Raw genomic sequence first — 125017 nt, forward strand, 5'->3', positions numbered from 1 at the left:
GGCACAGGGACCCCCGTCCCGCTGCCTGCCGAGAGCGGAGCCCATCCCATCGAACCGCAGCCGGAGCGCGGCGCGGGTTTCGCTCCATGGACCGCGATCGCAGCGAGCCGCGAGTGCCGGCACAAACCCGTCCCGCCCGGCAGCGGCTCCGGCAGCAGCGCCACGGCACACACGGCCCTGGGGGTGCCGCCCCGCCCGGGGTTTGGCCCCTGGCACCCCTGTCCCCTCCGGGGGCACCCGAGGGCACCGTCCCCTGCCCGAGCCGGGGAATTGTCCCGATCCCGGCACAGGGACGGGGCGGAGAGAGCGACCCCGCGTTCTGCAGGCGGGCACGGGGCCGGGCACGGAACCGCAGCCCGGCCGCCTTGTCCCGGGACAGCAGCTGTCCTTGGCCATTCCTGCTGCTCCCGGGGGTAAAACCCGCCTGGGGAATTGCTTCTGATCACAGCCAGCAGGTGTCTGACGGGAGTCTCTGAAATAGAGCTGAGCGTCTGTGACAAATGAGGGTGCTAAAGATGGAGTGACAGCAGAGGGAACCTTGTTCCTGCCAGTGACCCATGGGGAGAAAGCAATTCCCAGCGGTTTATGCTTGGGAAACAGGGAAAGGGAATTCTGTGTCCTCTCCTGCTCAGGATACACATCTTCACTGTCCTATAACGGGACCATTTGAGGCTTTAGAGAGATTGCCGTGGGTCAAGGACCTGCTGCCTCGGCAGGGCAGAAGGTGGAGCTGCTCTTGGTGATTGTGACAATGACCCGAATAATCAGAGATCAGTGGGAAGTTGTTCAGTGCACCGGCAGTGACAGAGAATGTGCTGGACTTGTGTCACACGTAGAGCTGGACAATGGCCCTGAACACCCCAAAAAGGCAAAGAAACCCTGAGCCACGCTGTGATCACACCCCACAGGGGCGATTTATTGGAAGCGCCAGTGAGGAACAACGGGAATTCCCTGGCCCTCAGCTTGGTCCCGCCTGCCCACAGCACCGCCCTCGGGAAGCGCTGCTCTTCCCGGCTGCAAAGCCAACAAACATTTTTTCCTCCGTCCCTTACAACTCTTCTCTGAAAGCCTCTGTTCTCCCGCGCTTCTCCTTCTACAGCATCCTCCTCCTCCTCGCGTCCCTCCCCGGGCCCGTGGCTCCGCTGCTCCCCGGCGCTCCGGCAATGAATAGAATGGATGCGATTAATGTAATCGATGTGAGCCTCGCCGGGCGGCCCGGGGCGCCGGGGGCTCAGGCCAGCGCCGGCCGTGCCAGCACCATCAGGCGCTGCAGCTGCTCGTAGGACACGAACATCACCACGTTCCAGGAGCCCAGCCGCAGGAAGGACGGGACGAAGCTGTGCCGGCACAAGCGGGGCTCAGGGGACGTGCGGGGCCATCCCCAGAGCGGGGATCCCCCAAATCCTGCCCGCGGGTCGGGGTGTTGGGGGCTCCGTGCCGCGGCCCGGGCGGTGACCGCAGCCGGTCCGCAGGAGCTGAACTCACCCCTTGTAGAGGCCGGCGGGGCCGTCCTGCATGAGCAGGGCCAGCAGGCAGCTCAGGGCATTGCGGTACTGCCCGGGGCTGGCGTTCATGTACCGCGTCTTCACCACGTCCACCGGCGACGCCACCACCGTGGCACAGAACCCGGCGCCGAAGGCGGCCACGAAGTGGCACGGGACGTTGTCTGGGGGTGGGCAGAGCCGGGGCTCGGACGCTGCAGGGACAGGGGTGGCGCCCGGCCGTGTCCCCTCCCTGTGCCGTGCTCACCTGTCATGAGCTGCGCCCGCAGCAGCGCGTCCTTGAGCAGGTCGTAGGTGACGAGCTCGCCGCAGTTGATGATGGCGTTGCGGGCGATGTTGGGCAGCGTCCCTGGGGGAAGGAGGGTGGTGGCGTTGGGATCGCTGCTCACAGCCCCGACTGGAGCATCCTGGGCAGGTGCCCCAGCCCTGCTGCCCCCGTCCTTCTGCCCTTCCTCATAGTCACTACCACCCCTTTCCCAGGCCCATCCCTTGCCCAGGCGCACCTCTCCAGAGCCCGCGCACGCCCTCCTCCCTGGCGATGGTGCGGTAGGCGTCCACGGTGCCGCTGTAGCGCCGGGGGCTGTCCCACTGGGCCCCGCTGGCCTGGAACCTCACTTTGACTACGTCGGTGGGCTGGGCGCAGGCCACGGCCACGGCGCCCGTGGTGCAGCCGGCCAGGAGCCGCGTAGCCATGCTTGTGTCTGCAGAGGACGGGTATTGGGACACCCAGCCCCACAGGGACACCCAGCCCCACAGGGAACCCGGCGTGAGCGGCCTGTGGTGCCGCACAGGGGCATCTCAGGGCGCTGTGCCCCCGGGGTGAGTTCCTCTCTGGAAAGGGCAGTGCCTCAGGAAGGGGGCGCACAGGGAATTCCGGGACACTCACTCTCAGCGCCCTTGGGGGTGTAGAGCTGCTTCACGGAGTCGTAGAGGCCGATGCGGATGGAGGCGAAGCTCATCTGGCGCTGCAGCCCGGCTGCCAGCCCGCTGTAGAGGCTGCGCGCTCCCTCCGTCCTCACCATGGTGCTCAGCGTGCCCAGAACGCCCCGGTACTCCACCGAGCCGACCGTGCGGGGGATCCTCACCTCGCCCTGGATCTGTGGGTGCCCACTGTGTCACCCCACCCTCTGCTCCCCGCCAGGTGTGCCCAGCTCCGGGTGGGGCAGTCCCAGGTCAGGTCGCTCCCTCTGCCCGGGGTTTGGATCGTACCTGCAGGCGCACCTTGGCGGTGTCCAGGGGGAAGGTGCACAGGTCGGCGATGCAGCCCGCCATCCCCGCGCTCACGAACTTCACGGTGGCCGACGGGGGCACCTCGGGGGGCTTCAGACCCACCATGGTGGCACAGGGGCTGGAAGGAGAGGAGGGTTTGTGGGGGAGCCGGCGGGGTGCGTCAGGACAGGGCTTCACGTGGCTGTCCTATTCGGCGACCGAGGTGACGATGATGTGCCGTGGTGCCTCTTGGTGCCTTTGGTCAGTCCTAAAATCCATATCCTGCCCTGTCTGCTCCCTTCTACCGCAGGGAAACTGAGGCACGGGGCTTGCTCAGCAATGCCCACCCTTCCCTATCCCACCCCAGCCACACAGGCGATGCTGGGTGAGATCATCTCCCCTCGAGTGACCTGCCCGAGCCACGTCCCTCCGTGCCCTCACCGTGGGGACCTCGGTGTTCCAGCTCCTGCCTTGCACAGGCAGTGCCTGAGAGCCGGCCCCTGGCCCCACCCTTATATAGCACCCAGGGCATTCCAGCAGCCAGGATCGGGTGACAGGAAAACAGTGTCCCCCCGGTGGCATTTCACTTGATGGCACTGGGTCACCTGGCACCCAGTGAGGTGGCTGCCTCATGCCGGGGCTCAGGCATGGGGAGGGGGGCCCTGCCCAGACCCCCTGCATTGCACTGGGGAGGAATGTCGGTTTTTACCCTGAAACACTCGGGAAGGACGAGATGCAGAAAACCCTCACCCCAAAGCTTACCAAGTGGTTTGGGGGCAGCGCAGCACTGAGCTCTCTGTGCAGGGCAGGCTGGATCCCTTTGCCCAACACAAACCATGAACCTCAATCCATCCCAGAGAGCTGCTGAGGTCCCAGCAGGATTGCCCCTGTATGGTGGAACGTGTTCCCAAGCTCCCGTGGAGCTGGGGCTGGGTGAGCACCTTGGGGTGAAATACACCACCAAACCCATGGCACCCTCAGAGCGTGGCTGGGCACTGGGGCTGGGCTCAGGACAGGAGGCTGGAGGCCAAGGTGGAGTGAGAAAAGGCCCCTTTCCCTCCTTTTTTAAAAACTCTGTGAGTTTAACCCTTGGTGCTCGTTAGCCCCACATGCAGAAGGGTCCCTCAGGATGTGCTCTGAGCCTCCACACTCACACCTGAGCTCACCGTGCACCTGGAGCCACCTTTGCCCCATCCCTCAGGGCAAAGCTGCCTGGCACCAACACCCCTCTCCAGCTGGCTCCTGCCTTGTTTTCCTGCCTGGCTCCAGGGCTGACCCAAAGCTGAAAGGAAAACGTGTTTACCTCATGCCCGAGAAACAGCTCGGGGTCAGTGCTGTGACCTCCTCTGTGGCAGCCAGCCCAGCCCAGCTGGCAGCCCGCCCGAGGCTTTTTTGGGATGCCACCAGGAGAAAGCAGCCTGCACGTCACTCCTGTCCTTCCAGGGGACGCTGGGTGCCTTTGCTTTCCATCCCCACCAGCAAGGGCAGGGGAAGGGGCCACAAGCACAGGGCAAGCTGTGCCAGCAGTGACTGACGCGTTCAGGGTGTCCCTGAGGAAAACAATGCTGCAGAAGTGGGAGAAAAAAGGGAATGCTGATCCTTTGGCTGCTGAAATCCTGAATTCCAGGCGTGGCTTGAAAAGCAGCTCAGATTGGAAGCGACCTGGCCCCCATGGGGCTGTGCTGCAGGGTGACACTCGACTCCTTGGCAAAGCCCTGCTCTTTCCATGTGCTCCTGGCCACCCCAGCTTCCAGCAGCATTTCTCTGACCTGGAGCTCATGTGGGAGAGACTCCTGTCTACTGTTGAGGAAAGGTTCCTGCCCTGCCATAGGGACACTTTGCACAGGCTGACAAGAAAATGGGAATTTTATTGAAACAAACACTGGAGAGAGCAGTACAAAAATAACTGAGCTCTGCCGGCATCAAAGTCTGTTCTCTGAAAGGTGTACAAAAATAATTTAAATATAAATATAAAAGTCTCATTTTTCTAGTCACCCTCTTTTGTACACCCACCAGATTTTATGTGCCCTTGGTCTGTGTTCACACAAGCACTTTGGGCACCTGAGGAAACAGAGAATTGTGCTGCTCACCAACTATTTTTGAAAGGGCTATTTCACAGGAATAAATCCTAAAACTGGGCTAGTTGGAGAGCAGATAACAGGTCATGGGTTACCCACAGGGGTGTGTCTCACTGGGGACCTGCCCCTACAGGACACAGCTCCCTGTGGGTGCCACAGGCTTTAAGCCCTTCTAAACAGGGGACTCCAATTAACCAACCAATGAGGCAAACTAAAAGGAGAGCCTGAAGGCTGTGGCCTCCACTCCCCTTCCCTGGGGGGCTCTGCCTCTGCCCGTGCCTGGTGAGGAAGCTGTGCTGTGCAGGGTCTCTGGGCAGCACTATTCCTTCGTGGAGAGCTGAGCAGAGAAGATCCTGGCGATCCTCTTGGCCTCCTCCTGCGAGAGCTGCGGGCTGGGCCTGGGCCGAGCCGCTCTCCGGTAGGGGATCCCTGCAGGCACCGCTCCACTGCTGCCCTGGGGAGAGAGGCACCAGGGTCAGAGCTCTGCCTTCAGCCGTGGCAAACCACAGGGCTGGGCAGAGGGTGGCAAGGTGGATACACAGAAAAACCACCCCAAGGAGAAAGAGAATGATCTGAACCCAGAACGGGGCTCTGGTGTGTGACCTTGTGAGTGCCCACCCCTGGCCAAAGCCTCCCCGCACAAAGCCAAAGGAATGGCAGTGCTGTAGTCACTGGGACCTGACTGCATTTTGGCTTTCCATTATTGTTTTACTTTATCATTTCCAGAACTCTGAAGACCAAATCTTACAGAGGAGAGGCAATGCTCTGTCAACAACAAATCCTAAGCCTGCTGACAGGACAAGGTAGGGAAGGGGTTTAAACTAAAAGAGGAGAGATGTAGATATTGGGAAGAAATTCTTCCCTATGAGGGTGATGAAGCCCTGGCACAGGGTGCCCAGAGAAGCTTTGGCTGCCCCTGGATCCCTAGAAGTGCCCAAAGTCAGGTTGGATGGGGCTTGGAGCACCTGGATGCCATGGCAAGGGATGGGGCTGGATCAGCTTTAAGGTCCCTCCCAGCCCAAACCACCACTGTGATTCCATGATAGATGGATGGGCCAGGCTCAGGTGCCTGCAGGGACCCCAAGGCAGCAGCCCAGGAGAGGAAAAGCCCTGGCTTAACCAGTGCCATCTCCTCTGTGCCCTGCCAGCAGCCTGGCTGTGTCCCTGATGCTCCAGCAGCACCAGAAAGTGAGTAATTTCAGCACACAAAAAACCACAATTCCCCCCAGCTAGTTTAGAGCTGGGCTGTGCCTGTGGAGCACTGAGCAAAGCAATCCTGCTCCAGGAGCCTTTAAGGGAGGAAGTTGGGGGGCCAGGAATGTCTTTTGGAAAACTGATCTGCCAAGCTGGCCTTTCACCTACATCCCTGGGCTGCCTCCCTGAGCCTTGGAAAGGTCTCCTGAGGAGCCCAGCTCCCTCCCAAGAAACGGCACCAGGACCCTGTTGTGGTGCACTTTGAGATGCACTGTCTGGAGAGGGAAATGGCTTTTTCAGGAATAGGAGAGTCCTTGTGTTTGGTAACCCGTGCATTACAGCCTGCAGGTAAAATACTTTAAACCACTTCCCCTTCTTATTGCCCTTCATAACAGACATGATTATGAGGAGAACCTTTGCTTTGCTCTTCCTAACAATTTTCCAGGATCAATTTCCTAAACCAAAATACAAGGAGCCAAGAGAGATTAAATGCAGACCTGGCCACAGGAGAAGCTTAAAAACCAGCAGAACGAGCTGCTTGCTGGGCAAAGCACCTCCCCTGGACAGGGCTGTCCAGAGACAGCTCACTCATCCCAGGCTGTTTTCTGCCCAGCTGTCCAAGGAACAGCCCAACAGTCAGGAGTGGCTGGAGAGGGGCAGTGAGCAGGCTCTGTGCTGATCCCTGAGCTCTGCACAGCATCTGAAAGCATCTCTCTAGGAAACTCCCCCAGTCTGCCACCTAACCCCATTTCAAAGGTGCATGAAACTGCATTTCCTGCCTCCCACTGCTCCCCTTTCCCATATCCCATGTGTCCTGCAAAGCCAGGGATGGAGAGCCAGCAGCTCCCATTTCCAATGTAAGGAACAGAACCACAGAATGGTTTGGGTGAACTTCCCGTTCTTATTGGGCTCCAGGCTGGGCCCCTTCCCAGCTCCCTCAGCCCCTCCTGGTGCTCCAGCCCCTTCCCCAGCTCCATTGCTCTTTTTTTGGACATCAAACCTTCCTCTGACCCACCTCACGGGCAGATTCTGGCTGCCAGTCTGATCCTGCTGCATAGTTTCCAGAGCACACATCTGAGATGTCGTGTTTACAGCACTCCTCAGCCCAGGAACAGGCTCAGGCCAGTGCCCATCCCAGGTGTCCTCCTGTCTGTCTGTCAGCTCCAAGTGCCTGGGGCTCAGCCAGGAAGCACACGTGTTCCTTGGGAAGATGCAGGAGCAAAGGGCACACGTGTGCTGCGGGTCACGCTGCGCTCTGCTCCCTGCAGGAATGGCACTGGAGCCAGCCAGGGATTACTGAGTGCCTGAGTGCCTGGGGCTGGGCTAGAGCAGATCTATGAGTTACACATGGATCCACGGGGGGGGGCACGGCCTCTCCCAAGGTCAGGGAATTCCAGGCTTGGGGGCAGAGGACGTTTCAGCCCTGTGGCTCAGCGGGTGCCCAGGGATGGAGGGTGAACAGATCTGTGTTAACAGGCCACAACCCACCCTGGCACTGCCACCTGATCCTGCTTTCCAGCAAGGAAATCACAAAGATCCAGCAGATCAAGAAGAAACAACACAACCAAGAAAGGATTTTTCTGGCTGCTGCTGCCGTTGGCATTTTTGGATAAATGCTGTTTTTGTGAATCTGCCCAAGGCTGTGTTATTTCTAATTCACACTGAAGGTAAGTCTATGTATACACAAATATGAATTATTCTGAGTAAAACTGGTTTCCATGTAAGTTTCTTATCCTGTTGGAATATTCCTAGAGGTGAGGGGGAAAAATATCACTGCATTTGGAGAGGGAGCTTAGCCAAGGGCCTGGAGTGCCAGGACAAGGGGAATGGCTTCCCAGTGCCAGAGGGCAGGGTTAGATGGGATACTGGGAAGAAATTCCTCCCTGTGAGGGTGGGCAGGCCCTGGCACAGGGTGCCCAGAGCAGCTGTGGCTGCCCCTGCATCCCTGGCAGTGCCCAAGGCCAGGCTGGACACTGGGGCTGGGAGCACCCTGGGATGGTGGAAGGAGTCCCTGCCATGGCAGGGGTAGGACAAGAGGATCTTTGAGGTTCTTTCCCACTCAAACCATTCTGGGATTCTGGCATTTTATGGAAGAGTTTATCAACGCTCTGATTTTTCAAACCTATCCTCTAAGCCCCAGTGTGTGGAAGACAAGAGCTGGGAAGGACCCCAAGAATGGGAAGCATTAGTTTGATGTCATGGAGAAAAGAAGGAAAAAACAAAGAGGTTTTGTGAGGCACTACAAAAGTCTGATCCCTGGGAGGTCTGACAGCATCCAGGCTGAGCCTGACCTGCTGCAGCCTGACCTCAGGGCCCCGTGCTCTCTCGACAGGAGCTGGGACAATGTTTCTGTCCCAAATGCTGCCAGCCCCTGTGCTCGGGCTGCCCAGCTGCACAGCTCAGCACTGCTGTGTCATTCCAGGAAGGAGCTGGGAGAGCAGGAGCCAGAGCAGCCAGGGAGAGGTGGCAGGGCCCTGGAAGGCCAGCAGGGATGTCTGCCAGCTGCCAAGTGAGACAGGGCCCTGCCGTGTCCAGAGCACAGCTCGGGTGTCAGCCCTGCTGTCACGCCTGCTGTTTGCTGACCGGTGCACAACCAAACCACGGCCACATTTAGAAGCTGATGTCCCTAACTAAAAACAAAACTATGAGGAAGCATTTTTTTCTGAACTCTATGTATTGGCAGCAGTGAAAAACTGGTTCTTCACAGAGGGAATGTGATGAACAAGGCACAACCAAATCCTGTCTCACACATCCCACAAGTGCTGCAGCAAAGGATTAGTGTCAGCCAATCCTCAAATTAAGCGCTTTAAGATCAAAATATCCAAATAGTGCCTTGCCAAGATTTTACCTTATTAGTAATAATTTGCAGGGCTGTAGTTCCAGCCACTCAGCTCAGAGCTGCAGAGAGGGAGTTCAAGGAAAGCTGGTATTAGTATTAAACCAGAGGTTTCTGTGAGTTCAGAGCTGTCAGAGCCTGTCTGAGTCTGTTTTGATTCATCAGGCAAGCTGTTCCCAGTGACATAAATGTCCCTTGAAGCGTTTGTTTCAGAGGTCACACAGAGAGGAAGAAAAGCATCACCCTACCTGAGAGTGGTAAACAAACAGCCCAGCTGCTGCACACCCAGATCCACACAGAGCTGGGGCTGGAAAAGGATCAGGAATTCCAGAATGGTTTGGGTGGGAAGGGACCTTAAAGCTTAGCTCATTATCTTGTCATGGGCAGGAACACCTTCCACTGTCCCAGGCTGCTCCAAGCCCCATCCAGCTTGGCCTGGAACAAACACTTCCAGGGATCCAGGGGCAGCCACAGCTGCTCTGGGCACCCTCTGCCAGGGCCTCTCCACCCTCACAGGGAAAAACTTCCCAATATCCAATCCAAATCTCCCCTCTTTTAGTTTAAAACTGTTTCCCCTTATGCCATCACTATATGACTGTGTAAAAAGTCTCTCTCTTTTTATACCCCCTCTTTATGAACTGAAATTAACTGAAATTAAGATAAATATGTAGATGTTGGAGCCACAAACCTCTGACAGTAAATAAACCCTTATGAACATAAAAAAAAAAAGCAAAACCTCAGCAATCCACAGCTTTCCTGCAGGAGGAACAACCACTCAAGCCATTCTACTGCTCCCTGGGTCACAGAACCATCACAAGATCCCTCTCCAGGAACCCCCTCCTGCTGCAAACTCCCTCATTTCATCTTGATCTAAAAGAGACAGTCTGAAGCTTGTCAATCACAAGCTGGAACTCTCAGAACCAGGCATGTCACCTCACACTAAAGCACAAGGAAGTGCAGAGTGAGCACCTGCCACTCCCACTGACCTGATGGAGCAGCATTTCCTGAGCCTGCTGGTTGATATAAAGGCATAAAGGATCACAGGGAACACAGCCATGGATGTTAAAACCATCCTCACGGAGACAAGAGCTGTCAGGAACATTCCCCTGACACTGCTGGAAGCCATCACATCTAAGCTGAGTGCTGGCAGGCAAAGGAAGGGAGAACTTTTGTTCCTGCTTCAAGGAATGGACTAAGCTGGACAATAAAGGCAAGGGCATCCCATACTCACTCTTGGAGGTGAGGAAGGATGGGAAGATGTGCAGAGCAGTCTCATGGAGGCTTCCATCTCCTGGGGTGGAAGGAAGAAGTTGGGAACAACCACAGGATCAGATCTGAGCAGAGCTGTTTAGGAACAACCTTTGGCAGTACGCAGTTGCACAGAGGTCCAGGTGTGGAAAAAGCCTCAGCTGTTAACAGGTCCCAGACAGTAAATTTCATTTGTTTTGATCAATATTCCACTGTTCTGAACGCTTGGTTCTCTCACCTGGGCTTGCAAAGCATGGGACACTGACTCACTTTAAAACAACACCTCACAAATTGGCAGAGGACTTCACCCTGCAAAGATTCCAACACTCAATTCAAGATTTGTAATTTGTGCAAGAAACATTAGGAAGTATTTTAAAAGCAAAATAAAGCACGTTTCTTTTTATACAGGAGAGACACAAGAGCTCTAACACATGGGGGAAAATAACGTGGAGAGAAAATGCAACAAGACATGTGGGAACTACCCAAAATAAAGTGACTCTCACAAATCACAAAATTTGTTGGCTGCAAGTTTAAAGAAAGTCATCACTACAGTGTGTGAAACAGTGTAATGGGGTCCTCCAACACCCTCCCAGATCACCAGCCCTGGATTCATTTCCCAGGGAAGAGTTTCACACAGCACATTTCTCTGTCCCAAGGCCATGGAGACTCTAACTAAACAGCAGAGTAACCAAATGCAAGAGTGTTTAAGAAAACATTTCAGTAAAGGATACAAAGTGATTTTTTGTTTGATGGTGTTTTCTGAGCCTTCCACTGCATCCTCACTGCTGTCATCTGGGAAGCTCTCGCTGTTTCTTTCCAAGCCAGCTTGGGCTGATACACTCTGAGCACAGTTCTCATCAGAACCACTGCCTTCCTTGCCTTGATGATCCCCATTTACAGCCTCAGCATCCTCCTCCTCCTCTCTCTCAGTGGCTTTTTGATTGCTCAAACCCATGTCTCCTGGGGATGGCAGCAGCTCCTTGGAGCCTGCATGGAGCTCCACACTTTCCTTTATGGTCTGGAGGTCTCCTGCTGCTGCTCCTGTGTGGCTGTGGAAGGTCTGGAGGTCTCCTGCTGCTGCTCCTGTGTGGCTGTGGAAGGTCTGGAGGTCTCCTGCTGCTGCTCCTGTGTGGCTGTGGAAGGTCTGGAGGTCTCCTGCTGCTGCTCCTGTGTGGCTGTGGAGGGTCTGGAGGTCTCCTGCTGCTGCTCCTGTGTGGCTGTGGAAGGTCTGGAGGTCTCCTGCTGCTGCTCCTGTGTGGCTGTGGAAGGTCTGGAGGTCTCCTGCTGCTGCTCCTGTGTGGCTGTGGAAGGTCTGGAGGTCTCCTGCTGCTGTCCCTGTGCTGCTGTGGAAGCCCTGGAGGTCTCCTGCAGCTCCCCAGGGGCTGTTTCCACCCGTGTGGGGGCTCACGGGTGGGCTCAGGGCGCTGAGCAGGCCATGGCTGTCCCCTTGCAGCATGCTGGACAAGGTGCTGCTGTTCCCTCTCTGGAAACACCCCACATCTATGGAATGCTGCTCTTCAGACCTGGGCTCCAGAGGTTGCAGCTCAGCCCCCTGCCCTGTTTCGGAGATGATGCTGGACCAGGGGCTCGTCCTGTCTGTCATGGTGGTTATTTCATTCAGAGTTCGTGGTTCTATTACATCTTCTTCATACTCCTCCTCACTGTGAGGCTGGGTGGCAAAAGCACCTTCATTTTCCTGGCCAAAAGGATGCTCATCCTCAGGGACAATGGGGCCGAGGAGCTGGTGCAACATGTGCCTCCCAAACACGGCTCTGCCAGCAGGGCACGGCTGCTGCGGGTTCCTGGGAATGCTGGGCACAGCTGGCACCTCCAGCTGGCCCTCAGGAGCTGCAGGGCTGCCTCCTGCCTCCTGCCAGCCGGGCACAGCCGAGGCACCCCACTTCCTGCTGCTCTCCTGGTGCTCCCCAGAAGCTGCCTTGCTGCTCTTAGTTATGGTCTGCAAGTCTGCTTAACAGAAAAGAGCATCAGTGAATGCATGGAGCAACAATTCAGCTTAAGTCTGGGTTATGTGGGGTTTGGACACAAAGTCCCAGGTGTAAGGATGGCTGGGAGCTGAACATGCACAGCTTTGCAAACATGTGAGCATGCTCTGCTCTGCCACCCGCTGACAAGGCCAGGGATGCTAAGGGAAAAACAGAAGCATTCAGGATGAAATTAATGGGAACTTTTACAAATTCTTTAAAAAGCCACATCACTTATTTTTGCTCCCCAGTGAGCAGATCCTATTCACTGCTTGCATCCTCTGAGAATTGAATTCACCAGTATTAGGTAAAGTGACCAACTGTTCTGAGGCAAGTCCTGATCCAAGGGAACGGTGGGGGACATTTGGAAAGGGAGAAGGAAGAGTCTGGAACAGACTGTAGAGGAAGACATGTAAAAAAGCAGTAAAAACAATTGCTAAGGACAAGAAAGGACATAGAAAGAGCAAAACCTTGGAGAATAAAGAGCAGGAAAAAAAGAGAAGATCAAAGTGGCAGAAGAATGGCAAATTCTGGCATAAGAGGTATGTGCCCTTCATCTCTTGGAAATGCTGCTTCCCTGCAGGAAGCCTGGGCAGAAAAGGCATGGAATAACTTTCCAACTGGCAGCAACTGTAGCTCTGGGCTCCAGTTTATTCTCTGCTCTGGTAAGTTATTTAAAAGCACCAGCAGGGATTGGATTTCCTTGTCACTTTGCTATTCACAGCAACAACTCACCATTGATGAGGCTGCTGACCTGGGACACCAACTGACTGGACTTTTCCAAGAGATGGCAGCCTTTGGGATCCCCTTCTCTGCCCATGGAGCCCTGACGGTCACTCTCCCGTTCCTCGTGGCCTGGTCTGGACGTGCTGAAGTCGGGAAAAGACCTGGTCAGCTTCTCACTGAAGTACCTCTGAACCTCATCCAGCTCACTCAAGTTCTTTCTGCAAGCAGTGGTAAGAAATTGGGTCAGAGGGGGAAAATAAGCCTGTGGCAGGTGGGTTTAAGCTGGGTCATTCTAGCCAACAACAGGTAAATATGCAGATAAAAGATTAAAGGTTTTTAAAAAAAGCAGATCGGTAGGCAAGTGTTGAAGTTGTTCTAAGCCAGAGGATAACACTCCAGAACAAATCCTGACTTGGCTGTGAAACCTGGGCTGGAAGCTAAAAAAAGAACTAGTTCTAAACTTACTTAATCAAAGGAGTTGGATTTGAGATGACCTTCCAAGAAAAGTCATAAAGCCAAGGATATTACTTGACTTATGGCTGAGCTTGATAAAAATCTAAGGACTGCTTTGTATAAAAGATCTAGGGATTCTGAGATACACTGCTTGTGGTAGGGATGAAATACCTCAGGAAATCTCTTTCATTCCTGCATTCCTACAGATAATAAATACTAATCTTCTAAATTTATACCTCATTTTAACCTAGAATCTAGTCAGGAGAACAGTGAGGGGCTACAGGGGTTACCTGAGCAGGGTGAGGGGGTTACAGGGGTTACCTGAGCAGGGTGAGGGGTTACAGGGGTTACCTGAGCATGGTGAGGGGTTACAGGAGTTACCTGAGCAGGGTGAGGGGTTACAGGGGTTACCTGAGCATGGTGAGGGGTTACAGGGGTTACCTGAGCAGGGTGAGGGGTTACAGGGGTTACCTGAGCGCGGTGAGGGGTTACAGGGGTTACCTGAGCAGGGTGAGGGGTTACAGGGGTTACCTGAGCGCGGTGAGGGGTTACAGGGGTTACCTGAGCAGGGTGAGGGGTTACAGGGGTTACCTGAGCGCGGTGAGGGGTTACAGGGGTTACCTGAGCATGGTGAGGGGTTACAGGAGTTACCTGAGCAGGGTGAGGGGTTACAGGGGTTACCTGAGCAGGGTGAGGGGTTACAGGGGTTACCTGAGCAGGGTGAGGGGTTACAGGGGTTACCTGAGCGCGGTGAGGGGTTACAGGGGTTACCTGAGCACGGTGAGGGGTTACAGGGGTTACCTGAGCGCGGTGAGGGGTTACAGGAGTTACCTGAGCAGGGTGAGGGGTTACAGGGGTTACCTGAGCATGGTGAGGGGTTACAGGGGTTACCTGAGCATGGTGAGGGGTTACAGGGGTTACCTGAGCGCGGTGAGGGGTTACAGGGGTTACCTGAGCAGGGTGAGGGGTTACAGGGGTTACCTGAGCAGGGTGAGGGGTTACAGGGGTTACCTGAGCACAGTGAGGGGTTACAGGGGTTACCTGAGCGCGGTGAGGGGTTACAGGGGTTACCTGAGCAGGGTGAGGGGTTACAGGGGTTACCTGAGCAGGGTGAGGGGTTACAGGGGTTACCTGAGCAGGGTGAGGGGTTACAGGGGTTACCTGAGCAGGGTGAGGGGTTACAGGGGTTACCTGAGCAGGGTGAGGGGTTACAGGGGTTACCTGAGCAGGGTGAGGGGTTACAGGGGTTACCTGAGCAGGGTGAGGGGTTACAGGGGTTACCTGAGCGCGGTGAGGGGTTACAGGGGTTACCTGAGCATGGTGAGGGGTTACAGGGGTTACCTGAGCGCAGTGAGCAGCGCGGCGCGCGAGGCCAGCGGTGCCGTGTCCCTCCGGGTGGTGTGGCACGCATTCCCATTCCTGTCCCCCTGCTGCAGGGATCCCTGGAATCTCCGTGGGCTCCCCTCCTGCCGCTGCAGGGACTCGTGGAAGCGGCGCACATTCTGCATGTGCTCCTCGTGCCGGGGGGGCTGTGTGCCAGCGGGGCCCATCCTGCTGAAAACAAGCCTCTGTTCAATCCCAAAATCCAGCCTGGAACCCCTCACTGTGCAAAGTCTGCCACCTGAGAACAGCCCGTGTCTGAAATCCACTAAAGAGCCACCCATGGGTGAAACGAGTTCTTCCAAATGTGACAGGAATGGCATTTGCTGCCTCAGGTTTATGCCAAAGTCAAGGTAACAGTGGGGCTGGCAGGCAGCTCCCAAGCCCGTTGTTCAGACCCCAGAGTGGTGGCACCCAGTCCCTCCAAACTTCAAAGACACAAATGGGGAGAGGACCATCTCTGCAGGCTAAACAAACAAATAATAAACTAAGACACTCTGGCTCATCTGAAGGGACAGAAAGCAGGAATTGCTGCAGGATGTCTGACAGTCCTGCTCCTGTAACATGCAATATTGCAGCGTTTCACCAGCTGCCATTCACTGGTCATGGGCAGAAATTAGGGCAAAATAAAGGGGAGGCATCAGGAATACTCTATCTAATTTACACTTACTAAAAATAAAACCAAATACAGACACAACCCTCATTCTTATCAGGGCCTGGAGAAAGTACCTGCCAGCTTTAACAAGGGCACCTTTTTACCAATGGTAAATAAATTATTATTTATTTATTTACCATTTACCAATGGCAAATAAATCCTTATTTACCAAGGTGCAAATGAAACAAATCAGGAAGTATCAATGACAAGAAAAAGAACATCTGGGCTGTGCCAAAAGGGACCTGTCCCAGGACTGCTTCCTCCTGCACCTCTCTCTCACTGGGAAAGGCAATGCCCACTAATTTTTAAGCCCAAACACAGTGGGCACACTTTGACAAGGCGTACCATTTCTCCAGTAGAGCCAATTTGCTTTAGAGAAGCATTTCTGAGACCTGAAAATAACCAAAAAGTTGTCAGCCTGTGGACTTACTGCTCTCGAGCAGGAACGCTGACTTCCTTTGACAAGGAGTTCAACATCTGCTTGGACAAGTGTGCAGAATTACTGGGACATGCTGGAAAGCTGACCTTCACCTGGGATGGAAAGGAAAAAGGAACACTCTACGTGAGTCTTTCACAGTAAGAAAATAAGAGAAATTGAGGTATTATCCTGCTGATCTAACAAAACCTCAGGCTTTCTAAAGAGCTTTAAATTTTCAAATGATTTCCCAGCACTGAGCCAAAGTACTATTTCACAACACTTTCATTTCAGACACTTTTGTTAACTCCCTCCATGCTATCAAAGAGTAAAGGGATGGAAAGTAAGATAAAGGCTGCCTTACAGGTCTATAACACACCAAAGCACATCTGGGGAGTCTAGAGAATAAAGAAAAACCCAGAAAAAAGCAAATATGCCAGAAAAACAGATTCTTGCCAAACTGGATGTTTCCTAACCAATGAAAAGTTGAATCTACTGTATGTTTTTGGGTACCAGCTGTCACCCAAAGCAGCAAACAGATCTAAGCCATGCTCCCAGACATCCAAATGCACAGAGTGGTCTCCTAAAGAAAATGAAGCAACCACAGAGTGAAGCCAAGAGGATGCTCATGACCTGGTTGAGGTGCTGGAACTAGCACTGGCCAGCAGCTACCATGGAAACCTGGAGCAGAATTCCTGAGGAATTAGGTGGTTGTTAAGCAGAGTGGTCCACGAGAGCGCTGTGAATTGTCTCAGGAGCCCAGAGTGCTGTTTCCCAGCAGTGCAGCGAGGTGTGAGGGGGCGGGAGAGGGAGGAACGTACAGCAGAGCTCTCCGGCTGGCTGCGGGCCCTGGCCTGCCGCTCCTCCCTCAGGCTGCTGATGTTCTGCAGAGGGGACACGGCCACCTTGATCTGCCCCCGGCACTGCCCGCTGAAGTCGGTGATGTTGTACCAGCCGCACACCAGCTGGAAGCCCGAGAGCAGCGGAGAGAGATCCACGGCCGCAAACCCGATCACGCGCTCCGACTCTGGGCAGGAAGGACACAAAGCACACTGACATCAGCCATTTCAGGAATGCTAAAACACAGCCCTGGAAACATGGCCTGGAGGCGCACAACATCCTGTCCAACAGGGGGCATTGTCTGGATGACCTGGGTTTTGTTCAGCTAAAAATATCCCTGCAGAGCAGAGAAAGCCCAGGGCGGGGAGAGGGACGGGCAGGAGAAGCACTGTGAGCACACAGTGCTCTGGGTACACAGGAAGGTTATTCTGGAAGCAAAACCAAACAGCATGAGAAGGAAGCAGGTAAGAGTTTCTTTCAGCAGGAAAATCCAACCTCTAAAGCACTGTTACAATAAAACCAGAGAGAATACAGATGAACTAAATCTTGCAAGATGATGAATGGGGGACAGGAGGATGCCAAGGGCCAGGAAATGAACAGGTATTTATCTCTAGCATTCTTCTTGTACAGGGCAAAACATGGCATTACAATTCTGCTCTCCTATTCACTTAATGGAATTTATTTTCCTTGCGTGAAATACAAGGAACCTTAGGAAGGGGATGCAAAAAGCACTCTCCTCTTAGTACTGCACCACAAACTTTACCTGCTTTATGCCACACTTTGAAGACCAAGGTTTGCTGTGGATCCAGGAGAAGCTCTTTGGATAATCTGTTAGGAATAAAAACCATAGCATTTTATGCAAAGCAGGGAAAAGCAGTAAAATGCCTCTGAGGTGTCAGTGCCATTTTATCTACCCAGACAAAACAGTTTCTTTCTGTACTGATAGGGACAGGAACAAAACAAACCCCAAATTACTGAGCCTCAATGTAACACATCTCTACATAGTTTGGGCTTCTGCTTTTTCAAGAAGTATTCCCCTCTCCTCACTCTTGCTGTACATTTAAAAGATAAGACAAAGAAATTGTGAGGGAACAGAAATATAGAAATAGTTTATTTCATGATTCGATAACACAGTGACAGCAAAGCACTGGGGCTAAGGTTCAAAGCTGTAATGTTTGAAGTTCAGTGCTGGAAATAAAAAATAAACACATATAAAAATGAAGTGTTAAGTGTAGAACAGTTTTTAGGTTCTTTGAAGGGGCTCAGATTTAAAACACTGGAGGAGACACTGGATTGGATCACACAGGTTAATTCCTGAATACTGCCATGTATGACTTGATCTGCTGAGGTTCCTTGAAGCAGTCAATTAATCTTTTTTAATTTAGGCTCAGATATCCAGGTCTGAGCTAAAAAGCCCCAAACCTCACGTCCTTTCCACACCTGCCTGGCTGCCAGATGTGGAGTGTGAACCCCATCTCTCACCTTGCCTGCTGCTGGAAGTCCCAGACCGGTGAGTCTGTATTTCCCACCACTGGAGTGGTGACTGGAGCCTCTGCCCCGGCCACAGCAAATGACACACAGCTGCTGGGGGCTGCCACCTCACGCTCTGTCAGGGGACTCCCTGAAATTACAGAATGAAATACAGATTTTTTAATTAATAACAACAGCAACAACAAAACCTAAAGGCAGTTCAGCAATTAAGATTGCACAGTTGGCAAAGAAATCCACCATCTAGAAAATACTCCTTTTCACTAGTGGAGCTGATAGCATGTTATTTTTACAATGGAAGCAAACATTACATGAACCTTTCACAGAGCAGCAGCTGGAATATTCAAGGCAGAAATCGAAAAATCATTTGCCCAAGGTCATCTAAGAAGTCAGAAGCAAAGCTAGGAATACAACCCAGCTTCTGAGGACCCTATTCCAGTGCTTGAGCTACTCTCCATGCTGCAAGACAAAAATACATAAATATTTCTGCTTTATATCATCAAAAACTTTGCAATAACAAACAAAATTGCACCAGTTTTTCAAAGACTATGGATTCCAGAAGATTCTAGAATGATTATAAAAATGCATCTGCAGGGCTCAGATTCTTTTAGAATTACATACCCTTAAATCATGGCTTGCATTTGACTCTTAGCTGTGTTGTCAGGGGAAGAAAAGCTGAGTACAGTGAGCCAGCCTTACAAATTTATTATGTGCTAATTTGCAGGAGTCTGTGAGATAGGGGCATCTTGGGGTTCAATTGTTCAGTCAGTGCTTAACCTGGAGTTCAGCTATTCAGATGGTACCTAATTTCGGAATTCGGCTGCCATCTCTAACAGGCAGCATTAAGTTATTTATATTTTGGAGTTTATTCAGGAGGACAGGCTGTGTAGTTCAGCCTCCTGCTTCCCCTGTACTTACACAGTGACTTGGGCTGCAACACCACGAAGCCAAGTTAAAAATCCCTCCCTGCCATTCACTGTGCTGGAGCAGGAACAGATCTCAGAGGGAAACAAAGAATCAGAAAACAAAGAAAGAGAAAAGAAAGGCAGAAAAGACAGAAAAGGAAGGGAGTGTGTGTGTGAGGTGTTACCTTTTAAACTGAGATGCATTGCTCTCTCCACGAGGATATTGACAGAAACTGTGTTTTCCAGAAACACCATGTCCTCTTCCTGTGGCTGGCCATTGGTGATCCCTGAACCTTCAACATCCACCTGCTGTTTGTCAGAGAGCTGCTGGCCCAGAGCAGGGCTGTCCCCTGCGCCTCCACCTTCGCTGCTGCTGCTGCTGCTGCTGCCCTGCTCAGCACAGGGGGCTCTGGGCAGGGCAGGGGCACTGGGAGCGACGCTGACGTGGACGCGCACGGCGGCTCCTGCCAGGTCTGCAGCATTGCACCTGAACAGGGGGTAAACACCTGCAGGAGAGGGCACACAGAGCCAGGAACTGAGCCACGGGAAAGGCAGGAGCCTGGAGAGCAGCTGCTGCAGCTCATTCCTGCAGAGACCTCACACAAGCCCAGCAGAATGAATTTTGATTCCCAGTGTAATTTCTAGGTGAGTATCGCCCAGAAGTACAAGCCTGGAAACATTAAAAACCATGACCAATCCCCCAAATTTGGTGCACCTTCATTTTCCCCCAGTCACTCAGATTAGGACACATCAACTTCCTGAGAGCCCTGGGAACAGTGACTCTGCATAATTTTAGATACGCATATGGAGAATACGACATATACCCTGCATAAAAATTTGTTTTAACTCTTGTAGTGTACCTAAAAGAAAAGTCTATCAGTCCACAAAGCTGATGACTACCATGTGGATGGCAGAAGCCATAACCTAAAACACAAGTTCCACCTCATGGAGGGGGCAGAGCCCAAGGATGGCCTGCAGTCTTCATCTCTGGGGACATCCCAAACCCACGTGGATGTGCTGCCGTGGCACCTGCTGCAGGTGACCCTGCCTGGGCAGAGGGTGGGACTGGTGATCTCCAGAGATCCATTCCAACCCTGACCACCCTGGGACTCTGTGCAGGACCAAAAGCCACGAACATTTTGTTTAAAGTGACTAGGGAAAGAAGCACATTAAATTGCCAGCAGGGAGGAATGGGATGTCACCCTGAGTTTCAGGGACTCACCACTGACACTCAGCGTTCTCCCGGATCCCTCGGCCAACGCTGCCAGGTCGACGTAGGCAGATCCAATGAGACGATCTGTGTCCAGGGGTCTTTCCACCTCATTGTCCTTGCCATAGGCCCACCACACCTGGATTTCCAACTTCTCCTCCCTGAGGAACCACAGCAGCCCCTGGCTCCTCCTGAGGGTCACCTTGTTGGGTTTCCTGAAGCTCACCGTGACGCTCTCCGTGTCGTCGCTCAGTTCAGGCCGCCGCAGCCACGTGCAGGTGGGCTCCTGGTCGTACAGTTTGTACCTGAGGTAGCAGCGGGTGCTCTCGTGCAGGTGTGCCTGCCCTGCCAGCAGCACGCAGTGCAGGGGCAGCCACAGCCGCGGCGTGGAGATGGTCACGGCCACGGGGCCGGCGCTCTGCTCCCAGTCCTCGCCGCCGTCCTCGCGCGGCTCCTCGCTGCTCCAGCCCAGCAGCCGGGCAGCCTCCAGGACGCGCTCCCTGTCACCCTGCTGGGCAAAGGCCACCGAGAGCTCCAGCCCTCCCACAACGGCCTGCAGGGTGCTGGAGCACTGTGGGGACAGCGGCGCCTCGGAGAGGGTCACTGGGAACCAGCCTGAGACACCTGCGGGAGGACAGGGCCTGTTAGACTTGTCCCAGCTTCCCAAAAATGCCACTGAGGAACAGTCACCCCTCTGGTCACCAACCAAGGACCACAATGCCAAATAAACCTAGGCCTTAGTTCTTGTTTGGAATTTTAATAAATAATTTCTAATCTGAAATGGCAACAAGTTCCTGGCCTTCTAAAAACCTCGGCAGCAGCTCTGACCCCAAAGGATTTTCACTTCATTAACAATACCCATTTCACAATGACACTATATCCCTGGGATACCCAATTATAAAATTATGTGTTCTCATTTCTTCCTGCTCCCTTCACATTAAAAACAACCTCAAAATTTTGGGCTGGAGAAAATGAGAACTTCACTGGAATTAAATCAGAAATAACCAAGGCAAATAATAAAAACACTGTTACTATAGGGTATAATAATCCCAAACTAATACTAGATAAGGAAGATCATTAGGGGACAGATATGTGAATAATTTTTTCACAGAACTTTCACAGAATTGTCTGAAGTGGAAGGGACTCAAAATGAGCATTGAGATATTTCATACACAGTTAAAAAAACCCCAAAACCCAACAAAAATATTAAATCCTGCTACTTTCTAATTATCTAAGATTTTTGTTTGCAGCTTTGACATTTTAAAAACAGTCACTGGTCCTGCACTAAACACTGCAACTCATGGACCTGTCATCCTTTTTGGACTTTCTATCTAGAAAATAAGCAGCACTGAATAAAGTCCTAAAGATTTCAGAGGCTGGTTTCATCTGGCGTGGAGTTAAATTTCTTCATAGTAGCCCCAGAATATTAATTCAGCCACTAAACATCCTACACCCTGAAAACAGATTTTCAAACAATCTTTATGTGACTTTCCTAATACTGGATTTTTACTGAACACATGGGGAACATCTGAAAAAATTTCGGTCTAAAAAAACCCAGAAACTCCCCCTAAAACCAAAACAAGCCCCCTGAAACAGGAATGTAAATCGTTTTAAGGAATTGCAGTAGCATTTACACAGAATGCCAGCAGCACAGCACTGCTGTGTTACCTGATCTCCTTGTCAGCAGGTCTCTGGTTGGGATCGTGACTGTCCCAAGAAGATAATCTCTGGATGTTCTGTCAGCCAGTTTGTCAGTGGCTGGAAAATAAAATGATTTTGTAAATACACTCAACTGGCAGGGAAGGTTTAGAAGTGATTGACTGGAGGACAGCTGTAAGAGGTGAGTTTCATCACTGGGAGATTCAAAAACTCTTTGCACAAGGGGAACAGTCTCTCCCAAAGACAATTCAGATAATTACATCTATTACAACTGCAGAGTTTCCTGCAGAGGGCTCTGAGCAACCTGACCTGCTGCAAGATGGCCTTGCTCATTGCAGGAGGAGGTGTTTTAAGTCCCAACCCAAACTACTCCATTATTCTATGAGTATTTTTTTAAATTCACTAAAGTCAAGGGGATCTCTGCACCAGTATTCAATCCTTGCCCCCACTGTCCTTACCTGACTTGCTGCTCTGATGGTAGATGGAGAACAAAACACTGCCAGACTGCAAGAGCTCCCCCAGAGAAGAGGCTTCCCCGGTGCTTTTCTGGGTGATGAGCTGGCAGGGGAAGCGCAGGTGCTGCCCGAACTCGGGGCAGAAGGAGCAGGGCACGGCCCGCGTGCGGCGCGCCCGCGCCGGCGGCAGGAAGGACGGCAGCGCGCACACGTAGGCGTTCACCCCCGCCCCTGCGTGGCACTGCACAGAGGGGCTCCTCCGGGACACAGCCCTGCAGCCCACGGCGGGGAGAGGAAAAGAAAAGAGGGAAGAGAATGCAGAAAATGAATGAGGAATCTAGCAGCCAACATGCTTAAACACAGGTGAACAGATGGGACTAACAGTGAAGGTTCTAAGGCAAAATTCACGCGGGCTCTGGCCGCATAGCATTTGCACCTTTCCTTTCCATCTGAACATACTAGGGACAGATATCAAATGGTGAGAGAAACTCATGAGTTCATCACAGGTGGCTGTGCTCTTATTTGTGGTTGAGAAGGTACTCAGCATCTTTAAGGATACACTGTACTGTAGGAAAACTTCCCTGAGAACCGGCTCCAGAAAGAAGCCAAAGGTCAGACCAGATTATTTTTACAGACCAAAACTGAGCAGAAAAAGGAGACAAAACTAGCAAATGGAGTAATTTACAATAAACCAGACCCAGGTACTACTCAGGTCATACACCTGAAGGATGAGGGGTCTGAGATCATTCCATTCCCTTGACTTCTCCAAGCACCATACGATAGTGATCCTCACCTTTCAGGGTCTGCTTCAGTTAGGATGGACCAGGGTCTCACAGCAACACTGAGAAAGGGTCAGGCCATGGCTCTGGAATACCAGGAGCCATCCTTCTCTTGTGGAACTGACTCCCTCTACTCTAGCCCTTTCCTGACTCTGGAAAATCACATATTCTGGAACTAAGTCTAGCTGATCCCACCCAGTGGCAGCAGAAGCCTTAAGGTGGGAAGGAACATGCTTCATTTCCTAGTCAGTTTATTGAGGTTTTCACAGTGAAATGCAAGAAAACACCTTCAGCTAGCTTTTAAACAGCATCAGCAACAGCAGAACCAATGCCCAAATACGTACCATCTTATATTAGCCAATTTTTACATCAGCCTTTGGTGTAAAAAAAAAAAGTGGAAATGTAGGAAAACATGCCCTTTCGACCTGCATCCTTCTACAGAACAAATGTTACCACCCTGTACTGCAGCTTCAGGGAGTAGAATAGCTGCTGATAGTCTTTATAAAGTTATTTTCAGTTTAGATCAGGACCTACTTGGAATCTTGGTCCCTGCAGATGGAAAACTGGCCAGTAAGAATTTGATCTAATCCCATGCCTCAGCCTGCTGCCTCCAGATAAGGCTGTTTTAAGTGAAAAGTGGTCCTTTTTGAAGGAGGCCTTACCTGGCTGCTGCCTGCAAACCAGCTGCCCTGTGTATTTGTACAGAAAGAGAAACAGCTTGAGCAGTTATTCCAGCTGCTGTTTTCAGGGATCGCTGATACCTCACACTCACATCCAACAAACCTGGAATAATGAAAGAAAGGAAGAAAAGAAATGCTCAGCCCATAATGCACGTACATGCAACACACTCAATACTCAGCTATATCTATTAACACAAAACCTACTCTATTAAGCAGTATTTTTCTGAAAGGATAACTCCACAAACCCACTGAGATTGCCAGGGCAAGAGGCTGCGCTTCAGCTGGGAGGAAGTGTCGCCCTCCTGTGGCCCAAGCGCAGCACTGCAAGCCGGGGTCCAGCAGTGTCGCCCTCCTGTGGACAAAGCGCAACACTGCAAGACAAGGCCAGAGTGTCGCCCTCCTGTGGCCAAACAACAGCACTGCAAGACAAGGCTGGCAGTGCCACTCTCCTGTGGACAAACTGCAGACGTACAAGATGGGGCACGCAGAGTCGCCCTCCTGTGGCCGCGCCGCAGCATTGCAGGCAGTGAAGCCAGAGTGGCGCCCTCCTGTGGCCGCACCCTGGTACTGCAGGCTACAACGGCATAGTGGCGCCCTCCTGTGGCCGCGCCCTGGTACTGCAGGCTACAATGCCATAGTGTCGCCCTCCTGTGGCTGCGCCCTAGCACTGCAGGCTACAAGGCCATAGTGTCGCCCTCCTGTGGCCGCACCCTGGTACTGCAGGCTGCGAGGCTTTACTACCTGAAGGGAAAGCCCACAAGCCTTGCTCACCTGAAGACCGCAGATGAAATTCCTCTGAGGAATCACTCCGGGGGACCAAGGGAAGGTTAAAAGTTTGAATCCCTATTTCTTCGCGGTGCTGCAGAGTCACCATGGCACAGAGCCGTGACAAAGGCAGGGCCCCTTTGGCAACCAGCTGGTCTCTGACATTTGGGTAATAATACCTGGCAGGACACAAAAAACCAGCATCAACATTTCTCTCAAACTGTACAGAAGTCAACTCTGAGTGTCTTCAAAGCTTAATTAGCCTCCCCAGCTACGGGAGAAAAAGAAATGTATTTCCACTGAAGAAAAGAATCATTAAGTGCTTAAGCAGACAATGCTACAAGTACATATTTGCACTAGTCCTAAAAAGTCAACAAGCAAGAACTCCACTAAAAGTTGGCATCCCAAAGAAAAGCAAGAGAAGGATCTGGCACCAAATATTCTCTGCTTTCACTTCTCAGTAATAAATGAAAATACCTCTCTTGCAGAACAGATTTGAGGTACCAGATTGTGAATATAAAGAAATGACTCTAAACCTTTTTCTTAGTGCATTACTTGGCTTCAGCTTCATCCTAAAACAAATTCTGGCACTGTATCTTACGAACAGCTCAGAGTAATTCTTATGTGACTTTGCAAATTTTAAAAAGCCTGACTTATTTACTGCAGAATGAACAGATTATTATCTTTTCCCAAAGCTATTTGTCTTCATGGCTTCTGCTCTCCATTACTAATAATTATCTTCAGTAGCCAAAGAAGCATTTTGAATTTACAAAACACTTTTTATTATTTCTCTTGTACTCAGTGATTTGTATGAGGGAAAAGAGCAAATCCAGCACAATGAAATTATACTTTCAGGGTGCTATTAAGTAAAATTTAGATGCGTCAAGCATTTAAACTACTTTTAGATTGTTATGCTGACTAAAAGATGGAAGAAAGCAAACTATTAACACACACTTTTTAAGTTATAAAAAGGAGTAATTAGGACTCTTGGTGGGGAGTAAGGCTCACAGGTTTTAAGTGCAGATAGTCATCACTAAATGTTGATGAGCTTACCTTTTTTCTATCTATTATTAAAAATATCCACTCCAGAGCCAGAGATTTTTCAAGATCAGATGTACCTCTATCAGTATTGCTGTGCTATCTACAAATAATAGGACATTGTTCTGTACCTGCACCAGACTTCAAACTGGATTCCTCCTCCTGCTGCTCCTGGTGACATAAATGCACTGACCAGAAGCCTCTGGACCGGGACATCAGCAGGAACCAACAGGGAATGATGATGTTCATCATTAAAGATGGGATCAGGGACACACAAGGTGGTAGCTGTTCTAAACGGCTTTAATGTGATGCCTAGAAGTAAAGCAGAACTGGTTAAAAATGGTTGGAATTGCAGCTTTCCATCTTTTCCTGCTTGTAATAATTCAGGAGGTAGAACCCATGGACAGGGAGTGAAATCCTCCTGGGACAAGGTTTGCTCTTCTGAGCTTCACTTCACAAAGCTTTTACAAGCAATCCACACAGCCCCATGACCCTGTGAGCCACAGCCTGGGAACTACAGCTAAAGAGGCAGTACAGAAATCCCAGAGCACTTACTATGGAACCATTTTACTCAATGTCATTTTTTTTCAGTGGTGATGCAAAGCACACAACACTATGTTCTTTCCTACAATTACAATTATTTAAATATTCTTTTATAATCTGAAAAATGGTGGATTTAGATTGGATATTGGGAAGAAATTCCTCCCAATAGGAAGGTGACGCCCTGGCACAGGTTGCCAGAGCAGCTGTGGTTGCCCCTGGAACCCTAGAAGTGTCCAAGGCCAGTTCAGACAGGGTTTGGAACAGCCTGGGACAGTGGAAGGTGTCCTTGCCATGGCAGGGGGTGTGAATGGATGGGACTTAAGGTCCCTTCCCATCTAAACCATTCTGTCAATCCTAGTGATCCAAACCAAGCAACTCTTCTGTTGGTGTATCCATGAAAATCACAGAATTGTTATGTTTGGAAAAGGCCTCTAAGATCATCAAATCCAGCTATTAACCCAGCCCTGCCATGGCCACCCAGTAAACCACATACCCAAGTGCCACATCCAAACACTTCCCGAACATTTCCAGGGATGGTGACTCCACCACTCACCTGGCCAGCTGTGCCAGGTGATAACCCTGCTGATGAAGACGCTTTCCCTGATATTCAACTCAAGCCTCCCTCAGCATGACCTGGGGCCGTTTCCTCTTGTCCTGTCCCTTGCTGCCTGGGACCAGAGCCCGATCCCCACCTGGCTGCACTCACCTGTCAGGGAGTTGTGGAGAACAAAACAAGCACCCTGAAAGGCTTGTGCATGTAAAGCCCTTGCTGAATTTCACTGTGTACTATCTCCCTATTCCCTGCAGACCCATTCCTGCACCTTTGTTGGACTAGCAGGCACAGCCCTCTAGCACCTTTAACCCTTTAAGAGAAGGTACCACGTGAAGAGATTTGGAATGAGGTCTCTTTTTCCCACTGGGAACTTGCCACCAGCCTCAGACAAACAAGGCTTTGAGTCCAGTGACACAGCCCAACCCCAGTTTTTCCAAGAAAATAAGTGTTCGCCACTTGAAAGCTCAGAAAAACATGTCCCCCTCTTACTTAGGCAGAGGGAACACGACTAAATGATATTTAATTAAAGCAATGCTCTAAATAAGGGAAAATTATAAAACAAACTTACCATCCTCATGCAGTCCAGGTCCTTGCAGTGCACCACAGCCAGCCTCCTGAACAGGGAAATAGTACTGGATGTAGCAGTCAGCCTCTCCCCAGACCGTGGACTGCAGGGGAGTGAGTCCCTTCACACTCTCCACGTGGATCTCAAACACGTGCTCCATCAGGTCTTCCCCTCCTGGGTCCAACTGCTAACAAAAAAAAGGGAAAGCCACATGAAAGGACGACTTTAGCAATCTGGGAACATTTCAACAAGCTGCCCAGGAAAGGGGTTGAGTCATCCCTGGAGGTACTTAAAAGCCATGCGGATGTAACATTTGGGGACATGGTTTAATTGTGGCCTTAGCAGGGCTGGGTAGTGGTTGGATTCAATGAGCACAGAGGCCTTTTCCAATCTAAACAATTATATGTGATAAGGATTTAAGAAGCCTGAGATGCAGGACAGGGAAATTATCTACCATTTTCCTCCTAAAGTTTACAGAAACATTGAAAGTCTGAAAGAAATTTTTTTTCTTTCCTGCAAAGCACATACATAAAAGTTCCTACCTATCCAACTCTAAGGTAGTGGCAAAACCCTCACAATAAGGCAGTGAGAATTAGGATTTTCTATAATTTTGCTGGTTGTTTTTGTTTTTACTGGACTTGTGAAGATAGAAACAGTGGACATGCGAGGCAATAAAAACAGCATAAAGTCAAGACTGGTGAGATCAAGCTGGTAAAAAAAAGAGTATAAACAATATAATTCTGTGTACAATTTGCAGAATATAACAAAATTGGCTACAGCTCCAAGAAGAGAATGGGGATCATTCATCTGTTAATGAACCTACCGGTAAAACCCTTTTGACATATCCTTAACAGCAAGAATGGGGTATACTGAAGAGTAAATACCAGTGTGGGTTGTGTAGCCAGATGGTCCAGGGAGTGAGGAGGACGTTGTGCGACTGGGGGCACCATTCCCTCCTCAGATTTGAGTCTCTGCAGGGCCACGATCTGCTCAGCTGATCCCATGGCCAGGGTGACCCTCAGGCTGCCACGAGTGCTGCCCGTGAAAACGTCCACCACGGGCACGAGGCCATCCACGGCCACCACCGGGTACTGAGCCTGCAGGAGCAGGTGGGAAACCCTGGGATCCCTGCAGGACAAACATACAAAAAAGCCCCAGCATTAGCATGAGCCATCTGAGTAGGAACAGCATCACACAGAACACGCTTTAGATGGGATTTTCAAGGCTGATAAAAACCAGTCTATCTCTGTTCCTCTGAAATTTGTCTCACATCCCACCTTCACTCACCCATGAGCTGCTGGGTGCAAGAAGTTATTTTCAGCAAGGACAAAGGACAATTTCCCAAAACCTACCAGCCAGCCTAGAGACCTGTGAACAAAGGGATGAATGGGAACAAGACTCTCATTAACACCCTGTAGCCATATGATACTTTTATGATTATAGTTATGCGCCTTTGGACGTGGAAGAAAAGAGGGAACAGTGACAGCCTCCTAGAAAGATGTAAAAATCTCCAATCATACACTGAAGTTATTCAAGGCCAGGTTGGATGGGGCTTGGAGCAACGTGGTTGAGTGGAAGGTGCCAGTGCCACTAGATGGGTTTTAAGGTCCCTCCCAAGCCAAACCATTCTGGGATTCTAAGATACACACAAATAGACTACAGTGGTTTACTAAAAAAAAATGATAAAAATGACACAATAGTAACTAACAAAATAGTGGCCAGTCAGCTTCAGCACCAGCTGGTTTCTACATGCCACTAGCTCTGACCAAAATAAAAGGAATAAATCCTTTGCATTAGGAAGAATTTCTTCTGTCCAGTATTTCCAAGAATTTAAACTGTTTTAAGCAGGTATATTACTTAAATGAACAAGAAGCCAATAGATTAAACTCAAAAAGAACAAAGAACTCTGGAGAATCCCTTTGGATAAGAACACAATTAAAACAGGAAGGTTTTGGAGACTTTTTGACACCCAGGCTGTGCAAACTGACAGCATCCCTATGGGACCTCTGCAAAACATAATTAGGGGCAAACCCAGTCACAATATTGGAAAATTACTGATGGGAAGCCACACTTCATTCTCCTGTGTAGTCACTTTGATTTCTTCTAGCTTTATTCCATCATAGGACCACAGGTTAAGCAGCCACCAACCCTGAGGCACCACAGTGACTTTATTTGTCACACTCTATCTGTAGTTCTGGACAAGGACAGTGTAACTCACACCCTGCTCAGTGCAGGAAAGGGCTACATGAAGCTTGGCAGGGCAAAAATGCCTTTTGCTATGGAGTGTAACTAAGAACCCTCCCACAAAACCTCCACACACCATCACCGACTTCTTTCTCTAAGCTTCAGCTAGGATATTTCCCAACCCAATAAAAAATGGGGAAAAAACCAAATTTACTTGAACGAGATGTAAAACTGATGCAGAGGGAGTTTCACTAATCCCAGCAATTTGTCAGAGCCAGGGCTTCCCAGCTTGTTCCATGCTTCAATGATCATGACATTGTTCTTCAGCCGCTCCAAGCGTTTGGAGGTCAATGAAAAAGGCATCACCTGAAAGGTTTAAGGCAGAATTAGTGCACAGAATTCACTGGAAAATATTGGCTAAGTACAGAGCATTCTGGTAAATCTACTTTATTCCAGTCTGCAGAATTGTAATTTTAGAGACAGAAGTTAAAAATCAAATGTGCATTCAACAGAGCCAAGTAGAGATGTTTCCATGTACAAAAAAAGCAATTCAACTAGGAAATGTGTTTGTCAGTGGGGAATACCACACTTCCATCAGTGGGAAATGGAGAACATGTCACTTGCCTGAGAAAAATTGAAGGCAGGCTGTCTCGTGCCCCAGACGACAGCGGATCTCGTTGCTTCCTCAGTGCTGAGCAGTTTGCAGTTCAGATACACATTGCAGGAACTGGGGAGGCCAGAGCCTTCAGCCATGAAGTCCTTTCCATCAGGCACCATCAGGAGCACGTGCAGCAGCAAGCCCTGCTCCTCAGCTGGGGGAATGTGTGCCACCTCATCCCGGGCTGGCACAGGGCGCAGCGGCTGCGCCACGTCCCTGCCGCCCGCTCCCGGCCCCCGGCACTCCTCGGGGCTCCTGGTGGAGCAGGGAGGGATTCCTGCACTTCCACCCCTCCTGCTGGGCTCCTGCCGGCCCAGCTGGGCCCCTCTCAGCTGGGGAGCTGGGGCTGGGTGCCCGGCTGTGGCTGACCCGACAACGGCGCCAGCCACGAGCTGCAGGGACACCTGCAAGGCAAAGCACAGCTGGCCAGGTGTGCCACATCCAGAAACAAGGCATGCAACACAAACTCAGGAAAACACATCACACCTTTGGCTCCAGAACTCACCCCAAGGCATTATGGTGGTCGCAAGCTACAGCTTTTGCTGTAAAATAAACTACACGTAGTTTTAAGAAATAAAATCCAGGCTAGAGTGCAAAATCACACAATTACAGATGAATTATTGAATGGTCTGGGTTGGAAGGGACCTTAAACCTCACCCCACTCTTAACCCTTCACCTGCTAATACAGAGAGCTGAAATGTCAAATCCTTCAAACTGTTAGTGCTTCTCATTCAGAAGCTGAGCAAACTGGTAGAAACTGTGTCTGGAGAAGAAAATTCCTGAAGTGACAAGGGCAAGGAGGACCAGACCTCCATGGCAGGAGAGACCTCAGCTCTTGCCACATGTGAAGGAGCCAAAGCTCCAAGCCCTGAGTATGAGCCACTCAAAATTTGCCTGTGGAGTGGTTTCTGTATTCAAGTCCCAGCTTAATGACAACATTCCTAGACATGCAGGAGTTTCAAAATATTTCCCCAAAACCCTAGGAATAAAAAAGGGTTAATGTTCTTTTATACTGGTCTTGCAAACATTTCTATCTGAGAACTGGTAAATTGAAACAAAGAGAGAAAAGAGGAGTTAGAAATAAGAGTGTGCAGTCAAAATTAGCAACAATTCAAGGTAGAGATGGTAAAACACATACCTTTAGGGGCCCAACTTGTGTGTGCTCTCCCTCTTTTTCCACAGGTATGTCCCAGCTGACACTGAGCAGCTCAGCCTCAATCACCCGGCGGAGCTGAAGCACTGCTGAGCCAATGGCCACGGGCTGGGGGTAAGCAAAGACTTAGTTTTGCATGATTTCTACCAGAGTTAAAGAATTTTGGGGGAAGAAAAAAGCTTTCGGGCTCCCACTCCCAACGTCAGTTGTACCAACAGGGATTTAGGAAATTTCCTCTACTTCCAATTCCAAGTCTCACTAGAACAGTAAGACAAATTTTCCTGGAACGTACTGTAAACAATTCCAGATTAATGCAAAAATTGAATAACCTAAATCCTAGTAAATGAGCACAATTTCCATACTGAGAGATGCAATTTACTGCCCCATGAAAAGAAAAGCAGATATCCTTGGTGCGGATTAAAATAACATAAGCTGAGTTAACCCCTCTCACAATCTCCATCACAGGCAGATGGTTACGCAAATAATCTTATCAGATAGAAATACACCTTTTTCCCCCCAAAATGCACAAGTTACAGCTGGTTTTCACAGCTTAAACAACAGTCGAAAAGATGAGGGAAGTACATTTGTTTTTGCTTGCCAGTCTCAGTCTCAGAAAAGCCTTTAATGAAGTGACAGGAGTGACAAGCCTGGAGCAGTAAATGCTCCTGGCCCCAAGGCTGCCAGAGCTCCAGAAGTGTTTGGACAGCACTCCCAGGGATGCACAGGGTGGGACTGTTGGGGTGTCTCTGCAGGGCCAGGGGCTGGGCTGGTGATGCTGTGGGTCCCCCAGAATGTTCTGTGATTCTGTGAAGCCTGAGCAGCAATCAGTGTAACATCACTTCCCCCCCAATATCTGACTGTCTGCACTGTGCCTGTGGGAAGTGGAAATGCAAAGAATTCCTTTGCTTTTTAATTCACAAAAAAGGAACAATTTGTAGTAAATACCTTTTTCTGTGTGCTTTTTCTCATGTAGATTTTAAAAGCCAGGTCAGAGCCCCACCAGTGCTCCATCATCCTTTCCCCCAGCCACACAGGGAACACAGACTGCTGCTGGAACTTCACCACTGCAAGGAAGACAGGAGCACAAATATCCAAAATTATCGGATATAAATAAACTTTCTCCTGTAGAGTGTTGTTACAAACACAATAATTTAATTCTGCATTGTTTATTAACACAAATAAAGTAAACTGGTTTTCATTTTTGAAGGCCAGCAAACAGCAGAAGGCCAGCACGACAAAATTAAGATCATGAATTCATAGATAACTAATAAAAATAATTAATAAATTATTAAACACATTAATATAAACCAACGTTATAACAATACATAAAGACTTCAGGTGACACCACCTCTCTGTATGCAGTAAGAGCTGTCCTTCCTCAGTGGGAGAACCCTGCCTCATTTTAACTAACAGAGAACAAGATGGCTCTTGAGGGAGTCAAAGCTGAGCTGTAAGAAAAATCACAGCTTCAGGAAAACAGGAGGGTCTGCAAGCAGAGACAGAACCAATTTGCATTCAGTCTGGAAAGGAGCACAAGAAGTACAATGACAGTGTTCACAAAGGATAAGGAAATATTCTTGTGATGACAAAAATGCAAGTTACACCTAAGGAAATGTCCAACTGGATGCCCAGCTCTTCCTCACCTTGTCTGGGATGGCTATGGAATCTTCCCCATTAGGCATATTTAATAAATGACATAAACAGCTCACACGAAGGATAATGCTACAGTGGATTGACTTGAAGTCTTCTTCAAATTATTTTCTATTTTATAACCTATTTTTCTAGTTCCCAAACAGCTGGACTCCACACAAGGCAAAGGCCAGAAGGATGGATGAGTTTTGGATTCCAAAGGTTGCATTACAGAAGTTCAGAAGAAACAGATGTTTTCTCTGGCCACAAATGGAGAATTCTAAGAGAACTTAGAATCTCTCAAGTGCCACTCAGAAAGGTGCAAAGCCAATGAATGACCACATGGGAGAGGCATTTGAAAGTCACCCTGGCACTCCAATTTCTGGGAAGACTGGGCAGGGAGCACCTTGCTCATCCAGCATTCTCTGCTCAGTGGGCACAGAAACAGAAATTGTTCTCAGAGACACAAACACTGGTGACTCTCAGTACAAAGATTAATGTCTGCTCATTTGAGCACAGGACTGGAGATTCCCTAGACCCAGCAGATTTTGTGAGCTATTGGAGATACTACAGGGGAATTATTTCTTTGGGCTGTAAGTATCTCTGATATTTCTAAAAGTACTTGATCATCCTCCCACTACTGCAGAAAGAACACTGGCTTTATGTTCAAAAGAAGGAATGGCCTTACTAACTTGTTCTTTCCTTAGCAAAAGAAATTTGAAAATCCCAGTATGAATATCTCTTGGAAGAAAAAAAAAAATATTTAAAACTCACTTGGCTTCTTCTCCCTGAGAGGATCATTCCCCCATGTGCAGCACAGCAACTAATCATACTCTGATTTTCAGGAGCAAAGGAAGTATGTGGAAAACACCACTAAATAATTTCTAAAGAGATGGAGTCAACAAAACTAAATCTAAGGGGGAAAATTGATGCTCTTACCATCATCTGTGATTTTACTTGAGGCTACTCGAATTGCTTCTGTAGCTATGGAGACCTGTCCCTTTCCATCCTTGGAGACCCTCACAGGAAAGTGGTACTCCACAAAGAAGGTGCTGTGAATAAAAAAGGGGAGGGTGACCACAATCCACCAAGAATCTGACGTGAGTCATGAAACTGAACACAGCAGGCAAGTTCCAGATTCACAGCTGACTGCAACACTCTTTTTTTTAGGATAATTGAAACATCCATTCCATTAATTCCTTCCATAGATTATCTATGTGCCAGATCCTCCTCCAATAAACTCCCTTTTGTTTCCAGTGTGCTGCCAGGCACAAAGGACACGTGCAGCTCCCCAAAACCCTGGGAAAGGCACAGCCTGAGGTGAGCCCACATCAGGATAAATCAGTCACACTCTAACTTTCCCAACTTGGAAATTTGTTGGGATACAATCTCCTCAGAGGAGCAGAAGCCTCAGCAGCCTGGAGAGCATGGGGAAGCTGCACTGCACAGGAGAGCCCAGGGAGATCTGCCCTGAAGGTACAGCAAACAAGCAGGAATAAACAATCCCCCCTTACCACTTATGGACAGACATGGGCCGTGGAGGCTTCCCCAGCAAACCTTTCCTCCTGGGGGAGGTCTGGATGCCCTCAGGAGGGATTCTCAGGCTTTCTATGGTGACTCTGGCCAGGTGGACTCGCTGCAGCAATGCCAACCTGTCTGCACCCAAGCATGTGAGAAGAGACATTTCTCTGTGGCCTTCTGGAGGAGCAGTGGGAGAGCAGCTGGAGACACAGAAATGAGGCTCAGGACTGCAGAAACATTCTTGACATGACCAGAATGAAGGGGGAATTGTAGCTTGGTGGGATGTTACTTAAAAACTGCCCAAGGTTCACTAAAGTATACATTTAAAATATATTTTTACTACAAATTTAGTGGTCTCTGTAATTCTCTGTAACAAAAATCTTACAATATCTGGGATCCAAAACTGAAAAAAACCAATCCAGAAACTGCATGTTCCACATTGCTGATCTGAATCCTAACTCTTCAAAAAGAAAAGCTTCATTTCATGCCATGTACAAAAGCAGGGAGATGATACAGTTATAGACAAGTCTCTGCTGCAGAGAACAGCAACAGGATTTTTGTCATAGTTTTAAATCTCGTTTGTGTCATTTGCAAGACTTGAGTTGCAAATGATTTTGTGTTGGTTTCTCTGGGGATATGAATTTTAGCTGATGTAAAAACAGCAGTGTTAGTCAGAAAAATAATCAGAAATAATTTTTTGGACCTAAAAGGGAAATAAAAATAGTCACAAAACCTTTACATTAACTGAACTGTACAAGATAAACTTGATAACTGAACACTTTTACTGGTTCCATACGAAAAAAAAAAGAGAATTCAGTTTAGATGAGGCAAACCAAAAGTCACTGTTGCAACTACCTGGGTTTAATTTCTGTCACATTCTGATCCAAGGCATGAAAATCCTTCTGTGGATTCACTGGAGCTGCTTTTTTGAGAGTGTCTGCCTTGGATGCTTTTTTTGAGGCTTTAACATCATCATCACTGAGGAAATCGCTCAAACTGGAATCAGATTTCTAAAGCAGAAATAATGCACACAAATAAGAAGTTAATTATCATTGTACAGAGTTCCATAATGGTCACAATACATAAATGGAAAACAACTTGTGCATTGTATCAATTGAAACAATTACAATGGTACCAAAATTTCAGGGATTTAAAAAACAAAAAGTGTCCCTGGACAGCTCAATTGCAGCAATTTCCAAAATCAACGCTTGATTTTGTAGTCTTAACAATATTCTTTTAATAAAAATAATTTCAAGCAATGTACACAGGTACTCACAAGCATTTGTATGATACTTAAAGCTTATCCAGCTCTAAAACCCTGAAATCTGTAGTGTTTCTGATCATGCAAACTTCCTGCACAGCACATTAGGGAAGGCACGTTTTCCTTTGGATCCCCACTTACAGGAGCTGTGTAGAAGAGCCTCTCCAGCAGACTCTGGTCGTAGTGGGGATCCCCCAGCTCGCTGTCGTACACCTCGCTGCCGAGGGACAGGGAATCCCACAGGGAGCCCGTCCGCTCCCAAAGCTGCCCCGGGGAGAAATCAGCACTGTGGGTACAGGAGAGAGAGACCTCAGTGTGCCAAGCTCTGCAGGCAGTCCCCAAGGCATGTGGAGAGAATTTGACCCTGGATTTGGGCCATGCTGGCTCCAGCCAGGGGCAGACTGTGCTCCCACAGCACGTCTGTGAGCCAGCCTGAGGGGTGAAATGGGGACAAATCCCTGTCCCCAGAGGAAAGCAGTGTGTGGGAAGGGAGGGACAGCCTGGGTGAGAGCAGATCCCTGCACATCACCCAGTCCAAACCCTGCTCAAAGGGAATGAAATGCAAATAAAAAGTTGTCCAGATGGATTCTGGGTGTCTTGGAAGCTGCAGATTCCACAACCTCTTGGGGCAACCGACTCCAGACCTTGATGATTTTTATCATTAAATATACCTATGAATATCAACCTCTGATTTTTACCCTTCACTACTTTATAACTTCTAGAATGTTTTAAGATATCAGTAATACATAAGGACAATTTACTTTGATTAAAAAAATACTCCCAGCTATACCTGAGTAGGTGCAAATGCAAATATCTTTAGATACAAGTTGGGGTTAGTTTGGCTTAAGGGTTTCCTCTGTGCTGTGAGCTTAAAATAATTTTATAATCACCAACACTACTGAGTGCTATCCACTCATAAACCACAGCGAAAAAATAAGTGTAGGGCACAAGAAACATCAACCATAAATTCTGAACCATATCTGACCAAGAAGCTGTGTGTTCAGGGTGCAGATGTGGACACAACAGAAACATCATTTATGCTATGCAGAATGAGAGGCAAAGGTCCATTTATTATCTGGAGAAAGATTAAAAATAGCTACGGTTTCTCATCAGTTTTAATTTACAGTGTTTCCTCTCCCAAGAAACACGGTATTTGTTTTATGTGCTTACTTTATGTAACACTTTAGGCCACAACACTTACAACTATTCAGTAACTTGGTTTTATGAAAGATTGTGGTTAATCTTTCTGACATCACTTCCACACCAAGAGGCTTGGAGCTATCCAGGTTGTCATGCACTAAAGCTGAGCTATAAAACACCTCCAACACTTGCACACATGTCACTGGTTACATTCCCAAAAATGTGGGCAACTTGAAGGGTCAAGAGACATGTTTCAAAATGGTCAGACAAGGACAATTTTGCAGAAGCCTCCAGTGCATCAGACTCACCTGCCCAAGAGTAACTGGACTGCTCTTTCTTCAGAGTTTAGGTCAAACTGCTGATCTGAAACTTCAGATCCAAGGTGATGGGGATCTCCAGGAGTGGGCACAAAACTGGACTTCAAGCCTTTTGGGCTCCTGGGTAACAGCAATGGAAGCACAGACAGCAGAAAAAGGAAAAATAAAGACATTAAGGCATGCTCAAGATGAATCCATTAATCGGTCTGTCAGTTTTTTTCTGTAATGTCCAAAATGAGCTACTTTTAACACAAATACAAATAGTTTGTGCAGAAAGAAATGAAATTGAGTTGGCAATAGCATCATTGACTGTCCAAGACAATGACAGTGCTTTCTGATTATCACAGAACAACAGGCAATACTCATATTTTTCCAGAGGAAAACAAAGAAATCCAAGTTTCTTTTCTCCTAAGAAAAAACAATGCATTTAGGTCATCAATTACTTACACTCTTCTGAAAAACTGTTTTCTGTGATGTAGTGCCATTTCACTGGCACTGTCTTGCACTACTCTTATTCCCTACAAAAATGTAGTATTTCCTTGACAAATAACTTAGAACTAATTACAAATATAGTAAGAAATGAAATTAAAATCAATTACTTAAGTCTTACTACATGAAGATTAAAATGAATTCACAAAATTTAGGCATTTATTCAGAGGTAGAAATTACTTTCCTATTTGAATGATGTGCTGCTTTGACCCTAAATGAATCCTAAAACACATCCCATGAATCTCAGTATCTACAGTTTTTGGATAAAGCCTCACAATTTATGGCTTGGAGCTTGAATGTCACTTCCCCCAGTCCAAACTCACTTTGTTGGTGCTTGAAAATCGTCTCTCTCTATAAAATGAGACATTTTATTCAGTTCAATCTCCATGTCTGGGCTGGACTTCATTGCAGAAACAACCATGGCATCACGAAGTTTGCTGCCCTGATCCAGGAGAGCTGGGAAACAAGCAGAGGGATTACATTTCAGCACTCAAATGCATTCTAAAAGCCATGTGGAGACACAATCAATGTGTCAGCTACAGTCAAGAAACTTGTTTTCTGCTGTTAAAAAGAGATCTTGGTGCAATGGGGATTAAATATGTTTTATACACCAGAAAACAGCTGAGCTGGGAGTGAGGAGAGGGATCCTCCATCAGTCTCCCACTCCACTGCACAAGGAATTTTTCTGCACACCCAGGCTCAGGTGCTGAAGGGCATTATTGGGATAATTTAGGGAAGAGCAGGATGTCTAATTTTTGTTCTTTCCTGTAAATATGGAACTCCAAAGACAGCACATATGGAGACGTGCCCTACTCCAGTGCTGGGAAAGCCTTTTTGGATTAGTGTAGCAAGAGGGAGCGAAGTCTCCCTTTCCCTTCAGAAAACCTGACAGATACTCAGAAAACCAGACAGGCAGAGGAAACACCATCTGCAGTGAAAGGTGGGAGACGAGGCAGGCTGCACACAAACCTGAGAGCAGGTCCTTTGTGGCTGGGTTGTGCACGGAGAGCACCCGTGTGCTGCCCCTGGGAAGCGCTTTGGGATCGGCGCTGGTGGGGAACGACTGGGGCTGACCCTCAGGGCTCATTTTCACATCTTCATCTGGCAAAATCCCATGGGGATGAGGAGCAGGAAAGGTGTCCTTCATGTTTTCAGAGTTCTCTTGGTACAGCAAATGGTCCTTTCCTCTAGGGAAAAATGAAACTGTGTTTCAGTGACATGTCCAGAGGGTGGGTAAAGGGATTCAGAACTCTGGAAATTCTCTAAAAGGAAACAGGACATGTTATTTTGATGATTCCTCACCTGCCACTGAGACCACCCAAGAAACCCACCCAAGCTGCAAGTAAAAGATTTTTTTAAAAAAAGCTTTTTAAAAAATCTTTTTTACAAGAGCACGTGGTGACAGGATGAGGGGGAACAGATCCCCCCTCACTGCCAGGGTAGGTTTAGATCAGATATCAGGAGAAAGTTTTGGTGGACCACAGTGAGACTCTGGCACAGGTTCCCCAGAGAAGCTGTGGCTGCCTCATCCATGTCCTAGGCCAGGCTGGATGGGGCTTGGAGCAATCTGGGATAGTGGAAGGTGTTCTGGCAGCAGGGCTGAAATGAGATGAGCCTTAAGATCCCTTCCAGCCCAAATTATTCAGTGATTCGATTATTTGAGACACATCTTGTGTGGTCTTGCATGACTTGAACTAAGTCAACCTAAGAAGCAAATTTTTATCAGGAAAGAAATTGTCCCTGTCACCTTGGAAACCCTCAACATCCTGGAATTCATATAAAATGTATGTTTAAAAAGATCAAGCATCCCATAACTCACAAGTGTACTGCCACGACTTTAAAATTCTGTGTGCACTGCAAAACAAACCAGAGCTTTGTCATGAGGAAAACAGAAAAAAGGGTACCTAGGAGATGTGGCTTTGCTGTTGTCAACAGACTCCTCCTGTTCAACAGTCCCCTGGGCGTGCCTGGGCTGCTGGGATGGAGCAGGAGGCTGGCACTTGCTGCTGCCCAGGGAAGCAGCAACACCTGAACCTCCTTGTGCGGCTGGCACACAGGTGCTGGCGTCATACAGCTCCGGCAGAGGCTCTAGAACCAGTGACACCTGGGAGACAAGATGGGGAAATATTACTTTGTTCTTTTCCTATCTAAGTGCAGTAAATACTGCATTTAACTTCACCTGTTGTGCCATGGAAAACTGCTGCTTTTCTACATAAAGCCATATTTACATTACACAGCTATGTCACATATTCACAACTAATTGTTTCTTGTTCCACGTTTTCAAATCCAGTCAACTGCCTTTCATAATCAATTTTCCAGATCCAGTTCTGTCTGCAAGACAGAACTTTCTTAATTCCACATGTCAAAATCTTCTATTATTCCAGCCCAGTGAAGTGTAAGAACCAAATATCCATTTTAAATCCACTGCCAATACTCACTCTCAGTGTAGAGATGACCACATGTTCCTTGTTAAGCTCAACTACCCCACATGCCTCTAAACAAAATGAACCCAACACCACCATTATTTGGTTTTTTTTTTCCATTTGTTACCTTAGCTCAGAAATGCCCTGGACAGAGAGTGTGCCATGTACAGCTTGATCCTGCACCTGATTATGCCAGTGTCACAGCACATAATTTATAATAATATTGTGGTATCATGTAATAATGAGCAAGGACATCAAGGCTACCTGCAGCTCTCCGAGTTTCTCCGATGTTGGTGACACCACAGCAAAGGAGCCTTTGATGGGGTGGCTGGGGGACAGCTGGGACAGCTTCGTGATCTGTGCCCGGCCAAGGGGCAGGTGCTCACGCTTGGTTAGAACCTCCAGGACAAGAACTCCCATATCTGCAAAAATCAGGAACACCTTCAGGTCACTGTCACAAGTCACACTTTTTTGGCTAAAATTACAGAAATGCCAGAGGTTAACGTTAGGTCCTATTACGACAACAGGGCAGCAGGTAAAGAAGGGTCAATACAGACATTATTACTGGCAGTAAACGATGATGAATAAGTATTTGGGATTTGGAACAAGGATTCCCAGGATGAATAAGTATTTGGAATAAGGATGCGCAGGAAAGGAGCGCTTAGGGCAGGACAAAGAGGAATGAACGGCTTACCGCTGCTGGAGGGGAATGAATGGCTTACCACTGCCGAGGCCAGCCCGTTCCACCCTGCCCGGGAACAAACCGCTCCGGACGCCCCGCCTGCCCCGGCACACCCGGAGCCCCCGTCCCGCCGTCCCCCCGCGGTCCCAGCGCGGTGTCCGGCGGTGTCCGTACCTGCCAGGTACGCGGCGAGCTGCCGGGGCCCGCAGCGCACGGCGAAGCGGGCGCAGGTGCGGCCCGCGGGCTGCCCGGCCCGGCCGGCGGGCTGCAGCACGGTGCCGCCGGAGCTCTCGCCCCACCAGCGCAGCCGCACCACGGCGGCGGGCTGCGGGCCGGCCCACAGCACGCGGGGCACGGAGCAGCGCAGCCAGCAGCGCGCCGGGCCCCGCACCAGCGGCGGCAGGCTGGCGGCAGCGGCGGCGGGGTCACCGGGACCTGCGGGGACAGGCGGCGTCAGCGGCCCGTACATCGCCCCGGGCACCGCGCCGCTACCCGCCCCACCGCTGCACGCCTCTGTCCCCGCCGTGCCCCCGAGCCCCGCTCCGCCGCCCGTCCCGCCGCGCACCTCCCCTCCGCGGCATCCCGCCCGCGCCTCCCGCCCGGCAACCGCCGCGGCGGCGGGGACTGCAGCTCCCGTGCTGCCCCGCGGGCACTGCGGCGGGGACTACAGCTCCCGTGCTGCCCCGCGTCCCGCCTGGCACGGCGGCGGGGGCCGGACTACGTTTCCCTGGGTGCCCTGCGGGCGGGCGGGCGCGCTCGGTGCCGCGCGGCGGCGCTGTTGGCGGAGCCGCTTCCGGCGCGGCGGGGCGGGGGCGGCGCTCTCGGGGGTCCCGGTGTTCCCGGTGCGTTCCCGGCTGTCATGTCGGCCCTGGAGAAGCAGCTGCATCTGGGCCGCCTCCCGCCTCGGCCCCCGTTGCCCGGCGGCGGCGGCCAGTCCGGGTCCAAGATGCGCATGGGGTAGGCGGAGGAAGGGCAGGGGCGGATGCGGAGAGCGGGGGGAGCTCGGGGGAGAGGTGACAGCGGAGCGGAGGCTCTGCAGGGAGGGGGGTCGGGCCGGGGGTCTGGAGGGACCGGGGGTCTTTATTGGAGGGATCTGCCAGGAAGGGAGGGATGGTATTCCGGGTCTGCACAGGGAATGGTTATTACTGGGTGATCTGGACAGGGAATGGTCATTATTGGGGAATCTGGACAGGGAATGGTCACTACTGGGGGATCGAGACAGGGAATGGTCATTATTGAGGGATCGGGACAGAGGGGATCTTGTCCTGGGGGATTTGGACAGGGAACGGTCACTACTGGGGATCTGGAGGGAGGCACGGTCATTCTTAGGGGGTCTGGAGGGAGGGTTGGTCCTGCCTCCCCGTGTTCCAGGCGAGTGACACCTGGATCAGGCTTCTCCAGCCGCAGAGGCACCAGTGCCCAGCGTACCCTCCGGCTGGGAAGGTGCTGGGATCAGCTCTCCAGCCCTTTCCTCCCGGTGCTTTTGCCATCAGTGCTTGCAGGAAGGGTCCAGCATCTTGGCTGGGTGTACCTCAGGGTGTGGCTGGGGGAGAGGTGTGTGGAAATTCTCGGGAGCTGAATTCCTCACCTGCAGCTGGACTTTGGTGGTCCTTGTGGGGGTCCCTTTCCAAGTCAGAACATTCCATGATTCTGTGAAATGGGATTTCTCAGCCGCAGGCACCCATGTGAAGTGACTGCCAAGTGACTTTAATCCCTGCTTAAATCTGCATTTCGAGATGATGGAAAAGTCTGGGATACTCTTTAATCTCTTAAGCAGGGGTTGAGAGCACATTTTGGGAGCTGTGGGAGAAGTCTGACCAGTGTCCAAGGGTGTAACTTGTATTAATTTTTATAATTCTTCCTCTCTTACCATGCACTGGAGGGGTTTTAAACACTGTCAGGGAAATGATTGTGAATGAAACAAAATCCAGTGCTGTGGTTAAGGATCAGGAATTCCCCTGCAGTCTTCCCTTGGAAGCAGTGGGGAGTAGTTCATAATCATGTTGTGGTTTGATTTACCCCTCTGCCACCCAGTAAATCCCTTTACAGGTGATGCTCCTGTTTGGGAGGTGCTGCACATCCAGCATGGAATGGCCTCATCCAGAGGGGCCTGGGCTTCTGTGAAAAGGAGACAAGAGGGAGTGGGATAGAAATTTCAGCTTAAGCTGAGCTTATCCTTTCCTAAGTTCAGTTCTGTTCAAACAAGTGCAAGATTCCCCCTGAAGAGAATTCCACCAAAAGAGAAAGGGATTTCTCTTTACAGGGAAAACACAGTGTGATTTACAGTGCTGGCAGATGTGCAGGGCTGCCCTGAAATAGTCCTTCACAATTCTAACTTCTCCAGGGAACAAATGAAAATGTTTATTTGCTGCATTAAGCATCTCGCGTTTATAAACGTGATTTATTTCTGCGCTTTCGGTTTCTTGAGTTGCAAGCCAGGCTTTTAAAAAAATGGGTTTAACCTTAATATCCAAGAATGCCAGCAACTTGAGTTTTCCATGGCTAAATCCTCTGACTGGTGTGTGGGGCACTTTCTTTTTATTCCCTTTTTTCCCACCATGCAGGTCATCTTAATGTGACTGTGGTGTAGCTGAAAGCAGATCTTGAGAAGCAGAGGGTCAAGCATGTGAGATTGCTACAGAAAAATAGAATTTATTGAGAACTTCCTAACTTAAATAAAGTCTTACATTTTTTGGCAATATGCTGTTAAAAGGTTAATGTGTGTTTCAGTAGTTCCTAAAAACATGGCACCTGTTGCTGCATTTAAATCTGTGAAAATAAACTTGTTCCTAGCTTTCTCTTTAAAATTTATTCTTTTCTTGCTATTTTTTCAGTACAATCACTTCCTTATGTCTCTCTGTGGGAGAGTCTCATTTGGGAAGTCAAAGTGGCCGAAGCAAACTGAATCATGGAATGGTTCAGGCTGGAAAAGCCCTCCAAGATCTTGGAGTCCAACCTTTCCCCAGCGCTGCCCCACGTCCCCAATGCCACATGCACACAGCTGTCAGTCCCTGCAGGGATGGGGACTCACTGGGCAGCCCTTTAGGGAGGGAATTCTCCCTGACACCCAGCCTGGCTCCTCTGACATGCTTTGGAGTGGGTTTTGCGGGAGCATGGGATGTGTGCTGGGATTTCAGTGCATTTCGTGGCACGTGGCATCAATTCCTGCTTTGCCAGCACAGTCCTCTGCTCCCTGGATTTAAGTGCTCTGCAGCAGAAATGATGGTTCCAAAAGGCCCTTTCCAAAGGAGGCTGGAGCTTCTCTCTGGCTCAGGCAATATGTGAAACTCAGCCTCTGGGAAGAATCCCGTGCCCATTCCTTTAAGGAGCGTTCATGGCCAAGGCTGTGTTGGGAATTGCAACTGATTCCTTCAAATTGCTCCACAGATGAAAACCAAAAACAAAATCAAAGTCACAAAACAAAACAAAATCAGGCTTATGGCCTGACTCTGTGTTCTGTGGGGAAATAAAATAATAGAATTTGTGAAGTCACCTCCCACGGCAGCAGATCCCAACAGCTGTAGCAGCTTCTGCATTTCCTGTCTTGTTTTTCGCCTTTTGCTTTTTGCTCGTGGCTCATTCAGAGTTAAGCACCTGGATGGGATTTAAAAGTGAAAGTCAGTTTGCTGTTCCTTTCCAATGTGTGAGTAAAAATCACGTACAATCTCAGAAGATCTTTGAATTATCCAGAAGGACATGATTGGATCAGATCTGTGTAATTCAATCATGGCAATTCCTACTCATTTTTTCCTTTTTAATCCACTTTTCCCCCTTGGAATCCTTTTAATAAAAAAAACATTTAATGTATTCAGCATCTCTAAGGCAGAACTTAAGATACTGTCCTTGTCAATTTTTAGAATTTCTAAATACAACTTGTCAGCCGTGGCAGTTTGTACTTGTAGATGATGTTTGATTTGCTTGGGTTCAAATATGATGTGAGAATGAAATCTCCTGATTCATGCACTTGTTCTATATTTGCTTTAGTAGTTTTAAATAGGGGCTCTCAGCAGAAAAAGGACTTTCTGAAAATGGTTCCTTCTGCTTGGGGCAACGTTTTTTTTTTTTTTAATTTTAGGAAAATACCTGAAAGAAAACCCCTTCAAAAATTGGGGAGAGATTTGGTGAGCCATGTGGGCATCCTAAGGATCAATGACATTATAAAGAGGACAAACTGCACAATAGCATAAAACAGAGGGTGCCCAGAATTTGTTTCGTAATTCCAGTTTAATATGCTGGCTTGGAGTTTAAGGATCAGTCTAGAAAAGTTATTATGTCAGATCCATTTCTGTTTTGGTTTGCTGGATACTTTAAAAAGCTATCAGATAGTTCTGTCAGCTTAAATATTGGTCAGCAAAATATGACTTCAACATAGGAAGGTGCAAAACCACAGCTGCTGTTTATTTGGCACCCTCCTAATTCTGAATGTGTGTTGATGCTTCACTAAAAAAGGAAGCTCTAGAAAAACTCAAAATCAAGGATTCTTTTCTTTGGAGAAATGTTTTTGCTCAGCCCTCTGTGGTCACCTGGGATTTTGTGGAAAGCAGCACATTTATTCTGCTCCTACAGATTCCTGGTGCCACAGCAGTGCCAGGGCTGGGCCACCAGGGCGTTCCTGCTGCCCACCACATTATGGATCAGGTGGGAAGGGCTGTGGCCAGGCAGGTGACAGCATGTGCTGATCTCCTGGAGCTGCTCAGGGCAGTGGAACCCCAAACCAGCTGTAACATGCTGTGCAAAAGCCTGGCTGCAGCTGAAATGCTGCATTTTGAGAGGGTGAAGGAATTTATTTTCACTAGCTGCACATCCTACCTATTCAAAACCCAGAGAGGGGAAATCATCCAAGCTGTGGGCAGTTCTCTCCCTCTCCAGAAAGAACCAGAACTGGTATGGAGAGAGCATGTGATCAGGGCTGGGATGGCTTCCAGGGAAAAATTAAGCTTTGACTGTGATATTTTTTTCCTTGATCAGAGGATGAGATTAGGCTGAGGTGGTAAAGGAGATTAATATTGTCTGGATTTATGTAGGTATGTGACTTCTCATTTTATTTAATTGAGATTTAACAAGAAGTCTGGAAACCCACAGGAGGGAATTTGGTCCATTCAGGGGGTGGCTGGTTTATGTTTCATATCCTAGAAACATCAGGGGAAACAGAAATTTTGTTTCTGCAAAATTGAAAAGCTGCTTTGTGTGTTATTTTCTGTTTCTTTAGGAAGCCAAGAATTCAGGAGAAACTTCTTCAGCAGGGATTTTTCTGCTCTGAAGGTCTTTCACCCCTCACGCCCATGCTTGATTTTAATATTCTGTGCTGCCTGCCTGCCTCCCCCAGAAGAGCTGAAGTGCAAAAACATGGTTAAAATGGTGCACTGTTACTCATCCTGTATCCTGGGCTCGAATTGAGCCTAATTATGCCACTTCCAAAATTAAGCTCTACTCTTTTAGCCTTACTGAGTAAATACCAGCCCGAGAAACAAATTCTGCATCAACTGAGTCATCAGGAAAATTCTGATTGCAGAGCCTTTTGTCAGTAATGGTGGTACAAGGAGAGGGCACAGCTGCACCTTTTGAAGGAAGCAAAAAATAAATGGGTTTGTCAGCTGGGCACCTTTTGCCTGTGGGTCACTGCAGACTCGGAGGTGGCACTGGGACAGTATCACTGTTCTGTTTATTTTCCCTTGGCTTGGGTCTGGGTAGTCCAAACCACCATTGCTCAGTCTTCCTTGGAATTACTCGATGAGGAAAATACTCTTTTCTCTGTTTCCACTGCATTTCCTCAACAGGAGCAACAATTAGGGGAGGATTCCTTCAGTGACAGTAAAACTCTGGATATTGTGGTTGTGTGGGCATTTCACTGATGCGCCGTTTGCTTCCAGTCTGAGCTGTTGTGTAACACCAGCGTGTTCTCTTCACTGAGAGGAGGCCTGGATGCCAATTCAGTGGAAGACTTTAAAAATAACTCTTTCTTATGGAATTTTTCTGTCTTGCAGCCCTGGAAGAAAGCGTGATTTTTCACCAGTGCTTTGGAGCCAGTACTTTGAGTCTATGGAGGACGTTGTGGTAGAAAATGAAACCGGCAAGGATATATCCTTTTTTCTTTCCCCATATTGAATTTGTCATAATCTCAGAGATTATGGGGGAGGTATCACGTTTTGTTTAGTCTATTTGGGCTCCTCAGCTTTTTCATGTGTTCCTTCTCATCTTCCATTATGTCTCCTGCAGGGTTCAGTGTCAGTAACCAGAACTATCCCTTCCAGGCTGACAGTTAAACTGTGCCTAGCAAGGCTGATTCCCGATATTACTTCTTCAGTAATCATTTTAAATTTAATTTAATTTAATTTTTTATAATTTTTAAAAAGTGTTTCCAACAGCCATGGCAGGGACACCTCCCACTGTCCCAGGTGCTCCAAGCCCCAAAGTCCAACCTGGCCTTGGGCACTGCCAGGGATCCAGAGGCAGCCCCCTGGGCACCTGTGCCACGGCCTGCCCACCCTCACAGGGAAGAATTTCTTATGAACATTTAATCTCAATCTCCTTTCTTCTGGTTTAAAACCATTCTCTTGCCCTCTCAGTACTTTGCCTGTGTAGAAATAACTCTCCATGTTTTTTCCTAATGGATTTCTAGTTTTCTCTTAGTTCACTTCCCTGTTGTGCCCAGGGAGAAGAGGACAGGGGATAAGAGAATTAAAGAGGGGGAGAAAACCTGGGCAGCAGGAATACAACTCTTGAAGCTTAAATTGAGTTCCATTTTTGTCCAGGTAATGCTTGAACATCCCTGTTGGTCAGATAAATGAAGGGTAGAAATAAACTACTGTTTGATATTGCAAGCTCCAAAATCCATTCTGCTGCCTTGAAGAAGCTCAGAGAAATGTCCTTAACTGTTCATACACTTTTCGAATTTACAAAAGTGGCTTGGAGGGGCCTGTCTTGCTGCTGCTGCACGGTGGAGGCCACTCTGCCCTGTCCTGGGCTGTGTTTACTGTAAGTAAAGCTGCTGCTCTGTTTGTTGCTGCAACTGCTTGTTGCTGCTAGTCCCACTTTGCAAACAGTGTTCTCTCTGTCTCTCCTTGCAGTCTGCAATCATCAGCAGGATCCAGTGTAGGATTGTGGCCTTAGACCTCCGAGGCCATGGTAAGGCAAAGAAATAAATCTGGGCTCAAACCAGCGTGTTGCACGCTCCCATTTTTTAAGGGAGATGCAATGAATCCCTCTCAGGATGACTAGGAATTCATCCTTAAGGCATCCCAATTTGATTCAAAAGCAGGGATGGAAGAGTGGCTTCTGTCAGAAGCTGAGACCCCCTGAACTTCTGCTTGAGACAGTGGTGGACTGCTTCCTTCCACCAAGGATCTTTCATATTTCCATAACCTCTAAGTGGTCCTTGCCATGAGAAATGAGGACTGTTCTGTCATTTTAAGATCCATAAAGAACACAGTTTCGGGCAGTGTTTTCTACCCAAAGTACCGAGTGTTCCTGTTAATTCTGTGTTTCTTAATTATTCATGTTCATTGCAGTAGGCTTGCTCTTCATATCTGTGCCTAAAAGCTTTGTACCATCACTGCTCTAAGTCCTGAGGGGGCCTGAAGTTATGCAGCTTAAGTGAACTTACCTTGGGTTGGGTTTTTTTCAGGAGAAACAAAAGTAAGGAATCCTGAAGATCTGTCTGCAGAGACTATGGCAAAGTAAGGAAACTTATGCTCATTTCCCTTTTCACAAACCTCCCCTTCTCTCCTTGGCTGAACAATAAACTACTTGAGGGCACAGAGCCTTCATTCAGAGGAGCTGGAAGATTAATTTCACGTGATTCTGATAGTTATCCCTCCTTTCCTTCCATTCCGGGACAGTTTGAAATGCTGTCCCTCCCAGCTGAGCCAGATTCCAAGAGCTGGAGTTGTTCTCCCAGTACCCCGAGTTTTTAAACAGTGAGCACTTTAAACCTGCCACATGCTGAGGAGCTCCTAAGGGAGGTGGAATGCTTCCCTTAGACATCCATGGGGTGTTTTAGTCTGAATCACCAGTCTGACTCTTCCTCACCCTTGGGGTGAGTGCTCAGGGCGGGCCCACACTGGCCTGGTAACACCCCTGAAGTCTGGGTCACAGACACAGGATTTTCAAACATAAAACTGCTTTTTCAAACTGTCATGACCCGCTTTGCCATGCAAATCCATCCCCCTCTTGACAAAACTGTAAGAAAAGCAAATACCCACTGCTAAGCACATTATGTTCTGCCCATATTTAGTACAAAGAGACTCTTTGCTGTGACTACAACTAAATGATGAAGGATTTTGTAACCTTCCCATGGACAAATCCACTTGGTTTGTTGAGGGGAGGCCATGTGTGAAATGTATTCTGACTTGCATTGTATACCTTATTCCTGCTGCTTATGCCTTGTCAGATCCTGATGTGTAACTGTCCTGAGGAGATGCTGGATTAAATAATTAGAATATTTCAGATCTGGAGCAGCACTGCTGTGGGGGGAAAGCAAGTTCCTTTTGTTTTGAAACCTTCCCCTCTTCTTAGCAATGAGCTTGAAACTTAGTTCTGAGTATCTTTTAAATAGAAGCCTTAAATTATAGCTTGTGTTCCTGTTTTTCTTTTAAGTCAAATCCTCAAGCAATTTTCTCTAGCAGAGCAAACAAGCTGGTCAGCCTGTTCATTTTTTCACTTGTTTTCCATTTTCAATAAAAATGGAATCATTTTTTCCAATAAAAATTGCTCAGTTCTCAGGCTCCTCTGAATGGTTGTAGTCAGGAAAGCCAGCTAGGGGGTTGTCTTTAAACTGCTCTTCAGGAGATTTCTGCTGTGAGCTCTGCTGCTGTTCTGGGGTTTGGGCATCATACCAGCCAGCTTTCCCATCCTGGGAAAAGTGTCAGGAAGTGACAGCTTTGGTTTAACAGGAGGTACCTTTTGGGAAGGGTGGGGAAATTGCCCCTTGCCTGTCTGTGCTCACAGAGAGTCTCAATCTTTTTGCTTGTGCTCAGTGTTGTTCATCTTTGCCATGGTCAGCAGGGCCTAGTTATTTTTCTCTCTCTAATTCCAGTCTCTTCTTTTAAGAACAATGATTTTCTTGGTTTGTGCTTCCATGCAAGATGATTTGACAGCCTTTTCTCACCTTTTATTTAACGTTCCCACCAGCAAGTGTCAGCCTAAAATATCTTCTACAAGGAATCACAGAATTTGGGCTGGAAGAGACTGCAAATTTCATCCACATGGGCAGGGACACCTTCCACTAGACCAGGCTGCTTGAACATCTTTGAAATTAGCATCTTTTAAGTGAGGATTCTGTTAACAGAAGGAGAAATGGCATGGATGTCCAGGGTTTCCTGCTTTGCAGCAGTGACAGGAGAACAGGCTGTGTGCAGCCCGGGGGTCAGACGGGGTGTGAGGGCGCTCCCCGTGTCTCTGCTGGGGTGCCAGGCGGGTTTGCTGTGCCGCAGGGACGTGGGCAGCGTGGTGGAGGCGCTCTACGGGGACCTGCCGCCGCCCATCATGCTGATCGGGCACAGCATGGGCGGCGCCATCGCCGTGCACACCGCCGTGGCCAACCTGCTGCCCAGCCTGCTGGGGCTCTGCATGATCGACGTCGTGGAGGGTGAGTGTGCTGCCCCTCCCAGCCTCCTCCCTGCCCACATCCCCCAGACACCAGGGTTTGCCCCATCTTTGAACCCACTCCATCCTCCTTGCAGATCCTGCGTGCACAAAAATCTTCCCAGTGTGACCCCTCCTTCCCCTTCTCCTTCTCCTTCCCCTTCTCCTTCTCCTTCTCCTTCTCCTTCTCCTTCCCCTTCCCCTTCCCCTTTCTTTGAAACACTTTCTTGGTAGGGAGGAGGGTGGCTTTTGCCGTAATGATTGATGCTGATAAATGATTGCTGCTTTCTCTTACTGTCTGAACATCCTACCTGTTCAAAAAGCAATTTCCCAATATGACTGTTGGCTTAGAAATACTAATCTGTACTTTCCTGAGCAGCATTAGATCACTGGGGAGCTCCAGCTCCCTGCGAGGCTGTTGCAGCCAGTTTTGTGTAGAGGGATGTGGCAGTAATTTCATCAGATGCCATGAAGATGATGAAGATGGTGCCATTTGCTTTTAGGTACTGCCATGGATGCCTTGAACAGCATGCAGAACTTCCTAAGGAGTCGTCCCAAAACATTCAAGTCGCTTGAGAATGCCATTGAGTGGAGGTAAAGCTTGGTTTCAGCCTCTGGAATCACTTGTCTGTGTAGCCTGACTCCCAAAGGAAACAAAGTTTATATAATCTGGCTGTTTAGAGGCCCTGTCCCAGCCCCCTGACATGGGTTTGACCCTGTTTCACTGTTAAAACTTCTCCCTCTTCTCAGTTACAGTGACAGTGGGAGGTCCACAAGAGTTTAGCTTGAGCCACTCTGTTCAGTGTGAGAGCAGGGGCTTTGGGGATGCTTTGGGGAAGTCCTGAGATGTAGAGGAGTTTAACTTCTCTTTCTGGGCCTGCTGATTCTTGAATCTCTTCAGTAAATATTTCTGTCTTCTGATTTTTTTTCCATAGTGTAAAAAGTGGACAGATAAGAAATCTTGAATCTGCCAGAGTTTCTATGGTCGGTCAAGTCAAACAGTAGGTGGCCTTTGGTTTATTTCATTTATTATTTTAAAATCTTTTTTTTTCTGTTTTACAACACCATTGCTACATAAGTGCACTTGAATATTTCTTAAAGTAAAATTGCTGAACACTTATGGTTTAATCCTGGCTGGTGTTTTGGTTTGGATTTTTTTTCTTTTGTCAGGGAATCAGTTTCTGATTTTATTTTCTCAGGTGTGAAGAGGCAGCCAGTCCTGAATGCCCTAAAGCCATAGTAGAGGGAATTATTGAGGAAGAGGAGGAGGACGAAGATGAGGAAGGAGGAGGCTCTGTCAACAAAAGGAAGAAAGAGGATGACACAGAGGTTGGGAACTTGTTACTGTGTTTTCAGCTTCCCCTGCAAGAGCTGTCACCTGTGGTTATCCAAATCATTCTGATATGAAAGGGAGCCACTCCAGGGAGAGAAAACTGGATGGGAGCCAAGCCCAAATGTTCAGGCAATTTGTGAGCTATTTGTGTCAGTAAAAAATAGCAAATTGATTGCCCTGAATCAGGCTCTTCTCCTCTTGGTGTAGCTCTGGCTGACTTTCTTGTTCCCTGCTCATGTACTTTGATTTGGAGAGAGATGTAGAAGCAAGGAGGGTCATCCCTGGAAGTGTGTAATCCACCAGAGGGAGCCAGTATTGTTTTATGTTTTATATCTGTGTATTTATGCATTTCCAGGTGGCTCCCTGGGTTGGTTTTCTTTCTGCTGTTTTACTGATCAGTAACACAGAGCTCTGTGTCCTCCCTGCAGACAAAGAAGGAGCATTTATACACGTGGCGAATCGAGCTGGCCAAAACAGAGAAGTACTGGGATGGCTGGTTCAGGGGTTTATCCAACCTCTTCCTCAGCTGTCCCACTCCAAAGCTTTTGCTTCTAGCTGGTACGTGTCCCTCCCAGTCCTGGTGAGCACTTCAGTGAGGTCACACTTGCATTTCAGAGCACAGGGTCAGCATTGGGCTGCAGTGGTTCCTGGGAATACCTGGGCTTCTCTGTGTCTCCTAAAATGGTGTGGTGTGATCTGAACTTCTCCAGTGAAAGTCAAATACAGCTGTAGGCCCTTTTTGTACCTTAATAGCAAATACCTTTTGTAAATATCCTTTTAAGTAGTAGGGAGGGGTGTGCTCTTGCATTTTTTGGCTGTGTGTCTTTCCTGTAACTTTACTCTCTCAAGGTGCAGCAGTGAAATGCCCTTGTCTGGGTGTCAGAGGTGTTTATTTTCTGTTTTTCAAGCTAATGTATCTTTTAAAATACAGAGTAAAGCCTGGCTCAGAGAATTCTGTTCTCTCTGGCTGTTCTCCAAAACATTTGTTTATTGTTATTATTTGTTTATTTGCTTGTAGGTGTTGACAGGCTGGATAAAGATCTGACCATTGGACAGATGCAAGGTAAGTATTTAATATTGCTACTTCAGCCTTACCATAATGCTCTTTTAGCATGACAGCTTGTTGCTATGGGTACAGTCAATATCCAAACAAATGGGCATTAAAGAATTCGTCCAGCCCAAAGTGTTCTCCTGCTGTGGTCAAGGAAAGGTGGGGAAGGTGAGGAGGGAAAGGTTCAGTTCAAAGGGCTGTTGCTGTGGGTTCTGTTCAATCCAGTGTTCAGTGCTCCCAGCAGTGGAGCTGCTACACTTCTCTTGGATCAGAATGATTGCCTGTAATGGCTTCCTTCTAATCCATTTTTTCCCTTTGTAGCTACATCCTTGATGTTCCTAGCTAGAACACCTGGGACCATTCCAAATTGTGCCCCCTCAGTGTTTCTGACAGACAGCAGACCAAGATTAAACACCTTCATTCATGTTTTGGGGTTTGGTTTGGGTTTTCCCCCCATCCCTGCTTTCCAGAGCAACCAGTACTGGAAAGTGGTATTGGATAGCAGGATAAACATTACCTTAAGGTAAATCTGGTGAGAGTTCCAACTTGGACACTTGCCTGCATTGAGAAGCTCTGAGAAGTTCAGCTCCATTTTAGCTCCTGGGAACCTGCTCTAGTTACACCCGGAGAAGGTGAATGAAGCAGCTGGTCCGTGTTTCCTTTGGAGGCCATGGGCTGTGCATGGTGTGGAACCTGCTGAGGCTTCCTGCCGTCCCTGGGGCCTCTTTTCCAGCTACACTTAGTGAGGTCAGTAGGTGCAGAGCATGAGATCCGTGTGCTGACACTCTCAATCCACAGGGAAGTTCCAGATGCAGGTCCTCCCACAGTGTGGCCACGCAGTCCATGAGGATGCTCCGGACAAGGTGAGCCCCACCGTGGGGTTGAAGCTACAAAAATCCACAATCTGAAATGCAGAAAAGGATCTGTTCCTTACCACGCAGCAGAGATCATACCTCAGGGGCATCTTTTGGCACAACAACTGGATTTCATAAGCAGCTTGGATTTTTCAGCTGTCTGGAAAGCCCTGGCTAAGATGTTACATGCCACAGGGCTGGGCTATGGATTTAACTCCCAGGCTCGTGGTGATGTACCTAATTCCACCCATGTGGAGTGTGGATTTCTCCTCCCTTCCTTAAGCAGTTCCCCACTATCCATTGCACTAAGCTGTAGCTTTAGGGATTGGTCTGTGTTCTGTTGAGTTGGGTGGCTCACATTTTCCAAATAGAAACCAAATGTTCCTGCAGCAGCTCTGAGAGAGCAGTGCTGCTTCTGGGCACTGCTGGGGTTTCTGTCCAGATGGAAGCAGGAATGTGGTGCAGACAGTGGAGCCTGTGGTTGGGAGCACATCTGGTTTTAAAGCTCATTCTGCACTGACAGCTGTGTTAAAACTCAGCCTCTCTGTGCTTCCCTTTACCAGTCTGAAATAGGTATTTCTATCTAAACATACTGAGTTCTTAATCTGTTACTGGTTTTTATACATTCTGAGCAATGTTGACCAGGCTGGACAGGGCTTGGAGCAGCCTGGTGTAGTGGAAGGTGTCCCTGCCCATGGCAGGTGTTGGAACTGGATGAGCTTTACTGTTCCTCCCAACCCGAACCATTCCAGGTTACTGTCTTGCATCCTAATTTACCTTTTCTCCCTGCTAAACTTAGACATTGTTTCAAGAATTAGTGAAATGGGTGGAGAAAGGTTTGGTCACTTCTTGATGGCAGGCTCAGTGTCAGAGTAAAGCTGGAGGTGTGTTACACAGAGCTCTTGTTTTAAAGGAGCAAATGGTTCAGCAACAGACTGCTGAGGACGTGAACTGTTGTTGGAAATACTGCAGGCTCTGAAAACTGACTGGGTTTTGTCTTCTCTTTGTGTCCCTTTAAATCCTGAGCTGTTTTTCCCCTTCTCTCAGGTTGCTGAAGCTGTTGCAACGTTCCTGATCCGTCACAGGTTTACAGAGCCCATTGGTGGATTCCAGTGGTAAGGCTCCATGGAGCTGTGTCCCTGAGCAGGGCTCCTGCTCTCACTGCCTGTCTGGCTCTCGAGGTGGGAGGCTGGCATTTTAGCCTGCTGCTGAAAACCACAGATAAACAAACAGCTCTGAATCACAGCCACTAATACATTCAGTGTTTGTGTTCCTTTTACATTTCTCACATATTTACATGTGCTGATGAAACCTCCTTCCTTGGAAGGGAGGAGCAAAGCAGATTTCTTTCTTTATAGCCTGCCAGAAAGCAAAATGATAAATTTTATCAGTTTTTAAGCAGTTAGCTTAAATAATATTTCATTAAGTACCCAAGGCCCTGTATTGTGGAAACAACTTGCATCACACTCCCTTGGCCAAGAAATACTGGTGAGATGAGGCAGGTAAAGCTGTGTGCTTCACTTTGCAAACTTTCCTTACTTATCTCATGTGTTTTCTTATCAAAATGGCCTGTGGAGGCCAGGCCCCTGTGATCAGCCAGGCAGTGAGAGAAGGGTGTGATTGATAAGCTTGATAGTCTAGGTTGATGTGTGAACAGGGAGAGAGTGAGAAGACCTAAGGACTTTACAGCTAAATTTAGGTTGTCACAGAGTTTGCAGAGAATACCTTGATGCTAACATGGAGTCTTTCTTCCGTTCTCTTTTTTGCCTCCTAGTGTGTTTCCTGCTTGTTAATATCCCGGTGTTGTCCAGCACTGATTCCCATTGTAAATAAACTGCACCAGAGGCCACTGTGATGTATCCATATCCTCTCATCTCCCAGCCCAGCAGCAGTGAGAAGTTGGTGTGAGATTCATCCCCTAGAACTAGCTCTCCAGAATATCTAAATTCCTAGGGACTTCCTTGCTGGGAAGCAGCTTCTACTGAAGACCGTGAAAAGCTCTTCAGGCCCTTGGAACTGGGATCCTCCTCTCTGCTGCCACAAGGAAAGACCTCCTGGAATCCCATGCAGTCAGTCATACCAATCTCCACCGATGCTCAGGCTTCCTTGGACCCAGCTGCAGAAGGGCTGTTGGCAGTCCAGATCCACCGAGGGCATTGCAGCACAGCCAAAGGCTTCAGGATTTCTCCGTGGAGCCACTGGATCATCTTGGAAGTGCCCCTTAGATTTGGGTTTTATACATACACTTCTTTTTCCCTAAAGCAGATGAGGAATTGGCTTCATTGGGAGCTCAGGTTTCATCTCACCAGCGCCAGCCTTAGGGGTTGAGCTGTGGGAAAAGCCTGGAGGCCACTTTCCTGGGCAAAGCTGGATGGGATTGTGAACCAAAAAGGCAAGAGGGGGGCTGTGAGCTCCATTTCAGAGCCTTGCAGTTTGTGAAGTGCTCGTTTCAAGTCCTCTCTGGGAAGAAGAGCCTGAATAACTCCATCTACTACAGACACACCCACAGGACTCTGAACCTGCCTTTATGGGGAAGACCCAAGAGCAGCAGGGACAGTGTGGTCAACAGGCAGTTTGTCTGTTTTCTGCCCCTGGAATGTGTTTGTTCTTCCCTTCTTGTAGCTGCCGTACACAGCTGGGCAGAGATCAGCGCCTTTGGGATGGGAAAACATGGAATGGGCTGTAGGAAGAACCCTGGGAGAGCTTGGAGTCAGTCCTGCTGATGTTGATGCAGAGGTGTAGGCAGCTGTTCTCCCCAGTATTAGAGGAAGGACCCTGTTTCCACTGTTGCTTCCTGGTTCATTTCGCTGCCTGCCTTCCAGAATTCCATGTGCACAGAGAGCTTTTCTTCAGGGTTCAGTTATCCACAGACAGCTCCTGGCTTGCTTTCACCTAAGAGTCACTTTTGAGTGTAAGAGCAGACATGTTTTGGAGCAGTTTTCCTCAATATTTTGCTGGTGGATGTGTGAAACCCCTTTTTTTTTGCCTGGTGTCCATAACCCCTTGCTGCTGTCCGATGATTTTAACCCTGCTCTGCCGAGGCAAAGTTCTGTGGTGATTTGGGAGCTGCCCTGTGCATCCCATGACAAGAGCCATCAGGAATCCTTGGCACTTGAGAGGTGCAGGTGGGACAAAGCTGTGACTCACCGGGCACAGCAGCCCTGGTGGCCTTGCTCCCTGTCCCTTCCCTGACACATCAGGCTGGGAAGCGCCTGGATTTGAGACAGGACAGCCTCATTGCAGAGAGGAATGCCCTCCTGGCACTTTGGGCGCTCAGGTGTGACAGGAGCAATTGGTGGCTCTCTGCACTCCCCTCTGTGAGTCACCGTGTCGATGCATTGGTTTGGTGTAATTCCACCCTGGTCTAGTTCCTGATGGCTTCCATGGATCTTCAGTAGTCAAGATGCAAACCAGTTCTTTCCCCAGCCGTGTCCCCAGAATGGCCAAAATCCCCTTTTGCAGGAGACTCCTTGGTCCAGGTTGTTAGGGATGAACTAGTGCAGCGTGTCTGTCCAGTCTCACTTCCCGGGATCATGCTGTGAATGATCTGGTGAGTCACATTCCTGCCTGGTGAAGTAACTTGGAGAGCCTGACTTGGAGTGAGCGATTCCTCGGTTATCCCTCTGATTTGTGAGCTCGTCAGAAAGCCCAAGCAAGCAGAACCCTCCGTGGAAAGCCAGCCAGTTCTGTGTTCTGCAGAAGCACCACTGGGAAAGGAATGATTCCTGCAATCCTGTGGGCTGCCTGGGATTCTGTTTTGCTGTTAACATTGAGTGAGTGAAAAGAAAATAAATATTTCAAGAGCCTGTTGAAGTGACTGGTGCGTCGCTCCGTGCCAGCTCCCAGCCCTGCCCAGGTGGCTGTTCTGGGACTCGTGTGGGGCTGGATCAAGAGGATGGATTCCAGGGACAGCAGCAGCACCCTGGGGGTGGGTGGAAGGGAAATTCCTTTTGGCTCTGTCAAGCCATGCACATTTTTGAGACTGGGCTTTTGTCTGAGGAGTATAAATGCTCCTGCTTCAGTTTCCAGGGGGCTGCAGGCTGGGATAAATGGCATTTGGTGAAGGATACACAGGCTGTGGAAAAAGTAACTGCAGAGAGAAGGAGTCTTCTCTCTGGCTTAGGAGAAACAGGGACACAGGGAAATTCCTCCCCAAAATTCCCAGCTTTGCATTTTTCCTGCAGCCTTTTGATTTCTTAGAAACCTCTCTTGGTCTTGTTTCACTTGTTGGATTGAGGATCCTCCCCAATGGAGGGTCCCAAGGTTTGGCAGGAGCAGGAGATGCACTTTGGGATGCTGGTCTGTTGCAGGCTTCGTTTCAATTGAATAAAGTAAATAAATAAATGTCTGAGACCTAGGATGGGTTTTGCCAGGTTATGTGTACTGGACAAAGCCATCAGGGATTTACAGATGACTGGAGAATTGGGATTGTTGGAAAAATATTATTTCCTGTATTGCCAAAGCAGGTACTCTTGCTTTGAATAAATCAGCCCTTGAGGAAGGAATTAAACTCAGGCCTGGGGCTGTCCAGCCAGAATTTTCCCCTCAGATTAACAGGGGTGAGGCAGCAGTAGGTAAAATTGGTTTTTTTCCTCTTTTGGCCAGGGAAAGGCTTGGACAACCTGAGGAAGGCCCTTCCAGCCCTGCTCCCACGTGTTTATGATTTGCAAGCAGTGTTAGGATGACTTGCAAAAGGTGGAGCTGGGCAACACAGACCTTGGAGAATCCCCCCAGGAGGGTCTATTGGGTGTTAGGAAGAAGTTTTTGTACAATCTAGGCCCTGGCATAGGGTGCCCAGAGCAGCTGTGGCTGCCCCTGGATCCCTGGCAGTGCTCAAGGCCAGGCTGGATGGGGCTTGGAGCACCTGGGATGGTGGGAGGTGTCCCTGCCATGGCACGGGTGGCACTGGATGGGCTTTAAGTTTGGTCCATACCCAAATTATTCTGATTCTGTGACTTCAGCACTGACATTTTTCCTCTTCTCCACTACTGCCTTTTCTTTTGGGAGCAGGAAGGCCTGGGAAAAGGGCTGTGTGGAGTGCCTGGCAACCACTGGTTTGAACTGGTAATCCACAGTGTTGGAAATCCAGACCTGCCTCTTTAGGCAAGGTCACAAGCTTCAGTTGATGGCTTTTCACTGCCAAGAACCCCTGTCCCTGGTGCATTGTCCCACCTGTCCCCGAGCCTGGTGCTCTGCTCACAGGCTGGAAGTGCCCTTTGTGTTGCCCAAAGCCTCATCCCTTGTTTGTGCTGTCCATCCGTCTGTCTGTCTGACAGTGCTGCCCCCTCAGCACTGTGTCCGTGTGTCAGTTCTCTGGAGAGCCGTGTCTCGTGTCAGCCTCATCCTGGTCTTGTCCTGTTCCGTGTCCATCTCCCTCGCCTACAAATAAAGCATTTGTGAAAAGCCTGGAGTAGGAATTCCTGCTTTCCCTTTAGCTGAGATACTTGGGCTCCTTGGAGCAGCCTGTGGAGGAAGGGGGTTGATCCAGCTGTTCCTGCACCAGACCCAACCATTGGGTTTTTCTGGTGACTCATGGAAGCTTCTTGTAATCCAAAATGCTCCTCCATCCCTTCCCTGCACCCCAGTGTGGGGAATTTAGCCATAGCTTTCACTTTTCCCCCTCCTTCCTGTGACCAATGACTCCCATATGTGCAGAAACATCTGGAAGTAATAAATGGGCTGGTGAGTAACCTGTGCTCTGTTCAGCCTTCTCTGCTTGTTCCTGACTGGAATTGGGATGAACTGGAAGTCTTGCAGGCTGTTTTACATTCCGGCGGGTTTAACAGCTCCAAAGGGCTGCTGGAGCCTCTGTTCTGCCCAGATGCTCCCTGCAGCTCAGCCCCATCCCTGTGTGCCCATGGAAGGGTTAATCCAGGCTGGATGAACACAGCCAAGGAGTGATAAACGCGCATTTCTGACCCCAAAGCAAGGAGAGCCTCGGGAGAGCTCTGCCTTCTGCTTTATCTCCCTCCCTGCTTTCTGTCCCTTCCCTTCCAGCAGGGAAAGAGGCCAGGAGGTGATATGGTGATCTCTCTGGAGAGCTGGGTTTCCGTCCTGGAAGACCTGAATCTCATTCAAGTGTCACCTAGATGAGTGTCTCGGTTTAGAAACAAATTAAGGAGAAAAATGCTCTGGAAGGAGTGTTTCCTCTAAAGCACGGGGAACAATCCCTTTCTGCCAATAGGAGGTTAACAGCAATGGGTGAAAGTGAAAAAAACCCCAATCGTTTATTCCCAGAGTGCCCACACGGCACAGGAAAAAGAAACTGAATAAATGCTAGATATTGAATTGTCCGACCGTAACACCACTGCCCCCCCACCCCACACACACACGCTGGATATAAACAAAACGAAATTAAATGAAACGAAACGAAACAAACAAAACTAAACAAACCAAAGCATACCAAACCAAAACAAACCAAAAATTCCCAAAAAACAGAGCAAAATCCCAGGAAAGGGGGGAAAGCCCACAAGGGCCGCAATGTGGTGGGGAGGGAAGAAAATGGCGGCGGCTCCCGTCCCGGGGAAGGGGAACACAAAGGGGGCACCCAGCACCTCGGGCTAAACACAGGGAACCTGTGGATTTATGGCGGCGTCCCCTCGTCACTGCAGATGATGCCGCTGCATCTCGTGTCCTTCCTCCGGTTGGCTCGGCTGGGCCGAGTTTGGGGCCGGGCCGGGCCGGCCCCTCCCGACCCCGGCCGATGCTCCTCCTCCCGCCGGCTCTGCGATTTTGGGCCAAAACCGAACCGAACAGCTCGGGGAAAAAATAAAAAAAACGGCCGAAGGATTGCTGGATTGCTCCCACAGTCTCCTAGGCCAGGGAAAGGGAAAAAGAAACCCGAACCCAACCCTGCTGGCGAGGGTAACAAAGCCCAGGCTCGCTCAGCGGGCTGAGGGAGGGAGCTCGGTCCGCACACCCCACGGAGCAGCGGGAAGGGCCGCGGGGAGACCCGGGGGTCCCTGGGGCTCCCCGTCACCATCGCTGGGCTCGGAGCGAGGATCAGGGAATAGGGAACTACAGCGGGTGTCGCTGGGCTCGGAGCGAGGGCCAGGGAATAGGGAACTCGCCGGGACGATGGGGCTGGCTGGAAGGAGCTGCCTTCTCCCCGAGATTGGATTTAGGCATTCCAAAACAGATGGGAGCCGCAGGGATAGGGTTTGGCACCCCAGAACAGACTCCGGTTTATAAAAGACTTTATTTCCACCCAGTTTGGCTGTGGTTGAGCAAACGCCCCTCCTGATCGTGCCTTGCTCTGCTGCTGCCCGCTTCTCTCCCTTGCTCTGCCCTTGGGGAGATGCTGAGATGCTGAGATGCTGTGCTGGGGTGGCTTTGCCACCTGCGGATGTCACATCAGATGTCACATCTGTGCTCCCAGGGCAGCTCAGTCCTGAGGGTCAGCGCTGCATGGCCGCCGGAACTCCTGCCCGTGCTCATGGATCCACTTATTGGCCACTGGAAGGGACAAGGACAAGGACACCCATGTGTATTCCCTTCCCTTGGCACCTTTCTCTAATCCTGTGCTGGTATCGGGGAACTTTCCCCCTGTTATCCAGGGTATTTGTGCATCCCCAGCCCCTCTTGCCTCCCCGTTGGTGGAGCTGTCCCTCCAGCCCCGTGTCACCAGGGGTGAGCCCTGGTAGCATCTCTCACCCCACTTGTCCCCAGCCAGGACAGGGCAACCGGCGTGGAGGGTGTCCCCGTCACCATTCCCGTTCCTGCGCAGGTTCCACCAGAAAAGAGCCGCATTCTGCAGAGCAGAGATGGGTTTGGCACCCCAAAACAGAGCTGGGATCCCCAAGAGTAAATTTTGGCACCCCAAAACAGATTGGGGAGCCCGGGGCTGGGCTTTGGCATCAGGAGAGGCTTGACCACAACTCCCTGCAGGAGATGGGATACAGAGGGCAGCACCCTCCCTTCCCTGCTCCCAGCAGTTCCACACGAGCCCTCACCTTGACCACGGGCACGCTGAAGTTGGCATAGATGAAAGCAGTGGAGCCTCCAGCTTCCACTGCACTCAGCTGGAAAAGGAGCAAAAATAGGAGCCTTGGTCCCCCCTTCCCTGTGATGCTCCTTTGCACAGGGAAACTGAGGCACAAAACGTCCCTTGGGCCCCAGCTCTGTTCCCCACTTTGGCACAGCACAAGCTCCTGAATACTCCACAGATGTTGGCACTTCCCACACACTTTATTTTAGGGCTGCCCTCACCCATCCCATCCCCTGAGGGCCAAGCCAGGCTCATCCCTCCAGGCCTGGAAATGGGGGGGGACTCACGTAGATCATGATTGTGGCAATCCTGTTGCCCGACTTCATTCTGTACAGGGGGCTCTTCATGGACTGCTCCAGGAGGGGAGGTGGGCACGGTCAGTGCTGCCCTGACACAGCTCAGCCAGAGGCTCCTTACACCGCAGCAGCTCCAAGCTGTTCCCCCCCAGAAAATCCCTCCTCTCCCTTCTCTCTCCCTCCTTCCCTCCCTCCCCAGGGATACCCCAGCACCCACCCAGGGATCAGCATCCTGGGACCATCCATCCCACCCCTGCCAGGGGCCATGCCAGAGTGCATCACTAGGAACATCTCAGGGAATAACCTTGGGATCACCATGGGGACACCCCCGGGGACATTCGGGGCCTTGCTTTGGACACCATCCCAGCAGCACCATCAGGAGCATCCCAGGGCCCATCTCCAGGAATGTCCCAGGGCCCACCCCTGAGTCCACCCCAGGAGCACCCCTGGGTGTTCCCCCTGGTGCCCCCAGCTCCCTGACCGTGGCGTGGTCGAAGTGTGGCTCGTAGTGGCCTCCCAGGCCGTAGTTGACCACCTGCAGGTGCTCGGCGTAGGGCGGCCGCAGGTCCAGGCCCGTGAGGGCGGCCATGCGCCGCTCCAGGGCCCGCACCACGGGGTCGGCCGTGTCCTTCAGCCAGGCGCTGTGGGACACCTCACATCAGCCCCCCAGTTAATGTGGGGCTGGGGCTCACCCTCAGGGCACTGCTGGAGGAGCCAGGCCTCCCAGCACGGCCCTGCTGCCACCCCAGAGGTGGCCATGGAGGATGAGGGAGGGAGGCCGCTACCTCTTGCTTATCCGGTACTCTGCTTTCTGCTGCTTCTCCCCAGAGGCCACCACGGATCTCTGCAGCTGAGGGACACATGGGGGACGCGTGTTGCCACACATGGGGACCCTCACACCAAGCAGGGGCCGTGGTGGGTTTGTGGCAGCTGGTTGTCCCACCCCAAGGTGTCTCACTGGGGTGAGGGAAGCAGTGGCAGCAGGTGGAGTCACCAAGTCAGGCCTGGTTGGGAAGTTGTTTAGGTGCATTTGGACCTGGTTTCTTCCAAAAAGTCTTTTGGGGGACTCAAAAGACTCACATGGAACTGGGGTCATCATCCCCAGGGTCTCATCTAATCCTAGAGTGGTTTGGGTTGGAAGGGGCCTTCCAAGATCATCCCATTCCATGCCCTGCCATGGGCAGGGACACCTTCATCTAGACAAGGTTGCTCCAAGCCCCGTCCCATCTGAACTCCCTGGAGGAGGCTTTGGCCTTAAAACCCCTCCTATCTCTGCATTCACCCTGGATCATGATCTCCTGCTGCAGGAAAGGGACATCCCTGGGGACAGGGAGGGCTCACCCAGGGCCCTGCCAACCCCTTGATAGTCTCAGCCTCAGCATCGGTGATGAAATCGTGGTACAGAGCCACGTGGGGCTGGGTCCGGACCATCTCCTTCTTGGCGGGCTGCAGGAGCAGGAAGGGGCTGCCGTTGGTCTCGTAGGAGCAGCCGAGGTGCAGGAGCTGCTCTGGGGCTGCCTGGGGGGGAAGAAGACCAAGGAGGGCATGAGGGGGGACCCCAGAGGGGCTGTGGGACCCCAGCAGCCCTGCCAGTCCCACCTGTGCCCTGGGGCGCTGGCACAGCTCCTCGTAGGCGTCGCGGCTCTGCAAGCGGGTGCTGTTGGGGCGCTGCAGGGGCCTGGCGCTTGTCCCCATCCCTGTCTCCAGCAGCTTCTTGTACTTGGCCACGTTCCTGGACACCCTTTGGTTTCTGGGATCTGCTGGGAAGGTGGTGTCACCCAGAGGGCTGCACCCCCATCAAACCCCTTCCCTGGCATGGGTCCCTGGAGAATTACCCCAAATGGGGGCAAGAAGTGGGGTGAGGGAGGCTGTTGCCATGCAGAGGTGATGGGGACATCCCAAAATCTTTTCCCTCTTCCTGCTGCATCCAGGGTTGTCCCACATACCGTAGCGGAGAAACTCCCTGGAGAGGCTCAAGGCGTGAGAGATGTTTCCAGCCTGGGTGGGGGAGTGGAGACCCCATCAGCATCCATCCTCCCGCCATGGTTTGGCTCTGCCGGACAGGGGGCATGGGGAGGGGACTCGTGGCTATACCATGAAGTAGGAGAAGGCCAGATGGTCCAGAGCATCCTCCAGGCTGCTCCGGTCCTCCAGGTTCCAGCTGCCATAGGAGAGGCGGAAGAGTCTGACAGCCTCCTCCAGCCACGCAATGGAGTGGTAATAGTCACCTGTGTCATAGGCCACCTGCGGGGCAGCACATCACCTGCACCCGCCAGCTGGGCCATCCCATCCCACTCCATCCCATCCCATCCCATCCCATCCCATCCCATCCCATCCCATCCCTTCCTTTCCCGTTCCATCCCCACTTCTATCTCCATCCCTATTTGCACCTGTGCTTCCATCCCACCCCATGTGAAGAAACCCCCATGCCCATCCCTGTGGAGGCACCACCCCAGCAGGCTGGGGAGGCTTTGTGGGGGCCGTGGGGCTCTCCCTGACCTTTCCCACGTGGAAGCAGTCGTCGGCAGAGAGGGGGGCGCGCCGGCCGGGGCTGTAGAGGGGCGGCTGCCCGGCTCTCTGGAACACGCCGCTGGCCAGGCCCTTGACGCTCAGGGCGTACACGTCCTGCAGCCTCATCAGCGCCCGGGCCGCCCCCTCCAGGTCCTCGGCTCCAGGCAGCTCCTGCTCCATCTCCCTGAGCCCAGCATGGAGTTCTGCAGGGTGGGAAAGACATGGGGGGATAAATGAAATGATGAGGTGCAGCTGCCTTTATCAGCTCTTTTCCCTGGGGACTCCACATCCTGCTCCTCCATCCCATCGACCCTTCCCCTCCACATGTTCCAGCCTTCCATCCATTCTCCTGCTCCTCCATCCTCTCTCTCCCCACCACCTCCTGGCTCTGCCCAGGTGCCAGAGGGGACACGAGGCCGGGCATCCTCCTCTGGGTGGGTACCCTGGGTGTTCCTGGTGCCCTCGTCGCTGTAGATGACGTTGGGCCAGTCCGAGTGGAGGCGCTTGATGAGGCTGAAGGCCAGCAAGGGGTTGTCCACCGAGGCCTCGGGGTCCTGGTGCAGTGCCTGGACCTTCTCATAGAACCTGCAAGGCGCCCAGGGGAGGACACTTTGGTGCTCCCCGGTGCTGACACCCCCATTGCTGGGCAGCTTTGCCTCAGTGCCCCCTTTGGCCAAGCCAGAGCTGAGGGACTGTGCGACCCAGCCTAAAAATTGGGTCTGTGGGGATGGTCCGTGCCTTGGGGATGCTGCAACCCAGATCCCCATGGCTGGGGGGCCACGTCCCCCTCCTGGGGCACAGCTGGGGGAAGGGGGGCCTGAGCCATGTCCAGTCTCAGCTTCCCGTCCTCCCACCACCCTCTTATTTAGTGCCACCCCCAAAAATTGGGAGCTTTAGGGGAGGTGGGGCTGGGCTAACCCCTCCTGGCAGCCAGGGAATCGCCCATGCCTGGGGCCGGGCCGGGATGTGTGGCTGGAGGGGCGCGGCTGCTCTCGGGGTGCCGGTACCTGCGGAGGAGGCGCAGGCGGGAGCTCTCGTCGCGCAGGTAGGAGCGGAGCCGGCGGAGCAGGCGGCGCTCGGCGCCCAGCGCTGCCCGCACGCTCAGCATCGCGGAGAAGGTCTCGGCCGGGGCGGGGGGCGGCAGCAGCGCCAGCAGCGCCCCCAGCACCCCCAGCGCCCCCAGTGCCCCCAGCGCCCCCAGGGCTCCCAGAACGCCCGGCACCTCCCGTGCCCAGCGGCGCCCCCAGAGCACCCCGAATCCCGAGCGCTCCAAGTCCCTCCAGTCCCGGCACCGCTCCCAGTATCCCCGGTAGCTCCAGCGCCCCTACTCCCAGCAGCAACCCCACAGCCCCAGCAGCGCCCCCCGCACGCCCCGTGCCAGCCGCGCCCCGAGCCCCAGCGCCCGCATCCGGCCGCCGCCGCCGCCGGGAGAAGCGGGGGAAAAGGGGCGGAGAGGCCCCGCCTTTGGGGGGAAAAGGGGTGGGGGGCCCCGGATCCGCCACGCTGGCTGGGAGGGCGGTGTGGGGCTGCTCCCCGTCCTGCTTGTCCCTGTCCCCGTTCCAGTCTGCCCCTCTGTCCCTACCCCGCTTGTCCCCCTCTTGTCTGTCCCCGTCCTGCCCCAGCCTCATCCTGCCTGTCCCTGCCCCTTTCCCCGTTCTCTCCTGGCCCCATCCTGCGCTGTCCTCGGCTTCATCCTGCCTGCCCGCTCCTGTCTGTCCCCATTTTGCCTTCTGTCCTTATCTGGCCCCATCCTGCCTGTCCCCATTCCATCTTGGCCCCATCCTGCCCGTCCCTGCCCACATCCTGCCTGTGCCCGTCTCGATTTGATCTTCTGCCCATCCTGTCTGCCCCCCTCCCGCCTCTCCGTGCACAGAACAGCACCAGGACGGAGTGGGAGGCGCCGTGCTTGGGGCCATCCCGCATCTTTCTGGGGCAGGGCCAGCCCCGTTGGGATCTTCCCTGTATGGAGTGGATTTCACGTGTTTTGAGAGAATTTTATTTGATAGCAGCACGGGGATGTGAGGTCTCTGTCACTGTCGGGATGCTACAGCCTGTTCCCTATGGAGCAGAACGAAACATTCCCCAACATTCTCTCCCCTTGCCCCCAATCAAGATTCGAGCGCTTTGCCCAGGGGGCTGGGAGAAACTCAGTCTAAAGCAGTCAAGTGAAGAAAGCAGCATAAAAAATGGTAAAAACTGGGAATCCTCTGCCACCTGCAGGAACACAGGAACTGGAATATTTTAAACTAAACCAAGATTCCTGGGTTCTTTTTCCTGAGGGAATCAGCTGCTCTTGCTGGCACCTTCTGCTTTTCAGCTGCTACCAGGTGAAAAATGCTGATTTTTGGAGAAGGAGCAGCATTTCATGTGCCGTGCTGGCATCCCCCTTGGCCAAGCCAGAGCAGATCCTCCCTCCACTGCCGCAGGTCACCGACAACATCTGACGGGTGATTAAAAGACATAATTAAATAAAAGGTACACGATGTGTACAGGACGCGGTGTCCTGGTGAGGTCTCGGCACTGCCGAGCGCTCAGGAGCGGCCGCGCTGACAAACACGGGTCTATTTTAGGAAGCCTTGAGCTCCTGCTCGCCGGAGGGCTCCAGGGTGAAGAGGCAGAAGGCGATTTCCTCGCAGGCGCTGCTGGCGCCGCACTCGAACAGGCAGCCGAAGAGGCCGCCGGGGCACACGGCCAGGTCGGAGTAGCCGGCCGGCCCGGCGTGCAGCACCCAGGGCCGCCGCCAGCCCGCCCCGTCCGGCGGCGAGGGATTCACGTAGAGGCCCAGGTCGCGGCGGCGGTGCCGGTCGGTGGGGTGCGAGTAGAGCAGCCAGGAGGGCGCCCCGGCGGCGGCGGAGCGGGCGAAGCTGACCACGCTGCCCTGGCAGCCCCGCGGCGGCTCGCCCAGGGCCGCGCACGGCGCCGGCCGCTCGAAGCGCAGCCCGCGGTCGGTGCTGAGCGCCACGGCGCGGCAGCCCCGCGGCGCCCGGGCGCTGCAGTACAGCACGGGCGGCCCGGGGCCGCGGATCTCCGCCACCTGGCACTCGCCCGTCCGCTCGCCGCCCAGCAGCGCGCCCTTGTGCCAGCGGCGCCCGCCGTCGTCGCTGTAGAAGACGAGCGAGTGCTGGCGGGTGAAGCAGGGCAGCCGCAGGGCCCCGCGCAGGCAGCCGTGCACGTAGTAGGCGTAGGCGGGCACCACCAGGCGCCCCGAGTCCAGCTGCACGCCGTGGCCCGGCCCCACGGCGAAGGTGGCCCAGCGGGACAGGTCGGCGCCGATGGCCTCGTCCGTCACGTCCCGCAGCGCGCTCCAGCCGCGGCCGCCGTCCGCGCTGCTGGCGAAGCAGAGGCGGGCGGCGCTGCAGCCGCTCCAGATCTGGCGCCGCTCAGTCCTGCCCTGCTTCACGCAGATGCAGAAGAGGAAGACGGTGCCGCTCCTGGCGTCGTAGAGGGGACAGGGGCTCATGGTGCGGTGGCCGGGCAGCGCCAGCGCCGACAGCTCCTCCGTGGGACCCCACTGCCGGCAGGAAGGAAAAGGGGGCTCAGCCGCGGGAGCCCCCCGGCACCGCGCCCACCTCGGGCTCCTGCAGCCCGCGGCGTTTACCTTGACCGAGGAGCCGTGCCGGCGGCCCCGCCGCAGCACCAGGTACTTGGCATCCTCGTCCCGGGCCGAGGAGCGCTTCTCGGCAAAGGCCAGGAAGGAATCATCCGGGGGCACGTAGAGCAGGGCCGGGATGCGGTAGGTGACCCCACCTGCCTGTCGGAACAGCGTCTCCGGAGGGAAAATGTGCGAGGATCCTGGCGGTGATGGCAGCGGTGGGGGGCTCTCCCCTCCATCCCCCTGCTGCTGGAAGGGCGGGACAGTCAGATGTAAAGGGTTAAATCCCGGCAAAGGAGGGGGTGGCCCGTAAGTGAGGGATAGGGATGAAGGCTCACCTTGAGGCAGGTGGTGGCCTGGGACATGGTGCCGCCCTGAGGTTCCCCCTGGGACCTGAGCAGGGTGGGAGAGTGGGGTGAGAGCAGAGCCCCTCGGTGCGGTGACACCCGCCCTCCTGCCCGTCTGTGCCGCTCCCCTGTGCCGCACAGCCTCCCCTGCTTCACCCACGGTACCGCCTCCCGCTGCTCCCGAGGGCTGAGCGCCCCCTGCCCCGCACCGGGACCCCCGGGCTCCCACCGCCTTAAGCTCCCCCAGCGGCACTGGCCCGGAGTCCCTGTGCCCGTGCACCCCTCCGCTCCCTGCACCCCCGGTCCCCCTTGCACCCCTGCTGCTGGATCCCACCGGCACCCCCCGTGTCCCTGCGCTGGCCCACAGCACAAACCGCCTGCACCCCAGCATGCACTGTCCCCCCAGTGACAGACCCACTCTCCGTGCATCCCCCCAGTGACAGATCCCCCCTCCGTGCATCCCCCCAGTGACAGATCCCCCCTCCGTGCATCCCCCTGCACCATGCACTGACCCCCCAGTGACAGACCCCCCCCCGTGCATCCCCCTGCACATGTCCTGACCCCCCTTCGGCCCCGATCGCCCCCATCCACCTGCAGCACCCAGATTCTCCCCGTGTACCCCCCGACACCCCCAAGCCCGCTCCCCTACACCCCGGTGCCCCCCCCAGTCCCAATCCCAATGCCCCGCACCCCCCTGCACCTCGCAAGCACGGAGCCCCCATCCCCTCCGTGCCGCGGCCCCCGCACTCCTGCATCCCCCGCATTCCCGCATCCCCGCAGACCCCGCTCCTGCTCCTGCCGCCGCCGCCGTGTCGGGACCGCCCCGCTCCGGCCCTGCCCGCATCCCGCATCCCCGCAGACCCCGCTCCTGCTCCTGCCGCCGCCGCCGCGCCGGGGCCGCCCCGCTCCGCCTCTTCCTGCAGCTCCCGGGGCCGGGGGGCCGGGTCAGGCGCTCGGCGGGCGGGGATGCAGCTGCCGGGATCCGGAGCCTGGCGCCGGCGGGCAGCAGGGGCCGTACCTGTGCAGGTGTGAGCAGGTGATGCGCTCCTCGCTCCGGGAATGGGCAGGTGGAACGGCGGGATGCCAGGAGGAGATTGATGGTGGGGCCGCTGCCGAGGAGCCCCGAGCCTCTCCCCCGGAGCAGGCGGAGGGAGCCGGGAGAGGGATGGAGGCAGGATCCTGCCCGGGATGCCAGGAGAGTCCCCTGCCCCTTGTGGGACGGGCGTGGCCAGGGAGGGCCGGAAAACCAGCAAGGTCAGTCTGGAGGCTCCGAGGTGAGGCAGCCAGGCCCAACCAGCTCTGCAAGATAAAAAGAGGAGCCACCCTCATCCTGTGGCACCTGGGGACGAGGTTTAGGTGACCAGACTGTGGTGGTGCCACGGGAATGCCAGGATTCTTCCAGCTCTGAGGATTTTGTGAACTGGGATTCCCTCCCCAGGCGTGAAACACCCCAGAGATGCTCCAGGACACGTTTGATGTCTGTTCTTCCCTTTTATTGAAAAAACAACCCAAAAAAACCTCTTTTTAAAAAATGCCAGTTTATAGAGGGGACGCGTGAACGGGAGATGCCAGAAGGGAACCGCGGGACAGACAGACAGACACAGCTTGGGAAATCGTTTACACTTTCTGAGAAGCTTCGTGGCTGAGCACACAGAAGTAGCATATTTGATTCTCCCCCCCAACACATAAAAGGATTTTATATAAAACAATCCTCTACCCCTCCTTAGATAAATACAAAAATAAAGCAAACTGGTTTGCGAGGGGATGGTTGTTTGACAGAAGGGTTTTGTCCTGAACTCCTACCAGAAATGGAAAGGTGGGATTGGAAAAGGCCCCTGGGCACAGAGCCATGTGATAAAGCACTGCCAGGTAAAGCAGGGATGCTGGGGCAGCATTGGTGATGTGTTTGCCCTGCTGAGGGTCCCCAAAATCCAATTTTGGAGTCCGCCTCAGAGCCTGGAAGGCAGGCACAGAGACCAAGCTTAGCCATGAGCTTCAACAAATCTTGAAGGTTCAGTATTAAAATTCCTGCTTATCCAAAATGGAACAGGACTTCAGGACAAAAACAGAGGCCATGATTCACTTTCTTTGCCATTTGACTTTATTGGTGTTACTTTAGCAGGCTGCTGGGAGGCGGCTGGGCTCCAAAATCACTTTGTTTTCCTCTCCAGGGCCAGGCTGTCGTGCAGCTTGGACACCTCTGGCTCGTAGGCCTCCATGACTAACGTCCCGTTGTTATCAAAGAACTTGGCAATGGACTTGGTGAACTCGGCTTCCCTCTGCTGCTTGGTTTTCCCGCTGATGAACGTCAGCTTCAGGGTGTACTTGTCATCGAACCTGTGGGAGGGCAGACACACCTCAGGGCAGGCTCCCAGGGGGACAGAAACCCTCAGAGCAGGGTCCCAGTGGACAGAAACCCCCTCCTGTCTGAGGGGATATCCCTCCTGGGCTGGAGGCCCCTCCTGGGCACTCACAATTAACACAATTCAAGGCCTTTACACCCCGCATTAAAATAAGTGAAACATGAACCCTGGTGGCAGAAAAGCACTCGGAGCTGCTGCCATTCCTGAACAAGGACATGGATTTGGTGGGGCAGGATGGATTCTCTGGCAGGGGAGGCAGGGCAGGGTGCCCTGGCCAGCCCACAGCAGGCCGTAGGTACCGTTTGAGGCTGGAGGAGAGCTGCCAGACATCGTCGGGATCCATCCCCGCCGGGTCCTTCCTGTGGGCCACCAGGAAAATGCTCTTCTCCTTGTACGAGGTGTAGATGGTCAGGATGCCCATCATCACAAAATAGGTGCAGGGGAAGTTAAGGAAGTCAGCAAGGTGCAGGGAGAAGCAGAAATCAGGCAGAGGAGTCGCTTGGATCCTCTCAGACACTGTGGCTTAACCACCTCTCGTGACATCCTGACTGCAAACAGGGTGTTTGGCTGATGCTTCATCGACATGAGAAATTAACTCATAAATTTAAACTTTAATAATTTGTTATTCACTCCCTGGAAGTGCCCAAGGCCAGGCTGGATGGGGCTTGGAGCAACCTGGTTTAGTGGCAGTGTCCCTGCCATGGCAGGGGGTGGGGATGGATGAGCTTTAAGGTCCCTTCCCACCCAAACCAGTCTGGGATTCTCTGACATTTGCTGAGAAAACTTGAGGCTGAACAAGCCACAGAAGGAGTTGCTGGGCATTCCTCCTAAGCACAGACTGAGCAACTCCTCTTTCCCATTTCTGGAATAAAGTAATTTCAAGTGCTGCATGACAAGTCACCCATTTGTTCTGAAAGCCACCCAGAACAGCCAGGAACAGGGAAATTCTTTGGAATCACAGAATTGTTTAGGTTGGAAAATGTCTCTGAGACCACTGAGTCCAACCATTCCCCCAGTGCAGGTCACCACTGCTCCTCTGCATTGCAGAGCCTCACGGGGTGAGCTGTGCAGTGGATCCAGCCTGTGCGGATCCCTCTGCACGGAGCTGCTGGCCGGAATTTCCTCTTTCCCCTCTCAGTGTCTGACCTGTGCTATCAGGGAAAAGCAAAGGTGTCTGGAACCAGACTGTGGATAGAACAGAAAAAAGGAAGTGCCTCAGACCACCCAAATTTAGGGGCCAGCCAGACAGGCAGGAGCTCCCCTATCACATGAAAACTGCCTGATTGTCAGCTGATCTGCACACGGCAGGAACAGCAATTCCCGCAGGCCTGGAAATGGGAATATCCAGAAAATGTGGGAAATCAAACCCCTGACGCGCTCTGTGAAGGATATGAGACGACACAGAAGGCAAGGACGGGTTTGGATTCGGGAAAAGGGTGCAGGTAATCCCAGATGAGAGCCACGATGGCAAAGAGGCAGGAGATGGTGCAGATGAGGAGGCGCCCGTCGATCAGACGGAAGTTCTCCACGTACTTGTACTTCTCCAGGAGCACCTGTGGGACACATGGGCAGCCGAGCCTCTCAGGAAGGTGCCACGCTGCTCTTGGGGAGGGAGCAGCCCCAGGGGCACAGGGAAACTGAGCAGAAGGTTTGTGGGGAGTCAATGCCTGCATCAGGCCCCACAGGCACGTGGGAACCACAGGAGACGCCACCACAGACCTGGCCAACCCCAAAAAGGGAAGGAAAGCAGAGAGATTCCCAGGAGGGGCAGCTCAGCAGAGACAGAGAGAGGGCCCACCTTTTTGGCAGAGTCGTCCAAGGAGTTTTTCACAGCTGAACCATCCCACTTGTCGATTTTTACCGGCTTGTCATCGATCTTCCACTGCAATGGAAAGGGTGGAGTGAGGGCAATCCCATCCCAACCTGTTCCTGCCCTGAGCAGCAGGACAGGGGGCAGAGCAGAGCAAAGCTGCTTGCTTGGGAAGGCCTGGCTGGACAGAGGGAATCACCCCCAAAATCTGCCTGGGCAGCTCCTGGCGGGTTCCAGCCCATCCACCTCGTCACACGCTGATGAGGCTCTGGCAGCAGGTTTGGTTTTGTTTCCTCATTTGCTGCTCCTGCTGCCATCCCCAGGAAGGGACAGCTGGGCAGGATTTCTGCCTCTGGATGTGCTCCCAGCCACACTGCCCCACACACTCTCTTGGGGGATGAGGAAAATTTGGAGAACCCCGACTGTCTTGGTACAAGGGGAGAATTAAAAGGCAAAACCAAGGAATTTCAGTTAAAACCATCCTCTGGAACAAGAGCAAAGGACTCTGTCACTCTTCACATTCAAAGCTTCTGCAGGAATGGGTCCCTCCCCAGTAACAATTCACATTTTCCAAGGGCCCACCTTCCCCTGAACTGCATTATTGCCTGGTGACACATCAGTCTGAGCCCTGAGTATCCCAACCCATCCCTTATTTCACACGGGCCAGTGACTGGGGCTGGAATCTTAGCTGCCAGCAGAGCAACCCTCAGTTTCACTGCTGATATTTTCCTGCTCTGGAAGCTCCCAGGCTGCATGGATTAACTGCCAGCCCAAAGAGCTCCCTTCCCTCCTCTGGAAGGAGCAAAACCCCTTTAAAATACAATGCAAAACTCGACCTGCTTGCCCTGCAGCCACACAGGGAAAAGCCCAGTGATTCCCCAGGCCTGGCACGAGGGAATCCTGAGGCACACAGTGAATGTCACTCCGTGTCCAGTTTTATGAGGCACAGAAGGATCTAAAAACCACAGAGAACTGGGACAGAGCTCTCACATCGGGGTATGGTACCAAACATTTCAGGTGGCTGCTCCTGGAGCATTTCCTTCCAGGGTTAATTGGCACACAAGTTAACTGGGAGCCACAGTCTTTGCCCAGAGAGAAAAGGGACGAATTCCTTCCACTACAAGCATCTACAGCATGGAGGGGGATGACCAGGGCTGAAGGGAGGGTGCTGGGGGAGGATTCTCAGGGATGAGGGGAGATGCTCAGAGCAGAGGGGGGGATGCTCAGGGATGGGGGTGCTCAAGGATGGGGATGCTCAGGAATGAGGATGCCCAGGGCTGAGGGGAGATTCTCAGGGATGGGCACGCTCAGGGCTGAGGGGGATGCCCAGGGCTGAGGATGCTCAGGGCTGAGGGAGGGACACCCAGCAGTGAAAGGTGGGATCCCGGGGCGGGCGGGGGAGGCCGCGGGGCTGTCGGGGCGCTGCCCGGGGCCCGGGCCGGGGCGGGGGCCGCTCGGAGGAGCCCCGCCCGCCGTACCTTGTCCAGGAGCCCGTTCCGGCCGCTCTTGGCCGCCATCTTCTCGCCGCCTCCGCCCCCGCCCCGCCCGCGACACCTGGGCGCTCCTGATTGGCCGCGCGGCCGGAAGTCCGGACCCCTCGCGCCGCGCGGCACGCTGGGAAATGCAGTCCGTCCGCCCGCCATGCCCATGGCGTGCAGGAGGGGCTCCCATCATGGAATCGCAAGATGTGCGTTGGGAGCGACCTTAAACCCATCCAGTCGAACCTTCCTATGGATCAGGCTGCTTCAAGCCCCGTCCGACCCCAAAAGGGCTGCCCAGCCCTGGCACAGCTGCCCAGTGTAGGCAGTGGTGGTGTCCCACACCTAGAGGGATTTAAAGCCATGTAGATGTGGCACTTGGGGACATGGTTAGTGGTGGCCTTGCAGCGCTGGGGGACTCGGTGACCTTGGAGGCCTTTTCCAGCCCTAACTATTCCATGGATCTATGATCTCCAACAGGATACAGCAGCCCTGTTGTGTGGCTGAGCCACCTGAGGAGGATGCTGTTTATTCCTCCGTAATGAGACCCTTCATGTACAGCTGCCGTGACAAGGAACCCCCTGTTTTCCATGCTAAGCTAGATGGCCACTGGGGCTGATCCAATTTAGCTGCTTTGATGCAGGATATCAGTTTTATGGAGGTGCCAGTGGAGCTGGAAGTGGAGAAAGCACAGCATGAGCATGTCCTGCAGCAGATGGCAGGGATCTGGACAGGATGGGCGAGCAGCACCTGCCTCTCCTGCCCACATGGAAACACAGGCTCAGCTCTGTCAGGGTGCCACACAGAGCCTGCTGGGCTCCCTGGCACCTACAGCTGGATTAACCCCAGCCCAAACCCAGCTGCTGGCAGATCAGCCTCGGATTAAAATGGGTTTGTCCCCAGAGGAAGGGGGACGTGGGTCTCTGAGCTTTTCCAAACAAATGATTTTGTGATTCTACAATTACTGCACAACATCCTTTGGATAGAGTGTCACCTGTCAGGGACAGGCAGCAGCAGGATCCCGTTCATTTCCAAGCACAGCAAGAAGCAGGGAGTCTCACTGTCAGAATCTGTTTTTATTCTGTTTGAACCTCGGCCTTTGCCCTGCAGTTCAAGTCCCGGTTGCTGTTAGAACAAACACTGTTATTTGTACACACGAGCCGGCGTATTTCAGGTTTGTGACAATTGTTTCACGAGCAGGGTTTACTCTGTTTCCAACAAGAGAAGCCACGACACGACGGACGCCTGCACGTCATTCCACTGGCACGTTTCACACATGCACGCCAGGGCGGGTGCCTGCCTGTGTCCGTGCGCGTGACGCGGGGCTGGGCTGTGACACGGGGGGCAGAGCAGAGCCCGCAGCCAGCCGGAGCTCTGCTGGCAGGGGAGCACGAAGCACGAGGATTTACAGCGTGGCCGAGGGAGGTGCGGCGACAGCCGGGCCGCGGGAGCTCCCCACGGTCCCTGCGCGGCCCGGCCCGGCTCTCCGTGCGCGCAGCGAGGGGCCGGCTGGGGCGCACGGCGCTGTTGGCAGTGCCAGGGCGGGTGGCACACGGGCATCAGCCCAGCCCCACGCCGGTGACACCCACGGGCTCCACCACGGACACAGGGTGGGCTCCATCTCGTGTGCCCCCTCGGCCGTGGGACGAGCTCCTTGCCGGACAACTGGGGACAGGCCAGGGCTGTCCTGCCCTCGCAGCATTGCTAAAGGCTTGTTTTCTCAGAGTCTTTAAGGCTTGGATCTCCCCCTTTGCTTTCGCTGAGAAAATGCAGAGAACGAAGCGCTTGTTCAAGCTACACTTTGTGACTGCTGTGCACTGCATGTACAATAGCATTGGAAGAGAATACTGACAATAGACAACAGCGTCATACAATCAATCGATCAATCAATCAATCACCTGGCACCATCCCTTTTGGCACTTTTCCTTCATTTGTCTCATCGGGCTGACTCCGAACACAGACCTTCCTGCACGGCTGTTCCCGGGCAGAGAGCTCCAGAGGGTGGGATAGCAGCTGTCTGGGAGCTGGTGCATCTTTGGCAGACACAGTCCTTCTGTCAGGGAGCCAACCCCAGCCCCTCTGGAGGAGACACTTTGGGAGGAGGACACTTCCATGCCCGTGCTGCCCCACAGCCAGCCAGGAATGCCTTCATCCCGGGGGGAAGGCAGCTGAGGGTTGCAGAGGACTTGCAGAGGAGCGTGAATAAATACTTGGTTTGATCTCGTGTGCTGCATCCACCGGTCAGCAGGAGGTAATCTTCCTTCTCAGCTGGCATGATTTCTGGCAAAGGTGACCTTTACAGGGGAGAGGCCGGGTGCTCCTGCTCCTTTGAGTGTAATTATTTACAATTTCTGTTGGTTTTTGCAAGCTTACACAGACTTGGAGAGCGTTAAATTAATAAAACATTCATCCTGGCTTTGCGTCGCCGCAACCCTTCCAGGACAGGACCGTGATTGCACATCCAAAGGTCTCCTTGAACGCAGGTCCCATGGCCTGTGCGTGATGCCTGGGCAGCTGGGATCTCTGTTCTGGGAGCACAGGGGGTCCCATGAAGCTTTTTTGGGCTGGGGACGAGCTCCAGCCCAGGCACTGCCTCCTACACTTCTGCCCAGCTTGGATTTGGGATCAGCAAATCAACGCACAAACCCCTAAACACTTATAAAATCTTTTCAAAAGAAGGTATTTAAGACACTGGCATAGTGCATTGGGCTGTGAAATCTGTTTTAAGAGGGGGAAGAAAAGATACATTCAGCGTGTAAATAGATTTTTTTGTGGTGTAAGCAGCCCAGGCCCAGCTGAACCCCCACGAACACCACGAGAAAAAAGGAAACTGTTTAGGGAAGTCTGTTTGGGGCTCCAGGGATGAGCCACAGAAAAGGGGCCTGCAAAAAGAACTCTACATCTGAATGCACCTGGGAAGTGCACATTGCAGCTCAAAATGTTGGGAAAACCAGCACGGATCCCGGGTTAAAGCTGCGGCTTTCCCTCTGAGCTCCCAGGGCAGACCCAGGCCATCGCTGCTTCTCTCTGTGCTGCTCCTCTGGGTCCAGCCAAGGCTCTAATTCCTCAATTTCCTTCTAACTGGCAGCTGGACAGAGGAGCAGGTTTGGATTGGGCCCAAAGCAGCACCTGCCAGGCTGTGGTGCAGGAGAGGAAGGCAGGGCAGGCCAGGTGCCACCAGCCCCAGGAACAGCCTGAACCATCCAGTGGTTTGTGTGGCAAGGAGATGCAGAGATAGAGATATATATTATGGAATCATTGCTATAAGATTTCTCAAAACAAAAGTGTCAATCTGTTGAAATATAGTATTTAAAATATATAAATTTTACCCAATAAAATATAAGATTTCTTTTTTCTTTTTTTTTTCTGTGTTTTTTTCCTTTTTTAAAATCCAGTTCAATTAGGGGAAAAAAAAGCCTGCCAGGGTCCTTGCAGTGAAAAAGAAAACCAGTTCCTGTTTTCTTTTTGACTGTTGAAGATGGAGGGAGGAAATGGGGCAATGCAGTTAGACCACATCTGTCTATTCATGAGCACTGGCTGCCCTCCCTTCGCAGGATCCAAGGGAAGTTTGTCCCTGCACCGTGCTCATCCCAAGAACAGCCCTGGCACACCTGGCACAGGGGGGCAGGACAGGTAAAGCCACAACCCCTGCCCCAGACAAAGGTCCCCGTGAATACTCTGCAAGGCAGCTGCCACGGGCTGAAATGGAAGGGAACTTTTTGAGCTATGTCAATAGGGAAATAATCCATGAAATTAATCCATGGAAGAGGGTTAGAAACACTCAGAGGGTGGCCTGCCACATGTGGGCAGAGAACACCTGCTCCACCAAGCCCAGGCTCTGAGCCAGCTCTGCTCCAGGCAGCTCCATGCCTGGAAGTTTGTAGTGCATCACTCACCTGAGCTTTCTTAGCGGTTTGAGCCTGAAGCCTGGAAGCTGAAGCAGGAGCAGGTTTTTCAGTAAAATCCTTATTTCAGGTCCTTCTTTCTACTGCATTTGGCTTTCTGCTTCAAGAAAGTGACAAATGACCCGTGCTGCGGACAGTGAGATACATTCATTTGGAAATAATACAGGGGGGCTCTGTTTAGGACTTCCTAGGAGAAATACAGAGCATGGATGAGAGGCTGACCCCACAACCAGATGCAGCCTGAGGGAGAAAAGGGGCAGGCAGAGAGGAGAGGACTCTCAGGCAATTTCTACGAGCAGAGCTCAGATTTCTCTTGGGATGGTCCTCATACCCCACATTCACAGCCCTGCTACCTGGAGATCCCAGGTGTGCCTGCCTGCCTGCCTGCCTGTGGAGGCCTTGCAGTGTATTCACAGGGATCACAGACAACTCCTTCAGACCAACGCACCTGAGGACCTTTTTTTCCTCATTCTCTCTCTTTTTGTTTTAAATCTGAAAGGACGCTGGCTTCTCTCTGAACTGGACCCAGAAATGTCTTACCACCGAAACGAAAAAACAACTGCGTGGGTGAAGTAGGGCAAAAAATAGCTTTCCTCTAAGACAATCTGACAAAGCTCACTGTCCTCCAGGAAGGCAGCATGGCCCAGCAGGGCTACTTGGCGCCCAGCGTGCTCTTGGAGCGCAGCAGGTACCGGTCCACGCGCACTCTGCGCCTCTCCACCGTCCTGTTCTCGCTGTCGAAAATGCGCTGCAGGTGCAGGGCCAGCCTCCTGTCCTCCTCCTCCTGCTGGAGCTTCTGCTCCACGCCGTCCCGGCCCTCGGCGGGCAGCGCCGCCTCCCCTGGGGCCGCGTGCCTCAGTCTCTTGACGGAGCCGTTGTGCTCCAGGTGCTTGGTTTTGCAGCGTCTCTTGCGGCCGCGGCGCAGCAGCGGCGCCTGCTCCCCGAGGAGCTTCTCCACGGAGCTGCACGTGCTGTTCTGCACGTTGATCAGCTCGCTGTTGTTCAGGTACTTCAGCTGCTTCTTCCCCTTGAGGGGCACCGCCAGCGCGCTGCTGTCGGGCAGGGACGCGCCGATGCCCACGAGCCTCCTGCTCAGCGCTTTGGGGCCCAGGCTGAGGCAGGATTTGTCCATGAATGTGTTCACCTTTAGGTCGGGGGCCTCAGCCACCTGTGTGTTTAGGGGGGTTACGTTCGATCTCACATCTGGTTCTGCAGCACCGTCATCGGCGGCTAAGGCCTGCGAACCCCCGTTGTTCTCACTCCTCCTTCCCAGCCTCACTTCATTGACAGAAGGGAGGAAATCCAGCTCGGGGCGAGGCTCTCCCGTCGTGTCAGGTGCAAGGTGATCCTCCTGCGCTTGTGGCTGCTCTTTAGTGCAACTGCTGGCGTTGGTGATGTCAGGAACCGCGACGTCTTCCCCGGGCTCCGAAGCCGAGGACGTGAGGGTTGCTTTGGAGAGAGTCTTTTTGATCTGACGCTCCTGAAATATCTGCTCCCATTTCTTCAGTATCCTAGGACTGGCCTCATAGGTGGTGGGCTTCTGCAGGCTGCGGTTCAGGTTCCTGGGGGTGGACTTGATGATGAGGGGGCTGAGCACTCTGCCGTCGGGCAGCCTCTTGGGGGGCGTGCACGGGGAGCACACGATGGGCTTGAAGTGGTTGAGCTCCTCGGAGATGCTGTCGTTGCTCTCGGGGCTGATGGAGCGCTCGGGGCGGTGCAGCGCGGACAGCGTGGAGGCGGCGCTGAGCAGCAGGCGCCGCTCGGCGCTCAGCTCGGGCGCCGACAGGCAGCGGTGGTTCTGCGCGCACGACAGCACCCCCAGCAGCGGCGCGGGGCCGGGCAGCACCTGCAGGGCGACAGGAGCAGCGCAGCTGGCCTTACTGACGGGCTCTGGGGCTGCCGGCAGGTAAAACCAGCGCTGGCACGGAAAAGAAACAACGGGAAGGTGATCTACTGATTGGTGAATGGGAAAAGATATTTGCTTTTACAAATAAACTTTGCGTTTGCTGACAAACAAAGCAAAGACCTCTTGCACCCGGCTCGGGTTTTTCTCTGTAAAGAGTTTTGTTATTTTGCCTTTTATTAAAACTTTTTGTTTCCAACACTACCACAGAAGCCATCCTGCTGATTTTATGCCATCTAAGGTAGCTGAGCTATCTTGGGTGTGGAATAGATCCCCAAGAGCTTATGACACCTGGCTCGAGGAGACCCCTATTTCAGTCCAGCAGAATCAGGGTGCCCAATTTATTTCAGTCCAAGAGCTGCTCTTGCCACAGGTAACAGCCACTCTGATGGCAAAATCACACAGCCACAGGAAGGTTTGGGTGAGGAGTGGCTTTGAAGGCCATCTCATTCCACCCTCCTCCACGGGCAGGGAATAGTTCTCCACTGGTTTCCACTACACTAGATTCCTAGAAGCCCTGTCCAGCCTGGCCTTGAAATGTGTTTTCTCTTTACCTGGATAAACCTGCCCACTCGGTGTCAGGCTGATGGCTGCACTAGATGACCTTAAGGGTCTCTTCCAACCTGGATGATTCTGTGAAGACAAGGAGAAGCCAGGAAGCACTACACCACCCTGGCTGAAGGAACCACGCTCCTCAAGGGAAATGATCTCCAAATTATTTTTTGCTCCCTTCCAAGCTGTGGGAGAGAAAGAGTAAGGACTTGGCCCAGATATAAGAGGCACCTGGATGTGGCCCTTGGGGATGTGGGTTAGGGGAGATTGTGGTGGTGCTGTGTTGACTTGATGGCCCTGAAGGTCTCTTTGAACCTGAATGATTCTCTGATTAAGAGCAATGTCTCTTGTCATCTCTAACACAGTCCCTGAATGCTGCTACACTTGGGCATAATCCTGGCTCAAATAAATCAGAGAGGTAACAACACACACAACTGAAAATTGTCTTCTTCTTAGCACTGAGATGAAATATTTTTATCCAGTGGCTAGTGTGTACAATTAACAGCTTTTCCATGCTTAGTCTGAAAGAAGTTTTTTTCTACTCACTTATTCTGAGGTCAAAATAAGTGTTTGGAATACCCTGTACTGGAAATCTAAGTGGTTGTGTCCATAAGGCATCCTCTTAAAAAAGAAGTCAGTCCTTGGAGGGAAGGTAAGCCATGGCTGTTCACTCTGGGCTCAGTCCAGCTCCCAGCAGCTCAGGTGGCAGACTGCACAGGTTTCTGTTCCTCATGGGATCTCTGGACCTGAACCCTCTCCTTCTCCATCAGGGATGAAACTGATCCCAGGAAGGAGGGGGAACATCCTAACATGAGCAGCTGGGTGGCTGCCCCATCCTTAGACATGTCCAAGGCCAGGCTGGATGGGGCTTGGAGCAGCCTGGGATAGTGGAAGGTGTCCCTGCCCAGGGCAGGGGGTTGGATGAGCTTTAAGCTCCCTCCCAACCCAAACCATCCTGTGATCCTATGAGGACCAGACCTTTTTATCTACTATAGTATGGAAGTGCCAATGTACCCTGATGTCAGGAAAGCAATGAGTTTTGCTCTGTTCAAACAGCTTTGGAGAGAAAGGGAAAGGAAGAGAGGATTATTTTCCTAACTTTCTAAAAGATTTTTCTTTACCTGGCTGGGGAGTCAGCCTTGAAAAGAAAATGAATCACAAAACAAAAGGCTGATGAGAACCCTTTCAAATTCCAATTAGCCTCCAACGCTACACAAGAACCCTGACACCTGTCTGCTTTCTGTTTAGTAACTCCTAACCCAGCAGGTTTTATTGGGAGCCACAAGGAGGTGATTGGCCCCAGGGCGATAACAGGGCCACAAAGCCCATATTTGATATCTCCAGATTACTGGAGCTGTGTAACCTCAGATAAGAACGTTTACACACAGGAACCTGTTTCCACACGCTGCCCGTACCTTTGCTTTGGTGGCTGGGGCTGATCTCTGCCTGCTCTTGGACCTCTCCTGAATGGTGTCGTTGCAGCTCCGGCTCCTCTCCACCTTGGAGGTTAAATTCCTGAAAAGCAGAAGGGTGAGAACAGGAACCTTGGGAACAACCAGCTCACCAGCCCTGGCAGCTGCTCCCCGTGGGAGCGGCATCAGCCTTGGCAGCACCTGGCTGGCAGAGGCACCTCCCCTGCCCTCGGGGAAAGGGATCCAGGAGCCCTGGATTTGCAGCAGTCCTGCTCTGCATGAAAGCCAGCAGGGTTTCATGGACACCCCTGCCCAGGGCCCATGACGAACTGAGGCCAGTGCTCAGGAGGAAGCTGGGGAAGCCCCTCTGCTTCCCACCTGGAAACACACCTGCTTATTCAGCTGCTTCCACTGTGTCAGGCAACAGCCTCCCAGGGAGTTTGGGGCTATCCCTTCATACCCCTGCTGCAGAAGGGAACCAGCACTCCTGAGTTCCCCCTGCAGAATTCTGATTTCTGACTAATGGTTTAAATCTACAGGCAATGATTTTTCTCCTTCATTAACTTGTCTCCTTCCTCAACTTCAAGGTAGGAAGGAATCACACAGACACCACATTCTACCAATGAGTCTGCTCTAAAATTCCAGGGAAAAAAATCACTTATTTTAGACTGGAACCACCATTTGAATCAGAGCATGTCAGGTGTGTTTAAAACAAGTCAGAAGAACATTTTTAAAGGATATTAAACAAAGTCTCAGGCTCTTACCCTGAAAGGAAAGCAAAGGAGTAAGTGCTGGTCTTGGAAACAAAAGCTGAGCGGTGTGTTTGCTTGCCCTGGAATGGCTCCTCGTTCTCCGAGTCCGAGAGACGCTCCGGAAACTGAAGTCAATCAAGGAACAGTTAGCTGACATGCACAACAGAGAGAATAACTTGGAAAATAAAGCTCTGTCTTGCAAAAGTGTTCAAGATCCCCACATCCCCCATTTCTGGTTATACTGACAGGACATAAGGCATAAAAAATACAAAAACAAGCTCCTATACACAGCTGTTAGTCATCCAATAAAGGTAATGTATTGATCAAGAAAATGTGGGACAATTCTACAACAGAGGTTACTGTAGGGTGTTGGTCACTCAGCCTCCATGGGTCAGCCTATCAAGTGGAAATTTTAAGAGCATTTCCTGCAGAGCCTCCCAAATGAAATGGGAAATAGGCAGACATCAGCATGTTAAACTTCAGTTGTACAACTTCAGTGCAGAAGATTCACGGAGAAATACTCATGGAAATGCATGCAAGCCTGAAGACCAAGGGTACACCCCAAGCTGTGGGGATCTGCTGTGTCAGGAGGAGTCACAGCAGAGGGCAAAAAGGGGGACAGAAACCTCTAGAGGAACATCTGCAGTCATAACAGACCTTAGAAGATAGTTCTCATTAACAAGGATCTTTATAATCTGCCAGCTCATAGCCTTCATAAACTATAGAAACTCAATCAAGGAATCCTGGAAAGCCAAAGAATGAAAATTTTGACATGTGGGCAGGAAGGAGAAGCATGAGCTCACTTACACAGTCCTGGTTCCCTTTCAGCACTACAGATTCATCTTTTTTCTGCTGCTCTTCCATTTTTCTTTTCCCTATGTCCATGTCATCTAGGATGAACTTGTGAATCAGATCCTCAGACGTCTTTTCTTCTTGTAGCTTTTCTTCTCTCAGCTGGAAATAAGGACAAAAGAGGTAGAGTAGTTATCATCTGAAGTCCTACACTTACAGACTGGAAAGACCGAGAGTCTGGTCCCATCATTTAATTTTGTGCCTTCATTTCTCCACTCCAGGCTAGAGCCACTGCCTTTCTCTCACAATAATGAGAAGACTGGTTTGCTTCTATGCCACATTTGTGTTTTATACACAAGAATCATGGATTTTATCTTCTTTGCAAAACAACAAAGGCACCGTGAGGCCCAGGGCTGGACAAAGCCTTCTCTGCTCCTGTATTTTCTAAAATAGAGAGACAAAAGCTTTTCTCTACTTGTAGGTGATCACACTACAGATAAAAATGTGCAACACCAGTTTCAAGCAAGCTGTGATATTCCAGTTTTAGCCTCCCAATGGCCTGACACGCAGCACACACAGTTTGGCAGACACACAAGCAGCAGCATCTAAAATAAAAGGTGAATGCAGCGATCCCCACGTTGAAAGCTCCATGAGAGATGAAATCCCATTGTTTCTCCGATGTGTTGGGATGGAGGGGATCCAGAGAGGCCACCCTTCCCCTGACCCCAGGCTCAGAGCTTGAGTTCAGCTTCAAGCAGGGAATGCCAGGATCTGGGACTCAAGGTACAGGGTCTCTGCTGGGCTGCCTGTCCTGCTGCACTGTTCTCCTCCTCACCCAAGGAATCAAACTCCCCTTTTCTGCTAGGCTATTTTCTTTATTTGCAGACTTGCTGTCAGAACCAACAAGACGCCTTTTCTCCTCCTGAGGAACAGGCTTGGCACCATCTGACTGTCCCTGCCCATGGAGGCTCTCCCTCCATCTCCCAGCCATTTTCCCAGCCTGTGCCTTGTCTCTTCCTCAGCCTAGACACAGTCCAGGAATTGTCTACATCCATCTGTACACAAAACAGATCCTCTCTCCCTCCTTCCTCCCTCCACCCTGAAGTTATCCACACCTCTGACCGACACCTCTTTGTCCTGCTCATGAACCACAGCCCCAGGAACTCATATCCCTGGGCTTTTCCTCATATTTGGCCATAGGCATCTCAGGTGCTTAGGAAGCTCCCTAACTCAAAAAGACAGCAACAACTTTTTCCAAAAATATTTGGTGTTTTTCTTCCCTGCTGGAGGAAGGGAAAACCTCAGAAGTATGGACATAAGGATGAAAAAGAAAACAGAGTCCACGAGGCATTACAGGAAAACCACATTGTGATTTTCAAACTGGCAAAGACCCAAATCCTACTGAATCCAAGCTCCCAGAGATGAGGAAGAGAGAAACAAGGAGGAAAACAAGGAGGAAAAAAGGCAGAAACCAGGAAAAACTCCTGTTTGGCTGACTGTGGGTGTTCAGCAAATATTTTCAAAGACCGGTTTGACTCCTTGCTCAGAGTTGTTTTAAGATGTATCTTTAAATTCCTCATCTATTAATAATCTCAAGCAATAACTACAACACAGTCTGACTAACATAGATTGTGACCACATGATGCAGACATGATGAATAGCCTGCTCTAAGTCAACAGTACTTCTGCCTTTTTGGAAGCATCTGAAAAACAAATTCACACCAAGGTTTATCATAAAGATTTATACTTTTTTTGGGCTGGCTGAAATACCACCCAGCACTCGTGTGTCTCCTGTATTTCTCATGTGGAAGAAAGTTATATGGAAATATTCACTTTTCTGGCTAAATTCTAAAATCGAAAGACATGAGAATAGGTAACAACACACAGGAATATTTAAGGATTTTGGGGAAGGTGTGAGGCGACAACCCAAGCTTTGCTGATAGTGAAGTCAAAAAGGCAACAACAGGATCCTCATCCTAATTTATAGAATAAAGAAAAGAATTTAGGTCCAGAGTTAAGGCTGCAAGCAAAATCAAACTCTTATGATAAAATCTGTACTAATTTCAGAAATAATAATTTGAAGTAGCCTTAATGTAAATTGTCTCCCAGAGAATTTCCTTCCAGATATGGCAATGCTGTGCTGGGACAGGAGGACAAGAAACTGAAACAAAATAGTGTGAAACACGTGGGAGACATGTGTCTCCCTCCTCCTGGGAGAAGGACATCATATTATCTGAGCAGCATCTCTGAAATACGGGATGCAGCACCAGCAGCTGCTGTGAACAGCACAGTTATCAGAAAACGCATTTTAGTCATTTTGATACTGCAGCTGCAGGGGGAAAATGCTGTACAAGCAATGGATAATTGTTCACTCAGAACCACCACTCCTGACAGTAATATTAATTCCAAAAGTTGGGCAAACTCACGTTTGGTCTCTTCTCTCCCCGCAGGACCTGCCCAGGTCTGTGGCTCCCGGAGCCGCTCCTCTGCCCTGGCTCTGGAGGCTGCATGTCAGCACATGCCTCAGGTGGGAGTTTCCCTCCCACTCTGTGTGTGCTCACAAGCAACAGACTTGCTTGTGACAGAGGGAAAGACAGCTGGACAGGATGAGTGAGGGTTTGAGTGCACAGAAATGACAGCCTCCTCTGGGAAAACAAAAAATGCAAGAGCAACAAGGGCACAAAAGAGGAAAACCCAATCCTGCTGTCCTGCACAGACAGCAAAGGTCTATCTCATTCTGAAAGGCAGCTGAGAAAATTAAGCTATGAGATAATCCATGTTAAATAAAATCTCTTCAGTACATAATTATGGTACCACTTTGTTTTCAACTGCAAAAAGGGTGGAAGCAGGTCAAGAGTTCAGATATGTAAAACAACTCACATCTGGGAGATGTAAAATGGTTTGGAAATGCTCCTGTCCCCTCCTCAGGAGGAAAGCCAGGTTATCCCCATTCCACAGGCAGGGAAGCTGGGATGAAACCCTGCGTCTTGAGACAGGGAAGGAAACCAAATCCTATCCAAGCTTAGATTCCCAAACCTGAGCACTCCCTATTCAAAAGTTCAGAGATGCCAAGAAACTCTTGATAAGTAGCAACAGTGACAATTTTCAGAACAGCTTCCCTACAACTTCCTGACAGGAGGGTAGAGCCAGGTGAGAGCCAGTCTCTCACCCCAGGTAACAAGTGAGGGCTTTTCCCTTGTTTAAATGATTCTGTGATTCTATTCTGATTCTGTGAACAAGGAAACAGTGTGACTGCATCATCAGTTATCATTTTACCAGCCAAACCTCACTGCCATTTCCTCTGAGATGACGACTCTCAGACTCTCCTCCCACAGGGCTCTTTCAGCTGAGCTTCACAAAAATCACATTTAAGCTGGCAGGGGGAAGAAACCCATCTCCCATCTGCCAGGGGGCAAGAAGAGGAAGGCAGCAGGCTGAAGGAGAACAAGACAAAAACATGCCCAAATGCTGGAAACATGGTCAAGTATTTCCTGACTGGAAGGGAAGGGAGAAGGGCTGGCACTGGACTGCACATGGTATCTTTTTGCAGACGAGGCTGTTTTAAAAGACATTTCACTATTGGCTAAAAAAAAATAGAAAGCTCTAGTTTGGAATAGTTTGCTTTTGAGGAGAAGGAGGTTTGAGGAGAAGGAGGTGCCTTATGCTGCAAAAGCCTTTATGGAATTACATCCACAACCAAACACTCACTCCAAAGAAGGTACACTTCCATGTTCTAGAAGGCAGACTAAGACAGCAAAATTTGGCTTCTACATGCTCAATTACAGCCATTTCCTGAACCGGCTGAACAGTGTAAAGAGAATAAATGAGCTTTGTTAGAGAACAGGAAGAAAGAGCCCTTCAGGTTTCCCTACAGGTAGGATGGCATTCCTGCAGGAAATCCAAGTTGTTCTGGAAGAAAAACCACAATTACCCAAAAATACTGACCTTCCTTAGCTGGCTTTCATATTCTTCTCGGAGCTCTCCTGTTTTGCTTAATTTAATGGGTGCTCTGAATATAAAGTCTGGAAAGAAAAGGGGAAAAAAAAAGAATTATTTTTTAGTGCAGGATAACTGGTGCTGGCCATTATTTCCCAAAGAGGGTGAGATCCCCAGAGGCTGCACAAGAGCTTCTGCAGCACTTTTTCCAACCCCAGATGTTTATACTCTGCCACTGCTATCACAGCTTTGTTTAACACGCAGAAACATCGGGAGGAGATGGCCCAGCAATCCCACTTTGCGCTTCCCGAGTTTCCTGTGAGATTCTCAAGAGTCCTTGACAAGCAGTTAAGCAATCAGGGAGCACTGGGAGGATGTAAACACAGGGCTGTGGAACAGCCCGGGGATGTCTCAGGGAATCTGAGTCCTGGGAATAAACCCAAGCTTTGGGCACAGGGAATCTGGGTGCCAGGAGCAAAGCCAGGCTTTGGGCACAGGGAATCTGGGTGCCAGGAGCAAAGCCAGGCTTTGGGCACAGGGAATCTGGGTGCCAGGAGCAAAGCCAGCTTCAGGTGCCTGCTGCAGGCCCAGAATGCCCAGAATTCCTTCTCCTCATGCCCCTGCAGCTCCTGCACTGCTGTCCCAGAGGAAGCACAGCCTTTCTCCTGCTTGCAGGCACTCCCAGAGCAGGGGTTTGAGGCAGGATGCTCTGTCTGGCACAGGTTCCTGTCCTGCTCCCACTTCCTCCCTTTCCCCTCGGGAGGCCAGAAGCCAAAAGCACACTGGCACAGGGTCACAGCTCAGCTTCCATCCCTGGAGTCTCTCATTCCCAAATGAGTCCCTTGCTTGTCTCAGCCTCAAAGCTCCCTCCCACTTCTGTGCAGTGCAAGTCTGGGCAAGCTGCACTTCAGCTGGAGCAGCCTGGAGGCAAAGGGAACGAGCAGAACAAAACAACAACCCCTGGACAACGATCCTGGCTCAATCCATGTCGGTGTTCCAGGCAGGGTGCAGCACAGCTCATCATCCCAGTGTGCTGCTGTCAGCATGGAGCAGGTTTGGGCAAGGAGGAAACATCAGGGGTGCTTCCTTTCCCCACCCTGATAAAATTAAAGGATATAAACCAGCAGCTCCACCACAGGTTTTCAGAGAATCCCAAGATTATTTAGGCTGGGAAAGACATCTGAGGCCATTGAGTCCAATCTGTGACCAATCCCACCTTGTCACTGAGCCTGGAGCACTGAGTGCCCCATCCAAAGTTGTTCCCTGGACACCTCCAGGAATGGGGACTGCAGCACCTCCCCAGGCAATGCCTGACCCCCCTTTCAGCGAGGAAATTCCACCTGCTTCCCAAAGTGAACGTCCCTTGAGCTGTTTGCTCTTGTCCTGTCCCTGTTCCCTGGGAGCAGAGCCCAGAGGCCCCTCCCCAGCTGTGCCCTCCTGTCAGGGACCTGTGCAGAGCCACAGGGTCCCCCCTGGGCCTCCTTCTCTGCAGCTGAGCCCCCTCACAGAGCTTCCCTTTGGCTCTATCTGCCTCCAAATGCCAGGTACAAATGGCAGGGGAGTGAACCAATAATCTCAGGTAAGCAAACAGACCATAAAGCCTTTTTTCTCATAAAACAGCTGCTATTTCCTTGTACTCACACGCCTGCACGAGCCAGGCTGGTTCCTAAAGCACAACACCCCAAGTGTCCCTACACATGTGCTAAAAATCCCCAGTGATCCTGGTGCTGGGGAGGCCAGGCTGCATTCCCTGCTCCTGCAAGCAGGCACGCTGGAAACCTTCCACCGGCTTCCCAAAATGTTTTTTCAATTGTGGCCTTGAGCGGTTCCAGCTCTTTGTGAGCTTTATCAGGCTGAGATTGCCACGGAGACAGTCCCAGGAGCAGCAGCAATCTGTAACTCGCCTGCAGCACGCTGCAATTACTCCTCAGTGTTAAAGGCTTGTCTCCAGAGCTAAAAAAGCGGAGTGTTCCCCTCCAGGGCACAGGCTAACCCCAGGGATACACAGCAGGAAAGATGAGCCACGTCCATGCTCTCACTTCTCACTTGGGGTCAGCAAGCTGAGGAAATGTTAAATAATGGAATAACATTTATGTCTAAGTTGTGGTGGTTGAGCTAAAGGGGTCCAACACCAGGTGGAGGCAACTTTATCAATCTTTATGCACGAACTTGTATATTTTACAGATGGGTCAAAGAGAGATGAGCCCCAAAACTTCCAACTCTGTATAGAAGAGATGAAAACAAAAATGTATGCAAAGATGTACATCTGCATTCCACAGAACTCCAGAATGGGTCAGGCTGGCAGGGACTACTGTGGGTCACCTGGTGCCACCTCCCTGCTATGACAACAGCAAAGCAGGCAAAACCACGGAAGAAAAGGCTTTTTGCTTGATTTTGCAGCAAATCTCCTGCTTGCCCTTCCTCTCGAGTGATCTGTGGGTCAGCAGAAGTGGCTCCTGAATGAAGCTGACTCTGCTGGGATGCTCCTTCCCAGCCTGGGGACAGCACTGAAACAGTCCTGGTGGCAGATCAAACCTGGCATCCTGCTTTTTCCTGCTGGCAGGCAAGAGCTGCATCCTATTGTGCTCAGTCTTGGAAAAAACAACTGATTTCTGCACAATTTGAGAGGACAAAAGATCTAATTATTTAACACTGGTTTTCTTTATAAGAGGCATCTGACTTGGAGCCTCCATCCCCTCGAGTGAGTCCATCTTTCCACACCAGCTCTGAAGTGTGTCTTGCACACACACCATCCCCGTGGAGCCACACTCCTGACCAGCACGCTTTGTATTTACTGGCAAAAGATCCAGAAACCTCCATCTGGCGAATTCACCAACACGGGCTGGCTGAGAGTAAATCTGAACTCAATTCAGGATCCTCTGGGTCCCTGCCTGTCCTTGAGAGGCTCCTGGGCTCTGCCAAACCCATGCCATGGGGCAAGTGCCAGCTCTGCCCCCAGCAGCAGCAGCAGCAGCAGCCAGTCCCCCTCGCCCCCAGCTCCATGGAAACTTTCTGCAGGCTCTGCAGCTTCCATTGCCCTCCAGGTTTTCACCACTTTTCCTTCTAGCTCCTGCAGCTGAGGATGAAATCTTTAATGTTTTCAAAACACAAACCAAGAAGGTGGGGATTTTCTGACCCTGGCACAGGTGTAAGCACTACTCGACTGGAAAATTATTTTCCAAGAGTTAATGATCCACTGCCATGCCTCTCACAGTGACCACTGGGGCTAGCTCTGGGTCTGGCCTTAATCACTCTCTTCACTAGATTAAAAATAATTCAGGTCTTGTGGAGTGCTGGAGAGAGGACAACGAGGAAAGAGATGGAGGTGCAAGCCCTCTGACAGCCCCACAGCACAGTTACTGCCCCACAGAGGCACCCTCTCTATCTTCCTAGGAAACCTTAAACTTAACTCACCCCACCAGCAATACAACACTGTGACAAGGAGGAAAACAGGGATGGGGTCAGTTTTAACCAGTTTGAGCAAATCACTGCTTTTCCCGAGACAGGGAAAGGCTTCTTTGGGATTGCCACTTCCAAACTTGTAGCACTGTGGTCTTGAGACAAGAAAACAACAGTGGCAGGCTGCAGAACAACAGCAACAACAGGAACTCAAGGAATCACCAGGAAATGCTCAAGACTCAGACTGGTTTGGCCCAGCGGGGAAAGGGGAAAACCGCTGCCAAAAAAGGACCGGGAGGAAGGAGGGGGAAGTCGTTTTACAAGCCTGGCAAAAACACAGCACCCCTTCTGCACGGGCTGGGCTGGGGACTGCTGTGCACTGCTGCTGGGCAGGGAGGAACAGGAGAGACCTGACTCTGAAACGGCAACGCATTCATTCTCCCACAAACCAGGCTGAGCCCCTCGCTGCAAACATATCCTGCTCCTCCTCGGCCCACTGGATCCTCCAAGCCTCCCATCTGCTGCCCCTCTCTGCCTTCCAAGAACCCCACCAGGCAACTGTTCCAACACCAGAAACCTCACTGAGCAGAGCACTGCAGCTCTAGCTCCAGTCTGGCCTTGCAACAGCTCTCCACGGAACCTGGAGATGCCCAGAGAGGACATGGGACCCGTGGGACACATGGGCCACCTGCCTCCTCCTGGGCAGCAGCTGGGCCAGGCTGGAGGCAGCAGGGCAGCCCCTGGGCAGTCAGGCGCCCAGGAGCTCTTGGCAAGCCCAGCCCGTGCCAAGGCACGACGCGGGCAGTGAGAGCGTGTCCCTGCTGGTTTCTGTCCACGCTGTGGCAAGGGCTTGCACTTTACCTGGTCACCTGGGGCGGAACCCCAGCCTCAGGCAGGGTCTGAGGGCTCCTGCAGCCCACTGCTATGGGAGAATCCCAAAGGGAATGAGGAAAACTGGGACATGAAACCGTGATTAATGAGCTGGTTTAAGCTGGAATCATCAAGGGTATGTCAAGCGGTCATACCGAGCAGTTTCAAAGATTTGGCACATTTTAAGTGATTTAATTAAATACCTGAGCTTAATCAGTGTTTGATAACAGAATCACATAATAACTGACGTTGCAAAGACCTCTGGAGACCCAGCCAGGCTGCCCAGGTCCATGTCCAATTGGGATTTGACCCTCCCTGAGGATGGAAACTCCACAAAACACCCTGAGCAACTCGTGCCAGTGCTTCCCACATTCACAGGAAAAGGTATTTTTCTCATGGCCAGTGAAACCTGATGTGTTTCAGTTTGTGTCCTTTGCCTTGTGTCCTGGCCCTGGGCACCACAGGGATGAGCTGGGCTCTGCTGCCTTCGCTGCCCCCTCTCAAGGGCTACAGACACTGATAAACAAGTATATAAATATATACATGACACATCCATTGATAAGGCCACGGTGACTGGGACAGGTTTGTGATGCTGGGGAGCCAATGTCACCCATCCCTTCAGGCAGGGCAAGGAGGAGGAACGACAGGGTCAGCCCCTCCTTGGTTCCTGGGAAGCAGCTATCCCTGGAAACCCCTCCTGAACAAGGACAAGTTGTTTGGGAGGTGGGCTGCTGGATTTAAGGCAGGGAAAGCAGGCTTAACCAGCGTCTCCATGGTGAGATGGCTGGCTCAGTGGGGAGCACAGAGAGCAGATGTAGGGACTGTACAGATCACCTCATTCCACCCCTTGCCATGAGCTTTCCACTGCCCCAGGCTGCTCCAAACCCCATCCAGCCGGGCCTTGGACACTGACAGGGATCCAGGGGCAGCCACAGCTGCTCTGGGCACCTTCACAGGGAAGAACTTCATCCCCCAAGCCATCCCCTTTGTCCCACGCACATCTCCCACAGCTCAGGACAAGCAGAGACTTTAATTCTACTTTAAGAGGCCCAGCTCAGACAGTGCCCAGGCATTCCTGCAGCAAGGCTGGACACTCTCACCCAAGGAGTCCATTTAGCACGGCTGACACCACTGCCCTGGAGCAGACACTGACTGTGGAGGAACCGCTCCCAGCGCCCAGCTCAGCTCCCCCTGGACACCCCATCTGCTCATGGATTCAGCAAATCCTTCCTAAATCTCTTCCAGGTTAGTGGGCTTGGTTCAAACCACCAATTTGAGCTGTTTAAGCTCATCCTGCCAACTCTTCCCACAGCCAATTAGAGGGTGCTGACACAAGCAGGGAGCGGGAGACCAGAAACACGCTCGGAAAGGAACGGGCTGGGCTACAAGGATGTTTATCTGCAGCTTTAATCCTTGTGTGCTCTGCAGGGCTGCCCTCAGCACTGCTGAACCGGGCACTGCTGCAACACCTCTCCAACCAACAGATCCCAGGGCACCCCGAGTTCTGACAGCAGCAGCGTCTCCAGCAATGCCACTGCCTCAGACGAGGATTTATTTTGAAGGGAACACACAGAGCAGTTTTCTAGGAGCTGAGAATGCATCTGGCTTTGGAGGCAGGGAGCAAACGTGCAGCTAAAAGCCATTAACACAGGGGTGATGGACTTTTCCTAAATCACCAAGCAACTGGTGCAAAACCCTTCCTGTCCTGACGCAGCACAAACCTGCTCAACTCCCGGCAGCACTGCTGGAACCGTTCACTTTTGGTACAAGATCATCACACAACCACCCGAGCAAGTGGGGGAACATCCCCGCAGCCGGCACCCCCGCCACGGGATGATGCTCTCCATCCCCCCTGGGCTCCTCCCGATGCCCGGGCACGGCGGCCCAGCCCCGGCGCCCCCTCCCCGCCCGGCCCCGCACGGCTCGGGCTGAGCCCACGCCAACTCAACGCACCCCGCGCCGGCCCCGCCCCCGGCGCAGGCCCCGCCCCCAGCCCCGCGGATTCCCGGCACGTCCCGCGGAGGCCCCGCCCCCCGGGCTGAGCTCATCGCACCGCCCGCCCGCCGCGGCCCCGCCCCCCGGGCTGAGCCCCCGCGAACTCACCGCGGCTCCGCGGCAGCCACGCCCCCAGGCCACGCCCCCGCCCCCGCGCCCCCCCCGCCCCTCCCGGTGCAGGATGGGGGGGGCGCAGGTGCCGCCGCCGCCGCCGCCGCCGCCTCAGCCGCACCTTGCTCCGGCGGCCGCTGCTCCCCGCCCGCTGCTCCGGCCGCCGTGGTGGCTGCGGGCTCGGCCTGCTGCCGCCGGGCCCGTGTGGAGAGGCGGCTGCGGCACAGCGGGCAGCAGAGGCCCGGGCCCTGCAGGCAGCGCTGGAAACAGGCGAGGCAGAGCGAGTGGCGGCAGGGCGGCGTCACCGCCTCCACCAGCGCCTGCCGGCACACCGGGCACTCGGCCACCGCCAGCACCACCGCCTCCTGCTCCTCCTGGGCCGCGGGCCGGCCCCGCCGCCGCCGCCCCCGCACCGCGGCCCGGCCGCCGGCACCCGCCGCCGCCGTCGCCGCCGCCATCTTCCCACACTTTGAAGGGCCGCGGCGGCCACGCCCACCCCGCATAATTCATGAGGGGGCGCCCCCCGCGGCGCATAGTAATGAGCGCGCGCCGGCCACGCCCGCTCATGAATATTCATCGCGCGGCGGGCGGCAGCGCCCCCTGCGCGGTCCCGGTGCCGGTCGGGACGGGGCGGGCTGGGCACCCGGCTGTTGGAATAAATCATGGAAAACCAGATGGGTTGGCATGGAAGGACCCCAAAGCCCACCCAGTGCTACTCCCTGCCATGGCAGGGACACTTCCCACTGTCCCAGGCTGCTCCAAGCCCTGTCCAGCCTGGCCTTGGGCACTGCCAGGGATCCAGGGGCAGCCACAGCTGCTCTGGACACCTGTGCCAGGGTTCTTCCATCCTCACAGGGAACAATTCCTCATTCCCAATCTCCCATCCATCCCTGCCCTCTGACAGTGGGAGCCATTCCCTGTGTCCTGTCCGTCCATCCCTTGTCCCCAGTCCCTCTCCAGCTCTCCTGGAGCCCCTGCAAGCCGTGCAAGGGCTCTGAGGTGTCCCCAGGTGAACACCCCAGCTCTGCCAGCTGTGACTGTAGCGGGTGGCTGGTCTCTCTGTCCCTATCCTGGCCCATGAGCCCTTTGTTCAGCCTTCCCTCCGCTGTCCAGCTGAGGAAGGGGTGACAGAGCTGCTTTGGTGGGTACCCCGCATCCAGCCAGAGTTAAACCACCATGGATGGTGACTCAGAGCAAACCAGAGGAGGCAGAGCCTCTGCACCAGTTGCTATGGAAATCTCTTGCACTTCTCTTCTGCTCCTCATCTCTTTACTGGGGCACCAAACCAATCTGTCTTCTCATCATATTTTAGCACTCCCTCTGATGGAGCCTCCCAGCTAGGTTGGGTTGGCAGAAGAGTGAACGTGGCTGAGAGGCAGAGGTGAAGCCCCACACCTCTGAGTCCCTGAGCAGGCTCCTCTCTCCCTGGCTGGAGAGAGGAAGGGGCGATCCATGCCCAGGAAACAGCCTCTGCACCCGTGCCAGGAGCTTGCTGGGGGATATCATTAACTTTCCATCTCACCCACACGTCTATCTTTAGTTGTCTCTGGCTGTTGAATGACTAAAAGGATACCAGCATGCGGATCCCTGCTGTTGCGGGCTCCATCCAGTGCCAGTTGACAAAAAGGTTGCTTCTCGTGAAACAAAAAGCTCGTGCTGGCTTCACTGAGATGAGTTATGGCAGCGGTTTGGGCTGGCCCCTGTCCAGCAGTCTGTGTGTCTGTCCCGCAGGCGCTGCCGCTGCTGGCCGCACTCAGGGCAGTGTGCCATTCCTGAGCTCCCAACAAAGCTGCTGCTCCCAGGATCAGCCTGGGCCGGGGGCTGGGCACCGGGGAGCCCCCGGGAGGGACCGGGGACACCTCCCCACCGCAGCAGGACCAGGAGCTGTGCAGGGCTCTGCAGAGCCCCAGGCTCGCTGAGATTTGGGAAAGGATCTCTGCCAGCTGTGCTCCCAGATTGCTCCTGCACACCCAGCCTTGGTTTCTGTGTCTCCAGTGTGCCTTCCTCCCAAAGTCACAACAGGGGCACTGGTTTTACACGGCCACAGGGCAGGGTTAAACAGAACACTGGGAAGGAATGTTTTACAACAAGAGCCATAAAGAAATGGCCCAGGGTGCCAGGGACGCTGTGGCTGCCCCTGGATCCCTGGAATGCCCAAGGCCAGGCTGACGGGCCCTGGAGCAGCCTGGGCCAGTGAAGGTGTCCCTGCCAGGGCAGGGGTGGCACTGCGGGGCTCTGAGCTCCTTTCCATCCCCGTCCCTCCTGGCTCTGCAGTGGGGATGTGCCGCGCTCAGGGCTGGCCTGCAGAGGGAATCCTAAGCCCGTGCAAGGCTCCAGCCTCAAACCCTGCCGTGCCCAGCCAAGACCTCAGCCTTGCCCAGCCTGTCGGGAGCGTTTCCCTGCTGCTCCCCGTCCCGAGCAGCTGGCAGGGCTTTGGCACCGCCGTTCCTCTTGCCCACCTTCCATGGGGAGCAGGTGGCACAGATCACGGTGCACACACGCTGTGCTCTCCCATTTTTCCTCTCTGTCCTTCCCCCTGGCTTCATCCAGCCTTTCTCCAGCCCTGCCCCTTGCTTGGTTGCTGCTCTCCATCCCTGGAGGAGGATCTCTTACCACTGTCCTCTGTGTGCCACTGGTTTGCACAGATTGCAGATATCTGTTTGGGTTTGTGCTTGGGAACATGCTCAGACTCTGAGAAAGGGACCAGGTTTCCCATTCCAGGTTGGACTGGGTGCTGCCAGTAATCAGTAAATTGCCTTCTTGAGCCTCAGCAGCCAGTGGCTGCCTCAAACCCTCCCAAAGGTGTGACTTTGGAGCTCCTCAGAGCCCACCGGCTCCCAGGCACGGGGGAGTGACACACACTGGAAATAACTCCATGGGGAACCCTCTGATGAGCATCCCCCAGGCACAGCCACCCTCAGGAGACCTCCCTGAGGAGCTGTCACCAGCACTGGTCACCCAGGAGGATGGGAGCAGGGAATCACGGGCTGGGCTGGGTGTGAAGGGACAATAAACTCATCTCATTCCTTGATGTGGGCAGGGACACCTTCACTGTCCCAGGCTGCTCCAACCTGGCTGTCATGGTTTTGCTCAGGGTCTCTCTCATGCCACAGCCCGTGGTTCAAAATAGCAGCAGATTCTGTTTTCATTCTCATTAAAATTTTTTAAAAAGAGAATTGTCTTGTCCTCTTGATTGCCCATAAAACATGCAGTGAGTTTGACCTGAAGACTCAGGAACCAGAAGACAAACAGAGCACACCCATGTGTTGTTATTTGCCTTGGTTTTTGGAGCCTGGTTCATGATCACAGATGGATTGGTGCTGGCAGCATTGAACTGTCAGACAGATTCCTCCACAGATGAAGATAAAGAGCTTGGTTTTGCCAAGGGGTGAATGTATTCTTTATGAGACCTAGCAGAGGTGTAACACAGCACCTCGCTCCTGACAAGGCTGGCCTTTATTTCCTGGGTCTGCACTGGGGATGTGCCTGAACTTTCCCATAAGTTCTAGCCCTGATGTGGGGCCAGGATCCACAGCCCTGAACTCAGCAGCTGCTGCTGCTGCTGCTGCAGAGCACAAAATAACTCCATTGACTTGCACTTTGTGTCCCCATTTGTCTCAGCACTTCCATAACTTGCCCGCAGCCCTGTGCTACAAATGGGCTTTTCAATCGGCCCTGTGCGAGGGAAGAGCTGGGAGAGGGGGCACCAGCCTTTCCTGCGGGAGCTGGAACAGCCTGCGGTTCACCCAAACCCCGCTAAGCATCTCCATCAGGGCACAAGGGGGAAACAGAGGGGCATTGCTAGAAAAGACTTGCAGAGAGCTGGGAATGAGTGGAGCGGTGAAAAGGGGAAGTGGCTTTAGGGGGTGATAATTTTAATCTCTGGGTCCAACAGCAGCAGCACCTGGAGCTGCTGGGTTCAGTGCTTCCCCCTTTCTTCCCAGAATGTATGTCCAGCCCATGTGGGCACAGAAATGCCTCTTGATTTCTTTTGCTTGCAGCTTAAAGAGAAAATAACAAAGCTGGTGATTTAGGGGGATACTGAAATCTTTCTTATTACAGATTTCCCTCTATCCAGCTCCAGGAACAGGCACCTGCAAGCATGGGGCATGTGCTGGCACCTGGGGTAGAGTTAGAGACAGAAAATCGGGAGATGGATGGAAAGAAGAGGTTTTTCTGCAGAAACTGCCCTTGATGTCTTTAATCTCTGCCAGAAATGGGCCCTGTGGTTGGTGTGAGCAGGATCAGGGCTCTGGGGACACCGTGGCAGAGCAGGGGCCTGGTGCCACTCTCAGAGTGGGATGGCAGCAGGCACAAGGATCTCACAGCCTGGAAAGCCCAATCCTGAGCTTGAATCAGAGAACAAAATGAACAGTTTGGGTGATGGAGGAGATCTCCTGTCACCAGAGGCATCTCAGGTGGTGACAGCTCCTTCCTGGTGCTGTGAGGAAGCTGAAGGAGATAACGGGAAGAGAGAGACCTGGTGTTGCAGACATGAAGGCATTTGCAAAGAAGGACCCTGCAAGGTCTGGGAGCTCCATCCAAGCCTTCCCAGTGATGGAGCATGAAGGTGTTTATTGCTGCATTAAATCCTGGATTTATGTGCTAATCAAGTGTCTCACTCTGAGCACCCCCGAGCTATGAGGATGGAACAGGAGGAATGGGTAAAAAACCACACAAAATCTGCTCTAGGGAACTGCAGAAATTCACCTCCATAACGAACTGGTGGCCCTGGCTTATCCTGGAAGTGGCCTGGCTGAGGGCACACAGCTGCCCAGGGATCATCCAGTGCTGCCCAACTTCTCCAGGAGGCTCTGGAGAGCAGAGAGCTGAGCCCACAGACAGGCAGAGAAGGGCTGGCAGCCCCATCTGGACCACTGTGTGTGTGCAGGGCCTGGGGAGCAGCAGGAACAGGAGCAGCGTTGTGTGGAGGCCAGGTGGCTCCTCCAGGGATGACAGCATGACCAGCGCTGTTCCAAGAGATGCTGTTCCGTGCCCATGCTATGGAGATGGATGGCAGCTGGGTGGGAGCACTGCTGGGCTGCTGGGAGGAGGGTTTGGGGCCGGGGGGTTCCTGAAGGCAGGGGCTGCACTGGGCATTTAAAGAGTTTATGGAGCTGAGGGAATGCCCAGGTGTCCAGGTGGTGTTGGACAGGGACAAGGGGCACAGCTGGGGCTCCTTTGGGGCGGTGATGTGTACCATTAATGATGTACCCCATTAATGATGTGCCCCATTAATGTCATACCCCACCAATGATGTACCCCATCAATGATGTACCCCCCCAATGATGTACCCCATCAATGATGTACCCCATCAATGACGTACCCCATTAACGATGTACCCCATGAATGTGCCCCCCAGGGCGAGGCGCGGCCCGGAGAGCCCCGGCCGGGCTGCAGGGCTGCAGGGGTTAACCCTGCGGCTCCCGCACCACCTCCCCGCCCGCCCTCCCTCCTCCCTCCCTCCTGCCGCCGAGGAATTTCCTAAAACAGCCCCCCCCAAAAAAAAGTGGGAATATAACAATAATAAAAAAAAATTATAAAATACCCACCCTGCGGATCCCCCCTCCCGCTCCGATCTCCGCCTTTAATACCAACAAACAACTCCTCGGCTCTCCCTAAAGGAGGCGCCTTTGATCGGAGCGAGACGAGCCCCGCCGGGCACCGGCACCGGCACCCCCGGGCACCGGCACCGGCACCGACAGCCCTGACACCGGCACCGGAGCGCTGCCGGCACCGACAGCCCGGCTCCGGCATTCCCGGGCACCGACAGCCACCCCTGGGCACTGACATTCCCGGGCACCGGCATCCCCGGGCACCGACACCTCCCAGCACCGATAGCTCCGGCACCGACAGCCCCGGCTCCAGCACCTCCGGGCACTGTCAGCCCCGGGCACCGGCAGCGGGAGCGAATCCCTCAGCGCAGACCCCGCGGCATCACCGGGCCATCACCGGGCCATCACCGGGCAGCGCGCCCCGCGCACGGGAGCGGAGCCCCAGGGCACCGGCAGCGGGCTGCGATGCTTCCCGGGGCGGGTCCCCTCGCCTTCCTGCTCCGGTGCCTCCTGCTCCTGTTCGCCTCCGAGAGCCGAGCCCGGGCCCGTAAGTCTCACCCGCGCTCGTCCCGCGGCGCCGCTTCCCTCCGTGCCTCAGTTTCCCCGGCAGTTTGCGGGGTGCTGGGCGGGCACACGGCGGTGTCTGAGCACGGCGGGTGCCGGACACCCCCGGGATGTCCCGGGACGTGCAGCCGGCCGGGTTTGCTGTCCTGCCCTGCTGGGGACGCACATGGCCGGTCCCCTGTGCCCGTGCGGTCCCCGCCTGCTCCGCGGGGCCGGTGAGGGGGCGCCGGGACCCCCTCCATGGGCTGGGAATGCCACAGGGCAGGAGGGGCTGTGTCACAGACCGTGTTCCGCACGGATCCCACCCTGCCCGAGGGCATCTCCCCTCCGAGGGGGGACGGGACAGTGACAACGCCTCCCCCGGCCCAAACAAAGCTGGGGGCTCTCCTCTTTCCTCCAGATCCATCCCTGGTCCATCCCTGGTCCATCCCTTGCCCATCCCTGGTCCATCCCTTGCCCATCCCTTGCCCATCCCGCAGTCTCTCCCCCTCTTGCTCCCAGCTGAGGCACAGAAGGGTTGGGATAAGGACGGGAGGCTTGGCACTGCCACAGAAAGGCTCGAAGGACTCGGCCAGAGCTGCTCAGGAGTTTGGAGGGTGCTGGATGTGCTAATTGGGCCGGGAGGTGGGCTTGCCTTGGGAAAAGCACCGGGACCCTCCCCGTGGGTGCTGGGTGACATGGCACAGCCCCCAGGGCTCCGGGCAAACTGGAGCAGGACCTGCCGCGTCCCTGCAGTTATTCCTCCCTTTAATCTCCTGGAATCCCAGCGGAGCTGCCGGTGGCTCTGTCAGGGTGATTTACAGCGTGCCTGCTGCCAGCAGTGCATTAGGCACTCCAATAACCATCCTCCAGGAGGGAGTGAGGGCCCAAAATGTGAGCCCTGCACTGCCATCCTGACCCTGGGGCGTGCTGGGGGCATGGACGGGGCTGTGCAAAGCCCTGGGCAGCAAACTCTGGTGAATTCAGCTCCTCTCCCTTCCCCGGGCTCATCCAAACCCAGCACACAGCATCTGCCCCTTGAGCAGGGAGTGGGTGCGGGTCCCCGCCCCAGCTGGGAAGGGCAGGGACTGTCCAGGAGGTGAGGCAGGTGTGAGGTGAGGGGTTTGCTCTTTGCAGGTGGCAACAGCCCCTAAGCTGGGCATAAACCGTGCTGGGTGGGGACAGGATGTTGGGGGCTGTTTGCAGGACTGAAACGTTGATGGAGAGCTGGTGGCTGTGGGATTGGAGCAGGGCTGGAACACTCCAGCTTTGCCACAGGGCGCACCTCACCACGTGGAGGGCTCGGCCAGGACTCACCTCAAGGTCATGGGCAGGCTGGTTTGGGTGGCAGAGTCATCACCAAACCGTGGAGTCATCACCAAACTCTGGAGTCATCACCAAACCCTGGAGTCATCACCAAACCATGGAATCATCACCAAACCGTGGGCTTCTCTCACTGCCCACCTCTGCAGGCTCCCCTCTGCTCAGGGCTGGTGTGCAGGGAGAGTGGAGACAGGAATAAATTAGTTACGAGCAGGCTCATCAGCCAAGGGACCTACAGTGTCGTGGCTAAAAATAGGTGAGGAGCAGAAATGCCCGGGCTCGAAGGCAAGTCAGGAAAGAAGAATTTGCCCACAGAAACAGGCTATTTTAGGGGATTTGCACTCCAGCTGAAGAGAAGTATCAGAGGCACAGGTTACTGGGACAAATGTGCTGCATTCTGAGTAATTCAGGGGCAGTGGGTGAGCGCAGGGATGTTTTGGCTGAAGGCATTTGGACACCAGCATCCCTGGAGAGCACGGGGCAGTGGTTTTCCCCAGGAGCTTGGAAGCTGCTGTTTAATTTTTTTTTAATATGGTTTCTGGAGAAAAGGGGGTTCCTGGGATCCCTCTGTCCCAAAAGTTTGGATCCAGCAGGGATGAAAGGTGCTCCAAGATGGGAAGGACCAGGATGGAAAGCGAGTGCTACCCATGGTGAGGGCTGCACACCTTGCTATAGGTAGCGGAGCATTCCCTTGGGAAGGAGGGAATGCAGGACCCTGTCTGCCTGGCTTCTCCACTCTGGAGAGCTCAGAGGTGCTTCCTGAGGCTGCATTTTCAGAGCTACAGAGTTCTCCAGGCTCCCAAAGCACCCAGAAGGCATTTCCAGCCCAGAGCTGAGCGAGGCGAGTGTGCAGGAATTGATGTGGATGTGAGCAGAGTCTTTGGGATGCCACATGTCAGGGGCCCTGTGTGTTTTAGCCAGTCCCTGCTCAGCAAAGCTGCATTTTAAGCCCTTCATAAATACAAGGCTGTCACAGGAGCGCCTGGACTCTGTGTACCAGACAGTGCTCTTTGCACTTTATTTATGGCTGCTCTTAAAAACTGCTTTGCACAAGCTGCCTCCCTGGTGCCCAGCACGGCCCTGGCTGGCAGGTGTGTGACCCCCAGAGAGGCTCTGGGAGCTGGGAGCCGGGAGCCCAGCTCAGACATGCCCTGCTCCAGGACAGCTCCCAGGGTGCCAGCTGGGGATGCAGGACCAGCCTCGGCATGGAACGGGACAGGAGGAGTGAGGGGAGAGGAGCAAGACCCCACAGCCTCCTGCTGAGCCACCAAACTGCTCAGAACACTCCCAAAATGACAGAACCCCACGTGGCTCAGGTGGCAAACGCCATCAAAGATTCAGGACGGGTATCTTGGGCTAAAGGAAATTGAAACCTCACCAGAGGCTGTGGCAGAAGCCCTGAGCAGCATCTTCACCAGGTGCTCCAGAGACACCAGTCCAGGGTGACAAACTGAAGGGTGTGGAGAAACCCAGCCTGGCTGCACCCCTCACACCACGAGAAGGGTGTGCATCTGCTTGGGATGCACCTCAACGGCTCCAGCCACCCACAAGGTGCCACCCCACAGCTTCCTGACCTGCTTTACATCCAGTGAGAAGTAAACCCACAGGACTTTTCTGAGTGTGCTGCTGCTGAAGGTGCACTAAGTGAGCTCACCCTGCTGACCAGCACGGGAGGAATCCACTGCCACAAATGGCTTTTCACTCACTCCAAGTGAACTAGGATGATGTCCAGAGTTTGACCTCTGAAAATGAAATTATCAGCCTGGCAGGGGAAAAAATGGTCCAGAGCCTCCAGCTTTTAAGCCCCATCCATCCATCCATCCATCCATCCATCCCCAGGCACACTGGCACCTCTTGCCAAAGCCCCAGCACTGCAGAGATGCCAGCAAGTGTCTCCTGCTGCCCAGGCCTGCCAGTCAGCTTTAATTTTACCAGCAGCCCTCTGCAGACATGAATCAGGCTGCTTTCGAGGGCTGGACCCAAACCAGGGCTCCACTTGTGATTAAATGCTTGCAGGGAGCAGCCAACTGGCATGGGAGCTGCGAGCTGAGCGTCACACCAAGGCAGCTCCGTTTCTTCACCCTCAGCATAATTCATGGGGATGCTGCAAGCAGGGAGAGATGAAGTCATTTTCTCACCCTTTTGCAAAACCATGATTTTTTTTTTGTTTAGATTTTTTTTGTAATTTTGTTTTGTTTTGTTTTGTTTTTTGCTCTCTCCTCTGGGTTTCCTCATGCTCAAGCCACATGCTCTCTAGTTTTGTGTGGTTTGCTGTAAGCTCATGGCCAGCAGCAAGGAGTTGCTGGCTCTCAAGAGCTGTGGGGACAATGTGAAGCCCTGATCAGGGAAAAGGAAGGAGAACAGCTCTGCCAGTCCCTCTGGTAACCCCCAAAGCCACCGCAGACACCTACATGTGCTGTGCCTGGGCCAGCCAGCCTGGACAGCTGCTGCTCACCACTTGTGAAGGTGCAGCTTGGGGAATCAAGTGCCTAAAGCCATCCAGGAGAGGCTCAAAGACAAGGAGAGGACCTATAAAGACCTTTGTGGACCCATCTTGCAGTGAGCATTTCTGTGTCAGAGTGAAAACCCGATTTCCTGCCTCAAACCCACCCGTTCTGTCCCTTTCTTGCAAAGGGAGTCCAGTTTGCTCAGAGGGGCTGCCACTTGAGCCCCAGATGGGTCCCAGGGTAAAAAACGCATGAGAATAAAATAAAACTGGGGGGAACCAATCACAATCTGGGTTTGGTGTGCGGGATGTGGGGAACGAGGCGCAGGCTGTGCTTGCTGTCACACAGGAACAGCCCCGTTTCTCACCTGGCCTCTCCTGGTTGCTTGCAGGGCCGGAGGCGTTCTGCGACTTCAACGGCAAGAAGTACAGCCCAGGGGAGAGCTGGCACCCGTACCTGGAGCCGCAGGGGCTCATGTACTGCATCCGCTGCAGCTGCGCCGAGGCACGTCGGGCACCGTCCCTCCGGGGCTGGCAGCGACCCGGGAACGATCCAGGGCTGCTCATGGTGCCAGGGATGCCGCTGCTGCCAACAATAATGAAAACAGCAACATTAATAACAAATATGCTAACAATAACAATGCTAACAATAATGCTGATAACAATGATGCTAATGTTGCTAATAATAACAATAACAACAATAATAATGTTGCTGCTAATGCTGCTAATGCTGCTGCTGCTGCTGCTGCTAATAATAATAATAATAATAATAATAATGTTGCTGCGAATGCTCCTATTGCTGCTGTTAATGCTGCTGCTAATGCTGCTGTTAATACTGCTGCTAATAACAACAATAATAATAATAATAATAAAAATAATAATGTTGGTTGGGAAGGATGAAACTTTGACAAGAAAGTCTCACAGATACTAAAATAATAATAATGCTATTGATAATAATGCTATTAATAATAATAACAACAATAATAGCGTTGCTGCAAATGCTCCTAATGCTGCTGCTCATGCTGCTGCTAATGCTAATTCTGCTGCTAATACTCCCTAATCCTGCTGCCAATGCTGCTGATGCTGCAGCTAATACTGCTGCTAATACTGCTGCTAATTCTGCTGCTAATGCTGCTAATACTGCTGCTAATGCTGCTGATAACAACAACAACAACACCAATAACAATGCTTGTTGGGAAGGATGAAAGTTTGACAACAAAGTCTCACAGATACGTGTGCTTGGCAGAAAGATTTTTACATGTAGAGTGTGATGAAGGAATAGAGATGGAAGCAAGTTTTGATATAGAGGAAAAGAATTGCTGAGCCAATCTTACTGGATAACTAAGAAGGCAAAGAGAGTGTTAGTTGGAAGGGATTTTTATGGCTTAGAGCAAAGGATAAATTTACTTGAAACAAGAAGATGTTTTTACTAAGCAGGAAGATAGCACAGGCAAACAAACCTGCTGATGGGGCAAGGAGAAAAAAGGTCTCAGAATTTTCTACTATAATGCTAATAACAATAACGCTAATAATGCTAATGCTAATGCTAATGCTAATGCTAATAATGATGATGATGATGATGATGATGATGATGATGATGATGATGATGATGATGTTGCTGATAATGCTGCCGCTGCTGCTGCACTGGGGCTTTGCTCGGCAGCTTTGCAGCAGATCGGTCCCACTGTCTCATTTCAGCAGATAAGTTATTTTTTATGCAGGCAGACCATGATGGGCCAAGGGAAGGGTTCCAAACCAGAAGAGAGGAGATTCAGACTGATATTTAGAACAAGAAGCTGTTCCCTGTGAGGGTGGCAGGCCGAGGGCTGCTCTGGGGTGATGGGTGAGGGACCAAGGCAGGGCTGGAGCCATCCCTGGCGAGCACAGCCTGCACAGCTTGCGATACACAGTTTGTGACAGCGCGTCCCTCCTCCTGCAGGAGGGCTGAACGCTCCCTGGGGACTAACCAGCCCGTCTGTCTGTCTGTGTGTCTGTCTGTCCGCAGAACACCAGCATCAGGTGCTCCCGGATCCAGTGCCCGGCGCTGCCGTGTGCCAGCCCCGTGACGGAGCCGCAGCAGTGCTGCCCGCGCTGTCCCGGTGCGTGGGCACCCCTCGGGGCAGGGCACAGGGTGCGGTGGCACCCAGCCCCGCCTGCTTTGTCCCTCCAAAAATCCCGTTCTGATGGAAAAGGGCTCTCTGCCAGATCACCCTCTCCCCATGCCCCCATCCCCAGAGCTCTGTAGGGACAAAGCGTCAGTTCACACTTCTGGGGCAAAACAGGAGCTGGCAACTTCTTCTGATCGTTTGCCAGCAAAATGTCTTGGATTAAAAAAGAAAAAATTTAGAAATAAATTTCTAGAAAAAAAATTATAGTTTTTTAACAATTTCCTTCTTTGCACTGGAGACTAGCTCAAGTTTTAGCCCCAAAACTTTTTCTACTTTACCACTACTGATTGCCTAATTTGACCTCAATATGGTGAGAATAAAGACCTCACCTCAAGATTTAGTCTCAAAACTTTGCCTACCTGAGTGCTGGCAGAGCTAGTCATAAATCACAAGTGATTTGAGAAATTAGGGGAAAAATAGGGAAAAACCTCATTGATTTTCATTTTTTTCCTAATTACCTATGAGACGATCCCTTTTTACCCGACTCCATCTGAATCTGGCGATGGTTACAATCAGGGGAGGGGAAACGCCAATAATTCTGTTAAGAACTTTGTGAGGTCAGGCTTCCCTGTGTGCTGAGCTCAGGGCAGCCCCATCCTCCAAAACCTTTTGGACCCTTCATTGCTGACCAGCCACACAATGCTCTGACACTTCGGGGTGCCCGTGGGGTGTGCAGGCTCCTGTGGGCTGGGCTGGGCTGGCCGTGACCCCGCTCCTTTCTCGCCCCTTTTGCAGAGCCCCCGTCCCCGTCCGGGCTGCGGGCGCCCGCCAGGTCGTGCCGCTACAACGGGACCACGTTCCAGCAGGGAGAGATGTTCAGCGGCAGCGAGCTGTTCCCCGGCCGCCAGCCCAACCAGTGTGTGCAGTGCAGCTGCTCCGTAAGCCTCCTCATCCTCCTCATCCTCATCCTCATCCTCCTCCGGGGCTCACAGCCCTCGCTGCGGCACCCTGTGCCCCCTCTTTGGTGCCAGCACATAAAGAAGGGGCAAAAGAGCCCCAAAAGCACCTTGCTCTGTCATCACACACAGGGGTTACACTGGTTGTAACCTGTCCAGCCTCTGCCTCTGGTGCTGGAATAGCTGCTCTGGGGTGGCCAGAGGAGTGACTGACGTGTGGCAATGATGCAGCCTTTGAGGAGGCTGGTTCCCCTCTAAAGAACCCCAGCTGGGTGATGTGAAACACCTGAAACACCTGAAAGAGCCCTCCAATCCAGCTGCACGCGTCCCCAGGAGCCCGTGGGCTCCTTGTCCCTCTGGGCTGTCACTCTGTGTATCTGTCAGGGCAATGCCTCGGGTGCAAATGGGGAAATAAAGGGCTGGCTGAAGTGGAGCTTCACTGTGGGGATCTCCCCGGGCTGTGTCTGGTGCCGTCAGCTGCTGGAACAGCTGCATGAACAGCTGGTCTGACCCTCTTTGGGAACTGCCCCGAGAGCAGAGCCTCTGGGATAAATCCTGCTCTTTTTGGGCACTGGCTCTTGGGGCAGGGCACTGCTGGGCAGGAGGAGAGGGAAGGGAGAGGCAGGTGTGGGCTCCCTGGGTGCAGAGCAGGATCTGCCAGATGCTGTCACCCACCACACTCCCCTCATCCCCCTCGTGCTCCTTGCACAGCAGTTTGGATCCTGATGGGAGGAGAGGCAGCTGTGGTTTGCTTTTCTAAGGATATCCTTGGCTGACCTCTTGGTCTTGCTTGACTGGGAGCTTCTGGATACCCCAGAGAAAATTGCTGCAGGGAGATCACCTTGCTGTCAAGGGCTGGCTGCTGAACATCCTTTTTTACCCCTTGGAAAAGTAGCAAAAACTTATTCCTGCCACAGACTGGTGCAGATCCACTGACTGAGGTGGCACTGGGACGTACAAAGGTCAAGGCTGCCCTCAACCTGTGGTTTCCAGCTTGAATCACCTGCAGCAATGATATTTTCCAAGTGATCCGCTTGGGTCTATCCCTGCACCTCTGTGTGCTTGTCCCTGCTTGGGGAAATAACCAAGGGAGAGGGAGGGCAGAGCTTTGGTGTGGACCTGGACTCAGAGTCCTGCTTCCCACTTCCACCCCTCTCCTCTGGGTCCTTTTCCTCTTGGGGGTTGTTCTGCAGGGCTGGGAGGTGTGTGGTGGCTGTTCCAGCCCAGCAGCACTAATGGTGCCTGCCCTTTTTGGGGAAGAGCAGTGTGTTATCCATGGAACAGCTGTGCCAGGAGAGCACACAGCCCTGCAGGATGGACAGACAGACAGAGCAGCAGGGACAGACTCCAGCTGCCAGCAGGTGCTGGATGATTGGTGGCACTGCAAAATGGATTACCAGGGGGCTTTCGGTCATGAACTCATAAAATCCTGGGATGGTTTGGGTTGGAAGGGGCCTGCGTGGGGGACATACAGCCCTTTATAAGGCTGACAGTGTGTTTTTCCCTCCTGCCCTCCTAGGAAGGCCAGATTTACTGTGGCTTGGTGACCTGCCCCGAGCTGCTGTGCTCCTCTCCCTTCAGCGTGCCAGACTCCTGCTGCCAGGTCTGCAAAGGTAACGGGGCTGGGAGTGAGGGCTGGCACACCCCAGCTGGCAGCAGGAGCCATCCCAAGCCACTCTGGCAGGAGTTTGGGAGCCTGGGCTGTAAATCAGCCTGCTTGTTATCTCTTGGTTGCACCAGGAAGCACAAGCTGAGGGCTTGGGTTTTCCTTGGATAATATGGATTGCATGTGCAAGGTTTGGGTTTTCCTTGGGTAAAATGAATTGCTTGTGCAAGGCTTGGGTTTTCCTTGGATAATATGAATTGCATGTGCAAGGCTCCTGTCTCTCCAGACTCCCAGGCAGGCCAGCATGTGGAGGAGAGCTGCTTTCAGCCCCCAGCATGTTCCAGGACAATGTTTTTCCCTTGCAGATGGCTCCCTTGAGAAGCCCTCGGAAGAGGAGCCCCTGCAGTTAAACAGAGGTGTTGTACGTGACGTTTGCATTTTCAAACCCCTTGCTCCTAGCACAGCCCCCTGAGCAGCTCACAGAGTGCCCTGGCACAGTGAGATCCATTGAGAGATCCTTGCACAATGCCCAGCAGCTCTAGGGGGACACCCAGATCCTTGCCCAGCAGAACACGGGCACCTGATTTGCAGGTGGATTGTGCCATGGAATTGAGTCTGGCTGGGAGATACCAGCCTAGGTGGGAGCTCAGGCCAGCACCCTGTATCAGCAGCCCAGCAAGGAAAAAGGGACTCCTTGGCTCCTGGGTTCCCTCAGGGCCACATTTTGGAGCTGGGCTGCCCATGCCAGCTCTGTGGGATTAGGTCACTCAGCTCCTGCCTCTGCCCTTTTCCATACAGCACCTATAAAACCTCCAAAACAGACACAAGGGGACCCTTTGTGCTGCGTGTCTTGTCCCAGCACTCTGCTCCTGGAAGCCTGGGATGTTCCCAGGATGTTCCTGGGGTGTTCCTGGTGTTTCAGCCCTGCTGGCTGGCAGCCCCACTCTGATTCCCCTGGTGCCTCCCAGGTGGGAGAGCAGGATCTGGCCCATCCTCACTGCCTGTGCCACACAGATGCCAGCCCTCCTTTTCCCACCTAGGAAGGACCAGCCCATCTCCCTGTGTGTTTGAGGGATGGAGAATTCCTGAGGGAGCTGGGAAGGGGCTCAGCTGGAGAAAAGGAGGCTCAGGGGGGACCTTGTGGCTCTGCACAGCTCCTGACAGGAGGGGACAGCTGGGGGGGAACAGGAGGAGAGGGAACGGCCTCAGGCTGGGCCAGGGGAGGTTCAGGATGGATATTGGGGAAGTTCCTTCCCCCAAAAGGTTGTCCAGCCCTGGCACAGCAGCCTGGCATCCCCATCCCCTGAGGGATTTACAAGCTGTGTGGATGTGGCACTCTGGGACATGGGATAATGGTGGCCTTGGCAGTGCTGAGGGAATGGTTGGGCTCCATGATCTCAGAGGAATTTTCCAGCCTTAATATTTCTGTGATTTATATGGTTTGTGGGCCATTGCTTACCCCTGTGGTCTCTGCCCCGTGCACTCCTGAGGGAGGGCATGGAGGACACCTGCATGGCTTTTTCCAGCATGTTTTGGAAGGAGAACAGCTCAACTGCTGGAGTCTGAATCCCCTGTTTTCCCTGGCTGCTCACAGAGACATTCCCAGGATCAGTGCTTGGGAGAGGTGGTGGGCAGGAAGCCCCCCGGAGCCACCGTGTCCACAGCTCTCAGCTCTTCCCTGGAGCTGATTCCCAGAAGCTTCAAACCCAAGGGAGCAGGGGGCACCACTGTCAAGATCGTCTTGAAAGAGAAGCACAAGAAAGGTAAGGGATGCAGGGGCCAGGCAGGGACTTTTAGTGGCCTCTCCAGAGCTTGGAATTCTTTGGGGATCTGATTCAGTGGCAGGTTTCCACCAGCAAGTCCTTCTGCCCACTCCCCACAGCCAGCCTCAAGGTGTCTCAGTCCTCATACCCACAGTCTCCTGAGTGCCACTCTCCAAAGTGGGTTGGGAGAAGGCTGGTCCTTGGAATGTTTTGGAGATCTGGGACTTGGGAAGGAAGGAGCTCAGCTGGAAGGCTCCACATGGACCTTCCAGGAGAGTGGCACACAAAGACGGGACATTCCTCCTTGTGCAAGGGCTGGCCCTGACCCAGGGCTGCCCCAGGTGTTCCCCTGGAGCACAGAGTAGGGAAGTGAGCAGAGGAGGCCAGTCCCTCGATCCAGAGGGGGAACAACAGCTCCTTTCTCCTCTTGGCCGCTCTCCCACCATTGTGCCTCCAGAAGGTGCCTTGGGCATGAAGGCCCGGAGGGAACTGTGGGACCTCCAGAAATTTCCGTGCAGAAGTCAGCAGGTGGCACTCTTCACTGTGCTTCACTCCTGCCACGGCCGGGAGGGACCCTGGCTCCGGAGGGTGGCAGCTGGGTGAGGGCCCTGTCCCTGCAGGGCGGTCACACCGGGCACAGCCAGCCCCTGGTGCTGCTCCCCTGCCCCATGGCACCTGCTGGGGGGCACCTGCTGGGTCCCTGTGACACCTGCTGGTCCCTGTTGGCACCTGTTGGGTCCTTGTGGCACCTGCTGGGTCCCTGTGGCACCTCTGGTCCCTGTGGCACCTCTGGTCCCATGCCACTTTCTGTGGTGTCCCGTGCTGCCAGAGAACATGGCTCCTTCACACAGCAGGAGCAGCCATGTCCTCCATGCTCCAAGGCCGTGCCTCCACCGAGCCTTGGGCTGACAAAGAGGAGGAGGAGGAGGGTTTATGTCCCCAGGCAGCTGTTGTGTGTGTCTCCTGCAGCCTGTGTGTACAACGGGAAGACCTACTCGCACGGTGAGGTGTGGCACCCCGTGTTCCGGCTCTACGGCCTGCTGCCCTGCATCCTCTGCACCTGCAGGGACGGCGTCCAGGACTGCCACAAGCTCACCTGTCCCAAGGAGTACCCCTGCCAGCACCCTGAAAAAGTGGATGGGAAGTGCTGTAAGGAATGTCCAGGTAGGTGGGATCCTGCCAGCTCCTGCAGCTGCCTCCCAGCTCCTGCCCCAGCCTTGGATTAAAGCCTCAGGCTGAGAGAACCAAAGGGATTCAGGCTGCTGGTGGCTAGAATTCACACCAGACAGGTCCAGCAGGGTTGGAGGGCAGCAGGACTTTGCCAAGGTAAGGAACATCCCCAGGACTCCCACAAGATTCCATCTGTTGGGAGGATGAGGTCTGGAGTTGTGCTCCAGACTGAGAGTGCTGGGATGGAAGGAGCTTTCAGGGCAGAGGACACACAGCCTGTGTGTCCACAAAAACCAGGGTTAAATTGTGCCAGCTGAGGTGTAGGTGTGAAGGGAGGAGTGAGGACACTTCCCAGTAGAAGGGCTGTCTGTGGCGCTCATGGCTTGTGGGAATTGGAACCCCCATCTCTGGCAGGGGAGGTTGAACACACAGGTTTTGGGGTGCTCCAGGTAGAACTGGGCTGGAGCTGGGACATGGGAAGGGGCAGGAGCACCAGGAGAGGCTGAGGGAGCTGGGAAGGGGCTCAGCCTGGAGAACAAGCAAAGGGCACTGCCACGTTTTGGAATGGCTGCAGAGTTGTTTGAGCTGAGATTTCCAAGGTTTTCCAGCGCCTGAGTGGAGAGGTTCTGAGATGGCCTCCTCAGGGGAGCACAGGGCAGAAGCTCGGCTTGTTTTAATAAGGTTTTTGATATGTTTATGAGCAGGATTTACGATGTGGTGCCTGGTGGGAATGGGATGTGATGACTGAGCAGAACCCTTCCAGTCTTGCATTCCCACTCTAGTGGGTCTCTCTGGTTTAAATCTGACAACTTTCCCTGCTTGGGTCTCCTGTCTGCTGCTCAGGCTTCACTTTATTTCCAATTAACCACCCTGACGCAGCCAGAATTATTGTGTTCCTGCCTTCCAGCTCTCACAGACAGCAATCACACACACACTGCTCAGCCAGGTCACATCCCTGCCCTTTCCTTCACTGCCTGCAGCCTTTGCCCAGGTCCTTTCCCAGGTGCTTTCTGTGGCTGTCCTTACCTTCCTCCTTTGTACCAGTAACTTAGGAATGCCAAGTGATTTTTCCAAAGGGATCCTGACCCTGGGAATTGCTGTGATGTGTTGTGCGGATGGGGGGGACACACCACCACCTCAGTGTCCCTGCTCCTCCTCCCCATGCTGTGAGGGTGTGAAGCTCCTTGATTGTTTCATTCCCATTGAATTCCAGGGGTTCCTTTGCTGCTGTGGAGGTGGGGCTTTAATCAGGGACTCCATGATCTCAAAGGGCTTTTCCAGCTTGAACAACTGCACATTTCTGGGAATGCCCTGGAGCAGGGAAGGCTCAGGCCCTGGAGCAGGGGTTTCCCTGGGACAGGTGAGGGTGCTGGGCCGTGCTCACCCTCCTCTGCCTCACGCTGAGCTGCAGAGCTGAGCTCCTGTCCTCTGCCTGCTGAAAAGCTTTGCTTCCCTCTGAACTGGGATTTCCATTCCCTCTCAGAGCAGAAGAGCTCAGGAGCACCCCAGAAAGCCTGGGGGAGAGCAGAATCAGGCCTAAAATAACTGTCTTGCTAAAATAAACCCTAGGCATCTATTTATAGCCAAACTTTCTTTCGAGTAGTGTGAAAAGCTTCAGCATCCAAACTGACTGGGAGAACAAGGCTAAATTCAGCAGAGCTGGGCTCCTCTGCGTTCCAAGGACCACAACCAAAGGCAATAAATCTCCTTCCAAAACCACAGGGCATTCTTAATTACTCCAGATACATTAAAAAAAAAAAAAAAAAAAAAAAAAAAAGGGAAAATGAGCATCTTTTCTTTAGCAAGGATGCTGGAAAAGTCACGTAGGACCCAGGGTGGCTGTCCCTGTGGTGGCACTCTGTGTGGGGAGGGTGCTGGGGCTGGTGCTGGGCCCACCTGAGGGGCTGAGCTGGGCACACTGCCCAGGCTGCCCTGCTCTGGGCCATCCCTTGTCTCCCCTGATGTTCCTCCCCAGCAGGAGCGAGATGGGAAGTAGGGGAATCCAGCCCCTGCTTTGTGGCCATGGTGGCACCAAGGTCGCTGCAGGAGTATGGGGGATCCAGATGGACAAAACCCCCCTTCCCCATCCCTGCTGGCACAGGGGCGGCTGGGGTCAGGGGGAATGAAAAACGTGGGGATGAGGAGGCCCACACCTCCTTTATCAGCCTCTCCTTTGCTGCTGCTCCTGGAGCTGGGGCTCGGATCATGGGACAGCGCCCCGAGGCACCAAAGCCACCGAGATGCCTTTTCCATGACCGGGCTGCGGGGATGGTCCCGCCTGCCCCTGTTCCATGACCCGTGTCCCCGTCTGTGCCCAGAAAGCAGGGTCAGACCCACGGACGAGGTGGGCAGCCCGCGGTGCGGCGGCCCCGGCCGTGTCCTGGTGTACGCCTTCGTGCCGCCGCGCTCCGAGCCCTCCAAGGACATCCTCAGGACCGTGGCCATCGAGAGGGAGCTGGCAGAGGAGGTGGAAATCTACAACTGGAAGCTGATTAAAGGTGAGCACCATTGTGAAAGCGGCCAGCAGAGCGGGAGGCGTGTGTGGAAACCTGATGCTTTTCAAGCTTTGTTCGGTTTCTCTGGCTTTTCTTGCGGCGCTCCACCCCTTGCATGGTGGATCAAAACCTGCTGACAGCAGGCTGGCTTTCCTGGCTCCCCCATTTCACACCCTCTCCCTGCATTCCATGCAGGCCAGGGGCTGGAAAACACTTCTGGCCCCACTAACCTCACCCCGAGCTGCAGCACCATCTGGGGGCACAGCACATGGGCAACCAAGCAAGGGCCTGGGGCTGCTCGCCCAGACCCCCTGCTCTCGTGCCAAGTGCACGTGGAAAACAAGCAAAGGAATTGTTCTCGTGGCCCTGTGGTTTTGCTTTCACTCCTTTTTTTACACCCCAGTCCACCTACAGCTAGAAAGCAGCTGCAAAGGTGCACAAAGGGGGATGAATTGTCCCCAGCCCACTTTTTGGATGGGGGGGTTCGGATGCTCCTTCCTGTTGGTGTGTGCTCCGGAGGTCAAGGCACAGCAAACACGCTGTCAGCAGGCTCCAATCTCCTGCTCTTTCCCCACACCTTCAGCTCTGCTCCTGTGGATGTGGGGAGTCTGGGGACACCTGGTCCAGTAGATATCTGTGCTGTCTCTCTGTGGCCCAGGGAAGCATCCCAGTGCCCCATTCCTGAGTTTCCACTGTACTCCAAAGAACTTGAGTGCTTCAGGTTGGTCATACCTTCTCTATGGATGCAGCGGCCCTTGCCCTGTGTCTGCTGGATTTGTGCAGCCATCCTGGTCTCCTGGTGTGCCCGTGTTTCACATCACTCCCTGGGGAGACCTTGGCCATGGCTGGACATCACCTGAGACATTAACCCAGGGATGGAGCCCTGGTGGCACCACGTTCCCATCCTGCCCCTGGCACGCTCCCTGCTGCCCGTGCTGCCCCTCCTCAGCAGGGCCTCCCTCACAATGGCACCTTGTGGCTGAGGACAGCTCGGGCCCCGCCGCTTCCTCCCCTGGCTCCTTGGCAGGGCAGCACCCAAACCCTGCCGGCACCTTCCGAGGCCAGCAGCCCCAGCCTGCATGGAGCTCCCCAGCCCTGCCAGCCAGGGACAGGGGAGGCCCTTGTCCCCGAGGCCAACACGGCTCTTTTGCTTGGCACGGTGCAGTGTTGTTGTTGGGAAAGAGCATGAGCTCACTCACATATGGATTCCACCTCTCCGTGGGCCACGGCTCCACCAACAGAGCAGCGTGTGTGGAGCAAAGAGCCTGCAAGTCACACCTGGACCCGGTCCATTGCCTTTGTATGGGCTCATGATACCTACGTGGCCTCATCTATTTCTGGGCTGGGATGGTTTCCTCCACGGACCAGGAGTTGGGAGGAGAAACCAGCACCAGCTCCAGCCAAAGGTTTTGCCCAGCTGGCTGGTGGCGCACAGCTGGCCTCCACAAGAGTTGCAGTGAGCGCTTCCCCATCTTTTTAGGGGTCTGAACATCACCAGCAGTTTTGAAAATCTGATGTTTTTGACCTGTTGTCCTCTCTGTCCATGCCCATCTTTCTCACAAATCCCCTTTAAAGCACTGAGAACAGTGCCCCAGCAGCTCGCTCCATCCCATCCCAGGGGCTGCCAGGAGTGCTCCTGCCTGTTGGATGGGATGTGTGTGCCAGGAAATGGCACTGCCCTGTGCCAGCTCCATCCATCCTGCCTCCCCACTGCTGGACTGTCCTTAGCCTGTGCTGTCCTGGTTCCTGCTGCCTTCCTCTGCTGCTCCCAGCTCCTGGGATGCTGGGAATGACCCTCCTGGGGGCCAAAGGTCTCGGCCAGCTCTCTGAGAGCTCTTGGGGAGCATCATCCAGGTCCTTGATTAAAAGATGTTTATCTCTCGTAGCTCTTGTTTAAAATATCCTCTTGGTTACTAATGTGCTGGAAAGTGCTCCATCAGCCCCAGGACTGTAAGCACACCCTCCTGCTCCTTTCTAATTATAGACCAGAAGAATTTATTGAACACTTGTGCCTTTCTTGCGTCAATAACAGTTTTATTATCTCCGTCCAGTCTCTTCTTTTGTTACTGGTAGGACTTCTTTACCCAACCCACTGGAAGGACTAAGTAACAGTCCAAAAATCCATCTATTTCTCTCTCTGTCTTTGACTTCCTGTACTAATTTTCCACAGTTGATAACATCTCATTTATCTGGCTCGTGAGGCAGTTCCCCTTCATTACATACCCTTTTCATGTGTAATTGCTGCTGGGAATCAGGGAAAGTCTCTTAACCAAATAAGGGGGACCACGTTGCCTCTCCCATCTGCTGGCAGCAGGAGGCTGGCTGTGCCTGAGTGAGAGGTGGGGAAGGATATTCCAGGCATACCTGCCTGCCTTGTCATGCCTTGCAGGAGAGCAGGAATGCCAGATCCCTGATCCCACAGGAAGGGCACTGTCATTGCTAAACACAGGTTCTGGTTTGCAGGGGTCACACATCTGAGTCAGCAGCTCCACGGAGGGTCAGTGCTGCCAGGGGCACAAATATCAATCCCTGCTGAGGTCACTTGTGTTTGTTCCTGTGCTGGAGCACTTTCAGCACTGCTGACCAAGAGATGGAAACCTTTGGTGCCTCCAGGAAAGATCACCTGAGCATGGAGGGGAGCACTGGTGCTTGAGAGTGAGCAGAGGGGCCCCAGCATCCCTTTGCTCTCACCTTTATTTATTTTATATTTTTAGGGGAGATGGAACTCCTGCAGGGCAAGATGCTTTCTGGAGCAACAAAATCCCATTGCTTTCACCTGCTCCATGGTGAAACATCCTGGTTCAACAAGCAGTGGCTGTTTTCATGGAACCACAGAATCTTAGCATGTTTGGGTTGGAAGGGAGCTTCAAACCCGCCCTGTTCCACACCCCTGCTGTGGACAGGACACCTTCCACTGTTCCAGTTTGCTTCAGCCTGGCCTTGAACACTTCCCCACTTGTGCGGCAGCCACAGCTTCTCTGGGCAACCTGTGCCAGGGCCTTAACAGCCTCACAGGGAACAGTTTCCTCCTAGTATCTAATCTGATACTTAAAGGAGATGTCTCCTTGGAGCCTTGGCCAGCCCTGGCTCCATTGCCAGCTCCCACCAGGCTCTGGCAGCAGGGCTGCGCCAAGCCAGGGCCCTGGGGCAGGCAGTGTCAGGAGGGGACAGAGAATCCAACCCTGTGTGAGCCTTGAGCTGGGCACTGCAGAATCTGATGCCCTGCGTCCCCCTCTGCAGGAATATTCCATCTGATCCAGACCAAGAAGATCAGCAAGCAAGAATTCAAGCAAGAGGCACAAAACTTCAGGCTGATCACCAGGACAAACGAAGGTAGGGAGAGAAAAATCCCCTTTCCTCACTCCTCCAGCACTCCCTCCTGATTTCCTGCTCTGCTCTGGCCCTTCCAAAGGCTGTGTGAATCCCAGCCTGTGTGGGAGCTGAGCCCTGGGGACAGCACTTGTGCAAGTGTAGCCGTGCTGGGGCTGACCTGTCTTCACACCCCACGCAACACTCCTGCTTACAGCCACATTTTCACTTTATGGCATAGGAAAGGGCAGCCAGCTTTCTAAAAGTGGCTGCACTCTTGTGAAATCCAGAGGTTTTGTCTCTCCAGAGCCCGTAAAACTGTTTGATTTTTATATCTAATCCATCTGGTGCTCCTGGGAGCAAGGGGGGAGGGCAAAAAAAAATGGTGCAAGGGATTAGCGAAAAATCCAACTGTTGAAATGTGTTTTAAACCATTCAGGATGTTCCGGGATGTGCGTAAACACGACAGAGAGCAGGAACGCCTGTGTGCAGGGCACTGCTGGCTGCTCCTGCTGCCCGGGCTGGGCTCAGAGCCGTGCCTGCAGTGTGCAGCACCCGGGGCTGTGGCTCACTCGGGCACACCAGCACCCCCAGTCCCTTTGAGACAGCACCTTGGACCAAACAAACCCTGGGGGATGGTCCAGTCCCTGCTGCCAGGCTGTGCTTCACACCCTGGTGCAGTCTCTGGCACGTGTCTCCTTCTCCTTGCCTCGGTTTCCCCTGGCAAACAGCCCTGTTGTGAAACCGTCCCGCTGCCGTGGCCGCGAGTTCTAGGAAAGCTCTGACCCACGATTTCCTCACAGCAGAAGGTTAATGCAGCCAGAAAACACTCCCTCACCCCCGGGGTGATGACACTGGTGCAATCCTTGCTGGGGTTGCACTGAGGAGACAGAACACCTGAGGGGGAAGGGAGCACCTCCAGCCACCTCCTGCACATCTGGGGATTCTTTAGGGAACAAGGAGAGGGACTGGGACACTTTGTCCTGGTTTGGGGGGGCTTTCACAGCTCCACATTTGACTTGCTGGGAGTCTGCAGCTCCTTGGGGGATCCAGAGGGATTCCTTCCCTCTTCTTCTGCAGCAGGATTTTCCCCTACCATAGGTTGGTGAATGAAGACCCAAGGCTGAGGCAGCAGCAGAAATATGAATGTAAATGAGGGGAGATTGAGCAACCCACCCTCAAATGGGGCTGACAGAAGGGAGGAGAGAACCCTACCTGACCAATGGCCATGAAACTGAAATTGTGGCTTTCTGAGGTTGAGACAGAGGCAGAATGCTTCCCCCCCTGAGAGGCAGAAAGTCACCCAAATCCGAGACATGCCAGGGAGGACATGGACCTACCACATCAGAGCACCATTTAAAGAGATGCAGAGGAAGGTTTGTCCCTGTTTCAGCCTGAGCCCCTTTTCACACTGTGTGAGTGTTTTGCACAGAAAGCATTGCAAGTGCCACTGACTGTGCCATTGCTGCATTGCAAGGGTGAGAGCCCCTCCGAGCCCCATTTTAATTGCAGCACCTGTGGCTGGGGTCAATTTAACTGCAGTACCTGTGGCTGGGATCCCTGAGGAGCTGCTCTGAACACGGCCTGCCCCGAGGCTGTTGCTAATGTCTGTCTGTCTGTCCTGCTGATCCAGGTCACTGGAACATCTTCCGAGCGCAGACGTCGTCGGAGCTGAGGATGACGGAGAGCCCAGAGAAGGAGACAAAGACCTTGTAAAGCCAAGAACTCTCCTCTAGCTATCGATTTATCTACACACAGACACACATACACATATACCCCAACTCCAGAGCTGCATTACTCAGTAGACTGGCACTGCAATACAGGTTACACTAGTGGGAATTCCAGCGACTCCAGAGAACCATCCCAATGCCAACCCATCGGAGCCACAGCCGGGCAGGTGCCTCCCTCCCGCTGCCCAGAGGTGTGGGGTGAGCACAGGGAGCAGGGACAGACGGCCCTCTGGAGGGCTGGGACCTGCTGCCACACGAGGAGGAGGAGGAGGAGGTGGGATCCATCCCAGACACCCCGGTGTTCCTGAGGAGTGGCAAAGCGGGACATGACCGTGCTTCTCACCAGGGGAAAGATGACCTGCAAAGGGAGGAAAATCATCCCTGCTTCTTTCCTTGAAGCCCCTGGGAGCTGCAAAGGGGCTTCTGTGCCTGGATACCCTCCAAGGGGTGTTCTTTGAACAATCTCTTCTCTTCCAGCTGGGATTATTTTTTCCCTCTTTGCAGGGAAAGGATTCTTTTCCCTGGGATGATTCCTTTCCCTCTTTGCAGGGAAAGGATTCTTTTCCCTGGGATGATTCCTTTCCCTCTTTGCAGGGAAAGGATTCTTTTCCCTGGGATGATTACTTTCCCTCTTTGCAGGGAAAGGATTCTTTTCCCTGGGATGATTCTCTTCCCTCTCTGCAGGTCAGCTGGAGATGTAGGTTTTGGGAGGAGCCAGCTGCTGGCAGGGTCTGAGACCCTGGGCACTGCACTAAGGTCGCTGCTCAGCATTTACTGTGCTATATATTTATATCTATCCTATAAAATATCTACCAGGCTGTATTCACAGGAGGGGCGTCTCCCAGAGGGCAAACAGGATCATTTCTGCAGCATGGGGAGGAGGGCGTGCAGCAGCATCCCCTTCCCCCTGTTTGGAAACAGCTTTGGGGGATTTTCAGGTTGTTTTGGTACATATATTTATCCCTGAATTCTTGTTTTATTCCCTTTTGATAAATCTATTTATTTGGAGATCCAACTCTGTCTGACAAATCTGATTAAAAGTCTTCTTGATTCAGCTTCCTGTGCTGGCTCTCCTTTCCCTGTAGGGTCTGTGTCAAGGCTCAGGGGCCCTGGTGGGGTCTGGTTCCCCTGCATTCACTCGGGGCTGGGATGCAGAGAAATCCCACAGAAGCTTTGCTCATCCATAGGGGATCCCCCTTCCCATTTGCTGGTGGTCTGCTCATGGCTCTGGCTGCAAACAGAGCTCACCAGGGCCACACAACGGGGCTGAGGTGCTCAGGTTTATCCAGAAGAGAGCCCCTGGGAGGCTTTGAGCCTGAGGGGGCTTCCCGTCCATGGTGGGAGGTGAAGGGACAGGGGCTGAGCCGCCTCCTTGCCCCAGGGCTGCCTGCCTGGCTGGAGCTGTGTGCATGGAGGGAGGATGCTGCCAGTGCTCTGACCCCTCACTTGGCAGCCCAATTAGCCTAATGGCCCTGGTGTGATCTAACTGGAGCTGAGCCCGGGGCCAATTTGTGCTCATTTACCAGCACTGGAGGCGTTTGGAGTGCGGCTGCCCCGGTGGGGTCATGGGGAGGGCTGGGAGGGAAGCAGCACAAATTCTGCTCTGCCTGGGCCAGGTGAGGCTCCTGCGGGTATCCACAGGATACCTGAGCCCATGCAGGCTGTCCTGGGGCCAGGACAGGCACAGCCAGACCTCCGGGGCACTCCCAGCTGGGCCAGGACCCTGAGCCCAGGCACAGCCAGCTCAGTGCCTCACACACAGCAGCACCGCTGGAGACGGGGGCTGTGACAGGCGCGGGGACTGGCACAGGCTGCGGGCGGGATGGAGCTGCGGGAATGCAGCGAGCATTGCCTACGGCAGTGTCGGCGATCCCAGGATGCCCAGCCAGCCTCGCCAGGAGCCTGCTCTCCCCTGCGAGGGGGCACCGCTGGGATTAACCCTTCTAATCGGATCAGCAGCCGCGGGGCAGAAGCCAGCGCCCGGCTCGCCGTGCGTCCGTGTCCGTGCGTCCGTGTCCGTGCGTCCGTCCGTGCGCAGGCACGGCCCCGCCGGGACCCCGGGCTGCGGGCGGGGTGGATGCGGGGACACCGCGACACCGCGCCCCGGCACTGCCACCTCCCGCCGTGCGCACACCTGCGGGCGGGGGGCAGCCCCGGCTGCGGCTGCAGAGGCGGCCACGATGGAAGCCTGGAACTGTTCGGGCTGGAAAAGACCTTTCCAGTCTCCCCAGTTCCCAGCCAGGGGGGTCGGGCTGCATCCACTCTCCTCTGCACATCCTTTTCTTTTTTTGGGACGAGAAATGCAGAAAGCAGAGGATTGTCAGTGCTGCAGGGCTCTCAGGCTGTTCTCGTGCCACCACAGACCTGCCTCCCCTCCAGACTACAGTCCTAACGTTTCCTGTCTCTTCTCACATAGAAATGTGTCTGTGATCACTCTTTTCTCCTGTTCCTTCACCTTCTTGGATGCAGGAGCAGCTCAGGATGTACCTAATGTGGCAGGGTGTCCAAGCCCTGCTGGGGGAACGGGATCACATTTCCCTGTCTCCAGCTCTGTCAAAGCTCGGCGCCCCCAGGATGAGGAAACAAAGAAGTCCCTGCAGAGAGAAGCTGTGCCAGCAAGTCAGGACACTGGAAAAGGCCCCTGGCTTCCTGGAAGGCTGGTGCTGAGAAGGGGGTGATGAGAAAAGCAGGGAAACCCTCGGAGGCGGCAGCTGGAGCCAAAGGAGGGATGCAGGAAACGCGGCTGGCATGGCACGGCGCGGCCCCAGAGGCCTCTCCTCCTGCAGGAGCCTGGCCTGGGCCCATCCCCAAATTTCCCAAATGTGGCCACTCCAGAGGGCAGGCAGGACAGACCCAGGGCACAAAGGAGCTGCTGGATTGTGCCAGGGCTCTCCTGCCCCGTGGGATGAGGAGACCCACTCTGACTGAGCCTCTGCGTGGCTTTCCTTGCTCCCCTGTTTCGTGGCCATGGAAGTGTGTGGCTCCAGCAGAGATCCCTGTTTGTGCAGGCTGGATAAAGCCAAAACTTGATTACAACTCCTTCTCACCAGTGCTGCCAAAGGACCATGATTCAGTGCTACTTTTTTGGGTAGAAATTAATTAGTTCAGGCCCATCACAATTATCTAACTCAAGGAGCACGACAATGACCCACTGTCTAATGGTCCTTCATGGCCATTTAGCACCATCTGGGTCGTCTGATCAGGGGCTTTGCAAACAGTTGAAAATGAAGTAAGGAGGACTGCTTGGCCCAGACACCTCCTTTTGCCTCCCAGCTGCACGGACAGCGCAAATAATCCCGATGGACCATTAGATACAGGGACAAGGGGCAGGGAAAGAGAGCTTGGCCACATCTTTGGCTCCTCTTCCAGCTTTGGGGCTGAGTGGTGAGGACTGGCAGCTTCCCTTGCCATGCCCCATGGCATCAGACCCCCAAACAGACACACACCCCATGGAACAGAGCCCCACTCAGGGATGAACCCCAGGATAACCCCAGCAATGCATCCTCTAGCCTCCAGGCAAGGGGAAATACCAGGTATTGAACCCACAGATCCAAAAGGGGTGGGCAGGCAGGTCTCCAAGAAAACTGTCTAGATGGGAAATGTGGGCAACTGTTCCCCCAGCACCACCTGCAGTGCCAGTGTCCATCCAAACAGCCCAGAATTTGGGGTTTAATTTTTTTTACCCCACCTGTCCATACATGTGTTTTTAGCTTGGTGCTGAGTGCTGGAGGTGCAGTGTTCACAGGAGAACCTGGGAGAGGGGAGCTGTGCTCACTGAGGGCTGCATTTGGCAGGGGGCTGCAGAGGGACCCAGGGGGCTCCCCCAAACCCCATCAGGCTGCCGGCTCCTGCTCCGTGGCATTCCTGCCACAGATGGGCCCTGGAAAATGAGTGCAAACACTGACCCCCTTCCAGGGCGCTTTGAGCACGTCCTGAGAGGTTACACAGACACCAGCGTGGGTCCTGCTCCTCCCCAGGGCACAGGGGGAGCCGGGATGGCCTGGGCAGGCACGCAGGGAGCTGCACACTGTCCTTCCCCCCCAGTTTCCCTGGGGTCAGGAAGGGCCAGTTCCACAGGGGCTGGAGGCTTCCAGTGCCTGCATCACTGAGCCATCACCCCCTGGGCCAAGGAGTGGCCAGGGAAAGCTGCAGAGGCTGTGCTGCCTTCCAGCATGGATTACTGGCCTTTGGAGCCGAGCGTGACTTACCAACAAGAACAAAAAGCTTGATTAGAGATGAATGAAATTTGGCCTTTCATCTAAGCAGCCCCCAGCCTGTGAGGGACACCCAAAGTTCCCAGGGCAAACTCTCCAGGTTGTGCTGACCTGCTAACAAGCAAGAGGTCACAGGACTGGCGTGGGATTTCTGGATCAGCCTCACCCAATGCTGGCCCAGGCTGACCCTGTTCCCCAAAAGGGGCAAGAGCAGGGTTAACCTTGATTGATCCAAAGGGATTTTGAGGAAGGCTTTGCCTTTGAAATGGCAATTTAACCCTTTCTAGCTGGTCATTTCCTCTGTGAGATCACAGAAGCTGTGTTTCCCTCAGCTCAGCTCTGGCTCCCAGCTCTTTCCTCTGGAGATTGCAGCAGCAGAGCAGCCTGATCCCTGCTCGGGGCTCCAGGACAGCTCAAGGTGCTGCTGTCCCCCAGCCTGGGGTCCCTGTTCATGGTGGGGCTGGTCCCCCATGGCCCTGGGGCTCTGCACCCAGGGAGCAGCCGTGCTCCCCACACCTGCCCTGGGAGGGGATAACGTCATCCTCAGCTCCTTGGCACACGAGGGGCTGCACATGCCCAGCCAGAGGAGAGGCAGCTGGGGAACAGCCCTGGGGGAGCCCACAGCCAAGGCTCCCAGCTGGGAATTGTGGGGAGGGCTCAGGCTCCGCTCCTCGAAGGGCCTGTGGCATTATCCCCTTTCCCGAGGTGTGGGGAGGGAGGAGGAACCTCCTGCAGGCACAAATCCTGGCATTTCGCTCTTCAAACACCCTGGAAAGGGAGGGTGCAGTGGGGGATGCTCGTGGAAGAGTTGTGGGAAATATCATCCTGGTGATCCTATGGGATGGATTCTGTGCGTGCTCCTCTCCCATGTCCTCCTCTTTTCCCCCTCTCCTTGTTTCAGTTTTCAGACATCCTGGAGCTTTTTGAGAGGCTCAGCAGAGCACTGAGGTGGGTGACAAAGCTCTGCAGGCTTTGCTCTGGTCTCTGGTCCTCGCTTTGATGCCAGCAGGGCAGAGCTCTCCCCTGTGCAGCCCTGGTCCCAGCTGGGAGCGACGGGCTCTTGGGAAGCAGCTGCTGCTTCCTGGCTGGGTTTTCCCCCTGCAGTGAGTTTTGAATTTGCCATCCCTGGCCATGGCACTGCTCACACCGATGGAGCCACACCCTGTGCCATCCCCGGGGACATCCCGGGCACACAGCCCCTGCCACCTGGGCCCTGGCACTGCCCCACCCCCTGTGCCATCCCCGGGGACATCTCAAACGCCACAAGGGAGCCGCCGAGGGCAGGGCTGTCCCTGCGGTGACCGGGACCTCGGTCCCACGGGGCTCCAGGCTGCGGGGAGCCGTCCCCTGTCCCCGGGGATGCCACGATGGGTGTCCCCAGCCCGAGCAGCGCCCGTGGGCACCCCAAGCCCCCGGCCCGGGGCTGACCAGCCCCTGCACCCCTGGCAGAGGGGCCGGGAGCCGGAGCCCGCGCCAGCACCAGAAGCCGGTTCCGTGCAGGCAGGGAATATAATAAAATTAAAGCTCATTAAGCACTTAGAAAAGGCTTTGCATTGAGGGGGAGCGGGCAGGGGGGCGGGGGGCTGTGCATCTCAATACTGGGCTATTTAGAAGGGAGAGTTTAATAACGGGGGGGGGTTGGTTTTTATGGCAATAGATTTATTCCACCTGGGCTAAGAAATACATTCCACATCTGCCGAGCCGTGTAACCAGACTCTAATTAAAATCGTGTGCCAAGCGAGGGCCTGGCTGTGAAACACAAAGCTGGCTTTGAGAGCGGCTGGGGAGCGCGACCAGGCGGCCCGGGGGCGGCAGCGGCCACGGGGCTGCGACAGCGCCCGCTGTCCCCAGCGGGGAGCCAGGGGGCTGCGGGGACACTGCGGGGCTCTGCGGGGACACGGGCACACCCACGGGCATGGGGACAAAGTGACATCCATGTGTCTGCAGGGACACGGTGACACCCATGGGCATGGGGACAAAGTGACATCCATGTGTCTGCAGGGACACAGGGACACGGGGACAAAGTGACATCCGTGTGTGTGCAGGGACACGGGCACACCCACGGGCATGGGGACAAAGTGACATCCGTGTGTCTGCAGGGACACAGGGACACAGGGACAAAGTGACATCCGTGTGTGTGCAGGGACACGGGCACACCCACGGGCATGGGGACAAAGTGACATCCGTGTGTCTGCAGGGACACAGGGACACAGGGACAAAGTGACATCCGTGTGTGTGCAGGGACACGGGCACACCCACGGGCATGTCGCAGCCCTGTGGACAGGCTGATGGCCCTGGGAGTGACCCCGAGGACGAGGTGGTGGCTGCCCACAGTGGTGGCACGGCCCAGGGGC

General features: G+C 52.9%; 8 protein-coding genes across 9 annotated transcripts; 2 read left to right on the forward strand and 6 right to left on the reverse strand.

Moving 5' to 3' along the window:
- Positions 1–1119: 1119 nt before the first annotated feature.
- LOC128933461 (mitochondrial uncoupling protein 3-like) lies at positions 1120–3030 on the reverse strand. The gene is made up of 6 exons (XM_054270456.1): positions 2712–3030; positions 2389–2599; positions 2006–2203; positions 1750–1851; positions 1486–1666; positions 1120–1337 (listed from the first exon to the last, which is right to left on the reverse strand). The coding sequence occupies exons 1-6, from the start codon at positions 2835–2837 to the stop codon at positions 1232–1234; spliced, it is 924 nt and encodes a 307-aa protein (XP_054126431.1). The 5' UTR covers positions 2838–3030; the 3' UTR covers positions 1120–1231.
- A 1529-nt stretch (positions 3031–4559) lies between these two features.
- Positions 4560–41501, reverse strand: C2CD3 (C2 domain containing 3 centriole elongation regulator). Its single transcript, XM_054270457.1, is given in 36 exon segments — positions 4560–5034; positions 5037–5238; positions 10051–10153; positions 10799–11093; positions 11328–12032; positions 12785–12993; positions 14570–14782; positions 15694–15794; positions 16500–16705; positions 17282–17346; positions 18001–18139; positions 19097–19417; positions 20134–20745; positions 21790–21879; positions 22239–22507; positions 23677–23797; positions 24466–24638; positions 25629–25809; positions 27162–27345; positions 28043–28286; positions 29557–29708; positions 29967–30404; positions 31139–31261; positions 32099–32217; positions 33722–33834; positions 34297–34503; positions 35159–35313; positions 35706–35850; positions 37013–37141; positions 37834–37966; positions 38480–38697; positions 39415–39614; positions 40198–40355; positions 40790–41050; positions 41181–41429; positions 41432–41501. Coding segments are annotated over 36 exon segments (7386 nt in total). The 3' UTR covers positions 4560–4951.
- Positions 41475–57248, forward strand: PPME1 (protein phosphatase methylesterase 1). Its single transcript, XM_054270455.1, has 14 exons — positions 41475–41572; positions 46600–46693; positions 47498–47590; positions 47683–47740; positions 48240–48291; positions 50047–50201; positions 50701–50791; positions 51133–51198; positions 51397–51526; positions 51959–52088; positions 52549–52593; positions 53380–53444; positions 54483–54550; positions 55210–57248. Exons 1-14 carry the CDS (start codon positions 41475–41477, stop codon positions 55226–55228), a joined length of 1164 nt encoding a protein of 387 aa, XP_054126430.1. The 3' UTR covers positions 55229–57248.
- Positions 57249–60647: 3399 nt separating this feature from the next.
- P4HA3 (prolyl 4-hydroxylase subunit alpha 3) lies at positions 60648–65637 on the reverse strand. Its single transcript, XM_054270220.1, has 14 exons — positions 65599–65637; positions 65237–65553; positions 64672–64814; positions 64218–64432; positions 63813–63962; positions 63665–63716; positions 63318–63475; positions 63060–63236; positions 62504–62568; positions 62200–62359; positions 61710–61772; positions 61388–61456; positions 61089–61185; positions 60648–60890 (listed from the first exon to the last, which is right to left on the reverse strand). The coding sequence occupies exons 1-14, from the start codon at positions 65635–65637 to the stop codon at positions 60820–60822; spliced, it is 1776 nt and encodes a 591-aa protein (XP_054126195.1). The 3' UTR covers positions 60648–60819.
- A 572-nt stretch (positions 65638–66209) lies between these two features.
- NEU3 (neuraminidase 3) lies at positions 66210–69238 on the reverse strand. Of its 2 annotated transcripts, XM_054270308.1 has the most exons (4): positions 69187–69238; positions 68160–68214; positions 67828–68070; positions 66210–67740 (listed from the first exon to the last, which is right to left on the reverse strand). In XM_054270308.1, the coding sequence occupies exons 2-4, from the start codon at positions 68184–68186 to the stop codon at positions 66796–66798; spliced, it is 1215 nt and encodes a 404-aa protein (XP_054126283.1). In that variant the 5' UTR covers positions 68187–68214; positions 69187–69238; the 3' UTR covers positions 66210–66795. The 2 variants fall into 2 exon arrangements, with proteins under 2 accessions (XP_054126283.1, XP_054126284.1); XM_054270309.1 differs by lacking the exon at positions 69187–69238 and having other exon boundaries at positions 67828–68067; positions 68160–68247.
- A 420-nt stretch (positions 69239–69658) lies between these two features.
- On the reverse strand, positions 69659–73887 carry SPCS2 (signal peptidase complex subunit 2). The gene is made up of 5 exons (XM_054270375.1): positions 73820–73887; positions 72330–72413; positions 71924–72084; positions 70831–70965; positions 69659–70505 (listed from the first exon to the last, which is right to left on the reverse strand). The coding sequence occupies exons 1-5, from the start codon at positions 73856–73858 to the stop codon at positions 70319–70321; spliced, it is 606 nt and encodes a 201-aa protein (XP_054126350.1). The 5' UTR covers positions 73859–73887; the 3' UTR covers positions 69659–70318.
- Positions 73888–75472: 1585 nt separating this feature from the next.
- On the reverse strand, positions 75473–93903 carry RNF169 (ring finger protein 169). The gene is made up of 6 exons (XM_054270221.1): positions 93567–93903; positions 87080–87156; positions 83151–83297; positions 82356–82468; positions 81595–81694; positions 75473–79570 (listed from the first exon to the last, which is right to left on the reverse strand). The coding sequence occupies exons 1-6, from the start codon at positions 93901–93903 to the stop codon at positions 78377–78379; spliced, it is 1968 nt and encodes a 655-aa protein (XP_054126196.1). The 3' UTR covers positions 75473–78376.
- A 5531-nt stretch (positions 93904–99434) lies between these two features.
- On the forward strand, positions 99435–118435 carry CHRDL2 (chordin like 2). Its single transcript, XM_054270459.1, has 11 exons — positions 99435–99547; positions 103705–103817; positions 105318–105411; positions 106216–106358; positions 107896–107989; positions 108348–108403; positions 109577–109745; positions 110715–110909; positions 113234–113413; positions 116651–116743; positions 118353–118435. The coding sequence occupies exons 1-11, from the start codon at positions 99466–99468 to the stop codon at positions 118433–118435; spliced, it is 1302 nt and encodes a 433-aa protein (XP_054126434.1). The 5' UTR covers positions 99435–99465.
- The last annotated feature ends 6582 nt before the right edge of the window (positions 118436–125017 follow it).

The sequence above is a fragment of the Melozone crissalis genome, unplaced genomic scaffold (assembly GCF_028551555.1).
Source record: "Melozone crissalis strain CALT ecotype California unplaced genomic scaffold, PUWL_Pcris_2 ptg000009l_1, whole genome shotgun sequence".
Taxonomy (NCBI): domain Eukaryota; kingdom Metazoa; phylum Chordata; class Aves; order Passeriformes; family Passerellidae; genus Melozone; species Melozone crissalis.

What these genes read in the sequence shown, in the direction of transcription:
- LOC128933461 (XM_054270456.1), bottom strand. Translation starts at nt 2,837, where the DNA reads ATGGTGGGTCTGAAGCCCCCCGAGGTGCCCCCGTCGGCCACCGTGAAG. An exon ending in CGTGCGCGGGCTCTGGAGAG is followed by an intron (nt 1,852 to 2,005) that starts GTGCGCCTGGGC and finishes TCCTTCCCCCAG; the next exon opens with GGACGCTGCCCAACATCGCC. An exon ending in CCCGCCGGCCTCTACAAGGG is followed by an intron (nt 1,338 to 1,485) that starts GTGAGTTCAGCT and finishes GTGCCGGCACAG; the next exon opens with CTTCGTCCCGTCCTTCCTGC.
- PPME1 (XM_054270455.1), top strand. Translation starts at nt 41,475, where the DNA reads ATGTCGGCCCTGGAGAAGCAGCTGCATCTGGGCCGCCTCCCGCCTCGG. An exon ending in GGGTCCAAGATGCGCATGGG is followed by an intron (nt 41,573 to 46,599) that starts GTAGGCGGAGGA and finishes TCTGTCTTGCAG; the next exon opens with CCCTGGAAGAAAGCGTGATT. An exon ending in AGAAAGAGGATGACACAGAG is followed by an intron (nt 51,527 to 51,958) that starts GTTGGGAACTTG and finishes TCCTCCCTGCAG; the next exon opens with ACAAAGAAGGAGCATTTATA.
- P4HA3 (XM_054270220.1), bottom strand. Translation starts at nt 65,637, where the DNA reads ATGCGGGCGCTGGGGCTCGGGGCGCGGCTGGCACGGGGC. An exon ending in ACTGCTTCCACGTGGGAAAG is followed by an intron (nt 63,963 to 64,217) that starts GTCAGGGAGAGC and finishes GCTGCCCCGCAG; the next exon opens with GTGGCCTATGACACAGGTGA. An exon ending in TCAGCGTGCCCGTGGTCAAG is followed by an intron (nt 61,186 to 61,387) that starts GTGAGGGCTCGT and finishes TCTGCTCTGCAG; the next exon opens with AATGCGGCTCTTTTCTGGTG.
- NEU3 (XM_054270308.1), bottom strand. Translation starts at nt 68,186, where the DNA reads ATGTCCCAGGCCACCACCTGCCTCAAG. An exon ending in AGGCCACCACCTGCCTCAAG is followed by an intron (nt 68,071 to 68,159) that starts GTGAGCCTTCAT and finishes CCGCCCTTCCAG; the next exon opens with CAGCAGGGGGATGGAGGGGA. An exon ending in GGCACGGCTCCTCGGTCAAG is followed by an intron (nt 67,741 to 67,827) that starts GTAAACGCCGCG and finishes TCCTGCCGGCAG; the next exon opens with TGGGGTCCCACGGAGGAGCT.
- SPCS2 (XM_054270375.1), bottom strand. Translation starts at nt 73,858, where the DNA reads ATGGCGGCCAAGAGCGGCCGGAACGGGCTCCTGGACAAG. An exon ending in TGGACGACTCTGCCAAAAAG is followed by an intron (nt 72,085 to 72,329) that starts GTGGGCCCTCTC and finishes TGTGTCCCACAG; the next exon opens with GTGCTCCTGGAGAAGTACAA. An exon ending in CTCTCCTCCAGCCTCAAACG is followed by an intron (nt 70,506 to 70,830) that starts GTACCTACGGCC and finishes GCCCTCCCACAG; the next exon opens with GTTCGATGACAAGTACACCC.
- RNF169 (XM_054270221.1), bottom strand. Translation starts at nt 93,903, where the DNA reads ATGGCGGCGGCGACGGCGGCGGCGGGTGCCGGCGGCCGGGCCGCGGTG. An exon ending in ATGAAAGCCAGCTAAGGAAG is followed by an intron (nt 83,298 to 87,079) that starts GTCAGTATTTTT and finishes CCTTATTTCCAG; the next exon opens with CTGAGAGAAGAAAAGCTACA. An exon ending in CCCCAGCCACCAAAGCAAAG is followed by an intron (nt 79,571 to 81,594) that starts GTACGGGCAGCG and finishes GTCGCCCTGCAG; the next exon opens with GTGCTGCCCGGCCCCGCGCC.
- CHRDL2 (XM_054270459.1), top strand. Translation starts at nt 99,466, where the DNA reads ATGCTTCCCGGGGCGGGTCCCCTCGCCTTCCTGCTCCGGTGCCTCCTG. An exon ending in CGAGAGCCGAGCCCGGGCCC is followed by an intron (nt 99,548 to 103,704) that starts GTAAGTCTCACC and finishes GGTTGCTTGCAG; the next exon opens with GGCCGGAGGCGTTCTGCGAC. An exon ending in CAACTGGAAGCTGATTAAAG is followed by an intron (nt 113,414 to 116,650) that starts GTGAGCACCATT and finishes CCCCCTCTGCAG; the next exon opens with GAATATTCCATCTGATCCAG.